Source organism: Quercus lobata, chromosome 4 (assembly GCF_001633185.2).
Source record: "Quercus lobata isolate SW786 chromosome 4, ValleyOak3.0 Primary Assembly, whole genome shotgun sequence".
Lineage (NCBI taxonomy): Eukaryota > Viridiplantae > Streptophyta > Magnoliopsida > Fagales > Fagaceae > Quercus > Quercus lobata.
The window spans coordinates 7,135,603-7,279,781 of record NC_044907.1 but is presented as its reverse complement, the minus strand read 5'-3'; the positions used below and the strand labels follow the sequence as shown (position 1 = coordinate 7,279,781).

Below are 144,179 nucleotides of genomic sequence, written 5' to 3'. Positions count from 1 at the left end.
TATTTGGGTTTTTTTTATTAATAATAATATATTTTTTATTATAAAATAGCGTAACTCCAAAACTCCCTGAAATGGTACGCCAAAATAGGCCAGTACCAAAATATTCCATTCCAATGGGCAAACTGAAACGTGGTTCTAAATGGTATTCATAATATGTATGTAAGGTTGAATTTTATCAACCATCTTGATGGCTTTATTCCGTGCCAAATTTGCTTGTATTTTAGCAATTAGTAATCCTGTATTTAGATGAGAATCATGTAAGGGTAGTGAGTGAGAGAGTGTGAAGAAATACTTAAGATTGTGTAAGGATGCAGAGACTCGCGGTTGGGACTTGTGGGTGACTTGCGACTGGCAAGTCGCCAACTGCAGCACATGAGTGAAGCGTGCAGAGAAGATGAACAGTCACGCCAGCTGGAGCACTATAGGACAAAAAGTCCAGCCTGGCCGTTCTGTTAACTCGCGACTCAGACAAGTTACGAGGCCAAGCCGCCAGCTAGCTCTGTTTTGAAAAACCTAACTCTTCGCATTCCGCTCTCACCCTAGTATAAATACCCCTTATACCCACAATATGTAGAGAGTTTCCAGAGAGAATTTTGAGAGAGAAACTCTAGAGAAAAACAAGATTGACTCATCCACAATCTTCATATAGAGACTTTTCAAATTCCTTTACTCTCTCCTTTCCATTGTTACATCCTTGAAAGGTACATTACCAAAACATTTTCTCACCATACCCATATCTGTGAGAAAGCTGTTTGGTGCTTTAGAAAGCAGTTAAGAATGGACAAATTTCATATTGGTTGATGCTATGGTCAAGTAGTGAAATTTGTAAGCTAAAGAAGAAATAGGTTTAGCATAACCTCGTTGGAGTAGGAGCTTGGAGGGCTTAGGTACATTGGGTAGATTAGACTTAGAGGGTCTTCTGCTGTTCATGTATCCTAACTACATTTTTTAGTGGATTATTTACCGCTTAGAGGGCGGTGGAGAGGTTTTACGCCGAGGGCTTCGGTTTCCTCTTCGATAACACATCGTTGTGTTGTCCTTGTATTTGCATCTCTCTTCCCTTAATCTTTACCATTTAATTTCTGTTGTGGATGTGATTTTATTTGGTTTAGATTGTTTTATCAATTCTGTATTAAGTTTATGTTCATATTCTGCACATTAATTGTTTGATATTAAGTTTGAATTGGTAATTTGTTAATTGGGAGTCTCAACATTCATAGTGTTTTATACACTGATTGAACTTTCAATGTAGAACTATAAAACTTTTGACAAGTCAATGTTTAATTTGTATTGTTAAACTTTTTTTCCCTAAAAGGATAATTTTTTTTATTAAAATAAAACAGACCTTACATATTGAGGTATTAATATTTGGGCCTAGACAACAATAGGGATGGTAGGCATTGCCTCACCCAAGGGCTCAAAATTAGGACATAAACCTCGACTAAATAACTTGGGAGTAAACCTTGGGACATCCACTTTTTAAAGTTATTAGAGCATTTTCAGTAGTTTCTTTAAATTTTTGTACTGTTTAGAGAGTGAATAGTTATATTTACTTTTTACCTACCTACTTTTTAAAATATACTTTCTAACAAACTCTCTATCATTTCTCTATCTTATTTAAATATTATTTCTTCATCTTTTTTTAATCAACAAGAAAGAGAAAAAATTGATATAATCTACCTGCTAGAATTTTTTTAATCAAAAAAATTCTGTAAGAACCAAGTATAAGACCTATGGGCCTTGGATTACTTTGGGCTCACAATCTATTTGTAGTGGGTTTGAAGATTTCCTACTGTGGGTCGTTCTCGGCAGAGAGACTCAAAGCAACGCCCAGTTGATATTCACTCCTTCACTCTTTTCCCTCAAATTTTCTGAACCCCTATCTTCTTCCAACTTTCTTCTATTTATAGCCAAGGTTAGTGGGGAGGTTATGATTACAGCCACCGTTAGTGCTACTGAAGGTCCAATGTTTTCTGATTAAAGTGGATGTTCAGGTGGGAGGGCGGTGCGGCATTTATGATCTTGGAACTTGGTTCCATCTTGCCCGATTATGTTCGGCAATTCAGTTTCCTGTGCAAATCGCACCTTCCCGGGAAAGGTTTATATACATAACCGGGAACTTTTGACCGACCACCACTTGGACCCCAATATCTTACACTTGTTTGTTCATCAAGGAAGCTTTAAGAAGGGAGCAGGAGAACTGGACCTTTTTGATGGGCCTGTGCCTAAGGCCGGCATAGGACTGGGCCCAGGGCCTGTATGGGCTTGTGCCCAAGGACGGCATGAGGCTGGACCCGGGGTCTGTGTGGGCTTGGGATCTAGGTGCCGTACAAATTCAATTGCTAATGAATAGTAGCCCATCAGACTTGGTGAGCTATTGTTTGTGAGCAAAAAAAAAAAATTTTGAGATTTAGAGAGACTATTGGAGACCTGTTTTTTGGTTTTATTCTCTATTATAGAGAGTATTTTGGTTTTACATTTGCTGTTGAAGATGCTTTTATGCCTTTTACCAATAAGATGAAATCTCATGCATCTAATATACATGTCATCACTTTTATATAATGTGGGTTCCACACAAGTAGGTATCATATGAAACGATTTCATAAAATTACCCACACATATGTGAACTATATATTGTGAGAGAAAATGTCATATAAAATCGTTTCATAAAATACTTTTTCATCCCATACTATGTGATAGAAAGAATGTATATGTTATAGAAAGAATGTATATATTAGATGAATAAGATAATTGATTACTTATCTAAAAGCATAAAGAAAAAGTGAAACACCCCCAAAACTGCTTACTGCATCTACTGAAACTAAGGGTCCGTTTGGTAATGTTGTTCTAGTAATATTGTTTGTATTTTTTGGAAATACGCGTGAGTGAAAAAGTATGTAAAAATTCGTGTAATATTATTTAAAAACTGAAAACTGTTATTTAAGTACATATACCAAACGGGCCCTAAAAGTCTTGAAACATAAGTTTTGTGAATTATTCATGTGAGAAAAAGTCGTATTATACCGTTTCTTAAGCTACTTTTTTTCATTTCACACCGTGAGTGAGAGAATGCATATATTAAATGGATAAACTAATTACGGATAAACTAATTACTTATAGAAGGGAAATGATAAGCACTCCAAAACTGGCTATTGCATCTACTAGAACTAGAAGTCTTTAAAATTTAAAAATAAGAATTAAGAACCGGCAAGTTCAGTTTTGACTTTTGTGACCAAAATTTTGCAAACTTGGAGCCTTTACTGTCTTCTAGCTTTGTGGTCCCATGGCATGCAAATCTGTCTTTGAATCATCTAAAAGTTTCTGAGTGTCATGCCAGAAGCTTTAGAAATTGTTTTTGTCCAATTATCCGTATGCTGGGCAGCTCATCTCTTCTTTTTACTGTTTCAAACCTGCATTGATATTTGGCAGTATCAAAGCCTAGATTTCGTCATTCTTTTGGTCTTTCTAATTTTTTTACTTGTATCATCACTTTGTCATCAAATTTGACTTGAGGCCTCTGCACATATGCAGCAGGATAAAGATCTTTCTCATTGGACCATGCATGGTATTGTGAAATTTTAAAGTACTCGTAAGTGTACAAACCGTTCCGAAGTATAATTTGACAAGAACGAGGTTAAACCCATAGGGACTTGAATGAACGTAAAAAAATTAATCAAATCTTAATCAAATTAATCCTAATCAAGTTTAATAAAAATTGGTTGTTTTGAAATTAAATAAAGCTAAACAAATAATTAAACTAAGCAAATATATAATATAAAGCAGTAAAGAGATGTAAACAAGCTAGAGAAATGAATTAAGGTTTTGAAATCCGCCTTTTAAGTCATATAGGCATATATTTATGATCATTAAATTTTCCCCAACTACTACATGATAATCTAGAAATCAATTTTGCTATCATGGAAAATATTATCATTAAGACTTTTATTTAAATATCTAAAGCATGCTCTTCTTCGCTTCTTAAGTATAAAATCAAATTATCAATTGTATCCGTAGCCAAACAAATCAAGAAATAATAAACCAAACATTTAATTAATTAAGAAAAATCCTAAATCATGAGAGAAACATGATTGAACTCATATCTAGAATTCCATCTTAGTAAATTGATATGAAGCAAGAACAATTTAAATCATTAAAGAACAACTATTGTGAAAAAAATCAAATCACATAAATAATATTGAAAATCCTTAACAAGGTTTCATCCTCAACCTTAATTATAAATTTAGCTACTCATGGTAATTGAAAGAAAACACAAAAATAAAATACTAAACATTAAACAAGACAAATAAAATAGGGAAAGAAATAGTCACAATGCTATCATGGAGAAAAGCTATAGAGAAGCCACATGCGGCACCGCCTCTTACTCTAATTTTCTGTTTTGCATCCCAGCCTTAGCACTAGCCTTAGCCTCCTCTGAACTTTGACCTAAAAAGCCTTTAAATAGGTCAAGAAATCCTATTACAAGTTGAATTTCCGTTTGGAGAAAATCTCAGATTTTTAGGCTTCACTTAACCGACAATTTTGGCCCATTTAATGTCAAAATTCAGACTTTTAAGTTAAAGTTCTAGCCCAACTTGAATCATCTCAATTGAACATTTGAGCCAAAAGTTATGCCAAAAATACTAACTGATGTGCAAGCTGGAATCCTAATTTGAATTGGACTTGGATTTGATGCAAATTTCCTTTGATTCCTTACTTCAATTGGACTTAAATTTAATTGGGGTGGTCTTCTTTAACTTCATCATGGCCCTTGTAAAATTAAATTCTATTAGCTTTCTTCTTTGTACAAATCCATTTATTTAATTCCATTCTCCTACAAAAGACAAATTCACATAATAAAATTCAATTAAGCACAAAATTGATTATTTAGCATTATTCCAAAACCAAATATAAAATGCATGAATTAAATCAAAATGAGTATGAAAATGCTTTCTAATAATGATATAAATATGCAAAATTAAACTATTATCAATGCACATCACATGGCCTTGGCATTAAAGGTCCTTTTGCATTGTTGGTCATGTTAGCTTTATACAACTTACTGATTTTTCCAAACAGTAAAGAGAAGATTAGCATGGACTTTTTTTTTTTTGGCCTAGCAAAAGAGAAAACTTACTGCTCTTGCTTTGCATATATGTATGTGAGGATCTGTACGTATATGCTGAATTTGTGGGTTTATTTGTTTCTTTCTTGTTGTAAATGGTTTATTATATCATTCATTTATCTTTCTTCTACCTCATCATGACCAACTTCTGAACAATTTAATTTAAAGGTTATTTGATTGGTCAGCACCAAATATTTTTACGGTTAAATTATAAATTGCCCCTCTCTAATTTGGACATTTTTCAATTTAGTTCTTTAACTTTAGTATGTGATCAATTTAACTAGTTATTCTATCTAGTTCTATCCAATCTCATTGATACTTCTAGTCTTTTTCACATTCCAAAACGATATCATTTTGATGAAATTAATGGTGTGGATTGGACGAAAAGACTGCATTAAAAATGAATGGAAGTTAAAGTATCAAAATGAAAAAATATATATAAGACCTAAAATGGTTTTTTGAAAGCACGTCTAAATTAGAGGGTATAATTTATAATTAGTCACATGTGTGAGGTGATAAGCGATTTGAAGGTGGTGTAAAATTGTTGTGAATTTTTATTGTTACTCACTTTTTTTTTTTTTATCATCTCTCTCTGCCGTACTTGAAGTCCAAGTCAACAAAGCAATTCCAAAATCACCTGGTTCAGCCATACAAACCCTATATTTGTTTTCTACTTCATTTTATTCTCCTGTACGTGATGGAGGTCATGTCTAGTGTGATGTGATAGATCATGGTGTGTCTTTCCCCAAGCTTTGCCTGTGAGCCACATTATATGCCTTCCTTTTTTTTTTTTTTTGCTAAGCATTATATCCCTTCCTAGTAATTGGTCTCTAAATAGAACGTATATACATTGATGGAGGACAACTTGGACTAACTGGAATTTGCATGGCAAAGTCAATTTGCAACCAAAGGAATCTTAGTTTAGTATTCTCAGTGGCTGCTCATCTTAAAGAAAAAGAAAGAGAAATACTATCCCACTAATTTTTTACAGGTGGGTTGTCTGGTCCATTGCCACAATGACCATTCAATCTAATGCAGGATAGGCTTGTTTTTTGCGATTGTCATTTTTATTTTGGTCTATGAGCTCTACAGTAAACGTCCATTTCTCACTGGATTTCCGGGATTTGCCTGTTTTTGGTATATATTAAGTTAAAGAAAATAGAAGTTTTGCATTTTGCTTTAAGCCTTGAATCCATGTGCTGGTGTTGCAAATAATGCTGGCTAATACTGTTCAAGGCTGCAGTTATGCCTCAAATGATACATATAATGCATGTATAGCAAGTCCGCTTTACAACTATTGAAATGATTTGTTATAAATTAAAGGAATATCACGTTCACATTAACTCATTATTGCTAAATGTATTATCATGCATTATCACAGCAAGTCTCTTGTCAAATATTAATTGTAAAACATTTTGTGTTCCTGCTACTCTTATTGGTCTTGAAAATTAATTTGTTTAGAGAACAATTTGCTTTCATTTTGGAAGTAGCCCACTTTGTCACTATTCAAAACGTTATTGATTTACTCTATGCCACTCCCAAAGAACTGTACTAGTGGGAGTTTGCTGAAGCCATTTCCTACACTTGCTTTATTATTATTATTGTTTTCTTCATTACAGTTTTATGATAGCTCCATGCTAGTAAAAGTGATATAACAAAGTGCTCATCAAATGGCTTTGCAGCTCATAAGGAAGCTGTCTCTATCATCTCTGCATTATATTGTTGCTCACCGAAAGGTCCATTTTCTGCCACACCTTCTCACTGCTAACCCTTGAAGATATATAGTTTCGGTCTGGTTTTAGAGACTAAGGTCACTTTCCATCTTGTTCACAAGATGATGTCATTTTTGTAGACTTCTAGTCTTTTTTCGGGTGAAAAAGTTGGAGCAATGCTGCTATCACAACTTAGACCACAATCTGTGCCATAACTCGTATGTGGTGTGGTGAGTTGTAGTTGGTAAAGGGGTGTCCGTGGGTCCACGTGAGGATACCCCTCTACCAACTATAACTAGCCACATGATTGAGTTGTGGCACCAAAATTATCCGAAAAAGTTGCTTTCTTGGCCATATATGTTCATTTAATGCTCCATTGGCAATTAAATCACTTCCTCATCAAGTAAATCTTTTTGTTTGTTTCAAGCGGTACAAATTGCCAGTTCAAGTAGTGCACTACCCTTTTTTTTTTTTTTTTTTAATATATTACAAGATAAAAATTCTATTCTACCTTAATTTAAGTGTATATATATGTGTAACTCCTTCCTGGTATACATGCTGATCATTGGTCATAACTATTGTGCAATTTTATTTTATTTTAATTTATTATAATATTTTTCAAATGTTAATAAAAGTATGGAACACAGTGGTAACTGGCTAGACTCAATGAACAAGATTTTTCAATGGAAGAATTGGTATGGTATTTATGTAATAATTAGGGTTTTTGTTTAAACTTTCTCTCTGTTAGTTTAGTTGTGGTGTTGTTCTGTCTCTCTTGGGCTGCACTGCCTTATGCTTCTTTCTGATTATCAATTAAAAAAAAAAAAAAAAAAAGCTTCTTTCGTAATAATGTGCTGGAGTAGTCTTAAGGACATCTAAGAAAAATTGCCATAGAATTAATGGTTTGCAGGACACGTTTTTCGCATGCAGAAGGCTATAATTAATTGTAGGGGCAGCAGGGGCAGGGTCCAATGAGCAAGATTTTTCAACGGAAGAATTGGTATAGTATTTATGTAATAATTAGGGTTTTTGTCTAAACTTTCTCTCTGTTAGTTTAGTTGTGGTGTTCTTCTGTTTCTCTTGGGCTGCACGGTCTGCACTGCCTTATGCTTCTTTCTGATTATCAATTAAAAAAAAAAAGCTTCTTTCGTACTAATGTGCTGGAGTACTCTTAAGGACATCTAAGCAAAATTGGCATAGAATTAATGGTTTGCAGGACATGTTTTTCGCATGCAGAATCGTACTAATGTGCTGGAGTACTCTTAAGGACATCTAAGAAAAATTGCCATAGAATTAATGGTTTGCAGGATATGTTTTTCGCATGCAGATCGCAGAAGGCTATAATTAATTGTAGGGGCAGGGTCCAAACTGAAATTTCTAGGTCATTTGTGATGCCATGTTGTAAACTTGTAATTCATGGAACATTGAATCCTTTGATCAGGTTTTTGCCGAAACTTTGATTTGCTTAAATTTACAAAGGTACAGTTGAACCTAAAAATAAATTAGGAATTAAAAAACTGTACATAAACACATAAGATATTAACCGAGATTTTGTAATATAATATGTTACAATGGTTTTAAGGTTGTCATATATATTCTATTATATTTTGTATTTATACTTTTTGACGAGAGCACCATAAAATTAACACAACTAATTTTTTTTTGAGAATCAACTATAAGACACAACTAAATAGTAAATATGTAATTGTTTAAGTTTAAGCTACTTAAACCAAAATGGGTTTGACTGACGTATGCTCTTAAGATATATGTTAATAAATAATTTTTTTTTTTAATTTATGAAAAAACAAGAAAAATGATTAAATTTTTTTAAATAATTTTTTCAATTTTTAATAAAAATATTTTAAAAATAAATAATTAGTATATACCCTTAACCAGACCCTGTTAAAGCGCCCTCATTGGGTTTCCAAGAAACCTATTCAGAGAGATAAGCCGACATCCCCTTTCATCCAGCTACCAGAAAAGAGAAAAAATGAGCATTTCTTTTTGCAATAACGTCATATTTATGCATGAATAGTGAGTTGCAATCATGTTTCTCTTACCAATAACATCCCATGCAGCTGGTCCCCACCTATCATTCTCAGAAGTCAGATCTACTTCCTACTATAGAGTTCGACTTCTTAGCATTCCTATTCGGAAATTCTATCTATTATATTTTATCATCCTAAAAACTTATTTTATTAATGTGGGGCCCAAACGATTTACGGGCCGGGCCCATCTACTTGGGAAAAATCCGAAAGCCCAAGCCGAGGAGGGTTATGGCCCAAACTCGACCAAATAGCCTATGGACATCGCCGAGGACAGCTCAGTCCTCGGCAGACCCAAAGTTCCCCCCCTGAAAGGAGGGCAGAAACGGTATAGGACCGAAACCAGGACAAAAGATCTAAAATATCTAGGGAAAGCTACTGTTATTGCCATTTAATGCTCTGAACCTGACAGAGCCGCATTTTTTGGCTTTTACAACCATCCCCAACGACTTTGGGGGATAGGCTGATGGGACAAGTATCAATTTTGGAAAGATTAACCCTATACGTGGACGAAGGACAATGAACGCAGGCGAATATAAAAGGAAAAAGAAGTAACCTAAAAGGGGGGTTGGGAAAAATGGCCAGAAACCAAAGCCTCCCAGCCCACCTCCAGGAGAAAGACTCCAGGGGTGTAGGAAAGCTTAAGTTCATACGTACACCGCGAAAAACCCACCGCCTATCGAACAAGGCCTAGCCTTTCAAACCCACGCTCTACAAATGATATTGTTAGGGGCCTTTTCACGTGCGAACCCGACACTGTTACGGTCCGTCACGAATCGCGTCCTTACAATTGGCGCCGTCTGTGGGAAAGGCTTGTGTGTTGGTATAGGAAGTGGGTCGATGGAGTTTCTTCGTTATATCTAACCGTCGGTTATAGAGTTCTAGTATAAAGTTCTGTTAGGGACTATGTTTCTTGATTAGGGGCTTGGTTGGGGAGCCAACTCCCTTAAAGCCAAGGTCCCTTGTAAAGAGTAAACTAGGTACCTTGTAACGTTAACCGTATGGATAAACTCTAGGGGCTTGGCCGAGGAGCTAACTCCCCTAAAGCCAAGATCCCACACAATGAGAAAACTAGGTTTTGGACAGATCCAAGGCATTGCATGGTCCTCGGACCCAAGTCTCAGGGGAAACCAACTACCTGGATGTGGAAAACTAGGTTTTGGACAGAACCAAGGCATTGCATGGTCCACCGGACTCAAGCCTCAGGGGAAACCAACTACCTGGATGTAGAAAACTAGGTTTTGGACAGAACCAAGGCATTGCATGGTCCACCGGACTCAAGCCTCAGGGGAAACCAACTACCTGGATGTAAAAACTAGGTTTTGGACAGAAAAGGCATTGCATGGTCCTCGGACTCAAGCCTCAGGGGAAACCAACTACCTGGATGTAATGAAAACTAGGTTTTGGACAGAACCAAGGCATTGCATGGTCCTCGGACTCAAGCCTCAGGGGAAACCAACTACCTGGATGTAGAAAACTAGGTTTTGGACAGAACCAAGGCATTGCATGGTCCTCAGACCCAAGCCTCAGGGGAAACCAACTACCTGGATGTGGAAAACTAGGTTTTGGACAGAACCAAGGCATTGCATGGTCCACCGGACTCAAGCCTCAAGGGAAACCAACTACCTGGATGTAGAAAACTAGGTTTTGGACAGAACCAAGGCATTGCATGGTCCTCGGACCCAAGCCTCAGGGGAAACCAACTACCTGGATGTGGAAAACTAGGTTTTGGACAGAACCAAGGCATTGCATGGTCCTCGGACCCAAGCCTCAGGGGAAACCAACTACCTGGATGGGAAAACTAGGTTTTGGACAGAACCAAGGCATTGCATGGTCCTCGGACCCAAGCCTCAGGGGAAACCAACTACCTGGATGCGGAAAACTAGGTTTTGGACAGAACTAAGGCATTGCATGGTCCTCGGACCCAAGCCTCAGGGGAAACCAACTACCTGGATGTAATGAAAACTAGGTTTTGGACAGAACCAAGGCATTGCATAGTCCTCGGACTCAAGCCTATGGGGAAAACCAACTACCTGGATGTGGAACCAACTATGGCACGTAAACCTCAAAATCCATCCGAAGAGGACTCCTAGTTCACAAATGGGTTAGTACCTTGAATGCATAGATTCCACAATCTGCCCTCAAGTCCCTAGTGTCAAAGGGGTTGATCCGGTACGACGCAATTCATTACCCAAAAACACAATCAAAGTCCCTCGCTACTTAGCTACCCTTTCAGACGAATTATTTAGAGATTATCGTTCTCGGACATTGGTCTAGCATGCGTCGCGTAGTACTCAGCGCTTATCCCGGTTAGTCCCAAGAATTTAATTTATTGAGAGTTATCATTGTTATACTTGATAATATTTGTGAGTTTGAATTAGTAAGAACCTGTATTAAAGCATTTTTTCTGCTCGGAATATCCTTAAGAGCAAGCTTGCATTTAATATTCATGCATACAGTAGTTGTTACGGAGAAGAAAGATATGTATAGAGAAATGGACTCATGTTCTATTAAGACAAAGGAACAGTACAGTGTACAATGAAAGGCTGAAACAAGCTTACACTAAAGCTGACTACATAAGTAAAGGGAAATACAGGCGAGTGGAGAGAAAGCCGTGGGGACAGCTCAGACGAGAGGTTGGCTACTGCGCCAAGTCGTTGTCTAAGGAAACTATTCCTCGACACTTCTGCATGCCCATAACTCAGGCAGCCAAAGAACCTGACCTCAGGCTAACACCATCTACAGAAAAGGCGCAGGGAGCCGGAAGTTGGGAAGTCCCCGCAGGAATTTGCCTGCTACAAGGCAGACAGTGCTGATGGTGGAAATTCCTTCTCTGGACATACCGAAAAACTGGCATGACCAGAACCTGCTTCGGATTTTGACTAAAAGAGGGAAAAAGACCCTCTCCCCTATGACGAAATGGAATGCTCCCTTGAACTTGGACCTCCTTGGCCCGTACCTCCCTACTCTGAGTCTCGGAGGGACATGACGCCTTTGTGGCGGAGGGAGCTCCTTTTTCCCAAGCCCTGCCTCAAGCATGATGAACTAAGGGAGGAATCTGAAGGATTTGTGTGTGGATAAAGTAACTTTCTCTCCTATTTATATCAAAAGATAAGATAGTGGCATTTAATTCACGCAGCGTCCCAAGGAACGCTACAGACAAAATGTCTCTGGCTCGATTTCCAACGTTATCTGCAACCCTGAAGTTAGAGGAGTCTCGAGAAGGCGCACCTCGAATACTGGGACGCCCAGAAAATATCGCGTGGCCTGAGAATATGGAAATACCCCCTAATTTTGGGCCCAGTCAACTCACGGCCCAGGCCCGATTTAGCACAAGGGCCCGGGGACAGAACCTAGGTCTTGAATGGTCCTCGGACTCAAGCCTATGGGAAACCAAGTACGAAAGATGAAAATTACAAGTGTTGGACAGAACCTATGTCTTGCATGGTCCTCGGACTCAAGCCTATGGGGAAACCAAATACTTGGGTAAGTAAAGGTTTGAATTTCGTAAGATGGGCTACTTGATAAAAACGTCAAGTCACTTCGTCTACGGCTTAAACACCATAGAAGGTTAAGGCCAATAAGGGGGTAAGGAAGGTGGTGGAACGCCCCAGCATTAAGTCGTATAAGAGGGCTGTTCATTTGGCAGGGGATATGTCCTCGGACGGTTATTTCTCACACGGCGTCAAGCCTTCGGTTCTCTCCTCGGCTAGTTCCGGGTAAGTACTATTTTTTACGGGTCGGCCTTATTGTGCCAAGCACTTCTGTCAAAGCTATGACGACATCATTTTATTATCAAATATTTTGGTCTTAGTCGTCATTGAGTTAGATGCTATATTATTGTGCCGAGCAGTGCTTGCAAGTTTATGAAAACATAAAGACATAATATGCGAAACAAGGTAGACAACAATCTTTATTGATATGAAAAATTGCTACAACATACAAAAAGGGGCTCAAACGAGCCTATACCAAATGTAAACTGCCTAAGAAACCATTACATCTGTAGTACAGAAAGGTAAACTGTCAAGCGTCTTTTAAACTCGTCTTCAAAGTTCCTCCAATCTCTGCCTCATTGCTGCTCATACTAAGAGAGGGACTCACTTTAAAAAAGAAAATGAATGAAGAAGAAGGAAATAGTAAGGAAGAAATCAATGACGAAGACGAAGGGATGAATAAAGAAAATGGAGGACATGAGTAAAAAAGGAGGAGAAGAAGAGAGAGGGATGAAGAGACAAAGAGAGGAGCAAAAGATAGAAAAGAAACAGCATCAGGGCGGAACTGGTGCTGGGAAGACAATAAGAAGAGGGAGGGGGAGGGCACCAAGGAGCAAAAGAGGGAGAAGTAGAAGCACTTAGCCCCTGCCTCCGCCCTGACTCCTAACACGCCGGTGCCATATTAGGTACGCTCGTGAGGAGCCGGATGGTAACGATCTTGGGTGTTCTCGACTCAGTCACGTCGAAAGTTTGACGTGACGAGTCCCTGCTTCAAGTTTGACGTGACGAGTCCCTGCTTCGGATTTTGACTGAAAGAAGGATGAGGTTGATTTTGAGTCTTCGCCATCCTTGTCCCGATCGAGCCATGATAAGCTTTATCGGAACGTGGCGTTTTTGGGAGGGGTGGGGCTTTTGCATCCCTTGTTGTTATGGTAAAGTATTTTACGATTAAGTGTATAAACCAGCGAGTAAACCGAATCTTAAGGGAGGCTAAGTATTCCAGAGTCGCAGGAGGATGAAAAGGGATTTTTGGTAAAAACAATCACCTCCTCCTGTCCTACTTATACAGAGGGCGGAGCGGGGGGCATTTAATAGGTTCAGATCTCCAAAGGAATCAGCAAACCCAAACACGCCGGTTCCGCTTCTCCATCCCATCAAAATAAACCGTCGAATTAAAGTAGTCTCGTAAATAGTGATTATTCAAAGCGCGTTTTGGATACTCCAAGCGATAAGAACGCCTCAAGCGCGAAATTAAAAACTATCTCGTAGACCGGTGAATCTCTTGGGCATATGAGGAACCGCCAGCATGTTTAATAGGCCGAATAGATTGGGCCACAGGAGAGGTTTGGCATCACCAAAACCCCCCTTTCCAACCAAGAGGTTGGACAGCCGGGTTTTGAGGGGCTATTGTGGGGCCCAAACGATTTACGGGCCGGGCCCATCTACCTGGGGAAAATCCAAAGGCCCAAGCCGAGGAGGGCTATGGCCCAAACTCGACCAAATAGCCTATGGACATCGCCGAGGACGGCTCAGTCCTCGGCAGACCCAAAGTTCCCCCTCTGAAAGGAGGGCAGAAACGGTATAGGACCGAAACCAGGACAAAAGATCTAAAATATCCAGGGAAAGCTGCTGTTATTGCCATTTAATGCTCTGAACCTGACAGAGCCGCATTCTTTGGCTTTTACAACCATCCCCAACGACTTTGGGGGATAGGCTGATGGGACAAGTATCAATTTTGGAAAGATTGACCCTATACGTGGACGAAGGACAATGAACGCAGGCGAATATAAAAAGAAAAAGAAGTAACCTAAAAGGGGGGTTGGGAAAAATGGCCAGAAACCAGAGCCTCCCAGCCCACCTCCAGGAGAAAGACTCCAGGGGTGTAGGAAAGCTTAAGTTCATACGTACACCGCGAAAAACCCACCGCCTATCGAACAAGGCCTAGCCTTTCAAACCCACGCTCTACAAATGATATTGTTAGGGGCCTTTTCACGTGCGAACCCGACACTGTTACGGTCCGTCACGAATCGCGTCCTTACAATTAATTATATTATATTATTTTACAATACATTTAATATTTTAATTTTTATTTTACAATACAACATATTAAAATAATATATCTATACAATAAAATAATATATTTTAAAACATAAATAAAAGCTAGAAATGAAACATGGAGAGAGAGATAAAGATTAAGATATGAGATAGAAAGTGGGAGAAGAGAGAAATGAATAAAAGAATATTATTTCCTTTTACAGTTATGCTACGCTACTGTACCATCACAATTGTGATAGTAGTGTAGTACAATTCTAAATTTTTTAGGATAATGGACCAATACAAGGCCAAATGCTAGGACCTTTTAGTACTTTAATACTAAAATTTGCTTACATATACCATTTGCAAGGCCAATTGTGAACGCTCCAATAATAATAAAGGTAAATTACAAAATATGATCCTGAAATTTGGAATTACTTGAATTTTATATCGTAAAGTTTGAGAAATTAAATTTTATACTCTAAAATTTAGTTCCATTAACAAAACTACCCTCCGTTAGTTTAAGCTGATAGCCTGCTGACATTTTTTTATTTTATTTTATTTTTGGTTTCAAAGCAAAAGGCAATGTAAACCCACCCAAATTCCAGGTTTTATGATAACATGGTTTTGGAAGTAACTCAATTCCCAAATCATTCAACTCAAAATGACAAAACCAGAAGAATGAACCCGACGAACCCATGCAGCTCAAAACCCAACCTAGGCCTCAACTCACTATGAACCCACTCAACTCAACCAGATTAGGTCTATGGCAAAAGCAGCGGTGGCGAAGAAGAATCTGGATCTTTACTATGTTGGCTGATCTCTTGAAGAATCTCTACTCCCTTGTCTGACCAATTCCCTGAAGGAACCACCTCTTGAGATCTCGGAGCTGGAGGAGACAAGATTATCAGTGAGGTCTAGGAAGAGACCATCCTCGGAACCGCCATCATTGCCACCGACAATCACAACAAGGAGGAGATTGACAACAACAACAACAGAAATAATATGGCGGAAGAGATGACTTTGTAGGATTTCTTGATGAATGTTGAGGCGGTAAGGGAGGAGGATGTGATACTAGGTGGTAGGCGAGACGAGGATGTGAAAGTGAAACTAGTTGGAGGATTTCTTGACCAAGGCTGAAATTTGTGTTTTGATTTTGGGTTACTAAGGGGGTGTTTGGTGGGTGTTTCCAAACAACAATTTTCAATTTTTAAACAACATTTTACATATTTCTACACATTTTTTCACCCATACGTATTTCCACAAAAGTTCTTAAACAATAATTTTTAGTTTTTAAATACATGTACCAAACGGGCCCTAAACGACTCTGTTTTGGAAGCTGGCACAATTCCTTTTGCTTTCTTTGAAATGATACGTTTCTCTAAGGTTGATTTGCCCCCCCCCCCCCCCCCCCCCCCAAAAAAAAAAAAAAAAAAAAAAAAAAACATATCAGCATGCTAACATGTCACTTAACAGCTTAAACTAACGGAATGTGGAGTTTTACTAATGGAATCAAACTTCAGGGTGTAAAATCCTTGCAACTTCAAATTTTAGAGGTATATTTTGCAATTTACCCTAATAATAATATCACCATGTTTTTTAATTTTTCTGGGAGGGGGAATAATATCACCATGTTGGCTACTATGTATGTACATGAAGAATATATCTGCTACATTTACAAATTATTTTACAACATTTTTACAAATGGTTAATATGATAAATTCTTATTGATTCTCATTTAAGCCCATTACTAATATCTCATTTTTACTTATTACTAACCACTTATCACATCAACAATTTGTAAAAAGTTTATAAAATAGTTTTTTTTAGAGAGTTTTAACTTATGACGTCCGCTCTTGATAATAGCTTTTTATTATCAGACAAAAACACCAATCAATTTTTGTGTAGGCAAGAATTGAACCCCAAATCTCTTATGACTTTAGCATTTTCCATATCTCATTATGCATTTATGCTCCATTTCTCACCCAATCATATCTTAGGTGAACATTGCCCTCACTATTAATGCAAAAATCTTTCGTTATATAATTAAGGAAAAAGTTGACGAATGTCCTAAAGGTAATTTTTTAAATAATGTTTTTAAGAAATTTTTATAGGAAAAGACAAAAGCAATTGATTTTTTTTATAAATTTTTATATTTTCCTTGAGAGTAATATTATTTTTTTTTCTAAAATGATCAATTAGAAAATGTCATAAGAGTAATAAATGTTCACCTCACTCATGGCATAAATGTCTAGCCCATATTTGGATAAAATTTGCTCGTCCAACAAATTGTTATTACTTAATATGGTAAAATAGAAAGGGTGGGGGGCTTAAATTTCGAAGAATGCACTTAATTACTACATAAATAACAATAAAAGTCACAAGTGAAAATTTTTTTATAAGAGTACTTGTTAACCGATCCCTATAATTAATTGAAATGGTTGCGTTAGGCATCCACCCATCAACAACTCACGATCAAATGATTTATGTACATACGTAAATCACTTGTTATATACCATATAAAGAAAAAAAAATGTCATAAGAGTACTCGTTAATTGATTCCTATAATCAATTGAAATGATTACATTAGGCATCCATCCATCAACAACTCACAATCTAGTTACGTACGTATATAATAAACATATTAATTTATATAACTCACTAAGTACAAATGCACCATCAAAATATTGGTTGAAGGCGAAATTAATACAAACATATTTTTTCAACTTGTGACTTTTATTGTTATTTATGTAGTAATTAAGTGCATTCTTCAAAATATAAGCCCCCACCCTTTCTATTTTACCATATTAAGAGTCTGTTTGGAATCTACTTATTTTGCTGAAATTGAAAACTTTTTACTGAAAGTACTGTAGATAAATGTAAAAACTAGTTGAAATAGTATAATAAGACACATAAATAGTACCAAAAAGTGTAGTGAGATCCATAAATAGTAGTAAAAATAAACTAAATAATAAAATATAAATTGATAAAATTAATCATACCAAACAAAAATAAAGTAATAACAGTTCGTTGGATGAGCAACTTTGTACCCAAATATGGGCTAGACATTTATGCCATGGGTCATGAGTGAGGTGAACATTTATTACGCTATATGGACACTAGCCTTGGTCTCACAGAAGTATAATTTTCACAATCCACTCACTGTCTCATCCTAAAAGGGTTTTTATCTTCTAGGAAAAGTTAACGAATAATATAATACAATTGGTTTAGAAAATATTTTTTGAAATATTTTACAAAAAAAAAGGTAATTAATTGTTGTGATGATTTTTTTATATTTCTTTATATAAAAAGCGGCTACGCCGCTACAGTGCTTCGATATTGTGCACTGAATGTGTTTGCACTATGCAAGCACTCTAGCGGCAATAGTGCTTTGGTTTCGTGAGTCCTTTTTTTTTGGGGGAGGGGGGGATTTGTTTTGTGCTTTTTGTTTTGTTTTGTTTTGGGTTTTTTTTTTTTTTTTTTTTTTTTTTTTTTTTTCTTTATATACAACGCTTTTGGTTTAGTTAACCGGTACTGGAGTTACAATCCCTAAAGTTTTTTTTTTTTTTTTTTAAAATATTTATGTAAGCTGGTATATATATTGTTATACTGACGCAATAAATTTCACAATATTTTCACAATTATTAACCGGCACTATAATTACAGTGCCTAATTTTTTTTTTTTTTTTTGATAATCGGTTTGTGTGTGTGTGTGTGTTTTTTTTTTAAATATTTATGTAAGCTGGTATATATATTATTATACTGACACAACAAATTCTACGGTGTTTCGACACTATGCACTCAGTGTGTTTGCACTGTGCAAGCACTGATAGCGGCAACAGTGCTTTGGTTTCGTGAGTCCTTTTTTTTTTTTTTTTTTTTTTTTTTTCGATAATCAGTTTGTATTTTTTTTTCTTTTAAATATTTATGTAAGCTGGTATATATATTATTATACTGACACAACAAATTTCACAATATTTTTACAATTATTGATGTGTCAATTTTTTACAAATCGAAATCAAATAATAAAATATGAGACTGTGACCAACCACAATTAAAAATAAATGTTTTGAGAAAATTTTACTACACTTATTGTGTAATGATTTTGCTTTATCGCGAATGCGCATATGCACGGTAGCTACAGTGCTTTTGGTTTAGTTAACTGGCACTGTAGCTATAATGCCTTTTTTTTAAAAAAAAAAAAAAAAAATTTATGTAAGTTGGTATATATATTGTTATACTGACACAACAAATTTCACAATATTTTTATAATTATTGACGTGTCAATTTTTTACAAGTCGAAATAAAATAATAAAATATAAGATTGTGACCAACCACAACTAAAAATAAATGTTTTGAGAAAATGTTACAACACTTATTGTGCAGTGCTTTTGCTTTATTCAACTAGCATTGTATAGTGCCTAAAGTTTTTTTTTTCTTTTAAATATTTACGTAAGCTGGTATATATATTGTTATACTAACACAACAGATTTCACAATATTTTCACAATAATTGGCGTGTCAATTTCTTACAAGTCGAAATAAAATTATAAAATATAAGACTATGACCAACCACAACTAAAAATAAATGTTTTGAGAATATGTTACAACACTTATTGTGTAGTGCTTTTGGTTTATTCAACTGACATGGTAGATACAGTGCCTAATTTTTTTTTTTTTTAGTAATCGGTTTGTGTTTTTTTTTTTCTTTTAAATATTTGTGTAAGCTAGTATATATATTGTTATATTGACACAACAAATTTCACAATTATTGACATGTCAATTTCTTAAAAGTTGAAATAAAATAATAAAATATGAGACTGTGACCAACCACAACTAAAAATAAATATTTCGAGAAATTATTATAACACTTATTGTTATCACAATATTTTCACAATTGTTGAGATCTCAGTTTTTTATAGATCAAATAAAAAAAATGCTAAGTCTACAACATTTTAACATTAATTTCTACAATGCCTAAAGTTTTTTTTTTTTTTTTTTTCCTTTTAAATATTTATGTAAGTTGACATATCTATTAGCTATATAAAAGGAGCCAAAGGCTCATAAATAGTGTTTTATTGGTTTATTCAATTAGTGAGGTGCATTTTTTGTTTTGTTTTGTGTTTTTTTTCCCCTTCAAGTATGCCAGTTGGTTTGAGCTTTGTTTTTGTTTTTTGTTTTTGAAAGATCTTTATATGTTTATTTTGTACTTGCAATGTAAGTTTACATTGTAAATACACAAAAGTGGTTAATATTATACACATTTGCACAAAAAATGGTAAATATTATACAAATTTTGTAAATGTGTACAAAATTTGACAATTTTTTTGTGTCTATATTATAAATTTACATTGTAATTAAGTACCATGTATACATAGAGATATTGTGAAAATGTTGTGATGCATGTGTCAATTCATTATGGGTCAAAATAAATTAAAATAAAATAATAAAATATCATACCGAAATCTAGCACAACTAAAAATGTTGTAACATATGGTTGTTATTACAATATATTCACAACTAATGAGGAGTAGGTTATAGATCAAAATAAAATAGTAAAATATTAAACTGAGATTCGTCACGGTTTTATATGAATGAAATTAACTTTTTATGACATAATTATCAAAATTCTTAAAATTAATGTCTCTTTTGATTATTGTAAATTTCTATGTATTTTAAAAATCAAATGATTTATATCTTTATTTTGTGATTCAAATAAAATTTAGAATATATCCTAATCACTACTTTTACTAGTTTTATAAAAATAATCTCAAAACTTTTATAAAATAGTTTATTTATAATTAACTTAAAGATATTTATAAAATTATCATTATTTTTTTTAATCACAATGGCTGTCTACTATATAGGGCTGTCAACTCTTTACAAGGGCTGTTTAATACGGGAGATGTGACCATGTGCAGCAGGAAAACCTGACTTATGTTGGCCTATATATCCCTTCAGTTGTTTGGGGAAAAAAACAAAAACACATGGGAATAAACATTTGTAATTTGATTTGGCTTTGTGGGGTTTCCAATCCAGGAGGCAAAGTTGTTTAAAATTTTCAAAATTTTTCTTGGACATGGAGACTTCAAAAGCCTCAAGCTTCAGTTTTCAAACACACACTCGTGCATTCTTGGAAACATTAAAGTATCAGTTTGGACTCTGGTCAAAAGGAAGACTCTCCATTGAGAGCTTTTGAAGAAAAAAAAATTATATTATATTATGCTTTTAATAATGAGAATTTCAAAGGCATGATTGTCCTTTAATGACAAGAAATAATTTATTAAATACTTGATTTGGGCTTTGATTAGATGATTCACTTCTAAGTTCTAACTTCTTTCATATTTCTAAAAACAAAAAGTGGAAAAAAAGAGGAACAAATAATATACTGAAATTAATATCTTTGGTACAAAGGAAAATGGGTAGAGAGGAGAGAATAGCAAAATATGGTCCTTGTATACTTAATTTGTGGCACATTTTCCTTTTCTTTCCTCCTGTCTCCCTCTATTTGAATAACTTCACTAAAGAATTCTTAAAACACTAACCATTCATTTTAATATTTTAATATATGGTTAAGATTTTATCACATTATCGATATCTTCAATAGGTTTTAAAATGTCAAAGGTCTTGTAACTCAACTGATTGACATCTTTTGTTATTTTTTTAATTGAGGCATTTAGTGTTCAAATCCCCCAACCCCAACCCCTAACTATCAAATTATTATTATTATTATTTAAAGTTGTTAGCTAATGTTAGGATCTTTAGCGTGTTGGTAAATTCTATGACAAGTTTGGATGTATTCACTGAATTTAAATTGTACATTGTATTTGTATAATGTTGTGGGTTTAAATTCGTAATAGGTTGAGGAGGTTAGAATATGATATTTGGAATTGCCAATTGAAGGATTCCGCACGAGTGAATAAGGAGGGTTAGGCTATATGTCAAGCGAACTTAGATTTTGAAAAGCAGTTAGGACACTTTTTTTTTCTCACTTTTAGGAGACTAGCTCAAGCAAAAATGCTAGAACTTTAGAGGGTTTAGTTACAAATTTCTCTATAATAATAATTCTCAGCCTCTCTTCATAAGCCTCATTTTCCATGAATTTCATAGACTTAATTCCCATATTGAAGAGCTAGAGAGAGTCATAAAACCTTAGTGAAAAAGCCCATTCCATCTCTCTATCTTCTCCCTCTCTAATGGTCGGTTTGGATTGAGGGAGAGGGAGCCGGGAGGAGAGTAGATTTAGTTCGAAATTAGCCTATTTTCAACCAACTCTCCTCTACTCTCCCTCTTTCCCCCCTCCATCCAAACGGGTTATAAATGTCAAATTTCTTGATAGGAGACAAGCTCATCATACCCATCATTACCATCAAAGTTTTGGTGTTGAGTGGAGCTTGGGAATCACTAGAGTAGTCCCAAAATTGCCAAGGAGACTTGAAGATTACAATTGGAGTTTCTATTGCAAATCTACATATTTGTGAGAAGAAATGATTTGAGGAATTAGTTGCTAATAAGAGTCGGAGGCTTGAGTGCATAGTTACTTCTTAGTTTGGAGCATTTTGTAAGAAATATGTACAACTATTCTCATTAGTGGATCGTTTGGTATTATAATGCCTCAGAGAGGTTTTTATGTCCGATTCGCAGATTTTCCTTTTCGTAAACACTTTAGTGTTCTTGTGGGTGGTTGAATTTTGTAATTAGAATTGTTTTTATATTTATCCATGCATGCTTATGTCAATTGGTTAATTAATAAAAAATTGGGCTTAAATTCTTTAGTTAGCATAATATTGACACTAGCTGTAAAATTTGAGATCTAAATCGGTTTTTTCATTTGGGTTATGCTAACGAGTGCCCTTAAGGCATTGGTTAACAATTCATTTTAGGAAAGTTTTGACATTACTTTTATGGGAAATGAAAAAAGTTGTCAAAATATTAATTTTTTTTCATAAAAACATTTTTTAAATAGATTGCTAACCAATGCCTTAGGGCATTTGTTAGTATTTCTCTTTTCATTTAACTTACATTTACGTTATCAAATGCTATAAGAATGGTACGGTGGAATTATACTCGAGCACCCCTAGGTTATATGAGAAAACAAAATCATTTTCTTTATTTTTAAGAAGGAAAAAAGTCTAGTGCCACAGAAAAATACACAACTTGTACCACAACTCGTCACATGACGAGTTGTGGTTGATAAAAGAGTGTCCCTAACACCCTTTTACCAATCACAACTAACCCAGCAACCCACTCAACCTAACCAACCCGCCCGTGTCCAACTAGAACTGACCTTTCTAGCTGGGAGACCTATATAACTAGAAACCTATATGATATAAGTCTCCCAACTAGAAAGATCAATTCTGAATCTGACATTCAATTAAAAGTAGAATATCTCACTATTTCACCTATTAGCACGGAAACTGTCAGGGAAAATGGGATCCCATATAAGTACCCATCATTTCATATTTAAGTTCTCTGTTAGATAATTACATTAAGTTTTAATTTGCCAGAGAGTCTAGCTAGTTAGACTATTAATCTATTATGTACTATTTGCAAACGAAACCCTAGAAGTACAGATGCATATATATATTTTTGCATACACAGCCCGATTTATTATGTGTTTGCAAATTTAATCCTAGAAGTACAGGACTACAGATATATTTGTTTGTCCCTTAACTAAGCTCTTTGTGTATTGAAATTCAGAATGATTTGGGAAAAGCAATTGTTGTCCTCATAATATTTTTGCTACTAACTATGTTCCAATTTCCCCATGAATTTTGCTTTGATTAACTCACAAGTGGGTTTCGAGATAAACTAAAAAGTTGAAAATCAAATTCACTAGTGCTTTTTCAGCATGTTGATGGTCAACATAGCACTCAAGAAGGTCTTCATCCAAAATAAGTAGTCATTATGGTTTGAGCAAACCCAAATGATGGTTATCACTAAGTGAATTTTATAATATAGAGTTAATGGATCTGTAGTAAAGAGATCTAAAATTTCAATTTCCCAGTTATAGTGTTCCAATGACCCAAATTAATTCGAGAAGTATATCAGCTCTCTCTCTCTCTCTCTCTCTCTCTCTCTCTCTGATATATATATATATATATATATGTACACTTGTCAAAGTTTCTAGGGTCCTAAGACTAGGACTTTTAATTTGTTGTGACTCAATTTATTTCTTTTTTTAATACACATCCTTTTCATGTAAGTGTTGGTTCATTGAGAACAATAACCAATGTGATTCTAGCTACGCAATTGACACATTTTTATTCACAAAGTACTTGAGGTTTAGGAGGAAAAATTCAAGATATAAAATTAGTAGCATATTATAATTATCTTAAAAAAAAAAAAAAAAAATTTAGTTGCTGAGAAAAGAACATACGTGAATGTCTACCAAAAGATTAAAATAAAACATTGCTAGTTAATGGAAGATAGATTGTAGTACTTTCTAGGAAGAAAATCCTAGATTGTACATGAAAGCTCTAGAGACTAGAGTCTTATAAATTTTAACCCCATTTGTCCTTATATTTCCAATTTTTATGTCTTACACTTTCAACAATTGAAGAAAGTATTAGGAAATTTACACACATGGTAATTATTTTAAATTCAATTATTGAACAATAATGCCAAATGTGAGCTCAAGAGTCTTGTAAATGTCAACCCCATTTGTCCATAGATTTCCAATTTTCATTTCTTACACTTTTCAACAATAGAAGAAAGTATTAGGGAATTCCCACACTTTGGACTTTATGTAGATGGTGATCAACTATTGGAAATTTAGACAAGTACTATTTGAATATGCAATAATTTCTTGTTTCCCTTGTCATAGAAGACATAGAATAATTCAAATTGTCCCTAGTCTTGTCTCTTTCCCTTCGTGAACATCTCCTACTTCTTCACATGAAAGATGGCCCTTAATTATCTATTCCCTTTGTCTATGTGCCACCGCTTAGAAGGATCTAGATTCTAGTTGCTGCTTTAAGAAACCAAAAAAGAGGGTTTCCCATTATATTGCTTATAATACTTCCTTGAGTTTAATTACCTCATCAATGTTTCTTATGTACAATGTGTTTTACCCCCACCAATATTTGCTTCTCAATGAATAACACAGCGGCACAGCAATATATAGCTTCATTGCCAAGTACTTGTTTCCACGCACTACCTCAAAATTTTCCTAGCTATCACTTTCACACTCAGAATCTGATACCAACATTTTCTTCTTAATTTTTGTGCTTAGTATGAGTTCCAAAAATGGGCATAGGACAATGTAAAAATTTTATAGATACATCTTTTTCTATAAGATCTTAATACTTTTGGTCAAGCATTTTGGAGAGTTCAAAGATCATATGTTGTAAATATATACCTTAAATTATATTAAAGATGCTAACAAACAAATTAGTTGCGACCTCCAACAATGACAAATGATAAAACTTTAATTCCAAAATTTGGGAGTCTAATTATATAAATTATCAACATTTTAATTGGATTTTTGGCCATGGCCATAAATTTTTTTTTTTCTATCATATTCACAAGGACCAAATTGTAATACTCTCACATTCTTAAATAACAATCCATTTATTTTTACTAATGTTATTAGGTATTTCTTTGCTTCTTTTTGTTACATTAACTTAAATCAAAGCTCGTAAAAAAAATTAAAAAAAAAAAACTTAAATCAAAGCAGTCTTTTGTCACTCGTTTATTAATAGCTCTCATTTACTCATGACCAAATAATCTCAAATCACTTTTCCTTATTCTTGTATTAATAAGGCACTCATATATTTTAAAAAATTTCTTTATTTTTAGTGACACTATGTGACAAAACATAATTGGACTCCTAAACTTGTCAATGTATCTCCAAATAAATTGAAACTTGTCAATGTTACCTCATTACCTAATAGGGCACACAAAAATGCTGGCATGGTGCCCACACAAAAAGAGAGAGAAACCATATATCACTGATTTATAAACCTTTGTTACTCCACATAAATACAAGAAACATAAAACAAGGTTCTTGACTAATAACCATGGAAAAGAAAAACGCGTGCAGTATGGAAACAAATTTTTCTTTTTTAATGCATACACATGCACAAGAAACAAAATTGAGTGATTACTTGATCTATAAAAGTTCACACCCTAGCTATCTTCACAAGGACCACAACTGGTTTGATGAATATGTTTGTCTGTAGCAAACTAGAAAGAGTTTGTATATGAAACACTAAACACGCCTACCGAAGTAAATGCCGGATGGGTTGAGTCATGAGTACGTGTGTGAAATAACCACATGTTGCTGGAGAGAGAGAAAGAGAGAGAGAGAGAGAGAGAAATGTTGTGAAAGACAGAATGTTCCTATCTCTCTCTCTCTTGGGTGACAACCTGCAAGTCTACTAATCTCTTACTTTGGCTTTGATTTTTTCACTTCTTGGTGTGCAGAGGGTAATTTCTGACTTTTCACCATACGGGGTATTTGGTAAAACAGGAAAAATGAAAAATAGAAAAAAGAAAATAGGATAGAAAATGCTGTAAAAATGAAAAATAGAAAAAAGAAAATAGGATAGAAAATGCTGTTTTTAACTGTTTGATTAAGGAAAGAAAATAAGAGAGACAGAAAATAGGGAAGAAAGTTTTCCCTCTAGTGCCCACTTTTTTTATCCTCCCAATTTGATCTCACGTTTTTAGGAACAGTTTTAAAATCTCTTTCTTTTTTTATATTATTTCTATTATAATTTTTCTCAATTTTTTAAAGGATAAATATAGTTTAGTATATTTTTTTTCAAAAAATTAAATTAGTTGTTCTTAAACAAACAGAGATGTGCATTTAACAACCCCGACATAAGCTATCTTTTAATTTAAATTATTTATTTTTTATAAGTCTATTTATTTCAAATAATCTTATTTTCTATTTTTTTCCTCTTCTATTGTCAAAATTTACCTTAAGTTTTGAAGCCATGGGTAATATTAGGAAACAACCTTATTTTTTATTTTTAAATTGGTAGCTCATGTCAAATTGTGATTATGATCAGTACATAACTTTTATATATTTCACTACTAATATTATTTTGAATCTTTATATGTTATATTATATTTATAATATAAATTTACAAATTTTGCAAATATATATAATATTTGCCACACTTTTTGTGTGCATGTTAATTACCTAAATTTACGTTGTATACAAAGAATTTGCCAACTATTTTTTTCACTTATCAATTATGACAGGTCACAAACAGATAGCGTGTGAAAATCGTGAAAAAGTCAGTGAAAACATTATGTTCCCGAACCTCACATTCACCTCCTCTCTCTCTCTCTCTCTCTCTCTCTCTCTCTCAATATTTATATATCACTCTGGTCGTTAAGGACCAAACCATCACATCTTTGTTCTTCTTATCCATTCTTTTCAACCATGGCAGACCCATACTCCAATTTCTTCACAAAATCAAGGTTCAACTTCATGCCTATTCATTCTCACTATTCTTCTTTCCCTTCTTACTCAAACCCAATTTTGAATTCCTATCCTCCTCAATATTCCAACTCAAACTATGTCCTTAACAACAAACCTTCCATTCAATATTGCCAAAATATTCCATCAACATCATCACCTTCGTCACCTCCTCTCAAAGAAGCTCTTCCTTTAATAAACAACCTAAGCCCTACTAGACAAGAGGAACATGAGTCCTCAAGTACTAGTGCAATGGAAGAGGAAGAGGACAAAAACAGGAACAAAGATGATGGTGATGAGACTGTTACTGTAGCCCTACACATAGGCCTTCCGAGCACTAATACAGATCTGGGGCACTCTAGGCTGACCTCGCCTCCTTCAGATGTGACAGTTAAAGATGGAATGAGAGAGGTTTCATGGTACCCTTTAGGTACACTCAACAAGGGTCAGTATTGGATTCCAACCCCTTCTCAGATTCTCATTGGTCCTACTCAGTTCTCATGTCCTATTTGCTTCAAGACCTTTAACAGATACAATAATCTCCAGGTATCACTAATGCAGAATTAATTTTTTTTGATAATAAATTATACATTCGTGTATATATATACAACTTTTTAAAGATTTTAGTTTTTTTTTTTTTCTCAAGTATAATTATACTTTTACTCAGTTCAATTTTTAAGCTTGATAGATTAACAAGTTCTTCCAAACGAGCATTTAAGTATATATACACATACACTAAAAGATTGTCTGCATGGTTTTTGCTTGAACAAGGCTATGTCTCAAGAGACTCAACTGGGTATAGTTTTCTTTGTTTCATTAATTTGATCATTCAAGAAAATGTTACTTGAGCTCTTAGTACTTCGAAGATATATTGTGCTGCCGTCAGTTGAAAGTTTGTTGAAATAACAGTAACAAATAACAAGATTTATGGTGCTTCAGAAGTTCTGATGATCTTCATCAATATACTGTGCTCACATTCTGAACCATCCAGTCTGATGATCTTCATCAATATACTGTGCTCACAGTGAAAATTTTTCAAATCTCTTATGTGTGCTGAAAAAACACACAAAGCACCAATGCACTGAATCTGAACACTCCAACCTGTAAAGGATAAACGGAATAGTAGAAGTAATAAATAATGTCTGGATTTCTCTAAATAGTACAAAGATATTTTTCTCTCACAATGTGGACATACTAACATGTTGTGTGAGACTTGGATGCAGACAGTTTACTGTTTGTCAATGGAAGGGTTGCTGACTTTGACTTAGAGTACTCTTTTAGTGGCAAATTATTAGACTTTTTATCTTTATCTGTTCACTGCTTTAAACATGACTGTCAATGTCATATATGGTTTTGGTTGTCTCCTCTCGATTCTCTCTTAACTGGCCTGTGTTTTGAGTTTTAACTTTTCAGTAACCCTGCAAATATACTCGTGTAACAGTATGATATCGATTTTCTATACTATATAATATATATCACTGGTTAGTTTGTGGTTTTCGTGACCTCTGTTCAATTTTTTTTTTGGGTAAAGACTGATTATATTAAGAACAAACTAAGTACCAGCCACAAGGGCTGTGGAGTTACATGTTCTCATGACCTCTATTTGCATAACTCATAAGTGGATTTCTCACTTTTGCAAATCCATATAGACTGTTTAAGTTTTGGGGAGTTCGGCTATTAATTGTAGCCCCTAATGTTTTATACTTCTATTTTTATTTTATCCCTTTCTTGTTGTGTATAATAAAAACTCAATAACTTTTGGATTCATTATATTTAATAAGGATTATAATATTCAACCTCTTAAATGAATCTGTACTGGGTTACTATAAATGATTTTATTTTATTTTAGATTATCAAAAAAAAAAAAAGATTTTATTTTATTTTAAGTACTATAGTTTTTGGGTTTCCCACAAGAGAAATATAAATAGCATCTAGGGTTTCTAATGCATTTTTGGTTTTTAAAAAAAATATACCATTAATTGTACCAACACCGACACTAACATAGACCTTAAACCTTAACACAACTAAGCCTGTATAGGCCCAACACAACTCCAACCAATTAATTGAAGCCCATCAATCATCAGATTAAACAATAAAGATAAGTCAGTAAGTCAGCTCACAACATATGCATCGACAGTATTGCCCTCAATCTTCCTCCAATTGAATATTTCAATTCTCTCTTATTTTATTTAGAGTAAGAAATGTGGTTTTTAAAAATCAAATAAATAATACGTGTTGTACATTTGACTAAAAAAAAAAAGTTGGAATATGACTCAATTGAAATGGATCCTGCTTTTTTCACAATGTGTTGTTACTTAGGGGTGTACGTATTTCCAATTTGGGGTAAAATTGGGGTCTCATTTTGCGTAATAAATAATAATTCTTCTATGCAATAAAGATATGCAGCATATCTTTCACATCATATGAAAACCCATATGCTTGATACAAAAGATACTTTATGATATTGAAATTTGAAAATGCTAGTTTCTTTTTTTTAGAATGCACATATTGTTTATGCAATTTATGCTTGAAATCTTAAGCTCTCTCTCTCTCTCTCTCAATATGTGTTTTGCTTGGCACCGCAGATGCATATGTGGGGACATGGATCTCAATATAGAAAAGGACCTGACTCTCTAAAGGGAGCTCAACCAACAGCCATGCTAAGACTCCCATGCTATTGCTGTGCACCAGGATGCAAGCACAATATTGAGCACCCAAGAGCAAAGCCTCTCAAAGATTTTAGAACCCTCCAAACACATTACAAGAGAAAGCACGGGACTAAACCTTTCATGTGCAGGAAATGTGGCAAGGCATTTGCAGTGAAAGGTGATTGGAGAACTCATGAGAAGAACTGTGGCAAAATTTGGTATTGCATTTGTGGGTCTGACTTTAAGCATAAAAGGTCTCTAAAAGACCACATTAAGGCCTTTGGCAATGGTCATGGAGCTTTTGGTATTGATTGCTTTCAAGAAGTGGATGACCCTACATCCGATATTGAACATGATGGTGATTCCTCAATGCCAAATGAGTGAAAATAGTGAGTACTCTAGGTTAATTTTCTCATCACTTGAGCCGACATATATAGCTTCACTTATGGTAGATATATGATAAAGTTGTTTTATGCCTTTGTTTCATTTTTTTTTTTGGTTACCTTTTGCACCTAATGGTACCTACCTTCACTTACAGATTACAATATAAATCAACCCGTTTTTAAGGAGTAGTAAAGAAGCGTAAGACTTGTAACAAGTGCCAACACAGGGGCTGTGTAAATATTTCATCAGTGATATAAAAATACTATGGGCGATGTTAGAAATATTTCAAATATTTAATGTATGAATTAGTTTCTCAAATACAAATTAACAAAATAATTAAGAAATTGTTTCTAATTTTTTTTATTATATATATATTATGTTGTTCATATGACATCAATTACATTAATTTACAGGTTCTTTTATTCACTTTAATTTTTTATTTATATAAGAAAGAGGTGTATTATCTTTTGACCAAACTATTCAATTTCCTATCAATGAGACATCTTGAAAACCCTTGGACCAATCATAGCGGATTGGACCTAAAATCTCTAGTTTAAGATCAAGTCCCAAACCTCCGTGTTTCCAAATGATGTATTTGACTCGTCATTGTACTAATTAATTAAAGTATTCTTAAATCATTGTGTTTCCAAATAATATATTTGACTTGTCATTGTACTAATTAATTAATAAAGTATTCTTAAATCAATGTGTGGTTAAATATCTTAATTGTTTCTTAAAAAAAAAATTGTTGAGACTTCTAAATGAAAAAAGAAATTATTATTACAATAATAATGAGATGATAAAAGTAGATATTAATTTTTTTTTCTCTTCTCCCCTAATAATCACCACTTAGTTTATGAAGGATAATAAACTAGACATTTTTAAAAATGTGGCTCTCTCTCTCTATGATATGATATGATAACCTGTATCACATTATCCCATAAATTTTGTGCACATAATAATTGGTTAGTAAAGGGACATAATATATATATGGTATGGAATAATAACTTACACATAAATTTTATACTTCTTAAAAAAAATGGAAATATATATATAGAAGTAAGATTGGGTTAATTATGAATTTTGATTATTTTATTGCTTAGTAAAATGAAACAACTTAGTAAAATATATAATTATTCTGTTCATAACCGACAACAGATGTTGAATTATTTTTTGTACAATTATCACACAGAAAACATTTAACATGTATTTTTCAGGGTATTTTTATTACATATGATAAATATGATTTTTTTTAATTATAGAAAAACTACTTACATGCATCTAAAATATAGAATGATGATACACATTATTTTACTAATTTTTTTTTTTTTTTTTTTTTTTTGTTGAGAAACGATTATTTTACTAACTTAGATTGCATTACAAGTTGTTTCTTAAAAAAAAGAAAAAGAAAAAAGAAGATTGCATTACAAGTTAAATTTTTTTTTAATCAAAAGATAGTATTTTTAAGTTAACCTTGATATTCTATCTTTTATCTTAAAAAAAGAAAAGAAAAAAGAAGTTAACCTTGATTTTTATTTTAAGCTCAATCACGGCCTTACCCTAAGGAATTGTTGGGTAATAATGCCAAATGCCAAATGTGGTAAGAATAGTTCTGTGGGGCCTGAAAATTGGAATCCCGGCCCACTTCACATTAAGGGCCCAAATCCCAGGCCGAGGAGCTCTATCTTCAGGGACACACAATAAAAGCTCCTTGAAAGGCCCAAGGATGTGGCCGAGGACGACTCTATGCCCGACATCTCGCAAAACGCCCAAAGGAAAGGACAGATTCAGCACAGGGGAAAAGGTTGCCAACACCTTAATGTGGAGCCCATCGCCTGACAAATCCATACTCACACCCTGCTATCCAGCTCTTCCCCAACCACTCCGACGTGAGGGTTGATAAGACGAGTAACCACCCCAAGTAAGGAGAAACTGACACATATTTGAGGAACGGGAGAAAATACCAATATAAAAGGAGGGGGGATGCCCAAAAGGAAGGAGGCGGGCAGACACTGCTACCAATGGGGAAGGATGAGACGCTACTCGGACTAAGTCCGAGGAGACGGACCTTTCAAACCCCATCCATGTAAGATAGGATCCTTCAGGCCAAATTCATCTACGCATGGGTCTCCATGAAAACCTGGATCAAACCATCGCCCAGCGCCCAATGTCATGCCTTTCCAAACCCACTCTCTACAATCATATTGTTTGGGCCCTTTACACGCGAGCCCAACGCCATCCTTGGGTCGTGAAAATCGTGTCCTTACAATTGGCGCCGTCTGTGGGAAGGCTTGCGCGTTGGCGCGGGTGGCGGTGGAGTCAACTCTCTAGCAAGCAGAGGTTCGTGAGGTTTCCTACGTCTCCGGCGACATACAGTTGTTGCTCCGACATAAACTTCTGCTAGGGGCTACGCCTTGCAGTGCCAAGGGCGCGGGCATCTCTAGGGGCTTCCGGCCTCAAGCCAACTCTTCCCGCCCTGGTATAGGGGCTTATGGTCGAAAAATAAACCAAGCATTGGACAGAACCAAGGCCTTGTATGGTCCTCGGACTCAAGCCTATGGGGAAACCAAGTACAAAAGAGAAATCCTACAAGTTTTGGACAGAACCAAGGCCTTGCATGGTCCTCGGACTCAAGCCTATGGGGAAACCAAGTACAAAAGAGAAATCTTACAAGTTTTGGACAGAACCAAGGCCTTGCATGGTCCTCGGACTCAAGCCTATGGGGAAACCAAGTACAAAAGAGAAATCCTACAAGTTTTGGACAGAACCAAGGCCTTGTATGGTCCTCGGACTCAAGCCTATGGGGAAATCAAGTACAAAAAAGAAATCTCTCAAGTTTTGGATAGAACCAAGGCCTTGTATGGTCCTCGGACTCACGCCTATGAGGAAACCAAGTACAAAAAAGAAATCTCTCAAGTTTTGGACAGAACCAAGGCCTTGTATGGTCCTCGGACTCAAGCCTATGGGGAAACCAAGTACAAGAAAGAAATCTTACGAGTTTTGGACAGAACCAAGGCCTTGTATGGTCCTCGGACTCAAGCCTATGGGGAAACCAAGTACCAAAAAGAAATCTTACAAGTTTTGGACAGAACCAAGACCTTGTATGGTCCTCGGACTCAAGCCTATGGGGAAACCAAGTACAAAAGAGAAATCTTACAAGTTTTGGACAGAACCAAGGCCTTGCATGGTCCTCGGACTCAAGCCTATGGGGAAATCAAGTAAAAAAGAGAAATCTTACAAGTTTTGGACAGAACTAAGGCCTTGCATGGTCCTCGGACTCAAGCCTATGGGGAAACCAAGTACAAAAGAGAAATCCTACAAGTTTTGGACAGAACCAAGGCCTTGCATGGTCCTCGGACTCAAGCCTATGGGGAAACCAAGTACAAAAGAGAAATCCTACAAGTTTTGGACAGAACCAAGGCCTTGTATGGTCCTCGGACTCAAGCCTATGGGGAAACCAAGTACAAAAAAGAAATCTCTCAAGTTTTGGACAGAACCAAGGCCTTGTATGGTCCTCGGACTCAAGCCTATGGGGAAACCAAGTACAAAAAAGAAATCTCTCAAGCCTATGGGGAAACCAAGTACAAAAAAGAAATCTCTCAAGTTTTGGATAGAACCAAGGCCTTGTATGGTCCTCGGACTCAAGCCTATGGGGAAACCAAGTACAAGAAAGAAATCTTACAAGTTTTGGACAGAACCAAGGCCTTGTATGGTCCTCAGACTCAAGCCTATGGGGAAACCAAGTACAAGAAAGAAATCTTACGAGTTTTGGATAGAACCAAGGCCTTGTATGGTCCTCGGACTCAAGCCTATGGGGAAACCAAGTATAAGAAAGAAATCTTACGAGTTTTGGACAGAACCAAGGCCTTGTATGGTCCTCGGACTCAAGCCTATGGGGAAACCAAGTACAAGAAAGAAATCTTACGAGTTTTGGACAGAACCAAGGCCTTGTATGGTCCTCGGACTCAAGCCTATGGGGAAACCAAGTACAAAAAAGAAATCTTACAAGTTTTGGACAGAACCAGGGCCTTGTATGGTCCTCGGACTCAAGCCTATGGGGAAACCAAGAACTTGAAAGAAAAACTATGTTACATGAATCTTAAAATCCATCCGAGAAGAACTCCTCGTTAACAGTTGGGTTAATCCCTATGCTAAACGGATTCCCCAGTCTACCCTCGGATCCTCAGTACCAAAGGGATTAATGCAACATAGAGCAATATGTTACCAAAAACACGATTGAAGTCCCTCACTGCTCGGCTACCCTTTCGGATGAATTACTTAGAAGTTTATCGTTCTCGGACATTTGTCTAGCATGCATCGCACAGCGCTCGGCCATTATCCCGGTTAGTTCCAAGAGTTTAATTTATTGAGGATTGCCATCGTTATACTTAATAGTGTCCGTAGGTTTAAACTAGTAGGAATCTGTATTAAGGCATTTGTCTGCTCCGAGTATCACTAAAGGCAGGCTTATATTTAACATTCATGCACAAAGTAGATGTTGCAGGAAAGAAAAGTATTTAGAAAGAAATAAACTCATTTTTTATTAAGACAAAAGAATAGTACAGTATACAATGAAAAGCTGAAACAAGCTTATATTACAACTAACTACGTAAGTAAAAAGAAAAAATACAAGAGGGTAAAGATAGAGCCGAAGGAGAAGCACAAAGGAGAGGTTGGCTGCAGTGCCAAGGTGTTGAGTAAGGGTACCATTCCTCAATACTTTTACATGCCCATAGCTCAGGCAACAAAAGAACCCGACGAGGGGCCTGCAGTGTTGAAGAAAAGGTGCAGAGAGCACCTGGCTTCGGGCTGGCGCCACTGAAGAAAAGGTGCAGGGAACCCAACTTGAGGCCTACACCATTGAAGAAAAGGTGTAGGGAGCTGGAAGTTGAGGAGCTCCCGCAAAAATTTGCCTGCTACAAGGCAGACGGCGCTGATGGCGGAAATTCCTTCTTCTGACATACCAAAAATCTGGCATAACCAGAACCTGCTTCGGATTTTGACTAAAAGAGGGAGGAATACCATCTTCCTCCTGTCAAAACGGAGGACTGGCTTGAATCTGTGCCATCCTTGCCCGTACCATATCACCTTGAGAATTCGGTTCCTCTGAAGCGCGCGAAGACCTTTCATCCCCATCCACGCTTCAAACACCTTATTTTGAGGCAAAAAGGGCACCAGAAATGGAGATCGCGGATATGGAAGAAGTATGATTCTGAAAGGAACAGGAGAGTTCATGTGTAAGGGGAGTGACCCCTGCCCTATTTATACACAGAAGCGAACCGGTGGCATTTAATTCATGCAAGTTTCCAAGGAATGCTACGGACAAAGCCAACTCTGCTCAATTTCCAACCTCATCCTCAGCCGTAGGATCTGAAGATCCTCGTGAAGGCGCGCCTCGAGTACCGAAATATCAGAGGACTCTGCGGGAATGAAAAATAAAGGAGCGTCCCCTGTTTTGACACGACTCCCATGTAAATGGAAAGACGTAAAAAGTAATAGAGTAAAGGATGTGAGCAAGTCACGAGGTGGGCTCAGCATCACCAAAACCCTCCTTCCCAACTAAAAGTCGGGAAGCAAGATTTTGAGGGGCTATTGTGGGGCCTGAAAATTGGAATCCCGGCCCACTTCACATTAAGGGCCCAAAGCCCAGGCCGAGGAGCCCTATCTTCAGGGACACACAATAAAAGCTCCTTGAAAGGCCCAAGGATGTGGCCGAGGACGACTCTATGCCCGACATCTCGCAAAACGCCCAAAGGAAAGAACAGATTCAGCATAGGAGCAGCACAGGGGAAAAGGCTGCGAACACCTTAATGTGGAGCCCATCGCCTGACAAACCCATACTCACACCCTGCTATCCAGCTCTTCCCCAACCACTCCGACGTGAGGGTTGATAAGACGAGTAACCACCCCAAGTAAGGAGAAACTGACACGTATCTGAGGAACGGGAGAAAATACCAATATAAAAGGAGGGGGGATGCCCAAAAGGAAGGAGGCGGGCAGACACTGCTACCAATGGGGAAGGATGAGACGCTACTCGGACTAAGTCCGAGGAGACGGACCTTTCAAACCCCATCCATGTAAGATAGGATCCTTCAGGCCAAATTCATCTACGCATGGGTCTCCATGAAAACCTGGATCAAACCATCGCCCAGCGCCCAATGTCATGCCTTTCCAAACCCACTCTCTACAATCATATTGTTTGGGCCCTTTACACGCGAGCCCAACGCCATCCTTGGGTCGTGAAAATCGTGTCCTTACAAGTTCCATATGAAAAGAAAATCATAGTAAATACTTATTATTAACTACCACAATTATCAGATTTCATATTTAATATTTTATATACAATCACAAACACAATCATGATAAATACCTATATTAATAATTTCATTTAAAAATTTCATATAAAAGGTAAAAACATGAGTAATGTTACAGACATAAACTATTTTATAACATTTTTATAAACTGTTGATGTAGCACATTCTTACTAGTTCTAATATGGGCATGTCACTAACATCACATTTTTATTTACAATAACTATTTGGAAAATGCTAAAACTACATTAGTAGTTTGTAAAAATATTGTAAAATAGTTTGTGTCTGTAGTATTACTCTAAAAACATTATGATATAATATATTTATTAATAACTACCATAATTATTGAATTTCATATTTAATACTTTTTTATATGAATATTTAATATTTTATATATAGAAAAATCGTAATAAATATTTATTAATAACTACTATAATGATCAAATTTCATATTAAGACAAAAAGAAATTACGAAACTTTCTCATACATTGCACTTTTTACTGACTAGTAAAATAAAACTATAAGGGCACTCCTTGGTACAGTAAATGAGAATTATAAAAGGAATAACCAATCTTTATTATTATGAATAAAATGTGTTACAATGAAATAACTAAACCTATTCATCATAAGTTTGGTTATGAATTGTAATCTTAAAATAAAACTTAAAATCTATTTTAGGAAATATTTTATTCATATAATTATATTTCCTAAAAATAATATTTTTTTTTAAATTTGAGAGAGATATGAGTTACTTTTTAGGGTTTTTTTTTAATTTTTTTTTTATTTCCATAATTGTTGCATAAATATGGAAGGTTTGTTTATTTGGAAATATATTAATATTAGAAATTATTTCACCTACTAAGGAATAGTTATTATAACCATTTTAAAGATGAATAGTCATTTCTCATTTTAAAGAATAACTATTCATAATTAATAACTATTTTATGTAATAAAAACATAATGGGTTTGGCTTACCTCCAGGCTCCAGTATTTTTTTAACCAGAATCTCTTTTTATTTTAATGAGAAATGTAACTGTCACATCATCCACTAACTAAATAAAATAGGGAGCTTAAAACCCACTACCACTTGCCATTGTATATTTAAAAAAAAAAAAAAAACATATCCAGTTAAAAAAGTACGGGAGGTAAGCCAAGCCCAAACATAATCAAATTACTGTAAACACAAATTTTTTTCCAATTGTAGAAAATTAAACAATTGAAAAGAAATATGGTTTGCAAATAATAAATATGTATTGATGAATAATGAGTACAATCTCTATTTTAATTCTTTTACAAAAGAATACCCTCTGATTCTATCTTCATTGAACTTGACTTGAATAAGGAATCTTCTTGACTTTAGTTGAAAGATGGATTGAACGGTCTTTACAACAAATCTCTAGCTTTGAGCTTATTAGAGATTTATTGTTCTTCAAGTCTTTGAATATAAAGGCTTTTAGGTTGAAGTTCTTCGGGACTTTAGAGGCTTGATTCGTTGAGCTTCAAGGATTTGAGGTTTGTTGAAGTTTATGGAGGCTTTTTTCAGCTTAATTCCAATAGAACTTCAAAGAACTTATTTGAATGTTCTTTGTGTGTTCTTGAGACAAAATTTTTCCAGAGCTTTGACGTCTTAGAAAAATTGTTCTTTAATGAAAGGAGGTATGCCCTCTATTTATAGTGGTTTCAAAGGATAAGTCCCACTTGGGATTGACTTCCTTGTCTCTATTTTTATTTATTTATTTTAATAGAGATAATGACTAACTATTATCATTCCAATTTAATTGAGATATTTATCTCTATTTAATTAGAATAATTATTATCAAGATATTTATCTCTATTTAATTAGGATAAATATCATCTTAAATGACACATGTCAACACTTGATTTATCTAATTTAATGACATATTAATTTAAATTTTGTCACTAAATTTTGATGTGGCATTTTATGATTGGCTTAAAATTTTGCCTCCTACAACTACTGAATTGATAAAATATAGGAACAGTTATTATATTATAATATCTATTACAGTCTATCAAACATACCCTAAAAGAATTAAAGATGCCAACAAATTAGGATCATTTTATTGTGTCCCTGATTTTTTGGGTATGATCTTGGCAATTTATTTATTTAAAACCTCTTTATCTCTCTTGTTTGTTTGTTTGTTTCTTAATATATATATATATATATATATAATTTCAAACACTCAAGTAAATTATTATGGAAACAAATTAGATTGACCTAAATGAACGATTACGATTATGTGGATATCATAATACCAAAAATATTTTTTTCGATAAGTACTTATAAGGGCGGCATTTTGATTCCTGAGCCCAAAAGGTAGAAGGATTTAGGCCTAAAGAGCCCAACACAGTAAATTTGTAGAGAGTGGGCTTAAAAACTAGGTTTCAATGGATCAAACAACGCGCATAGTGGGTTAAAGATAATAAGAAAGCAAAGAAAGACAAGCTCCATGCAAACAAATCTTTCCTCGGCGAAGTCCAAAGTGAGTGGTTCTTGAATATAGTTCTTTTAGACTTGGATACAATTTCTTACAGTGTTTTTTCTACAGATTTCCCCATCCCCCATCCTTGGAGGATCTCTCTCATTATATATCCTCTTTTGGCTGATCTTGGCCCTCAATTTATTGATTATGCAGGCTACCAATTGGGTGCTTGTCCTATAAGATGCCCTCCCAAGTCTTTTGTGAGTTGCGGCAACCAAGACAGTACTGTTCAGGGGTCTTCTTTACATTAATGTGACCAAGATGTTTGGTGAGGTGCATTAAATGTGATGGCAGCTACCATCCCTCCAATCACGTCAGGGCTAACCCCCTCTCTGAAGCTCATCCTCCTTTATAATGTGGCCCCCTCTTGTAATGCGCCATTTGCGGGGTCATGGCCCGTCTCTCCAACCTTACCATCTGAGTGTATGGACTCTTTGGAACTGTAGGCCTCCTCAACGGTATGACATGTGGCATGATTAAATTTCTATACCCCACAGTACTCAAAATATTTGAGATACCATAAAATATTCTAAGAAATTTATGTCCATAGTACTAAAAGTCAATGGGCTGTTTACAAAGTCAAATTCAAATTAATAAATATTTTGAATTTGAATTATAAATCAATATTTCAAATCAATATTTGAATGGTATCAATCCATCCATGATTCACTAATATTATCAACCATACGCTGACCAAATAAAATCTGCATTCCGATTTGTAATTTGTAACTACCAAAAATACCTTAATTTGTAACTACAATATCTCAAATTCATTTTTATAATATAAAAAATGTCAAATTCATAAGTGATGTACGTCCTATTATTTCTTCCATATTTTCAAGAGCATTTTCTTAAAAAATAGCCATGGATTGCTAAACCAAATTAAATTTTCAACTAGTCCCTGAAGCAACTTAAAAAAGAAAAATTAAATTACATAAAAAGACAGTTTATACCCAAACTTTAGGTTAGGTAACAGATTTTTGATTTGATAGCCTCTGTCTATATTCGTTATTCATTTCCATTATTTTGAATGGTAATAAAAGGGTGAACAACAGAACAAGTCCTAGATACAGCATAATTCTATCAACAAGTTTTTGTCTTTTCTTTGGTTTGTTACTATCTAAAATAACATAAATGAATAACAAAGATGAAGATGGGATTCAAATTGAAAATATTTTATACATTTGGAAATTTAGTTGACAAAATTATAAACTTAGAGGCATTATTTATAGTGCCTTTTAATCTTTATGAATCGAACTTTAAACCCCCACCTCCCCCTCTCCTACCATCCATCTATCAAAAACAAAAACTAAAAGAAAACTAATTGTTCCCTGCAGCTAATCTTTTCGCTATAGTCGACACTATATTACAAAGCAGATGCGATTTATTATTTTGTTCTGGAAGAAAGGGTGAGGCCGGAGTTGTTACATCTTTGCAGGTATCAATATCAATCAGGCAATCAGATGATGCAGCTTCAAGGGCAAGGAAGTCCTTGATGCTCCACCTATCATTTGCGTAGTTTATTTTACCAATGGCATTGTCATAAGAGTCTAGGCACTGTGAGTACTGGTCATGGAGATTAGGGTCTGTGGTCTGACCAAGTTGTGACTTAATCTTCGTTTTAGTTTCAGTGGCAGTGGCATTGGCCAAGTTGATTGAGACTTGAGCAAGGCCATAGAGGTCAGTGGAGTCTGTGCGGGGGTCGGATTGTAAAGCTTTCAAGCAAGAATCAGTGTCTTCTGTCTGGGCACATATTTGAGAGAGCACATCACTGCCTATCTTCACACTAAGCCTTGATTGTGTGGGGCTAATGCATAGGAATATTGCTGGTAGAAGAGAAATCAACAAGGAGGAGGAGGAACAAAAGGAAGGAACTATTTGTTTCATGTTTAAAGGTGTTCTTCTGCGAATTGGGGTTTGATTTCTTGGGAGGGTATGGAATAGGTGTATTGAGAGACTTATATTTATATAATGGTTGATGCAGATGTTTAGGTTTTAACATTTCAGAAAGAGACATCATGATGACAGATTTGCAAATCAATTTATTTTTTACGCATTAATGGCCCAACAACTTTTAATATAAATCTTATTAATTAAATTCATGATATGATCTATAATTCTTGTAAGTAGAGGAAGCACCACGAAATGGTACATTAAGAATACTACTAATACTAAGTAATCTTCTATTTGTAACAAGGTAGCTTATTTAATACATTTTGGACATTTTATATGAGAAATAACACGCTAAAAACTCCAAATATGATATGCACGTTCCATTTGTTTCAATGGAAAACCTTGTGTAAAGATAGTTTTCCTTCTTTTTCAGTGTTTGGTAGCATAAAAAAATGAGTCAAAAGAAAATTATTTTTAGTCAACATAAAAAGTATGGCTTATTTTTAGAGATTGTTTTCCATTAATTTTTTTTGGAAAATAATTTTATCTCACAGCAAACTAAATAAGGAAAGTTAGGAGGTTGTTTTTCAATTCATTTAAAGTTGCTGCCAAACATTGAAAAATGAGATAGTTTTATAGAAAATGCTTATTAGAAAATGACTCATTTTCTAGAAAACATCATTGTTAAAACAAACAGAGTGTAGAGAAATGTTATGCCCTCAATATTTTCACAACAAATTATAAGTGGCAAATTGTTACGGGTTGTTATTGGTAGGAAAAAATAATAATTTCAGTAGTAGTTTCAAATTAGAACCAATAATAACTAACCACATATGATTTGTTGTGAAAATGTTGTGAACGTAATACTTCTCTTTTTCTTATATAGGAAAATGATGTTCGAGCCTTTAGCAAGATTATTCCACTCCCCATCCAAGATACTTGTACTTTATAATTTTTTTAAAAATACATTTTATTACTTTCAAGACCTTCTCCCATCTCCTCGTGTATGTGTTAAAAATACTTACTATTCTAAGAAAAAAAAAAAACAATTTGCATAAATGCTCAATCTCCATCTCCACATGTCGATGTTGTAGGTTTTGTTTCATTGATAGTGAATTGGTACAAGCACGCCACTCGCAATGCTTAGATTTTGGAGGGATGTGACTTGTGAATCTTTCAAAATTTAGGGTCTATTTGGGATTCACTTGTTTTACTGAAACTGAAATTTTTTTATTGAAAATACTGTAGATAAAGGTAAAAATTAACTAAAATAGTACAGTGAAATCCATGAATAATATCAAAAAGCATGGTTTTAAAAACCGGTACTATGAAAGAACCGGTCGAGGAGCTAATTACCGGTTTTCTGGTTGGACCGAGGTCCAACTAATGGTCGAACTGGTGATGTCATAAATAATTTAATTATTAATTCTTTAAATTATATAAATAATTAATAATTTTTTAATATACTAAAACTAACAAACCAAAAGTAATAAATATGTTTCCTTTAAAAAAAAATACAAGTATGTAACATTTTTTTAAAGAATTTAACATAATAACGTTACAAAAAAATCATCCTTAACATAATAAATTTTCGACAAAACCAAATAAATAAGTTCATTAGTCATTACATTTACATCCAAATGGCAAATAGCAAATAAGTTCATTACATCCAAACAAATCATAGGTGGTTAGTTGTAATAAGTTCAAATTTGAACCCAACTCTAAGATTACTTTTTTGTTCCAATAATAATAATCAATAACAACTTGCCACTTAGTATTTGTTATAAAAATGTTGTGGACATATCATTTCTCTAAAAATATAGAAGAATCAAAGATGTCAAAAAATTAGGATAATTTTATTATCTCGTTTAATAAGGAGTATAGAATAAAAATAGAGAAGAATCAAAGATGCCAACAAATTAGGAAAATTTTATTTAAAAGAGGATAAAATAAAAATATAGAAGAATCAAAGATGTCAAATAATTAGGATAATTTATTATCTCTCTCTTTTTTCGGGGTATGATACCTTAATGCTATTGGCCATTTATTTCAATTGTTATAATTTCAAGCATTCGTGCATATTTATGAAAAAAAAATTAAATTGAGTATTCCAATGAATCTTTTTTCTTTATGTCAATTATCCCAACATGTGGGTATCATTAATCATAGTTCTAAAAGTATTCGAGATACCATAAAATAATTAATGCGGTTTAGACACACCAAGACTCCACAATAATAAAACTAAAGGTCATTTTTTTTTTGGATGGAGAAACTAAAAGTAAAAATAAAGTCAAAGGACAGTATATACAAAATCAACAGTCAATAAATACATATTTTTAATTTGAATTTATAAATCAATCAATATTTCAAATCTCATAATTGATTCATATCAATCAATCCATGATTCACTAATAATGTTAATATAGAAATTAAGTGAATAGTTTCAACCATAAGCTGACCAAATAAAAACTGCATTCGGATTAGTTCTTCTTCTTCTCTCTAATGCCAAAAATACCAACTTGTAATTAATTACAAGTCTACAACATCGCAAATTCATAAAAGTGTGTTAAGGGCCTAAATTTCACAAGAAAGTCCATTCCATGAAAAATAAGGAAAGACCATGGGCCTTAACAAAAGAAGGCACAATTCATGAAGTTAAGAAGGACCATGAAGACCTAAAGTCCCAAAAAGAAGGAAAAAGAAAGAAATAATAAAGAAAAAAGAAGAGGATCTCAGTCAAAGGACATGCATCAAGGATCTCGGCCAGGCTAGAGGATATGCAATAAGAAGAATCAACATCAAGGCCCTATGTATGTTCAGATTTCCAACAAAAAAGTCATTAAAAATCCAGCAAAATCCAGTGAAAGAACTGGGCTGAGATACCCAGAGGCTGCCAGAGACTTGGGATCCTCGGGACGTGCAGTACAACTAAAGTGAGATTGAGACAGCTTAAAAGGGGTACCACAAAATACAAGAAACGAAGAATAGATATGTCCTTCTCAAGCACCCAGTGATGCAGCAAAGAACCATGAAACTTGGAGAGTGACAATTTATGAACAAAAGGCTAGTACCTCGGGAAACCTAGAATGAAGAACTATAAGGGGAAGTGGCTGGGAAAACCTTCAACCCAGTAAGAATAGATTCTGCTCACTTGGGAAATATGACAGCAAAAAGGATAGCCAAAAAGTTGAGTCTAAAAGGTAAAAAGCCTTGAAAGAAGAGAGGGTGAATGTTAGCTCTCCAAGGACACCCTAGAATGGAAAGTCAGTAAGTGGCTTTTAGGAAAACAGGACTAAAAGAGGAAAATTATAAGAAACAGAGAAAGAATCAGTTGTCAGAATGGCTGGCATAGTAGGGGCTCTAATGCCCAAGGAACCAAAGGGGGGGAATCAATGGTACCTTGAACCCTAAAATAACACTATAAAAGGGGAAGATAGCCAACATTGAAAGGGGATTCAGTAAGAGGGAATCAGAACAAGAATCGTTGAGAAAACTCTGTCAAAAACTCAAAGAAAGTAGAAAACAGCGCCCGGTATCCCAAAATAGCTATTATAGAACGTACTTGGATTCAAAGGGATTCAAAATTTGCAAGTCTTAGAGGCTTAGATAGTCATCTAAGTCTGTAATTTTTGAACTTATTTGAGCCTTGTAATACATTTTAGTGAGCACATTGTAATTCACAATTAAGAAAAATAATGAAATATCTCATATTAATTTGAGGATCTCTAACTATTATTTTGCATATTTCTTTATTACATTGTCTTCCTTTACTGTTTCTTGTTGCTCAATATATATATTCTTGTTTGCTAGTTTTCCTTTTACTCAGCCAAAAGCTGAGCCTTTTTACCAGGGTCCTCACTTCGACTTGGGCCTTGGACACACTTAGCCTTCAAAGAAACATATGCCAAAATATGCACATATCAGATATCACTCTCTCTCACAGAAATCATTCTCACCTAACTATCTTAGAAGGCAATGCCCAAGCAAAGCCACTTGGACTTGAGTTCCAAATTCCACAAGTCTTGTGCAAAAGCACTAAGTCGGTGAGAATTTGGACCAGGATCCTTGTGGCTAAATCATTCTTATGAAATTCATTTACATATATGTATATGTATTAAAATGTATATCATAATCTAAGAAACTAACAATTATTTGAAGATATATGTATTGTATAGTGTGTTCTTATGTAGGACCCATAGAGATAAGGGAAAAGACAAAACTCTATTGCATAATAAGCATAGAGAAAGATTGTATAGTTCAGAGAATCAGCAATTATGGGTTCTTACAAGCCTAGTACCCCTGGGAACCACGACAGTATGCCCAGGGTAGCACGACAGTACGCCTGGGGTACTAAGTGAAGAAACTTTTTAAATGTTTACACAATAAAAGATAAGTCTCAAATACTCTATTTCAATTTCTTTCTCATTGTGAATATTATGAATAATTATTTTACTTGTTTCGTAAAAGTAAAGGGTCATTTTATGATACTAAAACTTATAATGGTACTTTATTGCTTAGGAGGAATCGCATTTTGCCTTGAGGAGCTTTATGTGAATTGCGCACAACTTGGTTCGTAATCAGCTTTCCATTTAGCTGCGGTGAACCAAGCCCAGTCCACCAAACAACAAGTAAAGGGCCCAGGATCCTTATTTCTACTTGGGCCTAGGTACTGTCCAAAAAGGACCCTCACAAAGTGATGCAACTCCTAATATTTCTTCTATATTTTAAAGATGATTTAAAAAAAAAAAAAAAAAAAAAAAAAAAAAAAAAAAAACAAAACACACACACACACACAAAACAAAAGAGTCATGGGTTGCCAAACCAAATTAATCTTTCAACGAAGCAACTTAAAACTAAAATAATCCTAACGTGTAATGGAGTCAAATCTTCATGGGCTAGCCATTTAATTTGGCCTCATTTACTGTATATAGTCGAAATGCATTTGGAAAGTTAACTAGCCTTTGAAATTTAGTGAAATCCACAAGGCATCATGACGTGTTTTCCAATCCACAAGCGTCAAGATTTGCTTAAAATTGCTCGACACTTCCTTCTGTTTTTCTTTGGGTGTCCTCTTCTAATTTAGTGATTCTTTGAAAAGATAATAATGTTTTTGTTGTATTGGTTAATTTCATTAGCACTTGAGGAATTGTACCTAAACTTTGTCCAGAGAATAAATAGTGTCTAGAAATTGAATTCATCATTTTGATTAGTTGACAAAATTATAAACTTAGAACACAATTTGATTCAAAATAAAAATTAAGGGTCTTTTTGTATAATCCCAGCAGCAATTGATGATACAATCACAAAAAAAGATGTCCGTTAAAAATAAAATAAAAAACTCCTCAAATTTCACTTTTATTTAGTGGGTAATTATTGGGTACTTCCGAAGTACTATAAATGCATGGATTCAAATTCTCTAGATTTCCTAGGGTACTCTATCTATAAATTTCTTTAAATCCTAACCACTCTTTAATGATTTAATGGTCTAGATTTTGCCATATCAGTATTCCACTAACAATATTCTTAAAATAATAAAATAATGTTGCAAACAAAACAATTAAGATTATTGTTAGTGGAATGTTGACATGGTAAAATCTTAACCATTAAATCATTAAAGAATGGTTAAGATTTAAGGAAATCTATTTGCTAGAGTACTCTAGGAAATCTAGAAGATCTGAATCCATTAGTGAGACTCATAGTTATAATTCATGGTAGGACCTACAATTTATGTGAGAGGGGGGAGTACACATATGTAGTACTCCCGAAGTGTTCAATAATTTTCCTTATTTAGTCACGAAAGAGGTGTACAAGAGGAGTTTAAATAATGGCCTAATCATAAAGGCATTATTTATGGTGCCTTTTAATTTTTATGAATCGAACTTTGAACCCCCACCTCCACCTCTCAGACTATCCTATTGGATGTTTTTAAAATTTAAAAGGAAACTAATTTTATTAAATGGTGGGTGCCACCTAGATTGCTATGGACCAAAATTAGTGGATGTAGTTGGAGAGAATTAAACTCACCAACCCCACCATTAGCTTTTCCCCATAACCCACGACCTTCTCTCTTTATTTTACAAACAAAATTAGCTCCTCCAAAATATCAATACTTGTTGGGGGTATTACACAAAGTAATAATGAAAGAATAATGTTAACACAAAAGACAAACAGTAAATAACTTGGAGGCACTATATCGTTTTCCTTAGACAATATTTGCCCCCCACACTTTTGTTGCTAGAGGATTATCGCAAATTTGTCCCCAGGATACAACCAAGATGTCGGGTTCCATAGATAGCAATTTTGGAAAATGACCACATGATTTCTTGTGTTATTTTTCAAGTGAACATAAACCCCTATTTATACCCATAGGGTTATGTTTCATGAAAAGGCACGTATAGAGAATTAGTTATTTTTCAAGTGAACATAAGCCTCTATTCATGAAAAGACACGTATAGAGAGTTAGTTATTTTTTTCATAAAACGGTTAACAATAATTGAAACCTCTTCAACCTTTCTGAATAGTCACTAGAAAATTTTGCAGAAAATTCCAGAAAATTCAGATTTTCAAATTTTCACTTAGAAAATTCCAGAACTTGAATTTTTTACTTTATGAAACCATATTCTCCAAACTCAAACATTTTTATTACAACCTATCCTTGTATATACCTATATATATATATATATATATATATATAACAATCCCCCACTAGGTTGTAATAATATATGTCTCACTTGATTGATATCCTATCATGCATAATGGAAGGTGTCTTTCAACTTAAACCTCCCTTTAGTGTAATTGCTCAAGAAATCAACAGAGTTAACAGTAGCTTGGTGCTTAAACCAAAACTCTTTTGTGTTGAAATAAAAAACAACACACACATGAGAGCATCCACAACACATTTAGAAATCCAAGTTGTTAGCACTATTATGTTCTTGAGCTCTACCTGGTTTGATGAACATGTACAAGAGAAAACCCTTTTACTCTTGCTAGAAGCGGCGCCACTCCTATGTTCACAAAGGTGAAGTTTCTTCTTATGTCCCTGTTACATAGACATTTATGATTTATGAACTTCATTAAGAGTTTAAAACTCATCCTCAATTTCATCATAACAGTCTACACTAATCCATCCTGAATGAGACACAAAATTAGTGCTCTTACTAACCATGTATCAATAGCTTGTTGTTACCCTTTAAACCTCTTTAGATTAAATCAATTCGAGGTTGGATTCCCACTATTGGTGATTCTCTTAAAAGAAGGGGTTTCGTCCCATTCCAATGGATGATACCCTTACCAAGTCTTGAGACACACTTCGGTAAAGAACCTATTTTATATATAGAATTACATAGGTAAAAGACTAGTCCAACCACATTTGACTTCCCTTACATATTCTTATCTTAGACTTTTAAGTCTAAGTTCACTTTGTATACAACTCATGTATACCATACGCATTGTGGTTTTACAACTACAGTACAAGAAATGGCTTACTATGGTCATAGCCACGACACTTCATCAAAACCTTAGCCAATTTATTTCCTTGTCCATTACCATTGTGATCAATGCTCTCAATTTAATTCTATAGTAGAGTAAGAAATACATCTTATTTCTTTAATGCTTACACATAGCACCCCCACATGTAGTGATTATCTAACTAGACATAGATATTATTACTCACATCAATAATAGAATTAAACCTGAATATTCTATATAATAGATATTCATCACAATTAAGTACTTTCTAGAGATCAATCTCAAGTTTTAGAAACTTTGAAAGTCTACATATTGTGAAGGCATTGTCTAGTTTAGTTCCATACATGATATGTAATATGTACTAAATACATTAGCAAACTCGAGGTATGCATTTGCCCTTCTAGTAATCTCTTTATTTAATATTGGAATCAAAGTGTCTTTGCCTCTTTAAAGATATTAAAATCTAAGAAGTAAGTTCTCAACACTAATCTCAATACAATGAGATTACACAGTTCCTAAAAGAATGAGAAATCACTAATCTCAACACAATAAGATTACTCAAATCTCAACAAAATGAGATAACATAAATCTCAAAATGAGATTAATATAGAGCACATCTCCACTATATTTCTTTACTTGATTCTCATTCATAAAAGACTTTCATTTAATTAAGTAAGAAAATGAAAATCCACAGGTCTTTCAAGCAAACTTCCTTACCAAGATCACTTTTAAAGAAAGTCACTTCACATCTATATGATGCATACTTAAATTATATGTGGAGACACAATCCAATATTTCATTATTGATCATTGAATGTTCAATTAATGAACTCACTTGTACTCTCTTTATTTCACAAAGAGGTACTTTCAAAATAGGATCACAATATGTGATTGTTTAAACTCGAGACATCTACCACACATGGCAGAATTTAATTACAATGAATTTAACATTCCTCGATGTTAATTCTCAATACCTTTATCAAGTACATCTTTGATGCACATTAGCATTCTTATGAGTCCATGACTCGTTTAAGGGTTATATCCCCACACTTTCTTAGAAATCATAATTCCACAATCTGAGTTTCTAAACCCCACAATTAGGGTTCTCAACCATTCCAAAATTCACATATATACACACACTATAATTACATATATCAAAATGTAATAATAGAATATAGTGAATTTCTTTAAAATTATATGAATGGTTTTAAAGATATCAAACTAATAACACAAATAGTTACTAGTGTATAGATATCAAAATTCTATCTTTTTCCCTTTGTTTCAAACCTTTTACTATTAACCTTAGACCAAAAGATTTTATATCCTATTCTAATACCCACTCACAACCAATTGGTTTTAAAGCTAGATGTAGATCCAATAAGATCCAATTATTATTAAATAATATTGAGTCTATTTCATCATTAATAGCTTTTATAATAGAAAGCTACATCTTTTTAAAAGCATAAAGCTTTTAAAACTTTAGGATCACTTTCCTCAAAGAATACCATGGTTATTTAATTAGGACTACACTTTGATTACCTTTAATAAGGTAAACAAGAGCTTCACATGAAATAAAATTTGGATTAAAATCATTTTTATTTCTCAAACTTTGACTCCACATTTGTTCACTTGGTGAACCACATTTAAATCTTTAATATCACTTAATGTGATATTTAAGATTGGAGTCATTTACTCGTGTTTAAGTAGGTATCGGGGTATCCTTAAAATCATCTTTGAATTTAAACACAATAAATTCAATATCCTTTGATTTCACTCTTATATTAGACATTAAGTCTAATAAACTACATACCCTCGAATTTACTCAAAACCTACATATACACATTATATAGCTCTTTGACTAATTAGTCCTCTTTGGTCTATTATTTACAAAAGGTTAAACACCCCCACAGTTTAAAATGATAAGCTTTTGGTCACTTTCTCATTTCATAACACATATGAAATACTTTTGAGATAAAACTCTATTATGCACATAGTATACGAATTTTTTTTCTAAATAACAACAAATATTAAAAAATTTAGTTAATTGTCACGTTTCAAAACAATTTTGAAACTAGCATCTCGAGTGTCTAAAACTCGAGTTCCAAGATAAAACTCGAGTTTTTAAGTCTCGATTTGTAAGTGGATTAAGCTAAAGTGGGAAAAAAATCAGGCTGAAAATCGAGTTTTAAAAACTCGATTTCCATTAATTGAGAAAAAACGCCGCTATAGGTCTGTAAAACGTCACTATAGGGCTTAAAACGCCACTATAGGACCCCCTAAACCTGTACTTATAAAAATTTTTTGCAGAAAAACGACGCTATAGGGATTTAAAACGTCACTGTAAGGCTTAAAAACGCCACTATAGGTGAAATTTTTTTGTATGGAAATCGAGTTTTAAAGACTCGAGATCTATAACGAGTCTTTTGGACTCGAGTTATAATATGGATCTCGAGTTTCTAAAACTCGAGATGTTAGTTTTCTTAATTCTTTAAAAACGTTCCTAACTTACTATTTTGAATGGCTGATGGATGATGTTATGCACAATACCTCCATAGTATACACTAAGCAAAGCTTCTTCCCATTGATCAAATAGGAACTTAGCTTAATTGCACTCAAGTTTATGGCATTCACCATATCAAATAGAGTTCTCTCTTTTGACCAAACAATTTTATTAGGGCGTATAAGGGATTGCACTTTGGTATATTATGACATGTTTCTCACAAAGAATAATATACATTTAAAAATATTCATCATTTCTAGTTAATACACCATTCAATTCAAATCATCATGCTTATATAAATTATATCATGCTTTGACATAAATTTCAAGAATTTGAAATTTAAAAGTCTCAATCTAGCATGTCACAAATAAAGAATCAACAATATAAGCAAAACATATTGATAAATAATACTCAGATAGTAGCATATCCATTGCCTACTAATGTCCCATTCTTGGACAAGACCATTTTTAAATAACAAATTGGCTTTTCTTGATATTAAGTAGATGAAAACATAGCATTGGTCAAGAGAACTTCTTGCCAAAACTCAATTTCACTTCAACAATGCACTTTCCTTGAACTTTTGCCTTACTAGGGATGTCCACAAGCACCTCTAGTTCGATGGAAGACTTCTCATAAGTCTTGAATTGTGCCTTGTAGTTGCACACATGCAACATTGCACCTGAATCAAAACACTAATCGGAAGGATTTGTAATTACAGCCATATGAAATATAGTGATCTTTATTACATACATTACTCACCATAGCAATAATGTCCTTAATGAAAATTGCTTCATTGGCATTTCCATCTTCATCCTTCTTATTCTTTAAGAACTTACATTCTCAAATGTAATGGTCTTTCTTTCTACAAAGGAAACATGACATTTTACTTGTCATTGTTGGGATCCTTAGAGTTGTTCTTCTAAAACAATTCACACTCTTATTCGCATTCAAGTGTTTATTGTTCTTACTAGAACTTTCAATTTTAACATTTTTCACATTCACTTTAGAATCGGTTTTAGATACACCTTTAACCGGACTTTCCTCTTCAATTCAGTGATGTGGTCTGAATTGATCTAAAGTGAGATCTCCTGACATGTTTCTTAATGTCTTCACATAGTTTAGAAAATCCTTTAGGAAAATATTCATATACTCTATTACTTTAAGAGTTTAAATTCCCATCCTTTAGATTTTCTACTTCACTTTATAACATTTAAACATGTTAAACTTTCATTCTTATATCTCAAATCAAATAAATTCGCAACACATGCAAATATTCTAACAAAGAAACTCATCAATCAATTTGAAATTCAAATTGCCCTTGAACAAGAAATTTGTACCTTCAATGTTCAAATCATGAAGATAGCTTTTAATGCATTCACAATGTGAAAGAATTATCACTTTGTCTTGCCAACAAAGAAACTTGTTTCTTTAAGCCTTATTCCATTGAATCTTCTTTAAGATCGATTCATCATTTGAAGAACTCTTCAAATCCAAGCCAGTTGCTCTTTCTACTGTGTAAAATTGGTTCCATCAAAGCGATCCAATTTCACCAAACCATGATTCAACATCTTCAAAGTTGTACCATCATTTACTCCTTGTCTTGTAGTCAAATATTGTCTAAGATTATTGGGGATATTATACAAAGTAATAATGGAAGAATAAGGTTAACACAAAAGACAAACAGAAAATAGATAACTTGGAGGCACTATATTGTTTTCCTTAGACAATATTTGCTCTCCACACTTTTGTTGCTAAAGGGTTATCGCAAATTTGTCCCCAAGATACAACTAAGATGTTGGGCTTTACAGATAGCAATTTTGGATAATGACCACAGGATTTCTTGTGTTTCTTGTGTTATTTTTCAAGTGAACATTAGTCTCTATTTATACCCATAGAGTTATGTTTCATGAAAAGGCATGTATGGAGAGTTAGTTATTTTTTCATAAAACGGATAACAGAGATTGAAACGCTTTCAACCTTTCTGAACAGTCACTAAAAAATTCTACAGAAAATTCAAGTTTTCGAATTTTCACTTAGAAAATTCTAAAACTTGAATTTTCACTTTATGAAACCATATTTTCCAAACTCGAACATCATTATTACAACCTATCCTTGTATATACCTATATAAAAAACAATACTTTTCTTTCTCACTTTCACCTATCTTACACTAACCAATTCAAATCTCTAGCAAATATTCCTATAATACTAGCAAATGTTGAAGGAAATCAAAGGGGTAATTATAGAGTGCTTATATCACGGCAGATTCTCAAATTTTGTGTTGGGTTTTGTCAACTCTTTTGCTAAAAGTATTCCATTGCTCTTCTATATAACCAAAAGGCCATTCCTCTTCCAAACCCATGAGAAGCAGGAAAAAAAAAATTTGGAGTTCATTTAATTTACTATTTCCTCTATCTTTCTTCAATCTTAGTATTGGGCATCCAATGACAAGTTCGAAGTTCTGTTTGTGAGTGCACATTAACATAACTACCGTTGTATCCTGGAGAGCAACCACTTGAGCCATTTGCACTGACGGAGTCATTCCAGTGGGGTGAAATCGCTTCTTTAGGACAACGGATTAAGTTTTGTGCCTCGGCTCAAATCGATAAGTTTATATCTCTCTACACTCTCATCTTATATCTCTAATCTGCTTTGTATTTGTTAATTAATTTGGGCAATTTTCAAACATTATTTCCAACATATGCATCTATCAAAAACAAAATCAAAAAGAAAACTAGTTGTTCCCTGCAGCAAGCCTTTTCGCTATAGTCAGCATTGCGCTACAAAGCAGATGCGATTTGTCATTTTGTTGTGGAAGAAAGGGCGAGGCCGGAGTTGTTACATCTTTGCAGGTATTAATATCAATCAGGCAATCAGATGCTGCAGCTTCGAGGGCAAGGAAGTCCTTGATGCTCCACCTCTCATTTGCATAGTTTATTTTACTAACGGCATTGACATAAGAATCTAGGCAGTGTAAGTATTTGTCATAGAGATTAGGGTCTGTGGTCTGACCAAGTTGTGACTTAATCTTCGTTTTAGTTTCAGTGGCAGTGGCATTGGCCAAGTTGATTGAGATTTGAGCAAGGCCATAGAGGTTAGTGGAGGCCGTGCGGGGGTCGGATTGTAAAGCTTTCAAACAAGAATTACGGTCTTCTGTCTGGGCACATATTTGAGAGAGCACATCATTGCCTATCTTCACACTAAACCTTGATTGTGTGGGGCTAATGCATAGGAATATGGCTAGTAGACGAGAAATCAACAAGAAGGAGGAGGAACAAAAGGAAGGAACTATTTGTTTCATGTTTAAAGGTGTTCTTCTACCAACGAATTGGGGTTTGATTCCTTGGGAGGGTATGGAATAAGATGTATTGAGAGACTTATCTATATTTATATATTACTAAAAGCTAAAGTGTAGTATTTAATGTTGCTACGCTTAGGTTGAGCCACATCAGCAGTCATGTCATTACTATTTTTTTTCGTGAATTTGTCCTACTTTTAAAAGTAATTTTCCTAAATTTAGAAATACTAATAAAAAGTAAATAATTCTCAACCTTATCTCTTACATGGTTACAATTTTAGATAGTAATCCTTTGTGTTCCATAGTTACAATTTTAAATAACAATCCTTTATATTCCACGGTTACAATTTCAAACGGCAACCCTTCAGCTTTCTAACGCCCGACCTTAGCTTTCTAACTCATTCATCTCTTTCTCTCTTCACTCTATATTAATACAATTTAAAAATAGTTTTCCTGATACAGTTGTATTAGCAAAATTGATCAATTTTACTAATAAAATTTTGTTATCTCCCTCATTTTTCGGGGTATAATACCTAAATGCTATTGGCCATTTATTTCAATTATTATAATTTCAACCATTCGTGCATATATATGAAAAAAAATTAAATTGATTATTCCAATAAATCTTTTTTTTTTCTTTATGTCAATTATCCCAATATATGTGGGTATCGGAGTCCTAAATTCTTCTCCTCCTCCTCTAATGCCAAAAATACCAACTTGTAATTAACTACAAAATCCCAAATTCATAAAAGTGATGCAACTCCTAATATTTCTTCTATATTTTCAAGATTATTAAAAAAAAAAAAACACACACACACACACAAAACAAAGGAGTCATGGGTTACCAAACCAAATTAAATTTTCAACGAAGATTAATCCTTATGTGTAATGGAGTCGAATCTTCAGGGGTTAGCCCTTTAATTTGGCCTCATTTACTATATATAGTTGATATGCATTTGGAAAATTGACTAGCCTCTGAAATTTAGCAAAATCCACAAGGTCATGACGCGTTTTCCAATCCTCAAGGGTCAAGATTTGCATAAAATTGATCGAAACTTCCTTTTGTTTTTCTTTGGGTGTCCTCTCCTCAGGAGAAATAAAAAGGGATAATGATAGGAAGAAAGGGTGAAACTTCATGATGCAAAATATAGAAGACTAAGATAAGTGATCTTATTAAAAAAAAAAAAAAGTGACCTAACTCTATAGAAGGGGTGTTCACCAAACCACACAAACCGCACCAAAATCGCTCGCAAAATGACATAACTACATCGCACTATAGGTAATAATGCATTGCTTTGCAGTTTTATAATAAGAAAATTGCACTAACCGCATTGCATTGCACGCTCTCTATATATTAATATATTTATTTTTTTAATATTAAACATATTATTAATATTTTAATAACCTTTGTTTTCAAAAAAAAAAAAAGTTTAATAACCCTAGTAAGTGTTGATTAGGAAAGTCAATCCAAAATAAAGAAAAACTAACTCAATAGTTTAAAACTTAACCCAAAACAAAGGGAAAATTTAGTTATGGGCTGGGTAGGAAAAGTCCAAATTTGAAAAATATATTGGTTTCAAATCGTTCAAACCACATCTTATACATCATATCACACATGTAACCGCTAAAATAAGGTACAGTGTGGTTATGGGTTTGGTTAAATTCTAAATTGCACCGCATATATGACCACAAAAATGAGGTGTGATGCAGTTATGGTTTTGGCTAAACTGCACCACAAAGTGAGGTACTAAAAATAGTCCAAAATCACACTGCACTGCACCACGAACACTCCTCATGTTATGATGTTTTCCAATTAAATTCAATCATGTTATTGCATTATTATTATTAATTTTTTTTTTGAAAAGAATGTGATTGCATTGATTAATTGAATTGTATAACTGATTTTAGTGATTCTTTGAAAAAGTAATAATGTTTTTGTTGAAATGGTCAATTTCACTGTACTAAAATTTGTCCATAGAATAAATGGTGTCTAATTAAAAATTGAATCCATCAATTTTTTTTTTTTTTTTTGGCTTTTATATAAGTGAATTAACTCCAGTCTTATTACTAGAAGGAAAAAAAAAAATTCCTTCTTTTTAGAAAGTCAGAACAATTACGCATTTCCACATACAACTTCCAAGAAGTCTCTGAAGATAGAATCTCAGAAAAGATGTAGGCAAAAATAAATAAAAATGGAGAAGTATATTTCATTATGAAAATTTTATTCCTATATGTAACAATATAAATCATAACAACATATTATTTAGAAATTATAATATAATAACATAAACCTTAAGCGGATTCCATTGATTTGAACTCGAGAGGATTTATTAGGAGGGAGAAAAAAGTACAGCATAAAGTAAAAGCTGTAAAATTCTCAAAATGAGGCCTAAAATTTTTATTCATCAAAAGGTGTACAAGAATTGACACTAATTTTTTTCCAATAGACGATTAGCGATAACCAATGTCATGAGACAAACTTCATTAGATTTCTTATTCTGTTGTGGGAGAGAGGAAGCTGCACCAGTGATTGCATCTTCACAGTCAGAGACATCATCCATGCAAGCTGATGCTGCAGAGCTTACTCCACCATAGTCACCAGCCTTCAACCTTTCATTTGCATAGTCAACATTACCAGTGGCATCATCATAGGAGTCATTGCATTGTGAGTACTGCGCTTTGAGTTTGGGGTCAGTTGTCTGAGCAAGTTGTGACTTAACAAATGTGTGAGTTTCACTGACAGTGGTTTTGGCCAAATTGATTGATATTTCGGCAAGGCCAAGGAGGTCAGTCGTGGCGGTTTGGGGATCGGATTTTAAGGTTTGTAAGCAGAAAGAAGGGTCATCAGTCTTGGAGCATATATCATTGAGCACATCTTGCCCTATTGATTGTGTAGGGCTACTGCATAGGATTATTGCTAGTAAAAGAGAAATGAACAAGGATGAGGAACAAAAGGAAGGAACTATTTGTTTCATCTTGGTATACTACTACTACCAATTTGTTGGTTTGGTTTTTCTTTTGGAGTGTAGGGTTTAGGATGCAAATACAATGTGACTTATATAATGTGGCTTTGTTGACTTATTTGCTTATACATTGCTTAAAATTTCTCTCTTTATTTTGAGAGATGAGCACTGCAGAACTTGGCAAGTGCCAACGAATATTGTATCAGAATATCATAAGATTAGATTATTTTAGTACCCTTATATAGCTTCATTTTCCATATTTTTAATTTAGGGGAAAAAACATTTTTTTTTCCCTTTTATGTTTGGAGTAGTTCACAATTCTCCCATGTATCTTTGAAATCAACTAATTCCCTCCTCTATATTTGGAAAATAAGCAAATACCCCCAATTTGTTATTTTCTTAGTTAAATCTAACGAAATTTTTTAAAGAAATTATTAGTTGTACACTACAAAAAAGAGAAAAAGTTGAAAATTGTACTGTTATTTTTGTATATTGTATTTGTAATAATTACAATTTCATTGGATTTAACTGAAAAAGTAATGAATTTAAGGTATTTGCTTATTTCTCAAACATAGAAGGAGAAATTAGTTAGTATCAAAGATAAGGGAGGAAATTGTGAATTACCCCAAACATAAAGGGAGAAAAATTATTTTTCCACTTCATTTTATGAGTCAGATATTTAATTGAAAAAAAGGCTTTGATTAGGGGAATTTTAATTTGGCCGTGATGTGATAAGCAATGTCAATATAGGACTATAGTAGTAATATACCCCTAGTGGTGGATATATTGGTCTAGAGAGTGATCTCATAGAGGTCCTAAGTTTAATCTACCATGCACATTATTGGTGCATGAGATTTTTTTTTTTTTTTTTTTTTGAGGAACTGGTGCATGAGATTTTTAAGATGTCTCTTTATGGGTTAGAAGTGGAATAATCTATCAAAGGTTAATTAAGACACCACTTTCTCAAAACGTCGGTCCATTCGGTCCGTATTAGTCAACACCTTTCATACTGTTACACATGGACATACGTGAATATTATTCATAACAATTTTACAAAAAATCCTAGATGAAAAATTGTTATTTGTTATAATCTAGGCCTATTACTAACAAAATAACATAAAATTATTGTAATCATAAAGGACAGAAGGTCTCAAGAGGGTTAACCTTTGAGATCGTGCTCAAGCAGCATGATTTCTTTTCTAAATTCGGTTTATAACTTCCATACTTTCCTTGTATATATTCTACCATTCCTAATTCAAAATTTAAATTTCACCAAAAGAATTCTAAGCAAAATGGTATTTACTTTCAGCGTAACTATATAATATTTAAAAGTTGAATCATAGCATTTATTATTGCTACAATTCTGTTAAGCCATATCAGTATAGCATTTTTGTCCACTTTGGTCCATTTGGTCTACTTTCGTCTAATTTGGTTTAGTTCGGTCTACTTCGGTCCAGTTGGGTCCACTTCAGTCCAATTTGGTCCAATTCAGTCCATTTGGTCCACTTCTATCCACTTAGGTCCAGTTCGGTCCAATTGGTCCATTTGGTCACATCGGTCCAATTCAATCCAATTGGTCCTCGTCATCAATTCGGCCCAATTGGTCTACTTAGGTCCAGTTCGGTCCAATTAGTCCATGTGGTCACTTCGGTCCAATTTAGTCCACTTTGGTCCATTTCGGTCCACTTAGGTCCTATTCGGTCCAATTGGTCCACTTCGGTACACTTGGTTCATTTGGTCCATTTCAGTCCAAATAGGTCTTCTTCGGTCTAATTGGTCTATTTCGGTCTAATTCAGTCCATTTGGTCACTTAGGTCTCCCATTCAGTCCAATTAGTCCACTTCGGTCCAATTTAGTATACTTCTGTCTATTTGGTCCAATTCAGTCCAGTTCTATCCAATTCGTTCAGTTGGTCCATTTAGGTTCAAATCAATCCACTTTGGCGAAGTCGGTCCATTTAGTCTAGTTCGGTCTATTCGGTCTATTTCCATTCACATCAGTCTAGTTCGGTCCATTCAGTCCTTAAACCCATTGTGTTTTTCATATTGATCTAAAGCTCTTGTAATATTTTTTTTAGGAGAGAAGGGATTGTTTGCATTGTCTCCACCACACCAAAGAATTGATGGAGAGTGGAAAGAGTGACCGGTCTGGAGTAATTGTTTACAAATGGAATGAAAAGAATAATAGACTAAAACACTGGAAGTGCCAATTGTGCTGACTGCTGAGTATGATGAAAATGCCCCACCATGTCAACGAGGGTGGCATGTTTCCTATGATGATGGGTTCACTCTATATTAGTCACATTTGGTTCAAGGTGAAAGATTAGAAAGAAAAGAAAAAGTGTTGATAATTGCTTCCTAATACCATGATATGTGTTATGCATCTGATCCAGATTGCAATCAGCCTTTGATGCTTTAGAAAAGAGAAGGGGCATCTGTTAAAATTAGTTGTATAGTTGATAAGGCTGAAGAGTCTTGAATCCATTATTATTATTATTTTTTTGGGGGTGGGGGGGGGGGGTTTGTGGGGGTACTGGTTGAAATTAAACCAACTCAAAATCCTTCAATCTTAATATAATATATTTGTTAAAGGTGGATCTAGTATTGTTGGTAGCTAAGGCTCTGTTCTTTAGATGTTATACCTTATATTTTAAAATTAAATTTGACTATGTAATTGCATTGACTAATGAATTGTACAGTTGAATTAGTAATTCTTTGAATAGACAAATTTTTTTTGTTGCATCGACTAATTCACTCACATAGTTGAATTTCATTGAGAAACCTAAGATACGACACCTAAGGAATTGATCTTAAATTTTTTTTCCATTAAAAAAATACTGCTTAGAATTAAATCCAGGGTTAATGTCATAAAAAAAAGAATTGACATTTAAATTAATTGAACTACATTGATAGAAAAATTGAAGAAGAACAAAGGCAATAAGAAAGAAGAAAACTCTTTTCACATAAAGAAATTCTTCTCACTAAAAAAGCCAAATCCTTTCTTCTGTAGTTCTTATCTTATTATTATTTTTTTGTTTTTAAATTTTATTTTGATTGATTTTAGCATCCTTAAATAATAGAGCACAATAGAGTTCAAGTAGAGTTTTAATTCAACTCATTTTTCAAACATACATGCTTATCTAAATACTTATTAGACTTTCGAAGTCTTACCCAATGAGAATTAATTTAAAGGTAAAGGTTTTTTTTTTTTCTTTTTTTTTTGAGGGGAAAAAATAAAGGTTAATTTGGTTTGCTAACTATTGAAGTTTTATTTTCTTATGTGGATTATCACCAAAAAAAAAACTGCCGTTGCTTTAATTTTTTTTTTGGAGAAGAACCGTTGCTTTAATCTAAACTAATAAAATTTTGTATCAAATCATAAAATAAAAAAATATACAATAACAAAATTATTATAAGAGAAGGAAAATTAGTGATAACGGTAAAGAGAAAAAAAAATTTTGATAAAGAAAGAAAAAGAAGCCTTGTGCTTAAAAACAAATTGCCACATCTCATAGAAAAATTTTTGGTTTTTGTTTTTTTTATTGATTTTATGATAGAAGAAAAATGTAGAGAAAAAAAAAAGTATAGAAATTGATAGTAATAATTAGTTTTTGTGTTTATTTCAAAAAACTAGTTGAAAAAAAGTTGATAAAGGAAAAAAAAATTATTATTTTTATCTATAAAAATTCTTCAATTTGACTCAATCATTTGACACATACATGTCTTCTAAGCCCAACTTTTAGAATATACTAAATAATACAGTATATGATATGAAATGATGCAAGTATGGATGAGAAAGTATAATGGACCAAAGCATGTGTAGTATTTCTAAAGCTCTATCGATAAACACGGAAGCCTGGGAAAAATAATTGGCCCCCAAAATTCTAACCCCAGTTTATAACAAAGCCCAAAATTCATGGGCTTTTTTAGTTACCCCAAAACTTTTAATATATTTCCCACAACCCCACCTCATCCTTGTAGCCCATTCCACTTTCCTTTCTCAAAATTAGTTCGCTGACATGGCTTTTGCTAACAATCTTTCTCAAAGCCTCCTCAGCCATTACAAGCCATTAATAATAAGTGGGAAAAAGATCAGGTCTTGTTTGAACATCAACCAGACTGAACCAAGTACAAAACAAGTACAGACAAAGAAAAGGTGCTTAAGGTGCAACACCCTTTACTTGGACAAAGATAATTCCCCAACTGCTTGCTCCTTCCATGGCCACACCACTGGTATGTATCAGATGTGCTATTATCTTTATCTATATCACATGCTCAATTAAACAATAGCTTCTTTTTTTGTTTTGTTTTTATTTATTTATGTTTTGTTTATGTATGATAGTGAATTAACTTTGATAAAATGCATATCTTCATAGTTGATGACACTGTTTTTCAAGGTTTCCTTTTTATAGACAGAGTATAAGCTTTAAATTGAGCTAATCAAACTTGAAATTACCCTCTGTGAAAGAAAAGAAAATGCTACACCCAATTGGAATTTGGTTAGGAACATGTAGAGTGTTGATGATTGTTGATCTATGCAGTTTAGTGAAAAGTAAAGAGAAAAAGGGAAAGAAATCAACATAAAGAATATAAATGGTGTTAGAAATATGGTTAAATGATTAAATTCACTGTTTTCAAGTAGCATAGGTTTTTGGGATAATTGGCAATTTATCGAGATATCAGAGAAGGGGATACCAAGTTCGAACCACGTCTCTGCTAATCTCATGTGCTGCCAATCTCATGTGTTGGACCTCACTTATTAAGGGGAAGTTTGGGATAACACGGAAGAAGTGTTGGAATTATGGTTAGGTGATTAAATTCACGGTTTCCTAATGGCTTAAACATTTGGGACTATTGGTAATTTATCACATGGTTCTGCTGTGTGCCTACATCCACAAGAGTTATATATACACACACACATATAACCCTAATCTGCTCTGGTCCACTATGCTGCACTCACCCTCCACTCATTCCACCCATGAGACCTGAATACCAAGAACAATGTTTCTTTCTAAATCTAAATATGATCCTCTATCTCTAACAAAAAGGCTTCAAGATAGATGTTGCAGAGGGACGGCAAACGTTATCTGGTTCATATGAGAATAGAATTCAGAAAGCAAAGAAAAATACCTAAGAGAAATCGTAACTACAAATAAAACTTATTTAAAGTTCTCTTGCCAAAATGTCCGTAAGGAACACAATTTAAAATCATCAATCTTTCACCATTTGTAAACATACACCTTTTTTTCCTAATGTTTTCATATATCACAGTTCACATAGAAATTTATTATGTGATCACAACTTTTCAAACCTTTTATGCATTTAATTAAATTTTTTTTTTTTTTAAGCTGCTGTCATTTGATATTGGGTTTCTATAACATATGTAAAACCATTGTGTTTTTTTTATTTATTTTAATTTATATATATATATATATATATATTTAGCTTAAGCTTGTAATGTTTGTAGGAGAGAAGGGATTGTTTGCATTGGCTCCGCCACACCAAGGAATTGATGGAGAGTGGAGTGACCGCTCTGGAGTTATTGTTTACAAATGGAATGAAAAGAATAATAGACCAAACACTGGAAGTGCGAATTGGAAGAAAAGATGGAGCTGTTGTGCTGAGTATGGTGAAAATGCCCCACCTTGTCGACGAGGGTGGCATGTTTCCTATGATGATGGGTTCACTTTGTATTAGCCACATTTGGCTCAAGGTGAAAGATTATTACAAGAAGTGCTGATAATTCTTACTAATACCATGATATGTGTTATGCATCTGATCTAGATTGTAATCAGCCTTTGATGCTTTAGAAAATAGAAGTGGCAACCGTTAAAATTAGTCGTATAGTTGATAAGGCTGAAGAGTCTTGAATCCAGAGTGTTTTTTGGTTTTGTTGGGGATACTGGAAAGCAGGTCAGTTTGACTAGAATGTTAGAATCTACTTTCTGTGTTTTGTAATGATGGATGCCATTTGGGATCTCCCAAATATATGAACACAATTTTATTTAATTATGAGCAAGAAAGTATGTATTGACACTAGAAGCTACTTTAAAAAAAAAAAATGTATTGACACTAGAAGCTACTTCAAGTAGATTGTTCATGAGACATATCTTGGCACTTCATAGTTCATACATTCCTGGCTACTCTGCTTGGTATAATTTGGCCTGTGGATGTGCAAAGGCAGCTAAGCAATTTGTGAGAGCCTCTCATAAGTTTTCCAAATTAGGATGACATATTAGAGTACATATAAAGATTAGACTCTCTTTTCATCTGATGATGGAACTAAACTTCACTTCAATAAACTAGACAAATGTCTTAGTAGAATCATTTGGGTTGATACTCAAAACTTGAAGTTGTACAAATTGTTGTTTTCAATCAGAAATGAAAGCTTGTTCAATAAAACCATTTCATCTCAATATGTCAACAATTCGGGCTTCCTAAGTTATATCATGTTACACTGAAATCAGTGGCATTAAGGTTTCCATTGGCAGTTCAAGCATGGCTAAGAGAAGATGTAGCAGCCACATATGAAGAACTCTCAAGATTTTGGCCAAATGGTGACTGTCAAGCAAGTTGAAAACTGAAAAGCCCTGATATTCATTACTGCATTTGTAAGATTCACTTGCTACCCTGCAGCTACAAAGAAATCATGCATATTTGTCAAATCAAGCATGTTTACCAACAATTCTTCTCCCATCTTTGGCTGCACCATGGTTTGCACACCCTATCTCCCATGCATTTGAAGCAGCCAAACTGCGCCCCCCCCCCCCCCCCCCCCCCCCTCTCTCTTTTTTGATAATTTGATAGTTGGGGGAAAGGGGATTTGCCTTGTTACTATTGAAAACATAGGGATGTGCTAGTTGAGTTACAAGGTCTTGGCAAATCATGCCAAATGTTGAAGCTAAAAAAGAGGACAAAGCAACGTGAAATTTCTGTAAACCATAGAGGACAGCAGGTCTCAAGAGGGTGAACCCTTGAGATCTTTCTTAAGCTGCTCAATTCAGTTTATCACTTTCATACTTTCCAAGTATTCTACCATTCCTTATTCAAAAATTGAAAATCACAGAAAGAAGTCTTAAGCAAAATGGTATTCACTTTCAGCATATGTGCAAGGTCGATCATTCTTCCATTACCCAAAATCACTATAGGTCCATATTTCAGTGCTACAATGACTCAATTAAATGTGACTTTATCCTAACTAAAAATTATGCCATTAGGATTGAAATTTCCAGATTTTGGACCCTAAACAACTAAGCAGTGGATGAATTGATCAATTCCAAACAGATGCACAAACAATATTTCAACCACGGTTATCAAACACCAAATCTTAAAAGGAATAAAATGCATTTAAAGGATCCATCTTCAATTATATGGCTCAACCTTGGACCTTATATAAAATGTATACATCATAGGTTACCAGAAACCTTGACAGCCTCAATTCAATCAATGTTGGACATTTTTCATGTCTTAATAGAAGGCCTTGAGTTAAATTCACAGTGAAGTTCTAACTTCTAATTGAACATACATTTTGAACAAACTCAACTGCAAATGCAAGCAAAATGAAAGTTTAAAAGAAAAATATTTATAATTTGAATTAGTATCAAGTTCATACACAACACCCAAAACCTTTCTCTCCCCTTTATTAACAATCCCACAAAGTAAACTAAAACGACCTAACAGTCTTGAAAGACTCGTGAACATGCCTCAACATGTCTTTGTCCTTATTCCACTCTGGTGTAGGAGCATTAACAAAATGAGCATAAAGCTTATTGTTGGCACAAGTCACAGAAATTAAACCATGTGCACCAACCCCATCAATCTCATACACATAATAAACTTGTCCATTCTCATCCTTCCTCTCCTCAGATGTCACACTGTCGGCACTGGCTATCAAGTCCTGCAAGTATACGTCTGACAATGCCAAGTTGTTCAAAACCGCATCCTTAGGAGCTAGCTGTTTAAACCCAGCAAGGAAAGTGAGGTACTCTTTCTCTGACTTTTTCTTTGGGTTGTAGAACTCACTGTCAGTTCCATTGGTACCCTTCTCAACCTTTGAAACTAAGCGTTCTTTCCAACCATCTGGGACTTCATAGATGTACTCAGCTGAGTCTCTCTTGCTTGAGTTGCCACCATAGCCACCATAGTTAGCAGCACTAGCAGCAGTGCCATAGTAGAGCTGGTAGGTTGGAGTGTCAGCTAGTGAAGGAGGAGAGGAAGTTAAAATTGTGGTGGCAAGGACTGTGGCAGTTAAAGTGGTTGTTAAGGTGGTAGTTAAGGGTGATTTGGAATTGGAAGGTGGGATAGGGAGGTGGGGTTTGGTTGAAGGTGGAGTTTGAGGTGGTTTTGTAGGGGTTGTGGTGGTGGAGGAGAAGAGGGCTGAGGGTGAGAATATGGTGGCCATGGAATTGGATGGATAGGTGGGTGTGGCTCTGTTTTTTTGTGTTATCCTCTGTGATGTTTGAAGATGGTAAGACTTTTGCCTTATCCAATAGTATGGTAAGAGCTCAGGTTGCTTTAGGATGCAAGATTGATATCACTTGGCAAATCATGTGGATGTTGAAATTAGGCCACTGGCACAACTATTAGTCCATACTCAATGCTAGTTGCTTGTGTGGAAAAATTTGACAATTTGTTTTTTTAAGTAAAAAATGAAAATAGTAAATGATTTATAAGTTTTAGTTTCAAACTCTTCTTAAATTAAATGATGTTATTATTTTCTAACAAAGTATAATTGATGCAATATATTAAAATTTCTAAATCAAGCTATCTATATTTGTTATTTGAAAATATTTTAAATTTTGTAAATTTTTTTCAAGAAAACATAATACATTTTACATTCAATTATTATATAAAGCAAGATATATTGTAAATAAGAAATTGTTCATAGTGCTCCTTAGTCCTTACAAACTATTCATCCTATATACCTTTTGAATTACTTAAAAAAGAAGAAGCAAATATAAGTAAATCCTTAACTTATATTATAAAAAAATACAAGACTTTAAATACATAAGAAAAATGTAAATTTATTAAGAATTTACCAACATTACGCTGAGGATTGTGACATAATTGTTAATCAAACAGCTCCCCTTTCCACACAAACCTCTACTCCAAAAGCATCACTCACATTAGATTATTTATTTTAAATGTTATTTCAATAAAATATTCATTCTTTATTCATTTTTTATTATTTTCATTTTACATAACCACTTTTTGAAAACACTCACACACACACACAGACACATACTTATAAAAAAAAGTAAAATTTAAGAAATGAATAAAATAATTCTTTTACACATGAACAACACCTATGCAAATTTACATGGTTAGTATAACTACGGAAGGAAACGTATAATATAGATGGTCTAAAGTCTAATAAAGGTGATTTTTTTTTTTTTTTTTGGGGGGGGGGGGGGGGTTTTTTGCCCAAAGTTTTACATTTAGCCCATTTTACACAGGCTAATGCAAGAGCTCTTAAAAGAGAAGTTGTATGGTCTAGATGATACATTTTGCAGAAGGTATTTGGCAGTATCACTCTTCATATATGTTTGGGGCTTCTTCTTTCTTCTTTCTTCTTCTTCTTTTTTATTTTTCTGTCTTTTTTTTTTTAATTAAAAAAAAATTGTAGTAGACAAACTACTTTTGTGCAGGAGCTGGATATTAATTTATTAATTAAGTGTTTTCTCTAAATGAAGTTAGCAATATAATTAGATGAACAATAAAAGTGATTGTCCACTACTCATAATCTACTGCTTCAAAAAGTTTGAAAGTTCAAATAGTGTGTAAAACACCTATGAATGTTTAGACCCTCAATTTACAACTTACCAACACAAGCTTATAATCAAACAATATATGTGCGGAATATGAAAATAAGCTAAAACAGAATTGGTAAAACAATCTAAACCAAAATTAATCACAACCATAGCAGTAATTAAAAGGCAAAGATTAAGGGAAGAGAGATGCAAACACAAAGACAATAGCGATGTGTTATCGAAGAGGAAAGCGAAGTTTTCAGCGAAAAACCTCTCCGCCGCCCTCCAAACAATTAATAATCCACTAGAGAATAAAGTTATGATACATGAATAGTAGAAGACCCTCCAAGCCTAATCTATCCAGTGCACCTAAACCCTCCAAACTTCTTGCTCCAACAGGGTTACGTCGAAACCTTGTCTTCTCTAGCTTACCGGATCCCACAATATGTCCAATTGCATCCGCCAAAGCCTGACTTATTCCAATACTTCTCAGCAGCACCAAAAACTCACTTGACACTCTAAAAAGGTGTGGTAAGTGTTTGGGCTATTAACCTCTCAAGGATATGAAAATGGAGAGGTAGGAGTAGAGGAAAATCCACAAGTAATTGTGTAGAGAATTATGAGTATAACAATCTCTAACTCTCAAAGTTTGTGGCTAGGGTTTTCTCTCAGAAGCACTCCTCAACATATGTGGGTAATGGGGGTATATATAGTGTGGGTATAGAAAGTATGTATCAGTTATGACAGTTCAGCAAAACAAAATGTTTCGCGGGTATCTTGCGGGAAAACCTTACCCGCGAGACACTCACAAAAACCAACTGCTGTGGATGCTCCACTGTTGTGGATGCTCTTATATAGTTAGTATATATATATATATATATATATATATATATATATAGTGTACATTTGGATTGAAATGAAAAATTAAAATTATTTCATTATTCAGCTTATTTTTGCTACTATTCATGGGTCCCACCGCACTTTTTGGTATTATTTATGGGCTCCACTGTACTATTTTAATTAACTTTTACCTTTATCTATAGTACTTTCAGCAATAATTTTTTAGTTTTAGTAAAATAAGCGGTATTCAAACACACTCATAGATATCATACTAGATAAATTTGTTTGTACCGATAAATGCTTTCGGCAAAAAAAGAAAAGAAAAAGATAAAGGCTTTGTATATCCATTGTTTGAATTGATGTTCAAAACTTCCCACCGACAAATTAAGCAACTTTAATCATGGTTGCCTTACAAAAGTAAAAGCACCGATACTTACATGATTTCTTTCTATTATTTTTTAGCATTCCACTAATAGGCAGTTGAGCTTGGCGCTCTCTTACAAATATATATACTTAGATTAGGTTAGAGTAGAATTTTTATTTTGTATAAAAAAAAAATTGATTTAAATCTGATGCTAAGTTGCAAACTAACAAGAAAAAAAAAAAAAAAAACAAAACGAAAAAAAATCTTATTCAGCTTTTACTTTAACCAGTCACAGATTCACGTGATATGTGAGAATATACAACTATTTTATAACGTAGTATAATGAAGGATTTATCTTATAAAACTTATTGGAGATATTATTTTTAAAACTATTTTTCATATATCCATCTCTACAAATATATCATTCTATTATTTTGAGTTTTTTTTTTTTTTTTGGTGGAAAACTTAGGTGCATTCGATTGATATTATTCCTTTATTTTTTTGAAATAAAAGATAGAAATACTTTTTTTTTTCAAGTGATCTATATTATTCAAAATTTTTGGCATTATTTATAGACTCCACTGTACTATTTTAACTAACTTTTATCTTTATTTACAGTACTTTCAGTAATAATTTTTTAGTTTTAACAAAATAAGCGGTATCCAAATACACTCATAGATATTATATTACATAAATTTGTTTGTACTAATAAATGCTTTCAGCAAAAAAAGAAAAGAAAAAGATAAAGGCTTTGTATATCCATTGTTTGAATTGATGTTCAAAACTTCTCACCAACAGATTAAGCAACTTTAATCATGGTTGCCTTACGAAAGTAAAAGCACTGATACTTACATGATTTCTTTCTATTATTTTTTAGCATTCCACTAATAAGCAGTTGAGCTTGGTGCTGTTTCACACGTATATACACTTAGATTAGGTTAGAGTAAAATTTTTATTTTGTATATGAAAAAAAAATTGATTTAAATTTGATGCTAAGTTGCAAACTAACAAGAAGGAAAAAAAAAAAAAAAAACCTTATTCAGCTTTTACTTTAACCAGTCATAGGTCCACGTGATGCATGAGAATATACAACTACTTTGTAATGTAGTATAATGAAGGATTTATCCTATAAAACTTATTGGAGATATTATTTCTAAAACTATTTTTCATATCTCCATCTCTACAAATATATCATTCTATTATTTTCAGTTTTTTTTTTTTTTGGTGGAAAACTTAGGTGCATTCGATTGATATTATTCCATTATTTTTTTGAAATAAAAGATAGAAATACTTTTTTTTTCAAGTGATCTATATTATTCAAAATTTTTGGCATTATTTATGGACCCCACTGTACTATTTTAACTAAATTTTTCCTTTATCTACAATATTTTCAACAATAATTTTTTAGTTTTAGCAAAATAAGCCGTATCCAAACACACTTATAGATATTATATTACATAAATTTGTTTGTACTGATAAATGCTTTCGACAAAAAAAGAAAAGAAAAAGATAAAGGCTTTGTATATTAATTGTTTGAATTGATGTTCAAAACTTCCCACCGATAGATTAAGCAACTTTAATCATGGTTGCCTTACGAAAGTAAAAGCACTGATACTTACATGATTTCTTTCTATTATTTTTTAGCATTCCACTAATAAGCAGTTGAGCTTGGCGCTCTCTCACATATATACATTTAGATTAGGTTAAAGTAGAATTTTTATTTTGTATAAAAAAAAAATTGTTTTAAATCTGATTCTAAGCTGCAAACTAACAAGAAAAAAAAAAACAAAAAAACAAAGAATCTTATTCAGCTTTTACTTTAACCAGTCGCAGACTCACGTGATACTTGAGAATATACAACTATTTTGTAACGTAGTATAATGAAGGATTTATCCTATAAAACTTATTGGAGATATTATTTCTAAAACTATTTTTCATATCTCCATCTCTACAAATATATCATTCTATTATTTTGAGTTTTTTTTTTTTTTGGTGGAAAACTTAGGTGCATTCGATTGATATTATTCCATTATTTTTTTGAAATAAAAGATAGAAATACTTTTTTTTTCAAGTGATCTATATTATTCAAAATTTTTGGCATTATTTATGGACCCCACTGTACTATTTTAACTAAATTTTTCCTTTATCTACAATATTTTCAACAATAATTTTTTAGTTTTAGCAAAATAAGCCGTATCCAAACACACTTATAGATATTATATTACATAAATTTGTTTGTACTGATAAATGCTTTCGACAAAAAAAGAAAAGAAAAAGATAAAGGCTTTGTATATTAATTGTTTGAATTGATGTTCAAAACTTCCCACCGATAGATTAAGCAACTTTAATCATGGTTACCTTACGAAAGTAAAAGCACTAATACTTACATGATTTCTTTCTATTATTTTTTAGCATTCCACTAATAAGCAGTTGAGCTTGGCGCTCTCTCACATATATACATTTAGATTAGGTTAGAGTAGAATTTTTATTTAGTATAAAAAAAAAAAATTGTTTTAAATCTGATGCTAAGCTGCAAACTAACAAGAAAAAAAAAAAAAAACAAAAAAACAAAGAATCTTATTCAGCTTTTACTTTAACCAGTCGCAGACTCACGTGATGTGTGAGAATATACAACTATTTTGTAATGTAGTATAATGAAGGATTTATCCTATAAAACTTATTGGAGATATTATTTCTAAAACTATTTTTCATATCTCCATCTCTACAAATATATCATTCTATTATTTTGAGTTTTTTTTTTTTTGGTGGAAAACTTAGGTGCATTCGATTGATATTATTCCATTATTTTTTTGAAATAAAAGATAGAAATACTTTTTTTTTCCAAGTGTTCTATATTATTCAAACTTTTGTATAGTGTGTTATGGTTTTTTTTTCTACAACTAAAATTTTTAAGTTCCAAAATTAATTATTTGAATTTCTCATTATCTTAAAAAGATTATCATGATAACCAAATCTCATCACAAATTTATAATGGATATTACTCAAATAATTTATAGAAACATTCAAATACATAATTATCACTTCTAAAATATCTAAAAATTAATTCAAAACAAAACTATAAGAGGGATAGAGAGTACATGTGATATTATAACATTTTTGTTTTTTTGAGATAAAAGATAGAAACACTATTTTTTTTTCAAGTTATCTATACCATTCAAACTTTTGTATAGTGTGTTATGATTTTTTTTTCTACAACTAAAATTTTTAAGTTCCAAAATCAATTATTTGAATCTCTCATCCTCTGAAAAAGATTATTATGATAATCATATCTCATCACAAATTTATAATGGATATTACTCAAATAATTTATAGAAACATTCAAATACATAATCATCTCACTTCTAAAATATCTAAAAATTAATTCAAACCAAAACTATAAGAGAGATAGAGAGTACATATGATAAATAACTCAAAAAAAAAAAACCACCAAAGTGTATCATCCAAAAGTAGAGACACACAAAAAAAAAATCATTAATTTAAATTAGAGTTGCAAGAAAAAATTAATGAGAGAGAGAGAGAGAGAGAGAGAGAACAATCACATTTTTTGAAAGAGAATGCGAGACAAATAACAAAATTATATAAAAGAAGATGAGTAGAAGAATATTCAAAAGAAAATGTATAGTTGTAAATACCAAATTATCTAAGTCATGTTATGTAATAGAATAACATTAAATCATTCTGTAATTTCATAGGATAATATGCAATAAACAAAGAAAATAAAATTAAAAAGATAAAAAATTAAAATATAACCAAATCAAATCAACCTAAAGTAGAGTTAAACATAAAAATTCATCAATCTAAAGAATTAAACATCCACCAAAAGAAAGAATATATATATATATATATATATAGAGAGAGAGAGAGAGAGAGAGAGAGAGAGAGAATATTCACTTTTTTTGTGTGAGCAAAATACGAATTGAATGGAAGAGAAAATAACAATTTTTTATAGTAAAAAAAATGGGGAGAAGAAGAGTCAAAATAAAAGGGAGATGAATGGATAGAGAAATTATAAGGTTAAGAAAATATTACGGTGAATGAGAGAATATTCACTTTTTTTGTGTGAGCAAAATACGAATTGAATGGAAGAGAAAATAACAATTTTTTATAGTAAAAAAAATGGGGAGAAGAAGAGTCAAAATAAAAGGGAGATGAATGGATAGAGAAATTATAAGGTTAAGAAAATATTACAGTGAATGAAAAACCAATGACCATATGCTTATGCTTGATGTTGAATATTTGGTGTAAATGTCTTCTTTTTTCTTTTTTTTTCTTTTTTTGGGAAGGGAGGGCGGTTGGTTTTAATAGGCAGTTGCAAGTGCATAATTGAATTCAACTTGTAAGAGTGATTTTTATTTATAAAAAAAGGGTATTTTTGTTTTTGTTTGTGGTTTTGTTGTGTAATGGATGGTTATGGATGCAGAATCGTCCATGAGTATATGCTTATGCTTGGTGTTCAATGCAATCCTATTAAATTCTAGGATTGTTAATTGTGAATTCAAATAGTTAGCCGGTTGGGTTTTAATGGAGTAAATGGGGAAGGTGAATGGGTTGTGGTTAGCTCAATCATTATGGAGAGGATTCTACATAATTTATCCCAAAAAAATGTGGAAGGTGAAAAATAAGAAAACATTCAATGGATAGTTGAGAGTAATCAAAAATTTATAGTGTTAAAAATAACATAATTAATTGTAGGGGTGGCAGTTTAAGGGTTTGACTTGAGAAGAGCTAATTGGGTTCAAAGGGGGAAATTGAAGAGTTGAAAATTGGAAGATGATTGAATTAATGGTGAGTTGGATTTAATGAGTTAGAGAATGTGTAAAATTGCACTATTTTTTTATATTTTAATATTGTTTAAAAAAATGAAAATGAAAAGAATGTGACATGGTCAATGATGTGGCTCAACTAAAGCGTAGCAATAATAAATGCTACGCTTTAGCTTTTAGATATGAGATATGCTATATCCACAACATTTTCACAACAAATCACAAGTAGTTAGTTGTTATAGGTTCAAATTTGAACCTAATACTAAGATTACTTTTTTGCCTCAATAATAACAACTAATAACGACTTGCTACTTAGGATTTGATGTGAAAATGTTATCAACATGTAGTTTTTCTTTAGGTATATATAGATATATTATACTATATAAATTTGTTTGTACTGATAAATGCTTTCGGCAAAAGAAGAAAAGATAAAGATAAAGGCTTTGTATATCCATTGTTTGAATTGATGTTCAAAACTTCCCACTGACAGATTAAGCAACTTTAATCATGGTTGCCTTACGAAAGTAAAAGCACAGATACTTACATGATCTTTTTATTATTTTTTTGCATTCCACTAATAAAGCAGTTGAGCTTGGCGCTCTCCATTATGTAACTTGATGCTTTATATGCTTTTGAAACTGCGTAGGGTAAAGAAAAGTGTTACACAGCAAGGCCAACGATTAAGAAAGCAAAAGAAGAAATAAAAGTAAAGAAAAGTCTCACAGATTTCTTGAACTTTCACAAAACAAACTAAACCTCTTCAGTCTTCACTCCTAACTCCATCTTCTGAGAAGTGCCTCTTCGGTTACTTCATTTCCCATATTTCCTTCTTTCCCTCGAACCTCATGTCAATCATCGGAGAGGCTGCTTTATCCGCTTTCTTTGAGGGGCTGTTTGACAAGTTAGCCTCCTCTGATTTGTTGAAGATCTTTCAGCAAGAGAAACTTCATGCTGACCTCAAGAAGTGGAAGACAACGTTACTGAAAATTCGTGCGGTTTTGGATGACGCAGAAGAGAAGCAGATGACAAGCAGGTTGGTGAAGATCTGGCTGGTTGAGCTTGAAGACTTGGTTCATGATGCAGACGACATCTTAGACGAGTTTGCTACTGAAGTTTTGCGGCGAAAGTTGAATGCAGAACCCCGCACAAGTAAGGTACGAAAGTTCATACCTGCTTGTGTGGGTTTCAATCCAAGTTCTGTAATGTTCAATGCCAATATGCGGTCCAAGATTGAAGATATCGACACAAGACTGCAAAACATTGTGACAGACATGAATGGTTTGGGATTGATAGAAAGTACTGGGAGAAGGACTAGAACAACAAGATCCTGGGTGCCCACCACTTCTCTGGTGAATGAAGGTCATGTTTACGGCAGGGATGAAGATAAAAAGGCTCTTATCGACCTGTTGCTGAGCCATGAATTAAGTGATGCTCAACTCTCTGTGATTCCTATAGTTGGTATAGGAGGATTGGGTAAGACAACTCTTGTCCAACTAGTCTACAACGATGATGATGTGAGCCGTTATTTTGATTTGAAAGCATGGGTTTGTGTTTCTGATGATTTTGACATTGTAAGGGTGACGAAAGTAATCCTACAATCTATCATCGCTCCTGAGACTTGTAGTGATAATGATTTGAATTTACTACAAGTTAAATTGAAGGATAAATTATTTGGCAAGAAGTTCCTGTTCATTTTGGACGATGTTTGGAATGAAGACTATAACAATTGGACTAAACTACGCATTCCTTTTGAATTTGGAGCTCTGGGAAGTAAGATTATTGTCACAACTCGGAATCAAGGTGTTTCATCAACAATGGGAACTACTTCAACTTATGAGTTGAAAATTTTGTCAAATGATGCTTGTTGGTGTGTATTTTCCCAGCACGCATTGGGAGCAACGGATTCTACCATGCATCCAGAACTTAAAGAAATTGGTAGGGAAATTTTACATAGGTGTAAGGGTTCACCTCTTGCTGCAAAAGTACTCGGAGGCCTTCTACGCACTAAACGCAATAGTGATGAGTGGAAAAATGTGCTAAATAGTAAGATATGGGAAATACCTGAAGAGAAAAGCACTATTCTTTCAGTTCTTAAATTGAGTTACCAACATCTTCCTTCACATTTAAAAAGGTGTTTTGCATATTGCTCACTGTTCCCAAAGGGTTATGCATTCGAGGAAAAAAAGCTCGTCTTGTTATGGATGGCAGAAGGCTTGGTTCAAGAAACAAAAGGAAACAAGCCAATGGAAGTTGTTGCTAGTGAGTATTTTCGTGATCTACACATGAGATCGTTTTTTCAACAATCAAGCAATCAGGAATCACTATTCGTCATGCATGATCTCATTAATGATATAGCTCAATGGGTAGCAGGAGGCTTGTGCTACAGATTGGAAGATACAATGGGTGATGATAAGCAATCCAACATTTCTACAAAGGTACGACATTTCTCTTACATTCGATTTGAGTGTGATGGAATCAAAAGGTTTGAGAACTTCCCCAAAGATGTGCACTTACGAACCTTCTTGCCACTACCAATAAAGGAGAGTGGCTACTTAACAAATTATGTTCCTAATTGTTTGTTGCCACAATTAAGATACTTAAGGGTATTATCTTTAGGTGGATATAAAACCATTGAGCTACCAAATTCAATTAGTGATTTGAAACACTTAAGATACCTCAACCTTTCTAATTCTTCAATTAGAAGTTTACCAAAGTCAACAAGTTCTTTGTACAATTTACAAACATTGATATTGAAAGGTTGTTCTTGCCTTACAAATTTACCGGAGAGAATTGGGAATTTAGTCAATCTTCGACATCTTGATATTACAGATGTGAATTCAATCAAAGAGATGCCAATGGGAATAGAAAAATTAAAGAGTCTTCGAACTTTATCTAATTTTGTTGTGGGGAAAAATACTGGATCCAAGATAGGAGATTTAATGAACTTGGAGTTTCTTCAGGGAAAACTTTGTATTTCAGGCTTGGAGAATGTGCTCGATGCAGAGGATGCAAGAAAGGCCAATTTAAATGGTAAGAAGAGTGTAGAGGCATTGACAATGAAATGGGAGAATGCACTAGATGATATACAAGATGAAGGAATTGCAATAGATGTTCTTAACATGCTACAACCTTATAGAATGGTGAAAACACTTTTCATTGAGGGTTATGTTGGTGCAAAATTGCCAACATGGTTAAGCGATCCTTCATTTTCTAATATGGTGGAGGTAAGAATTGGCAGATGTGGAAAATGCATGTCCTTACCTGCTATTGGACAACTACCCTCGCTTAAATACCTCGTCATTGAAAAAATGGCTAGGGTACAGAGTGTTGGTCCTGAGTTTTATGGGGAAGGTTACTTGAAGCCTTTTCGATCCTTAGAGACACTTCGTTTTGAGGATATGGAAGAATGGAAAGATTGGATTCCTTGTGGAGTTGAGTATGAAGAATTCCCTTGCTTGCGTGAGCTTTCTATCTCTCGATGCCCCAAATTGCAAGGAAAATTGCCCCGCCATCTCCCATCGTTGGAAACATTTTCTATTCATGAATGTGAGAAGTTGGTAGTTTCAATTCCAAGCCTTCCAATACTTCGTAAATTTGAAATTGTGGGATGCAAAGAGGTGAACAGAAGCACAATTGAGTTATCCTTACTAAAGTCAATGGTTCTTTCTATTTCAGAATTGAAAATCTTGACAGAGGAGTTCATGCCTGGGTCAGCGCAAGTTGAAACTCTGGTGATAAATGATTGTAAGAAATTAAGATCTCTATGGCAAGATAGGTTCATGTCCCTAGAAACACTAGATATCATATCGTGCCCGAGTCTCCTAAACATCAACTGCTTGACGTCTAGGGTAAAGGCATTGAAAATTGAAAGTTGTGGAGCTCTAAAATCCTTACCGATATCCGATTGTACATGCCTTGAATATGCAACTATTAAGGATTGTAATTCTTTGACGTTCATTTCAAGAGGCCAGCTACCTCCAACTTTGAAGAATCTAAAGATAGTACTTTGCGAGAATTTGCAGCTTGTGGTGGACATGGAAGGAGAGGCTTCTTCTTCTTCTTCTTCGGAGAATCTTAACAGCAACAACAGCAATAGCTATGGATCTCTGCTAGAGCACTTGGAGATTATGTGTTGTCCATCTCTAAAATGCTTATGGGCCCTACCTACCACACTTAAATACCTTGATATCATGGGATGCTCAGAGCTAACATCCTTATCATCAAGTGACCAGTTACCTACTGCCCTTAAACATCTTGCCGTAAGTAGGTGTCCGAAACTGGAGTCAGTAACATACAAGTTACCAGCGTCTCTTGAGCAGCTTGAAATTGGGAAATGTGAAAAGCTTAAATTCTTACCAGAGGGTATACACAAACTCTGTCATCTCAATAAGATCGACATATGGAGTTCTAGTGTTGTTTCCTTCCCGGATGGAGGGTTGCTCCCCACCAGCCTGAGTGTGCTTTGTATAGCAACTTGTGAGAAATTGGAGACCTTACCCAACCTCACCTTTCTTCCACTATTAATCATATTGGAATGTGAAAGCATCAAATCCTTTCCGGGAGAGGGTTTCCCCACCAACCTAACATCACTTACGTTGTCAGGGGTGAATACTTGTAAGAAAATATTAGAGTGGGGATTGCATAGACTCACTTCTCTTACATATCTCTGGATTGGTGGTGGATTGCCAGATTGGCAGTCTTTTCCTGAAGAGGAAGATGGGAAGATGATGATGGTGATGCCTTCCTCTCTCATCAGTCTTAGAATTGAAGATTTTCCAAATATAGTATTCCTATCCTCCATGGGCTTTCAAAACCTCTCTGCTCTTGAATATTTGACAATCTACAATTGCCCTAAACTTGCATTCCTCCCAGAGAAGGGTCTGCCTCCCTCACTTCTAGATCTATATATTGGGGAATGTCCAGTGCTGAAACAACACTGCAAGAAAGGAAAAGGGCGAGAGTGGTTCAAGATCATCGACATCCCTAAAGTTTCAATTTCCTGCCTCTCTGATTTTTTGAGCTGTGTCAATGAAGAGGAGGAGGAGTAGCAGCAATTATGTAAATCAGAAACAAAAAAAAAAAAAGTATAGATATCTACTGCTTCCAGGTACAACATATACAAAGCAATTTTTTTTTTTTTTTTAGGGGGCTAAAATGCAAATTGCACCTCTAAGTTTGGTTGAAATTTATTTCAATCTTCTAACTTTATTTATGTTCAATGTAGTCTTTTAAGTTTTAAACACATGATTTTGAAGTTTTTTACCCTAACCTAGCAAATTCTTGCAGTGCTGTAACAGAGGCTAGCTTCTGGAATCCGAATTGTTCTCAAATTTTCAAAATAAATTAATTTTTGGGTAGTATATCAATATCTCTTTGGGCTATTCGGAAATGCAAGAATCTATCCGTGTTTTTGAAGTGAAGGTTGTCAATGCTTCTCAAGCTCTTAACTACTACAGCCCTATGCTCACGATCTTTCAAGAAGCAATGACTTGGAATCATTCTCTAGGAAGCTATAGACCTCCTTGTGCAATTAGATCTGATTTGTTGACTGTCAATTGTCGAGTGTGGTAAGTGTTGATGTTAATGGCAGTTAGTATTAAAAGAAAGAGTTGCTGCTGAGGTGCAAGCTTTGTCAGACAATTCATGAAGTGTTGTTGTGGAATGCAAACACCAAACCGGAAGATACGAGCTTTTAAGGCATTGCTGTGCTGCATTTGCAATTTTCTAAGCTCTGATTTCATCTAGTCCCTAGGCAAATTCTGACTAATGCTCGTAAGCTTGCCAATTCTTGTGCCTTTTTTTTTTTCTGCCTTTTGGCTTGGTATTACCCCCCCCCCCCCCAAAAAAAAAAAACCATCAAGCTTACAGAATATAATTAGTGATGCCAATGACTTGTAACTAGTTTGACCAAAAATTGTGTTTTGAGACTTTATTTTTAGCCAAAAAAATTAAAATAATCACTTAGCATTACACATTGTGCTTAAAAATCGGATATCATAGGTTCAAGATCTAAATACCACCATGGTGAGTACTGTAATTTATTATCTAGTAAGGTCATCATCAATATTTTTTCTCTTTCAAAAATTTCTAGATAGTGAAACACGAAATTTTAGCTTTTGATTTGTACTTTTTTTCTAACTCAATTTCAATTCATATTTTCAGCTACTTTACCATTGACAATGGATGTAAAGTGGAATATTTACCCTGCTTTACATTGATTTATTGGAATCTTGTGGAGAAGCGCATTAGCGAAATTCGGAGATCAGGTGATAACATTTTTAGTTGTGATAATTTCTTATTGTTAACTATGAAGATCTATTGCTATTCTAAAGTTTATCAATGAGGAAGACAATTGGATTGAATTGCTCTATTTGGGCTAAAGGTTTTAATTGATTGATTTCTTCTTCTTTTTTTCTTTTCCTCAAAGATCATGTTCACTTTCAAGGATTTTGAAACGGACACATAAAAGGGACACAATGAGAAGGAAGGTTTGTGCCGTAAATCTAAGGCATTCTTCTCAGTTTGCACATGCCCTCAATGAGAAGTTGATACTTGCTCAGGTTATTTGTTATCTTATTTTATTTACATTGATAATACTTCTTAACTTGTAGTCAGCCACATATACTGCCCGAATCATCATTTTTTTTTTTTTCTAATTTAATAGTTCCATTTAGTTAATGTGTATTAATAGGAGGGATTTTGTTGCAGAATCAGATATTGAAAAAAAAGAAACATCCTAGCTATTGACAAGGATCCATCCCCTGCCACTGCCAGAAGGTATAATATTGAAAACAAACACCCAAGAATAAATTTATATCTTGCTGAATATACAGAGTTTTTCAAAACAAATTCTAGTTATAGGATAGATATGAGATTTATATAGAAATGGAAAACTTTGGCTTCATATTTTTACATGTCATTTGGATTTAAGTTAGTTTCAGCATGGTGCGATGATTCACGTGATTATGTTTCAGTGGAAACAAACTTCCCTATTATTTTTGATATTTAAAAATAAAATTTCATTGTTGAAGATGGTACTGGGAGAATGCTTAAGGCACATACTATTAGCCAATTGTTTAATCCTGTTTTTTCCTCTTCATTTCCATGTTCCTCTCTGCTGCACATTTTATGGTCTGCTCAGCATTGTGGCCCAAAGTCCAGTGAATTTGTAGCTGAGGAAAGAAGGCATTCTGGTCTCAAAGGGCGAACAGCCAATGAACTTTTCATCTGTGTTCATGTAAAGTGTCTCTTTCTTTGGCCTTATTCAGCTTTTGAAATAACAAGAAGTTAGAGATAACTACTAGAAATATGTGTTGGAATCTAATATGTTTTAATTTAGCGTGTTCCATGGTACTTTTATTTCCATAAATGTCACATAGCAGTATAGAACAAAAAACTAAGGTCTTAGTCATCACTTAATTTTTGTTCGTAAAATTTCAGCAAGTTTTTACATTGATCATTCAAGCTAAAGGTGGCTAACCAGTTATTATAGATGTTCAGAACCAGTGAGAACATGTAAATGGAAAATCAATTCAACTATTTTTGTCTCCATTTCAATTTAGGTATGTATGTGCCACTGCTCTACGTGTTCTGTTTTTTTTTTTTCTTTTTTGGTCTTGGTGAATAGGATAGTGCCTCCACTTCCTTGCTAACTGTTGATATTGAATTTCTCCACAGGCATCTGTAATTCCTACAACAGGCTTTGGGAAGCAAGAACTTCGTAATGCCCTAACGCTCTCTTTTTCTTATGTGATTTCCCTGCCCTTCAGTCCTAAGGATCATACATTACCTACCAAACTTTACCAACTTGTAAATTGTAATTTTTCTCCTTTTAAGCATGTATTTTAATGAGAAGACTTGTTAGGCTTACTTCACAGCTTTAGATTACAGTAATGATTGGAACTTATAGCTTATAATTTTTTTTTTACTTGAGGGGTGTATTAAATTGTTGCTGCTTGCTTTATTCAGTAGCATGTCCAATGGAAGTTCAAAAATCAAATGAATGTTTAAATTTTACTTAGTTGTCATGGAACTTCTCCATGTGCTTATTTGACAATAAACTTTGCTCAGCTCACCGCAATAAAAATTTACGGATATAACCAATCTATGTTTAAAATTCTCTATTTTGTTTAACAAAATTTTATGATGTGTATTGTAAGAGTAACCTTGGCTAATTTAGCTCCTATTCTTTTTAGTTAAGTACCTATGACTAAAGGTATGTGTTAGGTAGCTCATATTGCTATTTAAACAATACAGGTCCTCTTTGTTTGTTACCAGAATCACAGTCACTCTCTTTAGGTGGATACATCGCATAGTGCGCAATCAAATCAATTGAGAAGAGATGTCTTCAGGAACATATTCTAACCAGGCTTGGTAGTCAACGACTGACTTAGCCTTCTTAGCAAGAGCATGGTCAACAGAGTTGCCTGTGTGTTTTTTACACGGGAAAAATCAACCTTTCTAAACCCAGAACACAAGCTTTTGCAATCCTCAATTACATGACCACATTAGGCATAACACCTTTCACTATGTAGCATGTCAATGGTTATTTTGGCATCCCCTTCAACAATGAGCTCCGGAATACCAATTTCTGCTGCAAAAATGATGGCTCAGCAACAGGCTAATACCTCTACTTCCTCGACGATTTGTGGTAGAGGGATCCACAGGGATAGAGCACAAATGGTTCTGCCTTCAGAGTCTCCAATAATAACAATATAACCTGCAGCTTGTTGAGGCCGAAAAACTGCCCCATCAAAATTAACTTTGGACATAATGCTAACTGGAGGAAACCAAAGAATACAATTAGTTGAGTTATTATGAAGTGAGTTCCAGTTAGTTCAATTGGTAAAGTTTCTAATGGTTGAATAAAAAATCTGGGATTCAATCCCCCCACCTACACCAAAAATCCGATTGATGTCTTAGTCTAATGATAAAGAGCTATCATCAGGAGCGGACGCCATAGATTGAAATTCTCTATAAAAAAAAAAAAAAATTTGAGTTATTATGAAAATATATTAGAAATGAACAATTAATTTTTTTAGAATATGAAGAACTTTTCATTGAAATTTATAGTTGAATTAAAAATAAATTTTGATAAGCAAATTTTTATTAATTATAATTGGGTTGGAAGTAGGATGGGCTGAAAATTCTTTTAGATGTTAAAAGTAGTTAAATTTTAAATACACTTGACATGAAGAAATGCAATTTGAGATGAAAATTAACATAAAATTAGGGTGTAATTAAAATTTAATTTGAATCTCATTCAACTTTCACTATAATAAATAACTAGTCGCATACCCGCGCATTGCGCGCGGTAATTTTTTTAGGATGGTCTCATTAAATATTTTATTAATACTATAATTTTAGTTATTAACTATTTGATTTTCAATTAGTTTTTAAGTTAACAAAAACCTTAAATATACCTTCCTTTTTTTCTTTTTCTTTTTTTGTTTTTTTACCTTTACACACACACACACACATATAGCGAATCTTTACACATACCTTTAAAAAAACTCTATATATTCCACTTTTTTGGATGCGTAAAATTATAAACTACTACTCCATAATGATAGTGGCTAATTAATTTTATATTTTTTTTTTAGTGATCTCATTTGTAACGCTTCTTACCATTATCATATATTTACTAACTGATGATTTGCATAACAAAGACGATAAATGAGAGGTAGCATTGTTCATTAGATTTTCGAAAGTAATAGTGCATGAAAATTATATATATATATATATATATATTATAAATAAGGTTAAATGAAATGTCAAAAAATGGATTTTTAAATTTTCTAACTTTATTCCTTACTCAATTTCTACTACTATCATAGAACATCTCTTTTTTAGTTATGATTAATATGGTTTCCATAGTTAGAATTTGATTAGTTTTAAATTTAAATTTAGTACTATGATTGTATTTAATTGTTGATTGTTGATTTAATTTTTTAAGTGAATTAAACGGTTTATGTTACTACACTATAAAGTTTTTAATGTTCTCCACACGGTAATCTCTATTTTATTTTTTACTTCTCCTAACAACCTCTTTATTTTCCAATCAACGATTACTAATTGACGTTTGGTTTTTTTTTTTTTTTTCTTTATCTACTATTTATTACTTTGTATTGGTTTTGTTTTTTCTATACCATCTCTCTCTCTCTCTCTCTCTCTCTCTCTCCACTGGCAACCTATCGTTTTCCAAAATTTGATGATGATTCTATGACATTAAATATGCATTATTAATTTTTTTTTTTATTTAGTGTTTCTAACTTGATTTGTTTTGTATTTCATTCTTCCTTTGATGCATTGGGTGTGAGAATGAGTGTTTCCCTATCATTACTCCACTTAATGTGGACAATTTTATTTATTTAATTTAGGCAAAATATTATATTTAAAATTTTTAAAAATAAAAAAGGAGTGGAAATATAAATAATTTAATGATATATATGGGGGATGTGGTTGAATTTAAATGTTAAATAAAATGATATGAGAAAAAAAAATACATAGCAATAAACACTAACTTATCCAAATAATTCTATGTAATATAATAATAGTACATTCTTATATACTATTTTTAATTATTTATAATGAAATATGATAATATTTAACAATCAAAGACATAAAAAATAAATATAAAAAACTTAAAACACAAAGCTAAATCCCATAAACCAAAATAGAGCTCTAAAGAATACAAAAATTTATCAGGCTAAAATAGAGATGCAAGAAAAATAAAAATAAAAATCTACCAAAAAATTGAGGGAGAAAGAGTGGGAAAGAACTACTTTTCTGTGAGATAAAATTATGTAAAGAATAGAAGAGTGAATGATAAATTTATACTAAGAGGATGATAATATAAAAAAACAAAATAAAGGAAGATAAAAGGAAAGAGGAAGAGTGATATCAAGGTAGAATTTTTGGGGAGATGAAAAGGTAAAAAGAATGAGAAAGGTTGAAGAAAGTGTAAATGTTAAAAAAAAAATGAGTACAATTTGATGAGCACAATTTTCTTTTATTTGAATTTAAGTAAAATATTACATTTTTTATTTTTTTATTTAAAAAAGAGAGAGAAAATATAAATAATTTAATGATAAGGAGGATGTGGTTGAATTTCAATATTGAGTAAAATGGAAGAGAAGAAAAAAATAAGAAAAATTAAAAGATATAACAATAAACACTAAATTATCCAAATTATGCTATGTAATGGAATACTATTTTATTTTTATCTACTATCTTTAATTTTTTTAGAATGTAATAGGATAAAATTTAACAATCAAAGAGCATAATAATAATAATAATAATAATAACTTAAAACACAAAACTAAATCGTATCAACATAAATTAGAGTTCTTAAAAATACAAAATTTTATCAACCTAAAGTGAAGATGCAATAAAAAATAAAAATCCACCAAAACATTGAGAGAGAAAGAGAGAGAGAGAGAGAACCTTTTTGTGAGAGAAAACTATGCAAAGAATGGAAAAGAGTGACAAATTTATAATAAGAGGGAAGGGATAATAAGAGACAAATAAAGGAAGATGAAGAGAAGGATGAATAGCAATATTAAAGTAGAGGGTAGTGGGGAGATGAAAAGGTGAGGGAAGAAGAAAGGTTGAAGAAAATGTAAATATATAAAAAAAATAAGTGAATGTAAAAAAAAAAATTATAGGAAAATTGGAAATAAAAAAGAAATATATATAGATGTTAAAACCGACAAAGATGAATATATAAAGTCAATAATCTATTTATATATATATATATATATATATATTTGTAAAAAAAAGGAATAAATATTAATTATATATAGATGTTAAAACTGACAAAGATGAATATGTAAAGTCAATAATCTATATAAATAAATATATATATATATATATATTTGTAAAAAAAAATAGGAATAAATATTAATTATATGGCGAATGACGTGGTGATGAGGTGGCGCAACAAGAGCTCAACAGCTATAAATGCCACGCTTCAGCTTTTAGTAATATATTGATACTACATAAATTTGTTGTATAAGGTTCTGTATATCCATTATTTGAATTGATGTTTGAAAGTTGCTACCTAGATATTATATAGAGTAATGCTATGTTTATAACATTTTTGCAATAATTTCACAACAAGTTTTATGTGGTAAGGTTATAATCTTTACTAACAACTAAAATTATTTGTTTATCCACCAGTAACAATATAACAATATGAGAAATTGTATAAATGTTTGGATATATTTTTATTCCAACTTTCTCTCTCTTCATGATGTTGGAATTAGTTTATATTATTTTAACCTTTTCTCTCTTAATACGTCTTCAATGCCTTTGAGAACAACCAAAAAAAGAAAGAATAAAAAAGAAAATTAAAATGGTAAAAAAAAAAATAGAATATATGATGTAGGGTGTATTATAAAGTAGTATGTTAAAATAAATAAAGTAACTTTTTAATTTGTCAAAATAGCATTTTTTTTTTTTAGAACCCTAATCACAGTTGTCTTACAAAAATGACACTTTACTGTAGGGTGACATTTTTTTGATGTGAATGCAAGCATCACCATTGGTGGTGGTAAAATAACTTTTTATCTATTTTATCACCTCAAATTCCAATTTAGTGCCTAACATTGGTGAAGCTAAAGGCAAAATTTTTTTTTTGCCTACTTGTTACAACTAGCAATTCACTGTAGTAAAAAGGCATAAAAATATTATTTTATCTCTTTTGTTGGGTTTCGTGGCGAAGAGGTAGAGAGAGGAAGTGAGAAAGAAATTAATAAAAAAATAAGTGTTTGGTTGATGGTAAAAATAAGACTATTTATGCAGAGTATGTTATGAAATTATATGTTAAAATAAATAAAATAACTTTTTGAGATGTGGATGCTCGTAAGATGACATTTTACTCTAACTTGATTGATAAAACTTTTAGTTTTAGCACCATTGATGTGGCATACTTTTTTGTGTTTTGGTTGGTAAAATATCTTTTTACGCCATTTTAGCACCAATAAAGCTAATAACCTTTCTTTTCCTCAAAAAAAAAAAAAAAAAAAAAAAAAAAAAAAAAAAAAAAAAAAAACCTTTCTCTATCTCTAAAAAAAGCACTAATAAAGCAGCCAATCTTGGCGTGCTGCATTTTTTATCTTTCTTCCCACACTATTATAGGGACCGAGCTGTTCATTGACTGGGGGGCAGTGGCCCCTAGATTTAAAATTTAAAAAAAAAAAAAAAAATCATAATGGTATATATATTCTGAATTTTTTTTTTAACATTTAGGTCCAAGATAATTACTTTTGGCCCCCTCTCTTCCCAACAATTTACAAATTGACCCTTAGAACCCAACCAAAAAAAAGCCCATCACTTTAGTTGATGGCCTCTTCACAGACAAACAAACTAAATCCCCAAAAACCAAGTAACAAATCCTTGAATTGTGAGATATATATATATATATATATATATATATATAACCCTCTTTTGGCATCCCATTTTGCATTGTTCTTGAGGAATGAAAAGGCAACTCAAAAAAATTTACTAGACACTGTAATATTTGGAAAGTCACTCACTCTACTCTGTTTAGCATGTTTATTTGAGAGAGAAAAGATTTGTACGTAGACTACTCTCGCTCACTCTTAGCTCTTTTTTGTGTGTGGCCATAAGCTATTAAGTGTGTTACTAAGAGGACTACATGTGTGGCTATTAATTTTTGAGGGAATACAACTATTTGATTTGCTAAGTTAGTGGGCTACGTGTGTGGCTATTTAATTTTAAGGAAATACTTCTAATATTTAACTGATTAAATTGGTTTAATTTGAAAGTTGAAATGTTTGAGAATTTTTTTTAAAAATTTTTTTTGGGAAAACATTTGAGGTATGGGCTTTTCTTATCTTTTCTTTGTTTGCATGTTTTTTTTTTTTTTTTTTTTTTTCAATAAATAGAGCTATAAGGTTTGAAATTGATAAAATATTTGAAAATTAATTAAATAAATAACAAAACGAACTAATAAAAATATTAATTTTTATAAGGTGCTCTCTTTTAAAAAAAAAATGAAATAAGATAGTCTCATTTAATTACCGGTCAAGAAATTTTTTTACACCCCAAGTCCAAAGTCTGGCTGTGTCCCCGACTATTTGTAAGCTGAGCACTCCACTAATAAAGCAGCTCAGCTCGTCGTACTCTATTTTCTATTGTATTTTTCGTCTCTATTCTTTATTTTTATGAACCTCATAGGGTGAGGGAAAGTCTTACACCAATTGAGAAAGCAAAAGAAGAAACAAAAATAAAGAAAAACACCGAACAGATTTCTTGAACTTTCACAGAACAAACTAATCCTCTTCAGTCTTCACTCCTCACTAAATTTTCTGCGGATTCTCTTTGGTTACTTTCGTTTCCCATATTTCCTTGTTCCTTCCTTCCCACGAACGAATCATGTCAATCATCGGAGAGGCTGCTTTATCCGCTTTCTTTGAGGTGCTGTTTAAGAAGCTAGCCTCCTCTGATTTGTTGAAGATCATTCAGCAAGAACAACTTCATGCTGAGCTCAAGAAGTGGAAGACATCGTTATTGAAAATCCGTGCGGTTTTGGATGACGCAGAAGAAAAGCAGTTGACAAGCAGGTTGGTGAAGATCTGGTTGGATGAACTCCAAGACTTGGCTTATGATGCAGATGACATCTTGGACGAGTTTGCTACTGAAGCTTTGCGACGTAGGTTGAATGCAGAACCAGGCACAAGTAAGATACGGAATTTTGTCCCTGCTTGTTGTGTAAGTTTCAATCCAAGTTTTGTTATGTTCGATGCCAATATGCGGTCCAAGATTGAAGTTATCAATACAAGACTGCAAAAAATTGTGACAGAAAAGAATGATCTGGGATTGATAGAAAATACTGGGGGAAGGATTAGAACAACAAGATCATGGGTGCCCACAACTTCTCTGGTGAATGAAAAACAAAATTATGGCAGGGATAAAGATAAAAAGGCTATTGTTGATTTGTTGCTAAGCCGTGAATTAAGTGATGCTCAACTCTCTGTGATTCCCATACTTGGGTATGGGGGGATTGGGTAAGACAACTCTTGCCCAACTAGTCTACAACGACGATGATGTGAGCTGTTATTTTGATTTGAAAGCATGGGCTTGTGTTTCTGATGATTTTGACATTGTAAGGGTAACAAAAGTAATACTAGAATCTATCATTGCTCCCGAGACTTACGATGTTAATGATTTGAATTTACTACAAGTCAAATTGAAGGAGAAACTATCTGACAAGAAGTTCTTGTTCATTCTGGATGACGTTTGGAATGAAGACTACAATGATTGGACTAAACTACGTAGTCCTTTTGAATTTGGCGCACCAGGAAGTAAGATTATTGTCACAACTCGGAATCATGGTGTTTCATTAACAATGGGAACTACTCCAACTTATGAGTTGAAAGATTTGTCAAATGATGCTTGTTGGCGTGTATTTACTCAACACGCATTGGGGGCAACAGATTTTACTATGCATCCAGAACTTGAAGATATTGGTAGAGGTATTTTAGATAAGTGTAAGGGTTCACCTTTAGCAGCAAAAGTATTGGGAGGCCTTTTACGCGCTAAACACAGTTGTGATGAGTGGAAAAATGTGTTAAACAGTAAGATTTGGGATATTCCAGAAGAGAAAAGCAGTATTCTTTCAATTCTTAAATTAAGCTACGAATATCTCCCTTCACATTTAAAAAGGTGTTTTGCATATTGTTCTCTATTCCCAAAGGATTATAAATTCAAGGAAAAAGAGCTAGTCTTGTTATGGATGGCAGAAGGTTTGGTTCAAGAAACAGAGAGAAACAAGCCGATGGAAGATATTGGAAGTGAGTATTTTCAAGATCTACTTATGAGATCGTTTTTTCAACAATCATACAGTGATGAATCACTCTTCGTCATGCATGATCTTATCAATGATATTGCTCAATGGGCAGCAGGAGGCTTGTGCTATAGATTGGAAGATACATTGTGTGGTAATAACCAATCTGATATTTTTACAAAGGTACGCCATTTCTCTTATGTTCAATCTATGTATGATGGAATTAAAAAGTTTGAAGATTTCCCCAAAGATATGCATCTACGAACCTTCATGTCATTACCAATAAAAAATTGGGGCTATTTAACAAATGACGTTCCTAGTCGTTTATTGCCACAATTAAGATATTTAAGGGTATTATCCTTAGGCGGATATCAAATCTTTGAGATACCAAATTCAATTAGTGATTTGAAACACTTAAGATACCTCAACCTTTCTAACACTTCAATTAGGAGTTTACCAGCATCAACAAGTTCTTTATACAATTTGCAGACATTGTTATTGAAAGGTTGTTCTCGCCTCACAAAGTTACCAATGAAAATTGGGAATCTTGTCAATCTTCAACATCTAGATATTACAAATGCAGATTCAATCAAAGAGATGCCAATGGGAATAGAAGAATTAAAAAACCTACAAACACTATCCAATTTTATAGTCGGGAAAGATACTGGATCCAAGATAGGAGATTTATTGAACTTGGAGTTCCTTCGGGGAAGACTTTGTATTTCAAGCTTGGAGAATGTGCTTGATGTTGAGGAGGCAAGAAAGGCCAATTTAAATGGTAAAAGGGGTTTAGATGCATTAGTGATGAAATGGGAGCATGCAGTAGATGATATACAAGACAGTGGAATTGCAATAGATGTTCTTAATATGCTTCGACCTAATACAATGGTGAAAACACTTTTCATTGAGGGCTATGTTGGTACACAATTCCCAACGTGGTTAAGAGATCCTTCCTTTTCTAATATGGTAGAGCTAAAGATTGATAGATGTGGAAAATGTATGTCCTTACCTGCGGTCGGACAACTACCCTCTCTTAAATACCTTGTCATTATAAGAATGGGTCGGGTGCAAATTGTTGGTCCTGAGTTTTATGGGGATGGTTGCTTGAAGCCTTTTCAATCGTTAGAGACCCTTTGCTTTGATGATATGCAAGAATGGCGAGATTGGATTCCTTGCAAAGATGAGTATGAAGAATTCCCTCGCTTGCGTGAGCTTTCTATCTCTCGATGCCCCAAATTGCAAGGAAAATTGCCCCGTCATCTCTCATCTTTGGTAAAATTTTCTATTCATGAGTGTGAGCAATTGGTTGTTTCAATTCCAAGCCTTCCAAAGCTTCATGAATTTGAAATTGTGGGATGCAAAGAGGTGAACAAGAGCGAGGTTGAGTTATGCTTGCTAAAGTCCATGGTTCTTTCTATTCCAGATCTGAAAAGTTTGACGGAGGAGTTCATGCATGGGTTAGCAAAGGTAGAAAATCTGACAATAAATGATTGCAAGGAGTTGACATCTCTATGGCCAAATAGGTTCACCTCCCTTGTAACACTACATATGATATCGTGCCCAAGTCTTGTCAACATCAATTGCTTGACGTCTACGTTAAGGACACTGAAAATTGTAGGTTGCAGTGCTTTGAAATCCTTGCCAATGTCCAATTGTACATGTATAGAATATGCAACTATTGAGGTATGTAATTCTTTGATGTTCATATCAAGAGGCCAGCTACCTCCAACTTTGAAAAGGCTAGAGATAAATGATTGTGAGAATTTGCAGTTTGTGGTAGACGAGGGGGAGGCTTCTTCTTCTTCTTCACCTTCTTCTTTATTGATGAATGAGGAGAGTCTTAGTAGCAACAGTCACAACTATGAATCTCTTCTTGAGCACTTGGAGATTAGAGATTGTCCATCTCTAAAGTACTTATGCGACCTACCTGCCACACTTAAAACACCTTGACATTTGGGGATGCTCAGAGTTGACATCCTTATCATTTAGAAACCAGTTACCTACAGCCCTTGTAAGCCTTATTGTATGGTTTTGTCCAAAGCTAGAGTCAATAGCAGACAAGTTACTCAATAATGCGTCTCTTGAACAGCTTGAAATTTGGAATTGTGAAAATCTTAAATCCTTACCTGAGGGTCTACACAAATTATGCCATCTCAATAAGATCGATATAAATAGGTGTCCTAGTGTTGTTTGCTTCCCAGATGGAGGGTTGCTCCCCACCAGCCTGAGAGAGCTTTCGATTAGAGACTGTGAGAAATTGGAGGCCTTGCCCAATGGCATGCACAACCTAACCTCGCTTCAAGAGTTAAGCATATGTGATTGTCAAAGCCTTAAGTCCTTTCCGGAAGATGGTTACCCCTCCAACTTAACATCACTTAGGTTGAAAGGTGTGAATATCCGTAAACAAGTATTTGAATGGGGATTCCACAAACTCATATCTCTCAGATATCTTTGCATTTATGGTGAATTTCTAGATTGGAAGTCGTTTCCTGATAAGGAAGATGGGGAGACAATGATGATGTTGCCTACCTCTCTCATCGAACTGAGAATTGTAAATTTTCAAAACATAGTATTCCTATCCTCCAAGGACTTTCAAACCCTCTCTTCTCTTCAACGATTGTCGATTGTCAATTGCCCTAAACTCGCATCCCTCCCAGAGAAGGGCCTACCTACCACGCTTGTGAAGCTACATATTAGATTGTGTCCTGTGCTGAATCAACATTGCAAGAAAGGCAAAGGGCAAGAGTGGTTCAAGATCGCCCACATCCCTTACGTTGAGATTGATGGCAAGTTGGTCTATGAGCTAGAGGAGGAGGAGGAGCAATAGTTGTGTAAAACAGAGAAGAAAAAGTACAAATATTTGCTCCTTCCAGGTACAACATTTACAAAGGAAAAAAAAAAAAAAAAATATATATATATATATATTTAAATCCTAAACGTATTGTTATAAGAATTTTTACATAATAGTGCTCGTTACATTGTTGATAAAGAAAAGTTGATTTCTACAATAAACCTAAATGAAAGAACAAATTGGTATCCCTGTGTGGATTTAGAAAAATATGATTTTATAATTGTTCTCAAAATTTCAAAACATGGAGTTACATGAACTTCTGGCACTTTGATTTTTTAGCTCGTCAATATCTTTTATAGTTTTTAATTTATTTTAATTATATGAAACTGTTTATGTTAAGGACATGTAGGTGTTCGATGAAATGTCTGAAAGCAATATTGAATTGTGGAATTTGCTGCTTGCAGTTTATATATATATCATGTTGTGGAACATCATGATCAGTGGATATGCAAATAATTGCTTGATGGCTTTTTTATGCTATGCCCAAGCAGAATGTCATTTCAACCAAAGATTATGCTTTGTATGGATAATTGATGCATTGACATCCGTGCTGCAGATGGCAGGTATTCCATAAATGTATTGAATGAAATTTCATAGTTTCATTAAAATGTGTACCAACCTTATATCTTGATTTCATTAGAATGCAAGAGCCCTTTAGTTTGGATTGTATCTCAACGTCAGCCCTTTAATATATTGAATCAAATTCCATTGGTAATTGGCTCTCTATTTGGGAGGAGAGATGTTTTACTGATACTGATCTTTTTTCTTCTGTTATACTTGTTAATGCAGCAGCTCTTTGGGCTATATGGAATTGCAAGAATATGGGCATGTTTGAAGGGAAGGTTGTCAATGCTTCTCAAACTCTTAACTACTGCAGCCATATGGTCACGATCTGTCAAGAAGCAATGGTTGGGAATCATTCTCTAAGAAGTTGTAAACCTCCTGTGTGCAATTGGACATGATTTGTTGATTGTTGATTGCCTATTGTCGAGTGTCACAAGTGTTGATCTTAGTGGAAGTTAGTACCAAATGAAAGAGTTGCTGGTCAGCTGCAAGCTTTGTCAGACAATTCATGAAGCCTTGTCCTGTGTACTTATGAAAGGCGTGAGCATGGGTTTGCAGCCTTTGTTGTGGAATGCAAACACCAAGCTGTGAGCCTGCGAGATATGAGCTTTCAAGGCATTGATGTGCTGCGTTTGCAATTTTCTAAGCACTGTTTTCATCAAGTCCCTAGGTGAATCCTCAGTAATGCTTGTAAGCTTGCCAATTCTTACTGTATGCCATGGTACCTTTATTTCCATAAAAGTCACATGGAAGTATAGAACAAAAAACCAACGTCTTATTCATCACTTAATTTCTGTTTGTAAAATCTCAGGCAAGTTTTTCATTGGTCATTCAAGCTAAAGGTGGCTAACCTGTTATTGTAGATGTTCAGAACCAGTGAGAACATATAAATGGCAAAGCAATGCAACTCATTTTGCAAGTCTGGTGATTACAAATATTTTTCTTGTCTTCATTTCAATTTAGGTATATATGTGCCACTGATCTACGTGGTTTGGTTTTTTCCTTTTTGGTCTTGGTGAATAGGATAGTGCTCCACTTCCTTGCTAACTGTTGATATTGAATTTCTCCACAGGCATCTGCAATTCCTACAACAGGCTTTTGGAAGCAAGAACTTCATAATGCCATAACGCTTTCTCTTTTCCTTATGTGATTTCCCTGCCCTTCAGTCCTAAGGATCATACACTACCTACCAAACTTTACCAACTTGTAAATTGTAATTTTTCTCCTTTTATGCATGTATTTTAATGAGAAGACTTGTTATGCTTAATTCACAGCTTTAGATCACAGTAATGATGGAACTTATTGTTTTTGAAACTCTTTTATGTGAGGGATGTATTAGTTTTTTAAATTATTTTTATGTGAGGGATGTATTATAATGTTGCTGCTTGCCTTTTTCAGTAGCATGCCCTGTGGCGTTCAAAAACACACTCTTTTCGACATATGGAACTCTCCATGTGCTTATTTGACAGTAAGCTTTTCGTAACTTACTGCATTGAAGTTTACGGCTATAAACAGTCTATGTTGAGCATTGCACTCTATTTTGTTAACAGAATTTTATGAGGTGTATTGTAAGAGTAACCTTGACTAATTTAGTTCCTACTCTTTTTAGCTAAGCACCTATGACTAAAGGTATGTATTAGATAGCTCATATTGCTATTTAAACAACACAGGTCCAGGGTTGCTCTCTTTAGTTGGATACATCATATAGTTGTCAATTGGTGATTTATAACGTATAGCTTGACCTCTCTTTCACAAAAGTCAGAAGTGCCAAAAATTAGTTAGTCTCTGACTCTCTGTAATTGAAATTTTATACATCTTTTTTCTAATTTTTTTTGCTGTTGTCCAAACAATTGAATTGTTTACAGGAATTGGGAACCTTATCACTTTGCATCAGTAGGATTTGGGGACTCTGAAATTAGATGATGAGAGGAGATTGAAGGAGAAATTGGAGCTGAGAGCTTGAAATTACGACCAGGTAGAGTATCAGTCTGACTGGCGCAAAGAGAGGGAGAGCTCGCAGAGTAGCTACAGAAAGCTTCTGAAGACCAAACTGGAGAATTGGTTGAGAATAAAAGAATCACTTGGCATTGCACATTGTACATAAAAAGTTGAAATCATAGCTTTAAGATCTACCTACCACCATAGTGAGTACTATATTAATTGAACTATCTAGTAAGCCCATCTTCATTATTTTTTTTTTCCTTCTAAATTTTTATTGATAGTGAAACATGGAATTTTAGCTTTTTATTTGATAATTTTGTCTGAATCAATTTCATTTCAGAATTTCAGCTACTTTACTATTGACATTGGATGTAAAGTGAAATATTTACCTGCATTACATTGATTTTTATTGGAATCTTGGAGAGAAAGTGGCATTAGCGAAATTTGAAGATCAGGTGATAAACTTTTGGGTTGTGATAGACTGAGTTTCTTATCATTGTTAACTATGAAGGTCTATTGCTGATAAATTCTAATCATTTTCCACAAAGATCATGTTCACTTTCAAAGATTTCAAAATGGACCTATAAAAGAAGGGACACAACAAAAAAGGAGGTTTGTGCCATAATTCAAAAACATTCTACTCAGTTTGCACATGCCCTTTATGAAAAGTTGATTCCTGTATAGGTTATTTACTATCTCACTTTATTTATATTTATAGTACTTCTTAACTTGTATTAGGGCACATATTAGACCCTCCCACTATATTACCCAAACCATCAATTTTTTTTCTTATTTAATAGTTCTATTTAGTTTATGTGAATTAATAGGAGGGACTTTGTTGCAGACATTGAATGAAAAGAAGCAGCCTAGCTATTTGTAAGGATCCATCCCCCGGCAGAAGGTATAATGTTGAAAACAGCACCCAAGAAAGAATTTGTATCTTGCTGAATATGCATAGTTTTTCAAAACGAAGTCTAATTATAGGATAGATATGAGATTTATATAGAAATGGAAAACTTTAGCTTCATATTTTTACTCGTTATTTGAATTTAAGTTAGTTTTAGCATGGTGAGATGATTCACATGATTATGTTTTAGTGTAAACAACCTTCCCTACTATTCTTTGATCTTTAAAAATAAAATTTCAATGTTGATGATGGACCTGGGAGAAGGCTTAAGGCACATATTATTAGCTGATTGTTTAATCCTTTTTTTTTTTTCCTTTTGTTTCCATGTTCCTCTCTGCTGCACATTTTATGGTCCTGCTCAGCATTGTGGTCCAGTCTCCAGTGAATTTATAGCTGAGGAAAGAAAATCCCAAATGACAAACAACCAATGAACTTTTCATGTGTGTTCATGTAAAGTGCCTCTTTCTTTGGTCTTATCCATCTTTTAAAACAACAAGAAGTTAGAGATAACTACTAGAAATTTGTGTTGGAACCTGATATGCTTTAATTTTCTTTTCTTTTGTTTTAATTTAGTGTATGCCATAAATGTCACATAGCAGTATAGAACAAAAAACCAAGGTCTTTAGTCCTCAATTTATATTTGTAAAATTTCAGGCAAGTTGTTCATTGGTCATTCGAGCTTGAGGAGGCTAACCAGTTATTATAGGTGTTCAAAACCAGTGAGAACATGTAAATGGCAAAGCAATGCAACTCATTTTGCAAGTCTTGTGATTACAAATATTTTTCTTGTCTTCATTTCAATTCAGGTATATATGTGCCACTGCTCTACGTGTTTTGTTTTGTTTCATTTTTGGTCTTGTTGAATAGGATATGCCTCCAATTCTAACTGTTGATATTGAATTTCTCCACAGGTATCTGCAATTTTCTTTAACAGGCTTTTGGAAGCAAGAACTTCGTAATGCCATAACTCTCTCTCTTTTCCTTACGTGATTTCCCTGCCCTTCACTCCTAAGGATCTTAAGCTACCTACCAAACTTTACCTACTTGTAAATTGTAATTTTTCTCCTTTTATGCATATATTTTAATGAGAAGACTTGTTAGGCTTACTTCACAGCTTTAGATCACAGTAATGATGGAACTTACGTAGTTTTTGAAAAAAAAAAATTCATGTGAGGGATGTATGAGTTTTTGAAATTATTTTTGTGTGAGGGATGTATTATAATGTTACTGCTTGCTTCTTTCAGTAGCATGTCCTATGGATTCAAAAAACAGGCTCTTTTTGACATATGAAAATCAAATGAATGTTTAAATTTTACTTAGTTGTCATGGAACTTCCACGAGCTTATTTGACAGTAAACTTTGTTTAGCTTACCACATAAATGTTTACGGGTATACCCAGTCTATGTTGAACACTACACTCTATTTTGTTTAACATTGAGGTGTATTATAAGAGTAACCTTGGCTAATTTAGTTCCTACTCTTTTTATCCAAGTACCTATGACTAAAGGCATGTGATAGCTCATATTGCTATGTAAATAATACAGGTTCTCTTTATTTGTTACCAGAATCACAATGCTTAAGGGCTCTCTTTAGGTGGATACATCACATAGTTGGGCAAATAAATCAATTGGTGGTTTATAAGGTGTAGCTTGACCTCTCTCTCACAAAAGTCAAAAGTGCCAAAAATTAGTCTCTGAGGGCCGTTTGGTAGCGGTGTTTAAGTATCGGTTTGAAATGATATGAAAATTTTGATTTAATAAACATTGTAAAAATACGTGTTTAAAGTACTTATAATACAAAAAATGTGTTAAATATCTTAAAATGTGAAACAATATAATTGTGAATTTAGTAGGTGTATGTGTTTTTTTCTTTTTTTGGTTGAAAGGAACTTTAAATAAACTAAACAGCCAAAATGGCTAAGTTCCATTAGCGGCTGAATGCCTACAAAAGCTTTCCCCACTCTCAGCCGAATACACTAGGGCTAAAATATCATTAGATGGGGGAATATCAAAAATTACAAATTCTTCTTGTAAATAACATCCTTTCCTAGCTAATGCATCAGCACATTTGTTTGCCAGGAAGTGCCCCTAACGCATCATACTCCTCCATGCTGTTTGATTGCATATTATTGCTGGACAGTATGCGTTTTTTTTTTTTTTTTTTTAAGTGATTACTCTACCATTAAAGTATGCCATTTTATTTAAGGAGGGAGAAAAAGAAAGAAAAAAAAAGAAGGGAGAATGATAGATGATGTGAAAGAGGTGGGGCCATGGGAGAAAAAGAAAAAAAGAAAAAAAAAAGTTGAAGCATGAGACTTCTGTTTCTGTTATGTTTGGTCAAGTGGGTCACATAATTTTTAATTTTTTTATAAAAAGACCACTCAATAATGTTACTTGAAAACTATAGCAATGTAACTTAAAAACTAACAATGAGTTCTCAAAATATATGTTTTAAACAACTTAATTTGAGAATTGTAACTCAGTTTATTCTTAATAAAATATCATTACCAAACACACTTTTTTTTTTCTTTCTTTTTTTACCTCCACAAGCCTTGACGCTCTGTAATTGAAATTTTATACAACTTTTTTCTAATTTTAATTTTTTTTTTTTTTTTTCTTGTTGTCAATTGAATTGTATTTTGGGAATTGGGAACCTTATCACTTTGCATCGCGGTGTAGCTACAAAAAGTTTCTGAAGACCAAACCGGAGAATGGGGTGTCAAGTCATGTCGGCGCTTGCCATCAAGTCCCGCAAGTATACGTTTGACTAGCAGCAGTGCCATTAGTTGGAGTGTCAGCTAGTGAAGGAGGAGAGGTAGTTAAAATTGTGGTGGCAAGGACTGTGGCAGTTAAAGTGGTTGTTAAGGTGGTGGTTAAGGATGATTTGGAACTGGAAGGTAGGATAGGGAGGTTAGGTTTGGTTGAAGGTGGAGTTTGAGGTGGTTTTGTAGGGGTTGTGGTGGTGGAGGAGAAGAGGGCTGAGGGTGAGAATATGGTGGCCATGGGATTGGATGGATAGGTGGGCGTGGCTTTGTTTTTTTGTGTTATCCTCTACTGATATTTGAAGATGGTAAGAATTTTGCCTTATCCAAGAATACAGTAAGAGCATTCTCATTGGCAAAGGTAAATGGGAAATGTAGGGACAAATTTAGCATAAAGGCACAAAAGAGCCAGCAACTGGACTTGTAAAATCTGAGTATTGCAAAAAAATTTGCAATTGTAGAATCGCATTGTAGCTCAATTGTAAAACTAAATAATAGTTTTTTATTCACCCATAAATGAATCTGACTTTTTCTTTCTCTTTATTTTCTGTGTTTTTCATCTCCTCTCTCATTCTCCACAACAGCCTCTCTCTCTCATCACATCCCTCTGTCACGTTGGGCATATTCTAGTGTGGGTCCGGTGTGGGTTGCTCAAGCTCGCCGATGATGGGCTGTGATTCTCGCCGATGATGGGTTGCTCAAGCTTGGTGAAGATGGGCTGGGTTTTGTGTGTGGTGGTGTGATGGAGGAAACATTGATCTAGCGGCAGTGGTGGTGGTGTTGATCTAGTGGCGGTGGTGCGATGTGTGGTGTTTTGATTGGCGTTTATCTGGGTATTGGTGTGTGTGTGTTTTTTGGTGGGATTTTGGTCGAGGTTTTGCTCAACAATTGTCTGGGTTTTGATCGGGATTGATTTGGGTTTTTTTTTTTTTTTTTTTAAATATGGGTTTTTGTTCCGGTGGGCAGTGGGTAGTGGTGGCGTGGTGGGCATGGTGAGGCGTAGTGGTGGTGACTCGGTTGTTTGGTTTTTTTTAATGGATTTGGTGGGTATTTGCTAGGTTTTTTTTTTCTTTCTTAATTTGGATTTTTGGTTCCGGTGGGATTTTGGTGGGTAGTGGGTAATGGTGGTGTGGTGGGCATGGTGGTGGTGATTGGGTTGTTTGGTTGTTCAGAGAGAGACATAGAGGCATGGACAGAAATGAGAGAGAGAGAAGTGATAGATAATTTGTTTATTATTTTATTGTAAAATTTATATTATTTTAATGTGTTGTATTGTAAAATAAAAATTGAGATGTTAGGAGTATTGTAAAATGGGATGGTATAATTGATAAAGTAACTTTTTGGGATGGTAAAATTGGATAGGATGACATTTTTCATTGTGAATGCTCTAAGAGAGTTGCTTTAAGATGCAAGATTGATATCACTTGGCAATCATGTGGATGTTGGAATTAGGCCACTACCTATTGCCTAGCACAAGGATTAGTCAATATGGATGCTGTATCAATAAGTACAAAAATTGAGAAATATTAAATATATTACAATTCTTATTTTATAAAAAAATAATAAATGAATGTTATTATAAAAATAAAAATAAAAAGTAAAAACATAATAAAATAATGTCGCAATTATTTTTATGTGATCAGACACATTATTTTATAAATGTTATAGAGTAAAATTTTTCCTATCTTATCATCACTTTCTCTTCATTTATTATATTGTTTTTTTAAGGGTTCGTTTGGATAGAACTTATTTTGCTGAAATTGAAAATTGAAAATACTGTTGCAAAATAATTTTTAAATGTGTGAATAGTGCATGGGACCCATTTTTTAATGAAAAAGTCGCTGAAAAGTGAAGTTTGTGGGTTTATGAACAGTACACGGATGCATTGTTCAAGCTGAAAAGTCAACAAAATCGGCTATCAAAAAATAAAAAAAGTGAAAACGCAAAACGTAACGTAGGAAATGCGGATCCAAACCACACCTAAGTAGCATCAATTATATTCTTTCATATTAATTAGGAAGTTTTTGTAGTAAAATTTGTTGTAGTTTGTTCCTAAAAAAAAGTAAAAAAATTTGGTTGCAATTTTAGAGATTTTAGATGATAATGTGCATTTGGCAACAAATTAAATTTAGTTTTTTCCTTAAATTATCTATTGTTTGCGGGTCTTATATTATTTTCCGTTTTAGTTTTATTTTAATAATATAAGTTTCCAATATTTTAAAATAAACTAACTTTTAATTTTTAATTTCAAATTATGAAAATAAGCTATTGAAATAAAAAAAAAAAAAAGTTAAAAATTCCTAACACTAAAGTCTTTTTAGTAAAACTTGTATAAAATTTAGCATTTTCCTAAGAATATTGGCATCAGGTATACCAAATGCCATTTGGCACGCCAAACACTAAAATCTTAGCTTCATGAGGTGTTTTAAATCTCAAAATTTTTCCAACATGCTACAGTACCATTCTATTAATATAATGGCACAATAGCAAAATCTTAAATTTTTATTGCTTTTTTTATTCACCCTAGTGGGCCCTCTCTCTTTCTAATTTATTTTTTTTTCCCTCACTTTCTCTCTTCCTTCTTACATGTCTACATTTAATTTGTATATATTATTTTAATGTATAGAGTTGAAGAATAGAAGATTTGATGTACAATGAATTGTAAAATGATGTGTTAAGATAATAAATTAGCATTTTTGATATGTTAAAATAGCATTTTTAAAACATGATGCTTTAAGGAGGGATCCTCATGGTAGAATGTGGGGATTATTGCTCATGGTATAAAAGTGTATTAAGTATCCATTTGGAAATAGCTTATCTAGCTTTTTGCTAAAAAAAAAATTGTTAAAAGTGTGCTAAAGTATACTTGTACATTGAAAAAATTTTAAAAAGTGAGAAAATGCGGGTAAAAGTGAGGTTTTAAGAAACTATATAAAAACTAAAAGTTAAAATTTGAACTTATAAGCTAATACCAAACACAATCTAAGAGTTATTTTTGTCCAAAAAGCACAAAATTTTTTGTTCTCATGCAACAAGACTTAGGATCCGTTTAGAAACAGCTAATTTAGTTAAAACTAAAAAAAAATTTGCTGAAAGTACTGTAAATAAAGCTAAAAGTTAGCTGAAATAGTACAGTGAACTCATAAATATTACCAAAAAGTACAATAGGATTCATAAATAGTAACAAAAATAAGCTAAATAATAATAATAAAAAAAATGTCCAATATAAGCAATTCCAAACACAACCTTTAACGGTAAAAATTCTATCAGTGAGCCACTTAGTTGACTGCTAGACCAAAAAGCTAGCGCCGCAAAGTGATAAAGATAAAGGTTCTCCCATCTTTTCTCTCTCAAAAAAAGAAAAAAAAGAAAAGAAAAGATAAAGATAAAGGTTCCGTTAGGTTATCTATTGTTTTAGAAACTTCGAATTTTTTGAAGCTTCCTACCGTGAGCAAAACCAAGGTTGCCTTACAGAAGTTTTGAGCACTTCCTACCAATAAAGCAGTCAATCTTACCATCACGTACTCTTAATGCGATGATCACTCTACAAGTAGAGTGTGGAGGGGACAAAGGTCAAGGTTTAAGTTTTCAAGAGGGAGTTTTACACATATATGCACTTAAATTAGACTATAGTAAAATTTCTATCTTGTAAAAAAAAAAAAAAAAAAAAAAAATCTTCTTTTTCTCAAAAAAAGTAGTCAATCTTCTTAACTTGTGAGCACTCCAATCATGAAAAAGTTAAAAATTCACTTATATAAAGTTGTGTAAAAAATTAAAAATACATAGTTATAATAATAGTTATTATAGTAACAATAAAAATTTACATCATCATTATTTATTTTGTATTTTATTTTATATATTTTTATATGTATTTAAAAAATAAAAGAAGAGAATTATTATTGTTATATATTGTGTGTGAAGAAAAAAAAGTAATTAATTTTTTTAAATTACATTTAAATAAAATATAGTATAAAATAAATAATTTAAGGCTGAAAATTTGGAATTAGTGCATACTGATTTGTGGGGGCCTTCTCCGGTTGCATCCCTTGGAGGTTCAAGGTACTACATCACTTTCATTGATGACTTAAGCAAAAAGGTATGAGTTTATTTTCTGAAAAATAAATCTGATGTATTTAAAACTTTTAAAAAGTGGAAGGCCATGGTTGAGACAGAAACAGGTTTGAAAGTAAAATGTTTGAGATCAGATAATGGAGGAGAGTACATAGATGGAGGGTTCAGTGAGTATTGTGTTGCACAGGGAATTAGGATGGAGAAGACCATTCCTAGGACACCACAGCAGAATGGTGTGGCTGAGCGCATGAACAGAACTCTTAATGAGCGTGCTAGGAGTATGAGGTTGCATGCTGGACTACCAAAAACTTTCTAGGTTGATGCTGTTAACACTGCAGCTTACCTGATAAACCGAGGACCATCAGTTCCCATGGAATTCAGACTTCCTGAGGAGGTTTGGAGCGATAAAGAGGTAAAGTTTTCACACTTAAAAGTTTTTGGTTGTGTTTCTTATGTTCATATTGATTCTGATGCTCGTAGTAAACTTGGTGCAAAGTCTAAAATATGTTTTTTCATTAGCTATGGTGATGAGAAATTTGGCTATAGGTTTTGGGATAAACAAAACAGGAAAATCATCAGAAATAGAAATGTGATATTTAATGAACAAGTTATGTACAAGGACAGGTCAACTGTAGTGTCAGATGTTACAGAGATAGATCAAAAGAAATCTGAGTTTGTCAACTTAGATGAATTGACTGAAGGTACTGTCCAGAAAAGGGGTGAAGAAGATAAGGAGAATGTAAATTAACAGGTAGATCTGAGTACACCTATAGCTGAAATCCGCAGATCTTCCAGGAACATTAGACATCCACAGCGTAATTTACCCACTCTAAATTATCTCTTGTTAACTGATGGTGGTGAGCCAGAATGTTATGATGAAGCATTGCAAGATGAGAATTCAAGCAAGTGAGAGTTAGCCATGAAAGATGAGATGGATTTCTTGTTGGGGAATCAGACATGGGAACTGACTGAATTGCCAGTAGAAAAGAAGGCTTTGCACAACAAGTGGGTATACAGAATAAAGAATGAGCATGATGGTAGCAAACGTTACAAGGTCAGATTAGTTGTTAAAAGGTTCCAGCAGAAGGAAGGCATTGACTACACAGAGATATTTTATCCAGTTGTGAAGATGTCAACAATCAGACTAGTACTAGGAATGGTGGCTGCAGAAAACTTACATCTTGAGCAGTTAGATGTGAAGAAGACATTCCTTCATTGTGACTTAGAGGAAGACCTTTACATAATTCAACCAGAAGGGTTCATTGGTCAAGGACAAGAGAATCTAGTCTGCAAACTAAGAAAGAGCTTGTATGGCCTAAAACAAGCTCCTAGACAGTGGTATAAGAAATTTGACAGTTTTATGCATAGAATTGGGTTCAAGAGATGTGAAGCTGATCACTATTACTATGTTAAGTCTTTTGACAATTCTTACATCATATTACTGTTGTATGTGGATGATATGCTTATTACAGGGTCTAGCATTGAGGAGATTAATAATTTGAAGAAGCAATTGTCCAAACAGTTTGCAATGAAAGATTTGGGAGCTGCAAAGCAAATCCTTGGTATGAGAATCATTAGAGACAAGGCTAATGGTACATTGAAGCTTTCACAATCAGAGTATGTGAAAAAAGTTCTCAGCAGGTTCAACATAAATGAAGCTAAACCAGTAAGCACACCCTTGGGTAGTCATTTCAAACTAAGCAAAGAACAGTCACCGAAGACAGAAGAAGAAAGGTACCATATGAGCAAGGTGCCCTATGCCTCAGCTATTGGCAGCTTGATGTATGTTATAGTGTGTACAAGGCCAGACATTGCACATGCAGTGGGAGTTGTGAGCAGATTCATGAGTAAGCCTGGAAAACAACATTGGGAGGCAGTCAAGTGGATTTTGAGATATCTGAAGGGTTCATCAGATATATGTCTTTACTTCACAGGTGCAAGTTTGAAACTGCAGGGTTATGTAGATGTTGATTTTACTGGTGATATTGATAGTAGAAAGAGTACTACTAGGTTTTTTTTACTCTGAGTGGTACAGCTATATCATGGGCTTCAAATCTACAGAAGATTGTTACTTTGTCTACTACAGAAGCTGAGTATGTTGCAGCAACTGAAGCTGGAAATGAGATGATTTGGCTACATGGTTTCTTAGATGAATTGGGTAAGAAGCAGAAAATGTGCATTCTACACAGTGACAGTCAGAGTGCAATCTTTCTTGCCAGAAATTCGGCTTTTCATTCAAAGTCAAAGCATATACAAACAAAATACCACTTTATCCATTACCTTGTTGAAGATAAACTGGTAATACTTGAGAAGATTTGTAGATCTAAGAACCTGGCAGATATGTTGACTAAGGGTGTCACTATTGAGAAGTTAAAGCTGTACGTAGATTCAATTGGTCTTCTAGCTTGAGGACAGGAGGATGAGTTGCAGGGATGAGGGATTGTTTCTTGGAGGATAGCGGTTTGATGTTGGTGATTAAACTAGTCTCCAAGTGGGAGATTTGTTGGGTTTTGTGGAGCCTAATTTTGTTTGATCAGGTTTGACGACCCGATCCGACTCGAATAATATTGCGTGGTTTTTAATGGGAGATTTACTGAGGCTTAGGGTTTTTAAGATTGTAGGTTGTTGTTGCCACATTCTTAAGGGTGAGAGAAAAAAAGTACTGTAGCCGCAATTTTTGGTACTCTGTATTTTTCCATGATAATAGTGAAATCCTTGCAACTCCGTGGACGTAGGCAAATTGCCGAACCACGTAAATATTGTCTTGTGCGTGTGATTGCTTTTATTTGGCGTGTGTTTTTCTCTATTCTTTTTGTTTCTCACAGGTTGGGATTTTTGGTTAAATTCCCTACAGTTTGGAATGAAGACTACGATAATTGGACTAAACTACGTAATCCATTTGAATTTGGAGCTCCAGGAAGTAAGATTATTGTCACAACTCGAAATTATGGCGTTTCATCAACAATGGGAACTACTCCAACTTACGAGTTAAAAGTTTTGTTAAATAATGCTTGTTGGCAAATATTTACCCAACACGCATTAGGGGCAACAAATTTTACCAAGCATCCAGAACTTGAAGAAATTGGTAGAAAAATTTTATATAGGTGTAAGGGTTCACCTTTGGTAGCAAAAGTACTTGGAGGTCTTTCACGCACTACAAACAATCATGATGAGTGGAAAAATGTGCTACATGGTAAGATTTGGGATATTCCAGAAGAGAAAAGCAATATTCTTTCAATTCTTAAATTGAGTTATAAATCTCCCTTCACATTTAAAAAGGTGTTTTGCATATTGTTCGCTATTCCCAAAGGATTATGAATTTGAGGAGAAAGAGCTCGTCTTGTTATGGATGGCAGAAGGTTTGGTTCAAGAAACAAAAACAACCAAGTCGATGGAAGAGATTGGTAGTGAGTATTTTCGTGATCTACTTATGAGATCGTTTTTTCAACGATCAAACAGTAATGAGTCACTCTTCGTCATGCATGATCTCATCAATGATATAGCTCAATTGGCGGCAAGAGGCTCGTGCTATAGATTGGAAGATACAGTGGGTGGTAAGCAATCCGAAATTTCTACAAAGGTATGGCATTTCTCTTACATTTGATTTGTGTTTGATGAAATCAAAAAGTTTGAAGTTTTCCCCAAAGATAGGCATCTATGAACCTTCTTGCCACTACCAATTGAAAAGAGGGGCTACTTAACAAATTATGTTCTTAGTTGTTTGTTGCCACAATCAAGATACTTAAGGGTATTATCCTTAAGTGGATATGAAATCTTTGAGCTACCAAATTCAATTAGTGATTTAAAACACTTAAGATACCTCAACCTTTCTAATACTTCAATTAGAAGGTTACCAGAATCAACAAGTTCTTTATATAATTTGCAGACGCTGATATTGAAAGGTTGTTCTCATCTCACAACGTTACCAAAGAAATTTGGGAATCTAGTCAATCTTCGACATCTTGATATTTCATATGTGAATTCAATCAAAGAGATGCCAATAGGAATAGAAGAATTAAAGAGCCTACAAACGGTATCTAATTATGTTGTGGGGAAAGATACTGGATCGAAGATTGGAGATTTAATGAACTTGGAGTTTCTTCAAGGAAGACTTTGTATTTCAAACTTGGAGAACGTGCTTGATGTTGAGAATGCAAGAAAGGCCAATTTAAATGGTAAGAAGAGTTTAGATTCATTGGTGATGAAATGGGAGGTAGATGATTTACAGGATGGAACAATTGCAGAAGATGTTCTTAACATGCTAAAACCTCATAGAACAGTGAAAACACTTTTCATTGAAGGTTATGCTAGTGTGAAATTCCCAATGTGGTTAAGAGATCCTTTCTTTCCTAATATGGTGGAGCTAAGGGTTGAAAGATGTGGAAAATGTGTGTCCTTACCTGCTATAGGACAACTACCCTTTCTCAAGCACCTTGTCATTACAAGAATGGCCAAGGTGCAAAGGCTTGGTCCTGAGTTTTATGGGAAAGGTTGCTTGAAATCTTTTCAATCTCTAGAGAGATATGCAAGAGTGGCAAGATTGGATTCCTTGCAAGGTTGATTATGAAAAATTCCCTTGCTTGCGTGAGCTTTCTATCTCTCGATGCCCCAAATTGCAAGGAAAATTGCCCTGCAATCTCCCATTGTTGGAAAAATTTTCTATTCATAATTGTGAGCAGTTGGTTGTTTCAATCCCAAGCCTTCCAATGCTTCATAAATTTGAAATTGTGGGATGCAAAGAGGTGAACATAAGCAAATTTGAGTTATACTTGCCAAAGTTGATGGTTCTTTATATTCCAGATCTGAAAAGCTTGATGGAGGATTTCATGCCTGGATTAGCAAAGGTAGAAAATCTGACAATAAGGGATTGTAAAGAGTTATCTCTCTGGCAAGATAGGCTGAATTCCCTTATAACACTAGATATTAGATCAAGCCCAAGTCTGGTCAACATCAACTACTTGATGTCTACTTTAAGGATACTAAGAATTGGAGATTGTAATGCTTTGAAAACCTTGCTGATGTCTAATTGTACATGTCTGGAATATGCAACTATTGAGAAATGCGATTCTTTGACATTCATTTCAAGAGGAAAGTTACTTCCAACTTTGAAAAGGTTAGAGATAAAATATTGTGAAAAATTGCTGTTTGTGGTAGATGAGGAGGGAGAGGCTTCTTCTTCTTATCCTTCTTTATTGATGAACAAGGAGAATCTTTGCAGCAACAGTTACAGCTATGGGTCTCTTCTTGAGCACTTGGAGATTAGTGATTGCCCATCCCTAAAATGCTTATGGGACTTCCCTACCATGCTTAAACACCTTGAGATTCATGATTGCTTAGAGCTGACATCCTTGTCATCAAGAAACCAGTTACCTACAGCCCTTAAACGTCTTGTTGTAAGGATTTGTCCAAAACTGGAGTCAGTAGCTGACAAGTTACATAATAATGCGTCTCCTGAACATCTTGAAATCTGGAATTGTGAAAAGCTTAAATCCTTACCTGAGGGCCTACACAAACTCTACCATCTCAATAAAATCGACATATGGGGCTGTTCTAGTCTTGTTTCCTTCCCGGATGGAGGGACATTCCCCACCATCCTGAGAGAGCTTTCAATATCAAATTGTGAGAAACTAGAGGCCTTACTTAACAATAAGGGAATGTCCAAGCATCATATCCTTTCCAGAAGAGGGTTACCCTACCAACCTAACATCACTTTCATTGAGTGGGATGAATATTTGTAAGCAAGTGTTATTTGAGTGGGATTATTGCATAGACTCATGTCTCTTAGAGATCTCTGGATTGATGTTGATGGTGGATTTCCGGATTGGAAGTCGTTTCCAGAGGAGGAAGATGGGAAATTAATGATGATGATGCCTAGCTCTCTCACCACCCTCTGGTTTTGTGATTTTCCAAATATAGTATTTCTATCCTCGGAGGGATTTCAAAAACTCTCTGCTCTTGAACAGTTGTGGATCTGGTTTTGCCCTAAACTTGCATCCCTCCCAGACAAGGGTCTGCCTCCTTCACTTCTAGAACTTGATGTTATTGGGTGTCCAATTCTGAAAAAACACTGCAAGAAAAGCAAAGGGCGAGAGTGGTTCAAGATTGCCCACGTCCCTCGCGTTCAGATTGATGGCAGGTCTGTCTATGAGTTGGAAGAAGAGGAGCTATAATTGTGTAAAACAGAGACGAAAGGAAGTCTAGATATATACTTCTTCCAGGTACAACATTTAAAAAGGAAAGAAAAAAATATTTTAAAGAATTTTTACATAATAGTGTTCATTACATTGTGGATGAAGAAAGCTGATTAAAACAATAAACCCAAATGAAAGGACAAAATCAGTACTCTATGTATGTAATTACACAAATATGATTGTGAAATTTAGAACCCTCAACCTAGCTAATTCTTGCAGTGATGTAAGCTTGTGGAATCTGAACTCCTAAAAATTGTTCTCAAATTTTCAGAACAGAGAGGTACATTAAATTTTGGGTAGTATGATGTCTTATAGTTTGTAATTTAGTTGAATTACATGAACCTTTTATATGTAAGAACACACACCTGTTCAATGAAATGCCTGAAAGAGATTTTGTATTGTGGAATTTGATGATTGCAGGTTAGGAAACATGGTTTGGGACATGATGATCAGTGGATGTGCACATAATGCTGGCTGGATTTTTAATACTATGCCCCAGGAGGCTGTCATTTCAACCAAAGATTATGATTTGCACAGATAATGGATGCATTGTCATCTTTGCTGCAGTTGGCAGTTATTCCATAAATGTAATGTATTGGTCAAATGCTCAATCTATAGTTACCACTACAATCTCTAATGAATCACACTTTTTTTTAATGATCTGATATTGATTTTATTATACCCATTTTCCTTGTCTGATTGAAAGTCCATAAATAAACAGCTTCCTATCTTTTGTGTTTAATTTATTCCTCATTGCCAACCAACATATGAATGCATGTTTGGGGATTGATTTTGAAAACCAAATCACATTCCACCAGTCTACAACTGGAGCCTTGGTTCTTAACTGATTCCAAGTCTCAGCAAAAGTATGTTCCTGGTTTTGAAGCAGTCCACACAGCCTTATCACATTCTCCAAACTCAATGAAGAACAGTTTACGCTATTTTGACAAGGTCTTCAGAGTTAGCAGGATTGCATTACCATGCTTTATCCTTTATAGATTAGCATTGATGGAACTAGCAGCACCATGAGCCACACAATGACCTTAAATTGGGTAGAGATGACTATCAAGGTGCTAGTGATCATCACAAGGAGATACTTGAACCATCACCCACTTAGAATTGTATAAAAGTCCTCACCAGGTTTCTAAGCCTTGGTATTTTCCTCCAACCCCAAGAGTAGCCTTGTGGAATTTTCGCAATGCCTAAGAAGCTGCATAGTTTTTGTTCAATAGCCCTGATCAATTTCTTGGGAAGAATAAACACGCTATATACTTGTACAAACTCTCTAAGGTATTATAACCTCTATACACCCTCAATTATATTCATTGGTTCCAAAGCAGTTAATATTATGAAATGAAAATTTTGTGGTTTCATAAAAATGTGTGCCAATCTTCTATACAGGATAAAATAAAATTATCTTGACCATTCGATAACTTATGTTGATCTTGACTCCTTCATTAGAATGCAATTGCCCTTTAGTTTGGATTGTATCTCACTGTTAGATCTGAATTTATTGAATCAAATTCCATTGGCTCTCTATTTGGGTGCAGAGATGCTTACTCTGATGCTGATCCTTTTTTTTTTTTTTTTTTTTTTTTTCCTGTTATTCTTGTTATTGCAGCCACTCTTTGGGCTATTTGAAAATGCAAGAATGTGACCACGTTTGAAGGGAAGGTTGTCAGTGCTTCTCAAGCTCTTAACTACTGCAGCCATATGATCACGATTTGTCAAGGTCGTGGGTGCAACTGGATATGGTTTGTTAATTGTTGATTGTCAGGTGTGGCAAATGCAGATCTTCGTGGAAGGTAGTACCAACAGAAAGAGTTTCTGGTGAGGTGCAAGCTTTGTAAGACAATTTGTGAAGCCTTTTCCTTTGTACTTATGAAAGGCATGATGGCTGTACTTGTACTTATGAGTAGCTTTGGGGTTTGTAGCCTTTCTTATGGAATGCAAACACCAAGCTGCAGCATTGTTGTGCTGCGTTTGCAATTTTATAAACTCTGGTTTCGTCAAGTCCCTAGGAGAATTCTCACTAATGCTGGTAAACTTGCCAATTTTGTAACTTCCTCTTTTATGCATATAGCTTGGTCCTTCTTCTTTTTTTATGTAACATTTATGTTAAACATCATATGTATTAATGATGTTTTTTCCCTGATTTTTGGCATGGCATTTAAAAAATAATAATCTATATCTATATCTATATCTATATCTATATATTACTAAAAGCTGAAGCGTAGCATTTAATGTTGCTACGCTCATATTGAGCCACGTCAGCAACCATGTCATTCTCATTCTATTTTCTGAATTTATATTGAGCCACGTCAGCAACCATGTCATTCTCATTCTATTTTCTGAATTTTTAATTCAACTTAAAAATAGTTTTACCAATTTTAAAATACTAATTAAATTAAAATTATTTTCAGCCCTATCTCTACTTTAAAGTCCACTTCTTATACATTTAAATTCACTATAGAGCCCAAGCCCACACCTAAAGCCTTTTCAACTTACTCCCTTGTCAAACCTTATTGCTTTTCACGGTTACAACTTATGCTATTCCCTTCTGTTACACGGATTCAACTTCCTGCCTCCCACGTTTTGTTTCATCATTTCAGGTTTAGATACTTCCCCTTCCCCTTCCCCACCTTTTGATTATCACGGTTTCAGCTTCTATTCTACTGTTTCAGTCACGGTTTCATCTTCCTGTTCTACGGTTTCAGCTTCTGTTTTGGCTTCTAATGGCAGCCTCTCTGTCTTCCTCCTTCTCCTCACATCTATATAAATACTGATGTAAGCTGGGCGGTTCAATTGAGGTATCCCTACATCCCAATTTCTTTTGTACTCTATTCTTTTGCTTGATGGTTTTTTTTCCCTTTCTACGTTTGTTTCTGCCTATTTCTTGCTGTGGTGTGGATGGTTGTTAGGGTGTTGAATTTGTTACTGCTGGGTTATTTAATTGGAGCACTGCTTTTTTGGAGATGTTCGTTCGGAGTTCTTTTGGGGATTTTTTAGGTTGGGAAATCCCAGAAATAGTGTAACAATCATGTAGCAAAGCAAAGTTGACAAAAGCTCAAGGTGTGACAATTTGTGGCAATCACGTTGCCTTTGTTTTGTTCACAAATTTAAATCTGTCACCTTTTAGTTAATGAGACAAAAGCTCATCAAATGGTTGTCCTATGTATGTGTCAAATGGGGGAGTTTTTGTGCAGTGGCTCTGCTGATAAGAGTGTTGGTATATGGAAAAGAGAGGCTTATGGTAAGCTTAGTAAAGTTGGAGTCATAAGTGGCCATGAAGGTCCAGTCAAATGATTGCAAGCATCACCGGGTAATTTTGGTAGTGGGTTCTTGCTCTATAGTGGAAGCCTTGATAGTTTTTTGTCCACTAATTTTTTTCTAATTATTGTGCATTGGGTTATTCTTATTGCTGATTTTCCAAGTTTAAGAAGTCCACGGTAGGTTAGTACTAGAGAAATCTGAAAATTATTCAAACGGTTTTGTTAATTAGCATATAACATTCACAAGTAGCATAAATAGACCATCACTTGGCACCAAAAGTTAATCAGCAATATGGATGGTAGAGAAACCCATTATCGAGCTCCGGTACCAAACGTGGTGGTTGGGATCACCTTCCCATTCATCATTGGTCAACCTCTCTCTCTCTGTCTGTCTACACACACAGAATTTGTTTGGATCAATATATTTCTTATTTCTATTTATATCAAGCAGGGGCGGCGGCAAGCTTCACACTTGGAGGCGAGGGATGGATATCGAACCTGATCGTATATCTGATTCAGGTGTTCAATTTGAAAAACATAAATGCTGCTCAGATTTCAAACATAGTGAGTGGTAGCACCAATTTGCTTCCGGTCATTGGAGCAATTGTTGCTGACTCTTTCTTTGGTACTTTCTCTGTTGCTGCAGTTTCTGCCTGTATCTCTTTGCTGGTAATAATACTCTTTACAGTGTTGCAACTTGCAAGATGCACAGTCTATTGTGTGTGTAGTTTGCTTGCTAGACTCTCTGTTGTGCGTTTATCTTGAGTTATATTTAATTTTTCAATATAATTGATTGATCGATATTTTTCTCTCGAGTGTGATTAGTTTATGTTCATTGTGTGTTTGTAAAGTTTATTATTTGGTAAATGTAAAAATTGACTATATATCTTTTCCAAGTAATGAAGTAGTGATTTAACTTTAATATTCTTTTACTTTCCAAGACCAATATTGAATAACACCAACTTATCGCTGTGTTTCTATTGGCAGAAGATATAATTTTTTTAAAGAATGATGAATTTGGCTGCAACTCTGAAAATAATTTATATTGTTTGACTCAAATAAAAAATATTAATATTTTACATAGACATAGTAGTGACGGTTGTAGTAGTGAGGGCAATACTGATGGTATTGGTGATCGTGGTGTCCTTAGAGGCGGTGATGACGGAGGTGTTGCAGATGGCATGGTGGTTCTCGCTATAGGCCCGCTTGAGACAATGATGGTGGGGTTATAATAATTAATAGGATTGGAGTGGTTGATGTAAAAGCCTTTATTTTCATTTCCATTTACGATTAACTACTCAATTTATAAATTTGAGTAGCTAATCAATTTTATCTATATATAAATCAATTATTTTTAATCAATTTTAAAAAATTGAAAAAAAAAAAAAAAACTACGTCCAAAGGAACCTGTATCTTACACTTTTATGTAACAGATACAAGTGTTTTGCATATAGAATTTCAATGTTCAGGAGGGCGTGATATGGAAATTTTTGGTTATAAGATATATTCTATTCTCATTCTGCTTTGTATTTTCTAATGACATTACCTCCATTTTCATTTTGTAATTGGTTGTTACCATTGGTGTAAGTTGTGACTTGAGATTGGTTAGCCTAAAAGTGAAACCACCTGGATTATCTTTGGATGGTTTGTTTGGTTCTCGGCTGAACACATGAACCAATAAAGGTTAGTTTATTTTTGGGTTGTAGGAGCTGGATTATGTGACCCAGACAATGAACCAAACATGTATAAACCAAGGTATGACAATGAAGTGGGTTACATGGGTCTCCTCTTTGTTCAATCTTTCTTTAATTGTTTTTGGTCCCAAGACCTCTTTCTCTCTTTCATGTACCTTCATTATTCATCTGTAAGAAATTATCATACCTTCTCTTTCCCCACATTATACTTAATTAAATTTTGAAAGTGACGGGCTTGCGCATCATGTCCTTGTGTAGGGGATTAGCATTTTGTGTTGGTCTTTTAGTTCCTTTCATCTAATTGTATGTTTTCTTTTCATGTAAAACAAGGTTTGTTACTTTTTCTCAGTTTTAATTTTACCACATTATTGGACTAAGTTGGTAGTATGACACAAAATTATAGCAGTTTGGAGCAATAGGTTGTAATGAGATACTTGCCCTATCATCTTCTCTTCTTTCACATATAGGTTAGTACCTCCATCACTCCATGTCTTGAGTTATCAGTCATTCACTTATTTGTCCCACATTACATTTAAGATACAATTCTTGCTGCAAAATATGTATTTGTATTTAACTTTAGTATTGATTTTTATTAGTTGTCTTGTAATTTTTATTAATTTTTACAAGACAATGGTTGTATGGAAGATAAACTACAGTCCAGTCCAACGAAATTCTGGCTGCATATGCTAAAAAATAAATTAAAATTTTGTATTAATTTTTATTACAACTAATATATATTTAGTTTTTCATTTTGTTGTTTTATTCTAATTACCTTTCTTTGGAAGGAAAATGTATAACCTTTTGGTGAAAAAATAAGACTAAAATCATATGTATTTATTGCGACTTTATATACTTATTACTATTATTTGAAAAAACTATAGCAAAGTTTTACTGGTAAGACTAACTGTATGATACATCAGTAATGAGAAGAGATGCAATACAGGATGGGGGGTACTCCTCTACAGTCTACCCAATATCCTTTGTATGACTTGGGGGTATTTACAAATCTAAGAAACATTTAGAACACAAAATATCCTCACAAAGCATCCCAATACATATGGGAATCTTTGGGTTTCATTTTTCCCTATTGGATTTTTTTTTATTATCTACATTGAACAACTTGCTAAATACAGGTTTTGTTACGAAGCACGATTTAATACATCAATTTTTTTTTTTTTTTTTATATTTGCATTTTGGAGAAGATAGGTTACTTTCCCTATATCAGTATATTGTCTTCAAAGGAAATCAAGTACTTACCTTAAACTTGACTTTAACGGAGTCCACTTCAGAGATGTATTCACGAAAATAGTATGCTTAAATGGCCATAAATATTTGGAGTCAAAATGTTTGCATCACCTTTGTGATTGTGGGATTAGAGTTTTCACTTTGTTGTTTGTCTCCACTTCTATCAAGTGTTCTATGTTAGTTCAGATTGGCACCCACGGTAATTGGATTAAAGTTTGGGATTTGTTGTCTATCAGTCCTATGTAGCCATATGTCTCCATCAAAGTCCCTTAAACGGTGCCTTGAGCAGTAAACTGTCTGTCTTAGTCATTTTAAGCCTTGAGATGTATCCCAAATTATTTATTGAGTTGTTTGGAAAATTCTTTGGATCTTTTGTGATATTTTTTCCTAATGGGCACATCCTAAACTAATGTAGGTGCAATATTTTCCTCAAATTGAGAAGTTTTAATTAACTGCATACTTTTTTTAAATCTATGCCTCTTATGTAATGTCACTACTATTGATGAGCTAAGGAAAAAGAAATCAACTTTGAGATCATCTCTAGGACATTTTTCAACAACCATGTCAATGCCTTAGAACATGGTTAATTAATTATTTCTTGAATGTAGTCTTATATACCTCATTAAGTTCAATAATTTAGTTGATTCTCAAAATAAGTTCAGTAATTTAGTCTTCTTGTGAGGTCCATTTTATGAAATGAAAAAATAAGGGCTATGGTTAAGAGCCTGCCAAATTGAAATGAAAAAATAATAGTTGTATCCTTTCCGCGTCTAATTCCAAGACCAATACCTCCTATCATCATGAATCCTACAATACATTGGTCATACATATATAATGCAGCATAAGTAGTAATACATTGAAAAATATTCAAAATAATAACACAATCATAAAAAAAAAAATAAAAAAAATAAAAATTATCACGTGCAACGCGCGGGTCTGCGACTAGTAATAATTAAAAACAAAGCCCTATCAAGCTTACCAATTTATAGAATATAGTTGGTGATGCGGATGACTTGTAACCAGTTTGACCGAAAATTGTTTTTGAGACTTTATTTTTAGCAAACAAATTATCTTGGCTAAAAGAATCGCTTAGCATATTACACATTACGCATAAAAAGTTGAAATCATAGCTTTAAGATCGACCTACCACCATGGTGAGTACTATAATCTACTATCTAGAAAGAACACCATCGTTTTTTTTTCTTTCTAAACTTTTCTTGATAGTGAAACATGGAAATTTTAGCTTCTGATTTGTAATTTTGTCTAAACTCAATTTCATTTCAAAATTTCAGCTACTTTACTATTGAAACTGAATTAAGTGTACTATTTGGCCAGCATCACATTGATTTATTGGAATCATTTGGAGAAGGTCAAATTAGTGAAATTCGAAAATCAGGTGATAAACTTATGAGTTGTCATAGTTTCTTATTATTGTTAACTATGAAGGTCTATTGCTATTCAAAATTTCATTAATGAGGAAGACACATGGATTGAATTGTGCTATTTTTTATTTTATTTGTCATTATAAAGGTCTTAATTGATTGTTTCTTCTTCTTCTTCTTCTCCTCCTCCCCCCCCCCCCCCCCCCCCCCCAAAGGATTTCAAGCCTATAAAAGGAGGGACACAACAAGAAGGGAGGTTTGTGCCATAATCTAAAAACTTTCTTCTCAGTTTGCACATGCCCTCTATGAAAAGTTGTTTCCTATTTAGGATATTTACTAATCTCATTTTATTTATATTTATGGTACTTCTTAACTTGTATCCGCCTATCCGGGCACATATTAAACCCTTTCAACTACCCGAGCCATCAATTTTATCTTATTTAATGGTTCCATTTAGTTAATGTGTATTAATATGAGGAACTTTGTTGCAGAAATTGAATGAAAAGAAGCAGCCTAGCTATTTGTAAGGATACATCCTCTAACACAAGGTATAATATTGAAAACAACACCCTGGAGAGAATTTATATCTTGCTGAATATACAGAGATTTTCAAAACAAATTCTAATTATAGGTTAAATATGAGATTTAGATAGAAATGGAAAACTTTGGATTCATATTTCTACTCGTCTAGGAGAATGCTTAAGGCATACATTATTTGCTGATTGTTTGCTCCTTATTTTTTTTCCTTTTCCATTATATTTTTCCATGTTCCTCTCTGCTGCGCATTTTATGGTCTGCTTGGAATTGTGGCCCAATCTCCAGTGAATTTATAGATGAGTAAAGAAGGCATTCTGGTTTCAAGGCGCAAACAACCAATGAACTTTTCATGTGTTCATGTAAATTGCCTCTTTCTTTGGTCTTATTCATCTTTTGAAATAATAAGCAGTTAAGAGTTAACTCCTAGAAAATCTAATTTGTTTTATTTTAGCGTATGCCATGGTACCTTTATTTCTATAAATGTCACATAGCAGTATAGAACAAAAACAAACCAAGGTCTTATTCATCACTTAATTTTTATTTGTAAAATTTCAGGCAAGTTTTTTCATTGGTCATTCAAGCTAAAGGAGGTTAACCAGTTATCATAGATGTTCAGAACCAGTGAGAACATGTAAATGGCAAAGCAATTCAACTCACTTGGCAAATCTGGTGATTACAATTATTTTTCATCGTCATTTCAATTTAGGTATATATGTGCCACTTCTCTGCGATTTGTTTTTGTTTTTTTTTTCTTTTTTTGGTCTTGGTGAATAGGATAATATTAATGCCTCCACTTCCTTGCTAACTGTTGATATTGAATTTCTCCACAGGCATTTGCAATTCCTTCAACAGACTTTGCAAAGCAAGAACTTCGTAATGCCATAACACTTTCTCTTTTCCTTGTGTGGTTTCCCTGCCCTTCAGTTCTAAGGATCTTAAGTTACCTACCAAACTTTACCTACTTGTAAATTGTAATTTTTCTCCTTTTAAGCATATATTTTAATGAGAGGACTTGTTAGGCTTACTTCACAGCTTTAGATCACGGTAATGATGGAACTTATATAGTTTTTGGAAAAAAATTTCATGTGAGGGATGTATGAGTTTTTGAAATTCGTTTTTATGTGAGGGATGTATTATAATGTTACTGCTTGCTTCTTTCAGTAGCATGTCCTATGTATTCAAAAAACAGGCTCTTTTTGACATATGAAAATCAAATGAATGTTTAAATTTTACTTAGTTGTCATTGAATCTATGAAGCACGGGTGCGTTTCTAGATTTGGGTGCGGGTATGGGTGCAAAACTCAAAAATTTTTGGGTGCGGTGATTAAAAAATTATTTAAAATATTTTATTTATATATTTTATATATTGCTAAGCATGCTTTTTTATATAATAATAATAATAAAGGGTAAATTCCACAAACCACCCCTGAGGTTTGAGATAATACCAACTAAGTCCAACAGATTTAAAAACCTACCAATTTCATCCTAAAAAGACAACTTTGTCCCTGAACTTAAAAAAAAAAAAATGCCGTGACTTTTTTTTTTATTTTCCCTTCTTCCTCTATTTTCCCCCTTTCTCCTCTGAGTTCTTCATCTTCAAACCCCAAACCCATCACCAAGCCACCATGGCCAGACCCTCTATCACTGGTCCCACCGCAAGCCACGACCATCATAGGCCACCGCAAGCCACCTGACCAAGCCGTATGTCTGTATTCTCTCCGTCTTCTCCATGGGTCATGGCTCCATTGCGGGTCGTGGGTGCATCAAGTCCGGCGTGGATCATGGCAAGTTCGGTGTAGATCGTGGGTCATGGCTCTCTCAAGTCCGGTGTGGTTGTGGGTTGTGGGTCTCTCAAGTCCGATGTGGTCGTGGGTTGTGGGTCTCTCAAGTCCGGCGTGGGTCATGATGGGTTGATTTATGGTTCATTGGTTTTGATTTTAGGTGGGTTCCAATGGGTTTTGGGTTGGAATTTTCTGGTTTTGATTTATTGATGGATTTTGGGATGGGTCTTGCCTTTTGGATTCAGATTTTGTGGGTTTCAGTTTTGTGAATTTTGCTTTGATTTTTTTGTGGGTTTTTGTGCATTGTAGGTTCATGGTGGTGGTGGTCAGATGTTACCGTGGTGGTGGGGTGGGTTGTTGCTGTGGTGGTTAGGTGGGTGGTGTCTTTGGCGAGGTGGTGGTTGAATGACAATGGTGACTTTGGGATATGTTTTGAGATGGAGAACTCAGGGGAGACGGGGAGAGGAAAGAGACAGAAGACAGAGGAAGAAGTGAAAAAAAAAAAAAAAAAGTAACGGTGTTTTTTTTTTCTTTTTCTTTTTAAATTCAAGGTCAAAATTGTCTTTTAGGATGAAATTGGTAGGTTTTAAAATGTTTTGGACTTAGTTGGATATTATCACAAACCTCAGGGGAGGTTTGTGGAATTTACCCTAATAATAAATAGATAGTAATAAGTACACAAAAGTTTTTAACACTTAAATTATTGACAGAGGTATTAAAATAAATGAGTCTTCCTGTAAATAAATAAAGATGTGGTTTAGTGGCTCACATATTTGGCTAGCCCAAAAACAAAATAAAGGATATATGTATCACATATTAAAATAGGTGTAGCTTCTTCCCATTAAAAAAAAAAAAAAAAAAAAAAAAAAAAAACGAAAAAGAGAAGATGTGGCTGGCTCACGTAAAGAGCCAAAAATAAATAAATAAATAAAGCCTTTATTTATTTATTTATTTTTGGTGGAAAATAAAGCCTTTATTTATTTATTTATTTATCTTATCGTTTTACTGTAAAAAAAAAACAGAAACAAAACGTATCAAAAAAAAAAAAGAAACAGAAGAGAAGGCAGGGGCTCTGGCGAAAAAAAGGAAGAAGAAAACAAAGAAGCAAAGAAGAAGAAGAAACGGGTTAAGGCCACCGGTATCTTGTGACGGCGACAGCGGTTATCTTGTATCAATATCCACCGGTATTTTTTTGTTTAAGTTTTTTTTTTTTTTTTCTTACCGGCCGATTTCCTTTTTCCGGACAAACACACCGATATTCGGCCGATACTATCTGATTCGGCCCGAATCGGCGCGAATCGGTCCGGTTTGAATAAGCACCCGCACCCTATTTTTTGATAATGTGATCCGCACATGGATTACATTATCAAAATTCTTGTAACTCGGTTTATTCTTAATAAAATATCATTATCAAACGCACTTTTTTTTTTTAACCTCCACAGGCCTTGACGCTTTGTAATTGAAATTTTATACATCTTTTTTCTAATTTTTTTTCCTTGTTGTCCAAACAATTGAATTGTATTTTAGGAATTGGGAACCTTATCACTTTGCATCGCAGAGTAGCTACAGAAAGTCTCTGAAGACCAAACTGGAGAGAATTGGTTGAGAATAAAAGTGAATTTTTTACCTGCCAAAATGCTAAAGCAATAATATAGAACAATGTGCCTTCTAGGAAAAATTCTAATAGGCAGTTATAAACACAACTTGTATGACAGCTTTAGGGTATAAAAAATGATTTTATTGATGACAAACTAGGAAAATGAATAACTAAAAAAAAAAAAACAACTCTAAAACCAAATTCATAATTCATTATTGCACCTAAATTCTAGACAAAACTAAAAAGAACCACCGAAAGTCACTTCAAAATCATAGTGATAGCTTAATTATGCTCTTCTTTTGGATAAGTATGTCTGTTGAAGAACCAAATTGAATCAGCAGCAACGGCTTCATTATCGTCGTTACGGTGCCAAGTATAGTGGGCATGAGTGCTATTTTTTATCTCGAGAATTGCATGCCCAAAGCTTGCTTCTCTATATGCAGAATAACTTGGTTGTGGGTCAACAAAACTGCACAAAAAATAATCATGTATAAAATAAGTACTGCTACTTAGAAATCATTTTTAAGACTAAATGAATGAGACTCACCCGGAAGCAAGGCCTTCAATGTTTCCTCCATCACCAATGGTTATGTAAACTGGTGCAGAAGGGTCCTTTACTGGGGTGCTTAGTCCATTTGTTATGTTGTACTTTACATTCGATATGCGCTCCTACAATACATTAGAATGACTTAGAAAATTGAATCATTGATTGACACAAATCTACTAAATGCAAATTAGAACAACTTACCGAGCGTTCATAGGAATGAACATGACCAGCAAATACTAGATCAACTTTGTGTTGAACAAACCAAGGTTCAAATGTCACTCTCATGGCTTCCCCTTCCATGTAATGGTAGCTGTTGCTATTGTACCATGGTGAGTGCAGAAGAACAATTAGCCATGGAGTCTCAGCTCTATTAACCTTTGAGAGCTCCGTTTCAAGCCAAGTGTATTGAGGAGTGTATTTGGCTGTAAAACAAGATATTTATCATCAATATCAAATTGCTTTATTTCAATAATTTTATCGCTTTGTAGGTAATATCATATACAAATTGGAGGAAAATTTCTTACCAAATGAAGAGTATGAAGACAAGACAATGATGTGTGCAGATGCTAGCCTAATAGAATACCAAAGCGGCGATGTACTTTGTGATTCCTGATAGGGTGTAAGGTACCTATGCAAATATGGCTTGAAAGGAACATTTTCTTCCTGAAAAATTACATGAACAGGAACCATCATTAGTACCATCAACAATCAACAATTAAAACCAAGATTATGTATATATTAGAAGGCAAACATTGATAAAGCTCTTACCAACTCTGGCGCAAAATCAATCTCATGATTGCCAGCAGCCCAAATCCATGGTTGGTATGCAGTACTCTTCTCTACGAACCGGCCCCATTCATCCCATCTCTCATTGTCATGGTGTGGGTGATCATCAGCATAAGAAAGATCTCCCACAAACAGCATAGCTTGGCCTTTTGGATTGGCCATATAATGCTTCAATGTCTCATAAGAGTCAAATGTTTGTCCCAAATCACCTGCACAATACACAATACACATGTTACATCTTATAGCTAGCTAGCACTAAATTAAGAAAATAGATCAACAATACAATTCATAACATGTAATTTTTTGTACTGACCGATAACGCCAAATGTGTATGGAACATCTGGCCCTATTTTTGGTGGAGTTGTGAAATGAAATTGACGAGCTGAATTACCTTGCCCGATCTCATAAAAGTATTTAGTGTCATACTACAAAGTAAATCAAAATCATGTCAATTCCCAAAGCACTACTACAAGTATGGCCTGAAATGAACCTATCTTGCCATAGGCAATGTCAAAGTAAATCCAATCCACCAAGACTGATGGAATTGGTTTTTCAATGGGTAATTAAATATAAATTCATATAAATACATTAGAAACACAATGCATATATAGTATCCAAACATACTAAGACTTGAAAATCAATCACTTACTTCCAATCCTTTAATGGTAGCATGGTGAATGTAGCCAGAGTTATAATTATAGTATTTGTAAGTAGTGGTTACAGATTGAACTGTATGCTTATGCTTGCGCTTGCCCTCTGCACCTGCAGCCCAATAAGACACAACATCTGGGTGTTTCATAACTGGTGTCACCCATGAAATGATCACACCTCGCCCATCATAATCTCCTTGAGTTATATGAACCTTCACGTATAAAAAATCTTTTAGCTAACAAAAAATTAAAGGCACACCACATTTAATTACTAAATATGATTTTTTGTTCAAAACAAAAATTAATTTCAAATTTTAAATATGAAAAAAAATAATTTATATTTTATGCAAAGTTTTTTTTTTTTTTTAAGAGAATTTTAACCTATGACGTCCGCTCTTGATGATAGCTTATCATCCGACTAAGACACTAATCAGTTTTTGGTGTAGGCGGAGATTGAATCCCAGATTTTTTATACAACTATCAGAGATTTTACCAATTGAGCTAACTGGAATCCACTTATGCAAAGTTGTGTATCTTATAGGAATATTTTTTACCAATTTATAATTTTTATTTAAAATTATGATATTTTAAATAAATAAATACTGAAAATATAAAAGAAACATATATAATTATGATTTGATAATTGTAATTTGATGCATAGCAACTTAAATAAAAAAAAAATCAAAATACGAATTTAACTTTTTAGCATATAGTATATAAAACTAATTAACCTTAGAGTAGAAAAATATATGCAATAAGCCACTTTTCAAATCATAAACAAGTTTTATTATAAAAGATGTGATCCAAAAAAATATCTAAGGCATAAAGAAGCTTTTCTATTTTTAAAAAGATAAACCAAGATGGGAACATGGGAAATCAGTTTGCTATTACAAAATCTATATTCCAAAAAATATATATATATCTAAATATACAACTATGAAATAAACTAATCAATAAAAGAATAGGTCATGATTTTAAAATACAAATTTAACTAATACATATATCAAAATAGTTTTAACATATTGTAAATAACACTAACAATCTATACTAAAAAAAGATAATCTTGAGTAGAAAAATATATGCAATCGGTACTTCTAAATATACAACTATGAAATAAACTAATCAATAAAAGAATAGGTCATGATTTTAAAATACAAATTTAACTAATACATATATCAAAATAGTTTTAACATATTGTAAATAACACTAACAATCTATACTAAATAAGATAATCTTGAGTAGAAAAATATATGCAATCGGTACTTTTTAAATAAAAAATATGAGATCCGATCGAAAACATTATAATGCATAAAGAAACTTTTTGATTGCTAAAAAAAACATGAAAAAGGTTGATGATAATACCTGCTCTGGTGCATTGAAACCTGGAGGAGAAGGAAAGGTATCCTTTGGCAAGTCTTCAGAGGCGTATAGTTTCCTAACATAAGGGCTTGTTTTCCCTCCATTGCACAAACCAATATTCAGCAACACAAACACCATAGCTACCATCCACAGTGCACTCATATTTTTGGAACCCATATTTTGCTTTAGAGAGAGAGCAAGTTAAGTGAACAGTGTATGTGTTGTAGAGCAAGTTAAGTGAACAGTGTATGTGTTGTAGAGCAAGTTACGTGGACAGTGTATGTGTTGTAGAGCAAGTTACGTGAACAGTGTATGTGTTGTAGAGTAAGGTATACGTGAATATTTTTATATATATAGAGCAAGGTCGAATACTAGATGACTAAGGACTCTAAAGTTGAGGAGTCAGAGATAACTGATAAGATTTTAAACTTTTCGAATTTGACAAGGAGATCACTTCTAAATCTCTAATACAGTTTAGAAATTGATCATCATGAGTTGTGAATTGGATCTCTTCAGAATATTTTTTTTCTTCTTAGAAAGTATCCCTTCCGAATATTATTTTGTTCTGTTTTTATTTCTTTTGATCTTTTTTTGGTTTTTTTTTTATAGGTTTTTTTTTTTTTTTTGGTTGGACTATTACGGATGGACGAAATTTCATCTTGCTATGTAAACAATAAAATTATGGTACATATAAATAATAAAAAAATTATGGCATATAATAAGTAATTAACTACTATAGTATAATTTACCCAAAAAAAAAAAAAAACTGCTATAGTATGATGTTCTTCTAACTTTTAATAATTTTTTTTAGAGACTTTTAATTTATAGCGTCATTTCTTGATTATAGTTTTTTTTTGGGTTAAATAATGTGTTTGAGCTTGGTGAGAGAATGTGATTAAGCATGTGTATTTAACAATTTGTTTGTTTCTAAAAAAAACACTAGTCTATTTTTAATGTAAGTGGGGATTGAACTCCACATTTTTTATTCAACCATCAGAAATTTTACAAGTTAAGTTAATTGGAACCTACAACTTTTAATAATCAAGTATGCTAACATTTGTTTCTCACAAAAAAAAAAAAAAAAAAAAAAAAAGTATGCTAACATTTATTACCTCATTGAAATAAAGTTACTAAATTTTAAAAAAGCATTTCTTTAAAACATGAAAAATGTATGCAAGCTAATCTTTGTACATGGTAACTAAGGGCCGGATTGGTAGGAGGGCTTTTGTTTTTGTTTTCAAAGCAATATAAAAACAATTTTCAAAAAATTGAACTTGAAACTAGTTTTTAGATAATTTTTTTTTTATTTTACATGTTTGGCTTCCACTTTAAGAACAATTTTCAAAATACTAAAAACAAAAAATAATTGTTTGGGAGACCATTTCTATTTTTGATATTTTAAAAAAAAATTACAAAAAGTAATGTGTAGAATTTGTAGATTACTTTTTTCTTTTATGAATAATGATAAGAAAATAGAGCTCATCACTTACATTTTTTTTTTTTTAATGATAAGTTTCAAATTTGAAGTGTGAGAATTCTTTTTATGATAAAGATAAGTTCTTAATTTAAGAGATAAAATAAATCATGTTCTAAACTAGGAAAATATGATACATTTTTTAAAAACTGTATTTTGAAAATATTAGCCAAACAATAGATTCAAGTGTAAAATCTACCATTTTATGGGTTGAAAAACAAAAAACTATATTTAAATACTCTTATCAAACAGGTCCTAATAATTTTAATGTGTAGTTTTGAAGTTTTTGTGCTCAAGATTGATTTTGGCAGGAAGAACCATCAGGGGAAGCTTGGTAGTGTCATCTCTAGAGATATGTAAGTTGTTTTTTTCAAAGAGATTTTATTCGAATGGTGCTTCTATTATTGCAAGTTTACATGGGTTAAGAATATAATTAGTGTAATCAGTTAAATTTGTATCTATTGAATTGTCTTTCCATGAGTGTGAGAATGCATTAAGCCATGCTCAAAAATGTTTTTTTTTTTTTTTTAACAATGATTTTGAATTTATGACATTAGCTTGCTCATATTTAGTTTCTTTGGCAACATTTGATACATATACAATCAAGAGTACTAAAAAAATTATGCCCTTCCCATTGTATTCCAAACAATGGATTGATGTTCTAAATTAACCAAAAAACTTAAATCTTTAATATTCATTTATTATTTTAAATGAATATTAATGTAGATAGAGTCAATGGATGACTTTTTAATGTAGTATTGCAAGAGTCAAATCCAATGGATTGAGTAATATGATTATTAATTTGTCTCTACACATTTGACCAGTCAAGTATAGATAGCAACCTCCTTAATAGTTGTCCTTCAAGAACTAAGTTCAATGTAGAATTGCATGAGTCAAATTCAATGGATTTGGGTAATAAAATTATTTGTCTCTACACATTTGTCCAATCAAATATAAATAGCAACCTCCTTAAGAGTTGTCCTTCAAAATAAATTTTGATGGTTTTACCGAATAAAGGAGAAGTAGGAGTTTTGACTAATCGTGATAACAAGCCACTCATTGCAGCATTGAGTTGCAAAGAGAGAGAAATTCGGATTCAGGGGAAGCAAAACTAGCAACGGTTGTCTAGGTAACTAATTTTGCTATTTAAATATGTGTATGCAATTAAGATATGTGTAAGATATATCATGTTATAAGGAGATTTAGCATATGTTATTGACAAGTTTCAATATAAGGAGGAAGATAATTCATGGTTGGAAGTGATGGTAGATGCAGCAATCTTAGGAATGAATATTATGCAGTCATAAAGATAATTTCATATAAAATATATATAATTTTTTATAAAATATTTTAAAATAAGTTTATACGATACCCGTGCATCGCACAGGACATTTACTAGTATGTGATAAAAGTCAAGTCCTAGAAATTGTGATGTTACCAATGGACTATCTTTTCTTCATGATAAGTGATTAGTAGTTATGCTCCTTTTTTTTTTTTTTTTTTTTTTGGGAACAACATTAATTATTAAGCTAGTTTAGTTTAAATGAAATTCTATTATCAAGATATCAAGTGATAATAATTGATAATAGGATAGTTTATTCTTGTTAACTAAGTTTCAAAAAATTAATTAAAAACAAACATTTCAAAAAATTTAATATTCAACTCGAACTAAAAATATTTTATCATGGAAAATAATCAAAATTTACATTCCACCTATTTACCAGCTTTTTTTTTTTTTTTTTTTGAGAAGGATTTACCAGCAAAACTTGGACAAGTGAAATTGATTTTTTCTTAAAATTATTATTTATAACAAAGATAATCGTGGGATTTTAATAGTGAATGTCTTATTTAAAAACACTAGAAAGTAGTGGTTTTACTACAAAACTCTTGGCAAGTGAAACTAAATTTGAAATCACTGGAACTGCTATTTTTTTTTTAGAATGAAACCTGCTCCTTTAATTAATCAAAAGAGGCTAAATCAACCTGAACAACATGAAAAATGTCTGGTGGTACATCACTAGAACTACTATTTTGTATTGTTGATTTCAAGTTCATTAGAGAAAAAAAAAGTGTGAAAAAATTATATGAAATTATCAATTAAGTGCATGGTATTTGAAGCTCATTAGACATTGTCTCATGTATAAATAAAGTGATTTCCTGATTTGTGGTCGATTTCATGAAATTGGCACTGAAAAAAAAAAGAGTTCAATTGTCAATCTCTCCTCTTTTTTTCTTTTCTTTTTTCTTTTTTTTTTTGGAAATTTGAGCTTGAAAGAAGCTGAAAGAAAGTGAATTCCTACATTTAAGGGGTATTAACAAATAGGAGAAAAGATCCTCTTAAAATGCTGACACGTACACAACTTTTAAGTAAAACACTCGCACTGTACAATGTTTGGCCTTTCAAAACTCTGCCACGCTTAAATACAGTTTAAAGGCTTGCAATACTCCTAAAAAAATCGCAGGATATGGAAGGGAAACTGTGTTCAGAAGCCGTCAATCGCCAAACTAGAGCACCACAACTGCAAGCACATGCATAGTGAAAGAAAAATTTATGGGCTTCAACACCGTTAGGCTATCTATCTGCCACCATCAGATCGTCAAACTGGCTCCGGTACATTTTTCTCAATTTTTTAAGATTTCGATATGAAATATTACTTTATATTGAGTTTTTTTGTTGGATAGATTTAGATTTGATTTTGGTTTTGATTCCTTTTTGTTTCGGGTTTTTGGGTTCTCCATCAAAATGTTTGTTTTCTAAATTTTCCGATATTTTCTTTTGCTCTTTGTTTTTTTTTTTTTTTTTTCCTATTTTGGATTACATAAATCACTAAAAAAATTGATCTTAATTTTGTACTTCCGTTTCTAATCTTAACAAAATAAAATTTTGGAAAGGTTGTGACTTTTCTTCCTTATTTCTTTTTATTTTCAATCCTTATATGATGGTTGTTGTTGAAAAGTAGAGACAGAGTTATGTTATGTTTTTTATTTTTGAAATTTAGGCATTAATTATGATTTACATGTGGGTATTATGGTTCAGTTGGTTATGATTTAGGTTTTTTGGTTAGGAATAGTTTTGTTTGGGGAATTTTGGATGGGAATCGAATTTGCATATTTGGGTAATTTTGATTTTGGATTTCACCTTCTAATTCAGAGAAAGACAATTAGAAAAAGATGAAGTCTTGCTCTCAACACATCATGCACAATCAGTTATGAATGTATTTAGCATCATTTATTATTATGTTTGTGAGTTTTGTTTTGTTAATTTGCAAAATCTGTTTATTATTAAAAAATTCTGCCTTTCTTATGTTATTTTCTGTCTATTCTATTTAGTTATTAAGTTAATTTACCAAGAATTTTATTGCATATAATTTAATATTTCATACCTAATTTGTAAACCTAATTTATCATATTTGCCTTTTGTTTTGAAGATATTGGGAGTGTCACCCTTGATTTGAATAGTCAAATCTAAAAGCTTAATTCTGACCCTGTAATTCTATTGAAATTACAGATTTGTTGAGATCTTTGTCAATTACAACACTTGGGTAATTTCCAAGAAGAGTTGCTGGAACAAACTGATAGGTTAGGATGGTCTGATTTCCCTTCTACTAATCTCATACTTCGTATTAGATTTTGTCCATTTAGTGTATTTGTGTTTGTCCATTTAGATTTTGCATGTTTTAGCAAGGTTTTTTCTTTACAGATTGATTTTATTAGCCAAATCTGAAGTTTGGTGTGAAGATTTTGTTAAACTCTGTGTTACAATTTTAATCGCTCTTCAAAAATAGTAGATCAGGTAGGATGGAAAACAGTTTCAAATAGTGATAATGCTTTCTCTTTTTTAGCGCTCCGTCTTCCCTTGAATAGTAAGCAGTAAGTCATTGGTTCATATTCAATAATAAGTAAAACGGGCTGAAACTCCTGTTTTTGCTAGGATGACAGCAAGTACAGACTGGCAGTTAATGAGTCTCCTATTAAAAAAAATGAACCTTAAGATCAATAGGATGCAAAAAAAAAAAAAAAAAAAAAAAAAAAAAAAAAAAAGGAAAGTGTAATAAGCAAGAAATCAAATGGTATCAAAATATTTTGACCAACCAATCCAAAGAAATATAAAAAGCAATACAAATTCTGTTAAGTTCAAACAGTAATATAATAATTGATAAGAAGTAAATTACAGTCCAAACTCTAGCCATGGTTTAATAGTTTAGGAAGTTGTAGACATGAAGTTCGGATTTCTTTTTTTTTCTTTTCAAGTGAGGGAGGGGAGAGATATGAACTCAGGTTCACCCAATGAGGAAACAGGACAGTGCCGCCAACAGACACTGCCTAAACAACTGTTGTGTGTTTCAGCCTAAACACCAAATAGTACTATTACGAAAACACTTCTTACCATAATTACCATGATCTAATTGTATTTGATTGATGACTGTAAAGTCTTCATTATTAGGAAATAGACATCATGCTTATTTTGATATTATTTGTGAACTTGCTTAGGAGTTAGGAGTGAAGCTATATGTTTTTTATTTTGAATCTATAGAAATTGTTGAGTCTGATTTTGAAACTCTTCCACCTTTCTTCTGAATTGGCAGCTACAGGCTCCTCTAGCTTATGATTGCTTATGTGCACAAAGGTTTTGAAGTGCTGTGGAAGGAACATTTTCTTCGATTATTGCTTTTTGTTGTAGAAACATTTATGATATTACTTTTTGATATGGTCTTCTAGGGTAAATATGAAGGAAAATGTTACATTCTTGTGGCATTCTAACTAATATTATTGTTTTGTATTTTCTGCCAAATCAGCTTATAGATAAATATTGACAAATGGCAGGTGGTAGTTATACAGGAGTCACAAATCACAAGAAATGTTGGTTGGAGTTAAAAATGTGTCTTTCTTTCAACCTATATGTATATCCGAAGGATAACACACTCTATCAAATCTATGAAATTCTATATGTATTATTTTTGTGATCTTTTAAATTTATGAAATTCTATGTCTGGTATTTTCTGTTTATGGGTTAAAAATGTGACAAAATGAATGTGTAGAACCTTTGAACATTTGGATTTCTATATTGAAACCATGCAAGCTTAATAAGCATTTGGAATTTACAAGAGATGTGAAATGAGTCATTTTTTTTTTCTTTTTTTTTCCTTTGTAGATAGTATAATACATTTGATTAATAAATTTTTTTTTAATTATTTGTAAGGTTAAAGGTAAAAATTATTTGTATTTTTTATTGTGCAATTCTTCTGCATATGACAAGATATGTTGAGTCTCTCTCTACTTCTAATATAATGCAAAAAAAAAAAATAAAAAATAAAAAATAAAAAATAAAAAACATGATATGATATGGAGATTTAGTACTGAATTTTGTAATTTTTCATTGTACAAGATTTTATGCTGCACCTATGCAAAAACATTGCAGTGGTGTTGGTGGTGAATATGAGTTTAGCATGGCATAAAAAATTAAAAATGTGACACTCTTGATGTATGCTAAACTCATTGATTTAATTATGTTCAAGTTTTATTTCATAATTCTTGCCTTCAAAGACTATTTCAACATGATTGCGATTATATTGCATTAAAGGTTAATTTGTTTGGCTCCAAGTAATTGTGACATAGATTAGATGTGTAATTTGGGTTGTGATGATTGAGAGTGAAGTTGTTGGAAAATATTGGACCAGTTCTAGGAATAATGAACGCTAGCTAACTTAAGAATTTTTAATCCTATGTGATAGAGATATCAAGGGAAAAGATTAAGTTTAAAATAAATGTTGTTAGGACAACTTTTAATACAAGAGGAAAATATTTATTGATCATGCAAATCTATGTGTTCCTAACCAAATTTCAACATGCATACTTTAGAATGTATAGAATGTATAGTAATAATAATTTTTTTGCAAATGGAATTATGGAATTTTTTGGGTTAATTACTGCATTTTAAAATAATAAACAAACATTTTGATAACCAACGTATCTTATACACTTCGCAACAAATTTTTTCTTTATAGAATGATTTTATTAGCCAAATTTATCTTCTACTTATTTCATACTTCAATAACTATATTCTCTCGAACCCACAGCCTTTAAAAAAACCTTGAACCAATTAATTATAACTTATGAGATTTCAATTAACATTTTTTCCAAATCATGTGTTGATGTCAGGTTATGTTTGTCTTTTAGAAGAATACTTTCACATTAGCATCATTATTTGAACAACTAACCATCCACCCCCCTTCCATATTTTACCATCACATTAAGTATAATATATTAAGTTGATTTTTTCCTAACTCATAAAATGATTCCGCGCATTGCGCGGGTTAAACGCTAGTTATTAAGTAAAGGGCAAAACTTAGGTACAGTACCTTACATTCCCTACTTAAAATTTTGACATCTGTCCAATTTAACCTTCCAACACAAAGGACGTTAAAACTAAAAATTCTTTCTTTTTTTCTTTTTTCGTTCATCCTTTTTTTTTCCTATACTCCAACTGCAAGAGAACCCATGGCTTCAAATCTTCAATTGCCTCATTTTTTACTGGGTTTCAAACCAAAAAATGGACCCTTCTCCCTCATTTTCTTAGTAACCAAATAGGAAAGATCAAAAAATAAAAGCCAGATCTACTGGGTTTCAAACCAAAATAGGGACCCTTTTCAGCTATACCCGAAACTTCCACACTCTTAACATCAACAAAGCCATCGTCACAGCCTCTTTCATTATTTTGTCCAGAGAGAGAGAGAGAAAGAATCATAGATCAAAAAAAAAGAAAGGAAACAGATACACATACGTACACACACAACAAGAGAGAGAGAGAGATGAGATATTCTTTTTTTTTTCTTTTTTGGGTTTTGGGTTTGGAAGAGAAGGGTCATGGGTGGTTTGGAAGAGAAAGGTTTTGGGTTTGGAAGAGAAGCCATTTGCAGTACAGGAAAAGGAAGGAAGAAAGAAATTTAAAATAAAAAATATTAAAAAAAAAAAGATATTTTAGTTTTAACGTCGTTTACTTGGTTTATTAAATTGGACAGGTGTCAAAATTTTAAATAGGGAACCTAAGGTACTGTACCTAAGTTTTGCCCTTAAGTAAAAGTCTAATATGTTTGTTGGCAAATTGTTTTAATAATAAATTTCCAAAAGACTAGAAAAGGAAAACTAATTGCAAACTAATATTATTTAGATAATAATTTTGATAAAAAATAATAAACAACTAATCTAAATTAAAAAAACTTAATTAAAATATTTTTTAAAATTTTGTGAAATATATCTATATCAATGCTTCCATAATAATAATATCCTTCCTACTCGAGCTAACACTTTCTATGAGGAAGATTGTTTCAAACACAATAGTGTGATATGTGAAGAAGAGGCAGAAACACTTGCACAATTTAAGCTAGTTCTTTGGATTTGGTTGATAGATTGAGTAGCAATTTGAACTTTATTGAGAGTTGGTGCATTGAGATTGAGTTTCCACACCTGTGTCACAAGCATGTGTTCTCCATGATCTTAAAAGTACAGGACATAAAACTAGAAGAATAACTTCTTAATTCACTATTACAGTGATTTTTTTCTATAAATTACTTGAACAACTATGGGAGCTATGTTTCATTTCTTTTGCTGTATAAATTTCCTTCAGTTAGTATGAGGGCCTCATTCATATCATATTTTTCAGTGATTCTGTTTGAGAAAACACTATTATTAATTTATTGTTGTATCTGTGTTTTATACTGTTCGGTTCAATGGTACTAAATCTTGATTTTTTTTTTAATTTGATTTATGAAATACCATTGTTCATGCTTCGTAATTCTGTCCATGAAATACAGATGTATTTCTTTGACTTACTGTTTCCTAATCATATTGATGAAATACTGTATTCTCGATATTCGATATGTATGGGCCAGAGAGACTTCATGAAATAAAGTAAATTTCATCAAAATGAGCTCTTAGTCTGGAAGCAGTTAGGAGTTATTATGGCTACGAAAGCCACACTAATCACCTTTTCCTAAACTTTTTTTTTTCATACCAAAAAAAAAACAGAGTCAATTTCGATCACTCCAAAGAATTTATGGTAAGGCTGATACCCCCAATTTATGCATTTTATTTATTTATTTATTCTTCATATGCACTAAAACTTATAAGTTGGTAAATAAAATATTAATCTGAACTTCTTCACTTTTCAAATATATAAACAGGCCAACAATTTAAAGTTGTAGTCAAATGGTATTCATGATGATACAAAATATCAGTGTGACACTATGTTATGCGTGATTTTAAAATTTTATGGTTATACATGAAAATTTAGTCAATAAATCATTAGAATGAATAATACTCTTTTTTTAATAGGAAGAGTGGATAATACTTTAAGTGTGTTTAAAGTTTCTTTGCACTTATGTTGTTTGAAATATTAATTTATGTCATTATTTTAATTTTTTGACCCAGCTTATGACTGTTAAAATGATTGGAGATTTGCTATAGCATATTAAGGCATGATAATAATAATATAAAAATAATTTTCTATGAAAATTCATAATTCATAGTATATTGGCATATATTCATAAAGAAAAATAGTATAGTGGTAATTAAATCATGAAGATGGTGACTTTGTCTCATAAAACAGTAATTATTTTTATGATTTAAATCATACTGTTTTTTCAAAGCAATTTGGTGAATCAATACTACTGAAAAGGTATGTAAACCTTTAATTTTGGTAGCACATCCTCTTTGTACACAATATATATTCACTGAATTTGTTTTCTGTTCATGCAGATTTTTCGCTAGAGTCATTTTATGATAGAATTGCACAAATCAACACAGTTGAAAATGAACATATGCAATAGTAAACCTTAAATTTTGGTAGTCATTAAATTTATTCTTACGGTTCATTACATTTTGGTTGACAAAGTGTTTTTTTTTTTCATGCAGATTTTTTGCTAGTCATTTTGTGATAGAGCTGCACAATCAACACTGCTGGAAAAGAAGGTATTTAACCATAAACCTTAAGGGTGTGTTTGTTTGGAGGTGAAATAGGGTGGATAGAAAACTTTGGAGAGAAAATTGGAAAGAAATTTTTTTTGGAGTGTATTTGGTTGGGTGAAGAGAAAGGAAAATAAATGGTGGAGCTTAAGTGTTTTCTCTCCGGACCCACTAAAAAGTTTTCTTCCCAAAATGGAGAGAAAACTAAAGGGAGAAAATATGGCTGCTTAATGGACAAAAATGCCCTTATGCACTTGCACATGAGCTTTGTCCATACGTTGCTCTTCTTCACTTTTTTATTTTTCATTTTTCTTGAACATTGTTTCCTTTTCTTCCTCTTTTTTTTTCTCTTCCTCCTGGACATTGCCTCTTCTTCTTCTTCTTCTTCTTTCTTTTGTGTTTTTTTTTTTTGTCACTTTTTTGGTTTTAATTGAGCATCATTTTAAACAATGATATATGAGTAAATTTATACAAACTCACTTTTTCTATTTCTCAACTTTTTCACTCCCAACCAAACAAAAAGGAGGGAAATTAAAATTTTTTCTATGCTCCTACTTTTTCATCCTCCTACCATTTTCTATCTTCCCACTTTTCCACTCTTCCAACCAAACGAATCCTAAATTTTGGTTGACAAAGTGTTCACTAAATTTGTTTATTTTTTTTTGTTTTGGAGAAAAAAAAGTCAAAATTCATGCATATTTTTTTGCTAGACCTGATAGAGTTGCACAATTAACATTGCTGGAAAAAAAATTCATGCAGATTTTTTTGCTAGATCTATTTTGTGACAGAGCTACACAATCAACATTGCTAGAAAAGAAAAAAAGAAAAAGAAAAAAAAGAAGGTATGTAACAGTAAACTTTAAACTCTGGTAGTCATTGAATTGATTATTATTGTTCATTTGAGTTGTACAGTAATGGATTGGATGATCTTTTATGCAAATTATTGTCATATGATCTTTCTTCATCTTGGTTTGGAAAGAAAAAGAGCGAGGGCTTTCTTATAAGCAGGTAGCCAAAACAAAACCAACACGTCTACAATGCCAGAACACTACACACTATAACCATACCATAGACCTCTTAGTGCGTTTACGTCCGATTCTGTATAGATGGTCAAGAAAATATTGCTTCTTTATATATTTTATTTTTCCATACATAAATAGCTAAGAGCATAAGTGTTTATTATGGCAAAAAACTTTTTGCTCTTTTTTTTTTTTTTTTATCCTTCTTATAATTCAATAGATGCCAATAAATGATTTAAACCGTGGATGCTTTCTCTTTGTATATTTAGTGAAAAAACTATCGAAAACTACAATATACTAAATGTAAACTAGGTATAACTTGGTCAAAATGGGTAAATACACTTAATTTTAAAATTATGTAGCAAAATACCTCACTTTTCAAACTATTTAGCAAATTATCCTTGTTTTGGAATTTGATTTTAACAAAATCTAGTCTATATATATAATAATAGGTGAAACTGAAAGAAAATTCAATTAGATTTCAATTGAATTCTTAATTTTGCTCCACGTGTCTTTTTTTTTTTTGGTCAAGTGAGCTAATTGGATTCTCAATTTTCCGCCATGTGTCCTATCTAAATTTCTAAAATTTTTGTGCCAAAATAAATAATACTTTAACACCTAAACAAGAACATTTCACCTGGACACTTCTATGTAGACTTTCAAGCTCCTCTCTCTCTCTAATGTTTCTCTAAATATAATATTATCTATATAAATATATAATAATAATAATAATATTATTATTATTATTATTATTATTATTATACAACCATCAGAAACTTTACCAGTTGAGCTCACGGACCCACAATAATAATAATATCTTAATCTTAGATAAACTCAAATTAGGTGTCAAACACCATTATCCCAATAAATTAGAATGAGTCTTTAACAACTCTCTGTCTCTTGGCCCTTCACGTTTTTGTTTTTTCTTTTTTCACATTAATCTCAATCACTCTTAAAACTTATTGTCTCAATTCTAAAGAGAACGTCTCTTAGTGTCTCTCAAAAACAAGCCTCTCACCTTCGCTAAATCTCAGATTAGAGTTCTCTTTTTTTTTATTTTTTCCAGAAAAAAGAAGTAGAAGAAGGAAGGAAGATGAAGCCGACTTCAGTATCAAGAAAGAAAAAATTCCCCTTCGCCCATAAACAACACCTCCAATGGAGTTCCAGAGCTTCTTCTTCTCTTAGGTCTAGGATTTTTTATTCTTCTCCGTATCTTTCTAGAACCTGTTGGATATATTTCAACAATTTACTTTTGTGATAAAACAAAAGGAACAATATACAAATCTAAAATTAAACAATAACACAGATAGATTTAATAGGCAAAAATAATAAACAAATACTGCATATAAATAATAAGAAATCTGCAAATAATTGAAGACTCACAGACCAGATACTTGAAAGGATGAACAATGCGTAAAAGGATGAACAATTGAGATCAAGTCTTGTGTTTTACACAATTTCCTTAAAGCATATTTCGCCCTTCACACTTTCACTGTGGTGCTTTGAGACTCGTGGACGTCTGCCTCCCAAGATAAAATGATCAAACAACACGAAGATGAAGCACTCAAGGTCGTGCTCTATGAACTACTCAATGCCTCTTTCTCTCTCTTTGACACAAATGAATGAACAAAAATCTCACTCGGAGAGTTTTCTCTGAAAAGTTCTTATTTCATGAATGAAGGACTATGAGACTATACGTTTCTTGAACCTGAAATACTATTTCAGATATTACTGCTGTATACAGACTTTGACTCAATAATAAAATAATAAAATATTATTATTAAATGGATAAATGGGCCTAGTCCACACATACCTAAAGCCCAACCCAATATTCAGCCCAAAGCTCATATTTTCTATTATTTCCAATGTGGGACTCAAGGATTTTCACCACTTATAATAACATCTTCAAGTGAATATAGAACACATCAATTTCTTATTCACTCTATGCTATTTTTCCAACAGAACCTTCCATTCTTCTTCTTCCACTCCTTCTGTGTTCAATTACCAATCCCTCAACTTCTCCTCTGCAGTTCAATCTCTCCGCTGCTCCGTCTCCATGGAAGGTACACTCTTTCTTGGCTCTTTTTATTTGCTTAAATTTTGTTTGGTTGCTTAAATTTTGAGTTTCTTTTTAGCTATCTTGAATTTTGGCTATTTTACTATTTTTTGGAGGTACTTGAGAAGGTTTGCGTTTTTTTTTTTAGCAGACTGGCAAATATGTGTCTTTCTTGCAGGTTATACTCTTGATTATTTTGGCAATCCCTTTTGGCTTAGAAGCAAAATATGTATTTTATTGAAGCTTGTGTCTGGAATAACAAGTGTTGGAGTTGCACTTCATCTTCATGTATACAATTTTGATGCTCCAGACTCAGTTTACATGTACCACTTTTATTTCCAAGCTCTAATTTTAACAATTCTTTGTAATTGTAATTAATCATGGTTAATTACATTGTAGTGCATCACCTTCAATAAGTTATGTATTCTTAATTATATGTTCTTTTGAGTACAAATTGATAGAAAAAGGTATAACTTTCTTGGTTTTAGTGTTCCTTTGCTCTGGCAAAAACTCAATAGCATTTTATTTTTAAAAAGTGAGAAACTAGGCTGCACCTTAACATATGGTCTTAATCATTTCTAATCTTATTGTTTCTTTATCAGGCTAAGGGCAAATTATAAATACAAAATGGAAAAGCATACAGCCATAAAGACAAGAGTACTTTTACAAGCACCTATGGGAGCCAGTCATATCTGCATCTTGGCGCAAGTTTACTGACCTTGAGAACATGCGTGTCTTAACCCAATTCCTCGAAGTTGACACATTGAGTTGCAAGATTCATCCATAATCTATTATCTTAGAAGCTTTATATCAGCCGTGCAGTTACTATCCATTTTCCTGGCCCATGATTCATAGGCAAAATTGGTTGGTCAGTTACTAGACATTGTTGGTTAAAACGTTGAAATTCATTAGTTTTATGCATTTTTGCAATGTGAGAAATGGCGTGGAATTGGAACAAGAAATTAAGGAAGTCAATGTTACAATCTATTCAAGCAGAGTGTAACAAATGAGTGAATATTATTTATTTGTCAAGAGTATCTTTGTTGGTGTTATTAGTATATAAAATTCATACTTGAATTTTTTTTTTTTTTTTAAGTCATACTTGAGTAACTTAATCATCCTAATAAGCTAAAAAAGTTCGGTTGTGATTTATTTGTTTGTATTTTTGGTCTATAAAAGAATATTCAATGCTTTGATGTTAGAGTACCAAAAATAAAATTTGGTTTAACTATTAAATTTTGGTAATTTTTATGAATTTCCACACTATGAGAAAGGATGCGAATTCCAAACAAGAATTCTCTATTTCAAATTCCGTTAGAGTACTTGAATTTTTTAATATTGTTGTCAACTGTAATGTTTCACAGTATTATGGTTGGTGTACTCCACATAATTAGTTTTTGTAATACAAGACTCACATGCATACTATTTTGTAAATTTGTAGAGATGCAAGCAGAGTTGTCTAGAAGAGAGAAAGCAGCCAATATTATGCCTTATCTAGATATTGATATCTTCATTAAGGTAAGAAAGAAGTTGTTGTGAATGGCTTATTCTCTACCTCAATAAATGATAGATAGTCTAGCTCAAATTGTGTTTTTATCAAAGCCTACGCTCAAAGTAAGATTTAATATATAGACTCACCTTTTCTGGTCTAGAGAAGTCACATTCGTTGCGGTTGACAAGTTATGTGGTTTTATTTTGGCTTCTACTATTTTAAGGGAGCATTAACTTAAGGCCAAGAGGCAAGCTAGCAACATTATAGATTATTTTCTAAAGGCAACATTAGCATGGAGTGTCAAAGTTCCATAATAGTTTTGCCTGATTTATCATTTATTTGAGTTCACTTCATTACAAGTATTGGGATTTGAAGTGTACACTGTTACCATGGTTGGAGATCAAATGTTAAAGGGGTATCTCAACCTCAGGAGGACAAAGAAAGTGTGTTATAGCAAGTAAACTAGATTAAGAACACCAATTTACCTTAACTTTTGTTAATTGAAATAATTATGTCTTTGATACTTAAATGAAAGACGAGATCTCTTGATCCAAAAAAAAAAAAAAGTGAAAGTTGAGGTGCTGGTTGGACCAGTAAAAGCACTGTTTATGGATGAGATATCTATTTATTTGGATTGCTTGACAACTTTTCAAATAGTGAATTTGCTTAAATAATGTATTCACAATCTTCATTGAACTCCTGTCATCTCACCTCCTTCAGCCAACAGTACAAGAGACTTTGATCTTTTTGATGATATTATTCTCATCTCTGATGGCCAGATTGTGAACCAAGGTCCCTGCAAACTCGAGCTTGATTTTTTGAATCCATGGGCTTTAAATGTCTTGCAAGGAAAAGTGTGGCTAACTTCTTTCAAGAAGTAGGTGTAGATATAGGTTTTTCTGTTTAATATGTTCCAATAGAAATGCTTGATCTTTGAAAGGTGAGCATCACATGGAGACTCTCATTAATTCATATGCATAATAAAATGTTTATAGGTGACATCATATAAAGACCAAAAGCAATATTGGGCATGTCAAAATGAACCTTACTGTTTTGTTGAATTTGTCGAGGCATTTCAATCATTCCATGTGGGAGGGAGTTTAATTAAATTTGAAAAATAATTAAGGTCAGTAATTAGTTAATGTTTTGCTAAATTGTACACATACATTGCTTAGATTGGCACTTGCTTTTGATTTATGTTTTTTATTTTTTATAAAAATGTGGTTTTTGATGTATTTGTTTTTGGTGTTTAATGATGATATAGGAATGCAGTGATTCTTAAGTCAATGACTCAAGTGAATAAATTGAGGGAACTGGGTATGAGCCTCTTTTTGAGAAAGTAGAGAGTTCATTTCTTGGTGGTTTTCGTTATTGTAATGTATTTTCACTATTTTGTATGGAACAAATGATTCTTGTGGATGTTAAATTTGCATTTGGGTTTGAGGATTTAAAACAAGGGTTTTAAGAATAGTTGTTTGAAAAATTGTTAGGTGATTTTGTCCAACCAAAAACACTTGTAATATTATGAATTTGAAATGATATCTAAAATCGAATCATTTTATGTAAGGCGACTTAACCCAAAAGGGGGAAGAAAGAAACATGCTTGAGTATTAGATTTCTTTTGTTCTCAAAAGTGTTTGAAATTGAAAATTTTTTAGATCCAAACATGCCATAAAATTCAGTTTGGCAACTATCACTATTAAAGGATATAATAGTAATGGATATTGTTTTGCATTTTCCTTTCCACCTTTCTAAACAGCAAACAAACTCAAACAATTAGTTAATTATTTTTCTCCATGCAAAAATATTGTGTTGTTAACTCATACTTTCATCTACATGTGGTTAAAATGAAAGTCACCATTCATTGGTGTCAAATGTGAAATATATTTTTTAAATTTTGTGCATGTACCTTAGCAACATGATTTTACTCTTATAACATGGTCTTTTTTTTTTCTTTTTTTCTTTTTTTGTTAAATTGAAATATAGTTTTAAAATCTTGCACATGTACCTTTGCAACATGATAGTTTACTATCTATGGGGAATTCTAATTTCAAATGAATAAGTGATGGAATTTTTTTGTGGTGTTCAGTATTGTGTTGTTTCGTACCCTTCAAAGAATTGAATTTTTGTATAGTTGTAGTTTTGAAAGTGTATCTCACAATTTAGAGCTGTGTTTTTGTTGTACAAATCTTCTTTTTTTTTTTCCTTCCTTTGGTGTCTTGATTTGCTACCATCTCTAGCCTGGTATGTAGCTTTGTATATGTGCAATTTTGTATCTTCTCTTTTTGGTGTTTTATATTGTTTTGAACTGATTGTATATGATTCTTGAGTGATAAATCAACTAATTCATCAAAAGAATGAATTAAAGCTTTAAGGTATCTAATTCAGCTTAATGTTTGGTTGCAAAGAAGGGTAGTTGGGTTGCTATGATGTAATAAGTAACGTGGACATTAATACTCTCTCTCTCTCTCTCTCTCTCTCTCTCTCTCTCTCTCTCTCTCTCTCTCTCTCTCTCTCTCTCTCATGTCTTGTATGTTTAATAACCCTAGCTAATATCAATAATACCACTACTATTGACCATTCTCGTGCTTAAGTAGATGCTCAATTGACTTTGAAATGTTTAAGTTGGTTAATAGGTTTGATATCCTTAAAATCAAATTCCAAGTGTATTGTTAAGTAGAACTCGAAATTAGCAATGTCAAATTTCATTTAAATTTTCAAAAAAAAAATTTAAGTGGCAAAATATGCATAGAACTCAAGTTCTACCTGTAATTTGATTTTGTTAAAATCAAATTTCAAAAACAGGGATATTTTGCTAAATAGTTTCAAAACAGGGGTATTTTCCTACATAGTTTTAAAAGTAAGGGTATTTACCCATTTTTCCCATATAACTTGATGAGTGAATAGATGACGGTATCAACTCAACAATGTCAAACTAATAGTATTGACCCAAGCAATACTATTGATGAGAGAGAGAGAGAGAGAGAGAGAGAGAGAGATTTTAGTTTAAAATACTCTTTATTTTGAAATTCAAAGAATCGAGTGTGAATGCTTTTATGGAAGCTTTTAAATCACATGATTTTGCCTCTTGTGCTAACCATCTCGTAGATGACTATAGTCGACCCAAAACCATTAGTTGACATTGATGAGAGAGAGAGAGAGATTCTAATTTACAATTCTCCCTATTTTGACTTTAAGAATTGAGTGTGAATGCTTTTTTATGAAGTTTTTTAATCACATCAATTGTGCCTCTCATGTTGACTGTCTAGTAGATGACTATAGTAGACATTAAGAGAGAGAGAGAGAGAGAGAGAGAGAGATTCTTGTTTACCATACTATCTATTTTGATTTCGAAGAATTGAGTGTGAATGCTTTTATGGAAGCTTTTCAATCACATAATTCGTGCCTTCCATGTTGACCATTCTGTATATGACTATAGTGGACCATTAACCACTAGTCATCGTTTATGAGAGAGAGAGAGAGTTTACAATACTCTCTATTTTTACTTTCGAAGAATCGAGTGTGAATGCTTTTAAGGAAGCTTTTTAATTACATGATTCGTGCCTTTCATGTTGACGATCTAGTAGATGATTATAATGGACCTAGAACCATTAGTCGGCATTGATGAGAGAGAGAGTCTACGTTATAAAACTCTTTGTTTTGGCTTTTGAAGAATCGAGTGTGAATGCTTTTATGGAAGCTTTTTAACCACATGATTTGTGCCTCTCATATTGAACAACTAGCAGATAACTATAGTCAGCATTGATGAGAGAGAGAGAAAGAGAGAGAGTTTATGTTATAAAACTCTTTGTATTTTGGCTTTTGAAGAATTGATTGTGAATGCTTCTATGGAAGCTTTTTAATCACATGATTTGTGCCTCTCATATTAAACATCTAGCAAATAACTATAATCGACCCAGAACCAACAATTGGCATTGATGAGAGAGAGAGAGAGAGAGTCTACATTACAAAACTCTTTGTTTTGGCTTTCAAAGAATCGAGTGTGAATGCTTCTATGGAAGCTTTTTAATCACATTATTTGTGCCTTTCATATTGAACATCTGGCAGATAACTATAATCAACCCAAAACCACTAGTCGACATTGATGTGTGTGTGTGTGTGTGCGCGCGCACGCGTGTGAGAGAGAGAGAGAGAGAGAGAGAGCCTACGTTACAAAACTCTTTGTATTTTAGCTTATGAAGAGTCGAGTGTGAATGCTTTCATGGAAGTTTTTTAATCACATAATTTGTGCCTCTCATACTAAATATCTGGCAAATAAATATAACCTACCTAGAACCATTAGTCAGCTTTGATGAGAGAGAGAGATTATAGTTTACAATACTTTGTATTTTAAATTTAGAAGAATCATGTGTGAATTCTTTTATGGAATTTTTTAATCACATGATTTGTGCCTCTCATGATAACCGTTGAGAAGATAACTACGGACTAGAGAAACAAAATATAAAAATATTAGTCAAAGGCCTTATAGTTGAATTGGTACCTCCACATGTACAAAGTGCTTGGGGGTTTAGGGGGGAAAGGGTTAGCAGCATGTTGTAATTATCTCTAAAAATATATATATATATATATATATAAAAATATTCTATCTTCTACTTATAACAAAGTATTATCTTTTTTTATATATAAAAATAATTTTTTGTTTTTTATAAAAGATGTCTTTTTTTTTTTTTTTTTGAGAAAGAAGAATTCATTCATTCAACCAAAAAGTCAACAGAAAAGACTATCGAACATTACAAGATTATGGGCATCACTATGGATGTCGCCAAACCAAATCTGGGGGGAATGGGACTGTCTGGCTAACTTAGCCAATTTATCAGCTACCCCGTTCCCTTTTCGTCTTACATGAGCGAAGACAACAGCTTGAAACCCAGAAGCCAGGTGCCGAGCATCTTCAATCAGGTGGCCAAAGGGGGCTAAGCACGCTTCGCTTGAGTTGAGAGAGTTTGATATTATTTCAGAATCACCTTTAAATATCACTGTCTGAAGATTAAGTTCCATCGCAAACAAGATCGCCCTCCTACAAGCTAGAGCCTCCACGTCTTCAACAGATGGAGGTAAGGCAATACGTTCGGAGAGAGCTCCAATAACTTTGCCTTCATGGTCCCTGAGCACTACCCCCAACCCCGCAGCAGATTGCTTCTAGAAGATGGCGCCATCAAAGTTGGCTTTACACCAAGAATTGGGAGGAGGGGACCAACGAACTGGAGTTGGAGGCTGGAATGGAACCAGGGGCATATCTTGGACTTGTTGGAACTCCTGAAGCCGTTCAATGGCATCCGAGTGAATCTGAGAAAAGGGCAGTGATGGTGAACCAATCCGAGACGAATTTCTTTTGAACCAAATACACCAGGCAATCATTGCAAATCTTTCAACCAATTGAAAGTCCATCCTGTTAAGAATACCCAAGAAGAGGTCCTGGAAATTGACAAATCTTTCTGAAATATAAGGCCTACATAACTCTTCTTTCCACCAAATTTCTTTGACCATATAGCACTCCCACAGAGCATGGATGCTATCTTCAGGGTAGTCCCGGCATAAATTACAGGTGTCATTTGTGATTATTTTCCTGCGGCAAAGGTTCTTTTTTGTTGGAAGAGACTCATTAATAGGTTAAAACTTAGATACAATCCTTAACTATAATGCATTAGATTCAACAATTAAATTTAAATACATAATTGTAGTAACCAATAAAATACAAACAACAATATATTTCTAAAAATAATTAAAATTAATGTAATAAACCGAATTTATGTTTTACTCATATTTCCAACAAAGGTGTATAATTGTAATTAAAAAAAAAAACTTTTTTCAAACATCACAAACCAATTACTGTCTTAACAATACACAACCAATCACAAAGTAGAAGCAAAGGTTCATATCCTATCAAATTCATTTAAAATAAAACTTCACCACAATTCCACTACTACCCCTACTCTTAACCAACAACACACTCTATCTCTCTTTTTCCCACCAAGGGCCATTTCCATAATTTCACCTCAAAACCCAATAACCCCAAAAAAAATTCACACACCGTACACAGTAGTACACGTACCGCCAAAAAGCCCTAAGTCTTCTCACAGAGACTCTCTCTTTCTCTATATCTCTCTCCTCTTTTCTTTTTCTTCTCTTTTCAGCTCCCTTCATTTCAAATCAATTCGATCTCGAGCTTTAGGGTTTCGAATTTTCTCTTTCTATCTCTCTCTCTCAATATCTATCCATGTCCAAGAGGTGAGTGATTCTTCAATCCTATTCTTTTTTCTGTTCTTTTTTTTTTTCAATTTAATTTGATATTATTCTATGCTTGGTTTTTGATCTTTGTGGCATTGATAGCGATTGGATTGATTTTTTTAATTTTTAATTTTTAATTTTCGATTTTTTTCTTGTTCAATTTTGTGAAAATTTGATCTTGGTTGAGTATGGAATTGAATTGATTTTGTGCTTATATGCTTGTTG

General features: G+C 33.4%; 12 protein-coding genes and 2 long non-coding RNA genes across 22 annotated transcripts in view; 8 read left to right on the top strand and 6 right to left on the bottom strand.

Moving 5' to 3' along the window:
* The first annotated feature begins 26,952 nt into the window (after positions 1 to 26,952).
* On the top strand, positions 26,953 to 30,186 carry LOC115987196 (zinc finger protein WIP2-like). Its single transcript, XM_031110700.1, has 2 exons — positions 26,953 to 27,604; positions 29,644 to 30,186. The coding sequence occupies exons 1-2, from the start codon at positions 27,023 to 27,025 to the stop codon at positions 30,088 to 30,090; spliced, it is 1,029 nt and encodes a 342-aa protein (XP_030966560.1). The 5' UTR covers positions 26,953 to 27,022; the 3' UTR covers positions 30,091 to 30,186.
* A 10,035-nt stretch (positions 30,187 to 40,221) lies between these two features.
* Positions 40,222 to 40,788, bottom strand: LOC115984492 (pectinesterase inhibitor-like). The gene has a single exon (XM_031107515.1). The coding sequence runs from the start codon at positions 40,786 to 40,788 to the stop codon at positions 40,222 to 40,224; it is 567 nt and encodes a 188-aa protein (XP_030963375.1).
* Positions 40,789 to 53,493: 12,705 nt separating this feature from the next.
* On the bottom strand, positions 53,494 to 54,060 carry LOC115984491 (pectinesterase inhibitor-like). The gene has a single exon (XM_031107514.1). It carries the CDS (start codon positions 54,058 to 54,060, stop codon positions 53,494 to 53,496), a length of 567 nt encoding a protein of 188 aa, XP_030963374.1.
* A 2,426-nt stretch (positions 54,061 to 56,486) lies between these two features.
* LOC115984490 (pectinesterase inhibitor-like) lies at positions 56,487 to 57,032 on the bottom strand. Its single transcript, XM_031107513.1, has one exon. It carries the CDS (start codon positions 57,030 to 57,032, stop codon positions 56,487 to 56,489), a length of 546 nt encoding a protein of 181 aa, XP_030963373.1.
* Positions 57,033 to 61,013: 3,981 nt separating this feature from the next.
* Positions 61,014 to 63,028, top strand: LOC115983904. Its single transcript, XM_031106760.1, has 2 exons — positions 61,014 to 61,252; positions 62,487 to 63,028. The coding sequence occupies exons 1-2, from the start codon at positions 61,039 to 61,041 to the stop codon at positions 62,714 to 62,716; spliced, it is 444 nt and encodes a 147-aa protein (XP_030962620.1). The 5' UTR covers positions 61,014 to 61,038; the 3' UTR covers positions 62,717 to 63,028.
* Positions 63,029 to 64,579: 1,551 nt separating this feature from the next.
* On the bottom strand, positions 64,580 to 65,577 carry LOC115986782 (thylakoid lumenal 19 kDa protein, chloroplastic). Its single transcript, XM_031110084.1, has one exon. The coding sequence runs from the start codon at positions 65,418 to 65,420 to the stop codon at positions 64,683 to 64,685; it is 738 nt and encodes a 245-aa protein (XP_030965944.1). The 5' UTR covers positions 65,421 to 65,577; the 3' UTR covers positions 64,580 to 64,682.
* A 7,873-nt stretch (positions 65,578 to 73,450) lies between these two features.
* On the top strand, positions 73,451 to 80,736 carry LOC115983492 (putative disease resistance RPP13-like protein 1). 3 transcript variants are annotated; one of them, XM_031106197.1, is made up of 8 exons: positions 73,451 to 77,863; positions 78,043 to 78,528; positions 78,919 to 79,022; positions 79,184 to 79,316; positions 79,465 to 79,533; positions 79,913 to 79,993; positions 80,197 to 80,318; positions 80,434 to 80,736. In XM_031106197.1, exon 1 carries the CDS (start codon positions 73,602 to 73,604, stop codon positions 77,802 to 77,804), a length of 4,203 nt encoding a protein of 1,400 aa, XP_030962057.1. In that variant the 5' UTR covers positions 73,451 to 73,601; the 3' UTR covers positions 77,805 to 77,863; positions 78,043 to 78,528; positions 78,919 to 79,022; positions 79,184 to 79,316; positions 79,465 to 79,533; positions 79,913 to 79,993; positions 80,197 to 80,318; positions 80,434 to 80,736. The 3 variants fall into 3 exon arrangements, with proteins under 3 accessions (XP_030962057.1, XP_030962058.1, XP_030962056.1); XM_031106198.1 differs by having other exon boundaries at positions 79,898 to 79,993; positions 80,257 to 80,318; XM_031106196.1 differs by having other exon boundaries at positions 79,898 to 79,993.
* Positions 80,737 to 86,938: 6,202 nt separating this feature from the next.
* LOC115986941 (putative disease resistance RPP13-like protein 1) lies at positions 86,939 to 96,098 on the top strand. Of its 4 annotated transcripts, XM_031110374.1 has the most exons (12): positions 86,939 to 91,440; positions 91,823 to 91,981; positions 92,208 to 92,652; positions 92,794 to 92,945; positions 93,055 to 93,195; positions 93,381 to 93,450; positions 93,848 to 94,154; positions 94,264 to 94,378; positions 94,472 to 94,824; positions 95,193 to 95,280; positions 95,485 to 95,636; positions 95,742 to 96,098. In XM_031110374.1, the coding sequence occupies exon 1, from the start codon at positions 87,776 to 87,778 to the stop codon at positions 90,515 to 90,517; it is 2,742 nt and encodes a 913-aa protein (XP_030966234.1). In that variant the 5' UTR covers positions 86,939 to 87,775; the 3' UTR covers positions 90,518 to 91,440; positions 91,823 to 91,981; positions 92,208 to 92,652; positions 92,794 to 92,945; positions 93,055 to 93,195; positions 93,381 to 93,450; positions 93,848 to 94,154; positions 94,264 to 94,378; positions 94,472 to 94,824; positions 95,193 to 95,280; positions 95,485 to 95,636; positions 95,742 to 96,098. The 4 variants fall into 4 exon arrangements, with proteins under 4 accessions (XP_030966234.1, XP_030966231.1, XP_030966232.1 ...); XM_031110371.1 differs by having other exon boundaries at positions 93,055 to 94,154; positions 94,472 to 94,535; positions 94,768 to 94,824; positions 95,206 to 95,280; XM_031110372.1 differs by having other exon boundaries at positions 93,055 to 94,154; positions 94,472 to 94,607; positions 94,768 to 94,824; positions 95,206 to 95,280.
* Positions 96,099 to 105,011: 8,913 nt separating this feature from the next.
* Positions 105,012 to 117,171, top strand: LOC115984489 (putative disease resistance RPP13-like protein 1). Its single transcript, XM_031107511.1, has 9 exons — positions 105,012 to 105,242; positions 105,549 to 106,118; positions 106,180 to 107,880; positions 108,274 to 108,445; positions 109,475 to 109,683; positions 115,938 to 115,994; positions 116,269 to 116,342; positions 116,539 to 116,689; positions 116,814 to 117,171. Exons 1-3 carry the CDS (start codon positions 105,012 to 105,014, stop codon positions 107,398 to 107,400), a joined length of 2,022 nt encoding a protein of 673 aa, XP_030963371.1. The 3' UTR covers positions 107,401 to 107,880; positions 108,274 to 108,445; positions 109,475 to 109,683; positions 115,938 to 115,994; positions 116,269 to 116,342; positions 116,539 to 116,689; positions 116,814 to 117,171.
* Positions 117,172 to 119,488: 2,317 nt separating this feature from the next.
* On the bottom strand, positions 119,489 to 122,998 carry LOC115983675 (purple acid phosphatase 5-like). Its single transcript, XM_031106406.1, has 8 exons — positions 122,707 to 122,998; positions 121,344 to 121,556; positions 121,008 to 121,119; positions 120,677 to 120,903; positions 120,433 to 120,571; positions 120,110 to 120,330; positions 119,909 to 120,030; positions 119,489 to 119,830 (listed from the first exon to the last, which is right to left on the bottom strand). The coding sequence occupies exons 1-8, from the start codon at positions 122,878 to 122,880 to the stop codon at positions 119,644 to 119,646; spliced, it is 1,395 nt and encodes a 464-aa protein (XP_030962266.1). The 5' UTR covers positions 122,881 to 122,998; the 3' UTR covers positions 119,489 to 119,643.
* Positions 122,999 to 126,585: 3,587 nt separating this feature from the next.
* On the top strand, positions 126,586 to 129,136 carry LOC115983676. The gene is made up of 3 exons (XR_004090158.1): positions 126,586 to 126,788; positions 127,686 to 127,756; positions 128,764 to 129,136. It is a non-coding gene; the product is annotated as an uncharacterized LOC115983676 (long non-coding RNA).
* A 7,060-nt stretch (positions 129,137 to 136,196) lies between these two features.
* On the top strand, positions 136,197 to 138,831 carry LOC115986591. The gene is made up of 3 exons (XR_004090798.1): positions 136,197 to 136,220; positions 137,655 to 137,731; positions 138,485 to 138,831. It is a non-coding gene; the product is annotated as an uncharacterized LOC115986591 (long non-coding RNA).
* A 3,602-nt stretch (positions 138,832 to 142,433) lies between these two features.
* On the bottom strand, positions 142,434 to 143,114 carry LOC115984488. The gene is made up of 2 exons (XM_031107510.1): positions 142,929 to 143,114; positions 142,434 to 142,865 (listed from the first exon to the last, which is right to left on the bottom strand). The coding sequence occupies exons 1-2, from the start codon at positions 143,112 to 143,114 to the stop codon at positions 142,434 to 142,436; spliced, it is 618 nt and encodes a 205-aa protein (XP_030963370.1).
* A 640-nt stretch (positions 143,115 to 143,754) lies between these two features.
* The window catches only part of LOC115986625 (putative RING-type E3 ubiquitin transferase C3H69), a 7,757-nt gene continuing 7,332 nt past the window's right edge, over positions 143,755 to 144,179 (top strand). For 2 of the 4 annotated variants that reach the window (XM_031109836.1, XM_031109833.1), the window contains exon 1: positions 143,755 to 143,954. In XM_031109836.1, the coding sequence (XP_030965696.1) occupies positions 143,944 to 143,954 (11 nt within the window). In that variant the 5' untranslated portion in view covers positions 143,755 to 143,943. The remainder of the gene's footprint in view (positions 143,955 to 144,179) is intronic. The other 2 variants (XM_031109835.1, XM_031109834.1) reach the window with 1 other exon arrangement.

Coding starts and splice junctions, on each gene's coding strand:
- LOC115987196 (XM_031110700.1), top strand. CDS start 27,023: ATGGCAGACCCATACTCCAATTTCTTCACAAAATCAAGGTTCAACTTC. Junction 27,605..29,643: donor ACAGATACAATAATCTCCAG/GTATCACTAATG, acceptor TTGGCACCGCAG/ATGCATATGTGGGGACATGG.
- LOC115984492 (XM_031107515.1), bottom strand. CDS start 40,788: ATGAAACAAATAGTTCCTTCCTTTTGTTCCTCCTCCTCCTTGTTGATT.
- LOC115984491 (XM_031107514.1), bottom strand. CDS start 54,060: ATGAAACAAATAGTTCCTTCCTTTTGTTCCTCCTCCTTCTTGTTGATT.
- LOC115984490 (XM_031107513.1), bottom strand. CDS start 57,032: ATGAAACAAATAGTTCCTTCCTTTTGTTCCTCATCCTTGTTCATTTCT.
- LOC115983904 (XM_031106760.1), top strand. CDS start 61,039: ATGGCTTTTGCTAACAATCTTTCTCAAAGCCTCCTCAGCCATTACAAG. Junction 61,253..62,486: donor CTTCCATGGCCACACCACTG/GTATGTATCAGA, acceptor TAATGTTTGTAG/GAGAGAAGGGATTGTTTGCA.
- LOC115986782 (XM_031110084.1), bottom strand. CDS start 65,420: ATGGCCACCATATTCTCACCCTCAGCCCTCTTCTCCTCCACCACCACA.
- LOC115983492 (XM_031106197.1), top strand. CDS start 73,602: ATGTCAATCATCGGAGAGGCTGCTTTATCCGCTTTCTTTGAGGGGCTG.
- LOC115986941 (XM_031110374.1), top strand. CDS start 87,776: ATGGGGGGATTGGGTAAGACAACTCTTGCCCAACTAGTCTACAACGAC.
- LOC115984489 (XM_031107511.1), top strand. CDS start 105,012: ATGGCAGAAGGTTTGGTTCAAGAAACAAAAACAACCAAGTCGATGGAA. Junction 105,243..105,548: donor AATCCGAAATTTCTACAAAG/GTATGGCATTTC, acceptor TATAATTTGCAG/ACGCTGATATTGAAAGGTTG. Junction 106,119..106,179: donor TCATTACAAGAATGGCCAAG/GTGCAAAGGCTT, acceptor TTCAATCTCTAG/AGAGATATGCAAGAGTGGCA.
- LOC115983675 (XM_031106406.1), bottom strand. CDS start 122,880: ATGGGTTCCAAAAATATGAGTGCACTGTGGATGGTAGCTATGGTGTTT. Junction 120,331..120,432: donor GTCTTCATACTCTTCATTTG/GTAAGAAATTTT, acceptor CTTGTTTTACAG/CCAAATACACTCCTCAATAC. Junction 120,031..120,109: donor TTCATTCCTATGAACGCTCG/GTAAGTTGTTCT, acceptor AATGTATTGTAG/GAGCGCATATCGAATGTAAA.
- LOC115984488 (XM_031107510.1), bottom strand. CDS start 143,114: ATGGACTTTCAATTGGTTGAAAGATTTGCAATGATTGCCTGGTGTATT. Junction 142,866..142,928: donor CATTCCAGCCTCCAACTCCA/GTTCGTTGGTCC, acceptor GCCATCTTCTAG/AAGCAATCTGCTGCGGGGTT.